This window comes from Dipodomys merriami, unplaced genomic scaffold (assembly GCF_024711535.1).
Source record: "Dipodomys merriami isolate MVZ:Mamm:240054 unplaced genomic scaffold, mDipMer1.0.p SCAF_31, whole genome shotgun sequence".
Lineage (NCBI taxonomy): Eukaryota > Metazoa > Chordata > Mammalia > Rodentia > Heteromyidae > Dipodomys > Dipodomys merriami.
The window spans coordinates 11853049-11974944 of NW_027204604.1; the positions used below are offsets into that span (position 1 = coordinate 11853049).

At 42.9% G+C, this 121896-nt stretch overlaps 5 protein-coding genes across 6 annotated transcripts; all 5 read right to left on the reverse strand.

Annotated features, from left to right (window-relative positions):
* Positions 1 to 46468: 46468 nt before the first annotated feature.
* Positions 46469 to 52626, reverse strand: Snrpe (small nuclear ribonucleoprotein polypeptide E). Of its 2 annotated transcripts, XM_070041461.1 has the most exons (5): positions 52510 to 52626; positions 51899 to 51925; positions 50112 to 50174; positions 48529 to 48607; positions 46469 to 46744 (listed from the first exon to the last, which is right to left on the reverse strand). In XM_070041461.1, exons 1-5 carry the CDS (start codon positions 52561 to 52563, stop codon positions 46689 to 46691), a joined length of 279 nt encoding a protein of 92 aa, XP_069897562.1. In that variant the 5' UTR covers positions 52564 to 52626; the 3' UTR covers positions 46469 to 46688. The 2 variants fall into 2 exon arrangements, with proteins under 2 accessions (XP_069897562.1, XP_069897563.1); XM_070041462.1 differs by lacking the exon at positions 51899 to 51925 and having other exon boundaries at positions 52528 to 52626.
* Positions 52627 to 57970: 5344 nt separating this feature from the next.
* Zc3h11a (zinc finger CCCH-type containing 11A) lies at positions 57971 to 91032 on the reverse strand. Its single transcript, XM_070041766.1, has 16 exons — positions 90951 to 91032; positions 87847 to 87966; positions 83349 to 83472; positions 81642 to 81845; positions 81413 to 81529; positions 80647 to 80727; positions 79380 to 79490; positions 78385 to 78447; positions 74581 to 74679; positions 73477 to 73545; positions 65697 to 66200; positions 64996 to 65075; positions 63297 to 63624; positions 62091 to 62251; positions 60662 to 60729; positions 57971 to 59923 (listed from the first exon to the last, which is right to left on the reverse strand). The coding sequence occupies exons 1-16, from the start codon at positions 91002 to 91004 to the stop codon at positions 59665 to 59667; spliced, it is 2442 nt and encodes an 813-aa protein (XP_069897867.1). The 5' UTR covers positions 91005 to 91032; the 3' UTR covers positions 57971 to 59664.
* Positions 91033 to 100973: 9941 nt separating this feature from the next.
* Zbed6 (zinc finger BED-type containing 6) lies at positions 100974 to 107946 on the reverse strand. The gene is made up of 3 exons (XM_070041765.1): positions 107806 to 107946; positions 101899 to 107231; positions 100974 to 100988 (listed from the first exon to the last, which is right to left on the reverse strand). Exon 2 carries the CDS (start codon positions 106098 to 106100, stop codon positions 103164 to 103166), a length of 2937 nt encoding a protein of 978 aa, XP_069897866.1. The 5' UTR covers positions 106101 to 107231; positions 107806 to 107946; the 3' UTR covers positions 100974 to 100988; positions 101899 to 103163.
* On the reverse strand, positions 100977 to 101890 carry LOC138841157 (uncharacterized). Its single transcript, XM_070041768.1, has one exon. The coding sequence runs from the start codon at positions 101450 to 101452 to the stop codon at positions 101357 to 101359; it is 96 nt and encodes a 31-aa protein (XP_069897869.1). The 5' UTR covers positions 101453 to 101890; the 3' UTR covers positions 100977 to 101356.
* Positions 107947 to 110062: 2116 nt separating the features above from the next.
* On the reverse strand, positions 110063 to 117778 carry Lax1 (lymphocyte transmembrane adaptor 1). Its single transcript, XM_070041767.1, has 6 exons — positions 117498 to 117778; positions 117039 to 117208; positions 114846 to 114955; positions 114100 to 114210; positions 113528 to 113607; positions 110063 to 112436 (listed from the first exon to the last, which is right to left on the reverse strand). Exons 2-6 carry the CDS (start codon positions 117119 to 117121, stop codon positions 111570 to 111572), a joined length of 1251 nt encoding a protein of 416 aa, XP_069897868.1. The 5' UTR covers positions 117122 to 117208; positions 117498 to 117778; the 3' UTR covers positions 110063 to 111569.
* Positions 117779 to 121896: the final 4118 nt, after the last annotated feature.

Below are 121896 nucleotides of genomic sequence, written 5' to 3' on the forward strand. Positions count from 1 at the left end.
TCTACATGTCAATCATATCAGGAATGAAAAAGAGACAATTCCTTTGAAATTAAAATTTATGTATAGCCAGGCCCTGGTAGCTCACACCTGTAATCCTAGCTACTCAGGAGGCTAAGATCTGAGGATCTCAGTTCAAAGCCACCCCAGGCTGTAAAGTCCATGAGACTCTTATCTCCAATTAACCACCAGAAAACCAGAAGTGGCACTGTGGCTCAAGTGGTAGAGTACTAGCCTTGAGCTGAAGAGCTGAGGGGCAGCATTCAGGCCCAGAGTTCAAGCCCCATGACCAACAACAACAACAACAAAAAGATGTATTTTGTTAGTCATACTGATTGAAGTCAGGGCCTCAGCACTATCCCTCAGTTCTTTTGCTCAAGGCTCTACCACTTTGAGCTATAGTGCCACTTCTGATTTTCTGATGGTTAATTGGAGATAAAAGTCTCACAGACTTTCCTGCCTGGGCTGGCTCTGAACCCTGATCTCAGATGTCAGCTTCCTGAATGACTAGGATTCCAGGCATGAACCACCAGTGCCTGGCAGACGTTCACATTATTAAGTTAGTAAACTTAGACAAAATGTACACTACATTAGAATATGTCCTATTAATATTTTTTCTGGGCAGTAACGTATTTATTTAAAGTATAAAATAAGCTGGGTATGGTGGCATACAACTGTAGTCCTGGTTGCTCAGAGTCTGAGGATTACTTCAGTCCAGGAATGTGATAGCACCCCGGGCAAGGTATAAGTGTATGTGTAACACACAGATATCTATATTATATACATGATACATATAATATATATGACATATATCATATATATATGATAAATATTTTGAGCAAACAAATTTTTCTTTTAGTGGTAATGGGTTTGCACCCACAGTTTTATTCTTGCTACTTGAGCCACATGTTCAGCTCCTTTTGCTTTAGCTTATTTTCAGATAGCATTTTGCCCTCTTTACCCATGGACAGCAAGGGACTACAATTCTTCATATTGGGGATTGCGTGCATGTGTCATCATGCTCAGCGTATGCCCTGTGCAGACACTCTTAATGCTGTCTGCATAGGGCATATGCTTACTACTCATCATTGTTCACACTGACTTTACCTTTTGAAATACACACCTGCAGAAAAATGTAGAAATCAAATACAGCTCAATACATTCTTACACAGAAAATACATCCAAGTAACCAGTGCCCAGATCAAGATTAAGAATATTACCTTGGGTGCTGGTAGGTGTAGCTTGGTGGTAGAAACCTTTCCTAACCAGCAGAAAGCCATGGGTTGGATCTCCAGCACTAGAAAATAATAAAAAGAAAACAAGATAAAATAAAAGAACACACCACAAAATAGAGACCTCCTATAGCAATGATAAGGAAATGCCGATCTTCATGAGCTCCTTGTAGCTCATGGGGTGGATTCAACTGGCTTCTATCTGAAATTCAGCGAACACTGTTCTGCCCACCAATCCCTAAAAGGACTCCACACTGAAACGGTTTCCCTTCCAAGTTCAATTTCTTGCTTTGGCCATGCCTGTTACTCAGTCCTCTAGATTCCCCAGTGCCTGCTGAAGTTTCTGAGAAGCCCACACAGCTGGAGTAAGGCCATGAAAACATGGGTGGAAGTGGAGCCCGAGCCACGGCTTGCTCCCAAGACTACCTGAGGCTGCGCGGGGGCCTGGTGAGAGGAGGGACACACTGCCTGCCGAGTGACCACTTACTTGCTTTAGGCCTGGTGTGTATAGCATTGCCTCCCTTTCAGAAATAGAAGTTGCAGGGCTGGGAAGGTGGCTCAGTGGTAGAGCGCTTGCCTTGCATGCATGAGGCCCTGGGTTCGATTCCTCAGCACCACATATGCAGAAAAAAGCCAGAAGTGGTGCTATGGTTCAAGTGGTAGAGCACTAGCCTTGAGCTGAAGAACTGAGAGACAGAGCCCAGGCCCAGAGCTCAGGCCCACAACTGACAAAAAAAAAAAAAAAAAAGAAAGAAAGAAAAAGAAATAGAAGTTGTAGTATCCTCACAGAAGCTGCAATCACCTGCCAAGGCCAAAAATCTAAGGTGGTTTAAGAACTTAAAGGCTCTGCATGAGTTAAAAAGCTATTGACACAATTGTTAAAAAAAAAAATCTACCTCGCTTAGTATGACTTTATTGAAATGCTGGAGTCAAAATACACTACGGATCTCTGGACCCTAACTCTCACAGCTACATGCCTTACCTCACACAAAGCCACTCTCTGAGTATGTTTTGCCTTCCAAAACTTAACTCCCTTTTTATGAACCAATGCTCATAGTCCAATGATTTAGATGCTGAAGCTTTTTGCAGTTATTCTTCCAAATCTGTAGCTCTCCTTTCTACAGAAGCCACACTGGTCCTTGCACAGCAAGGAAGAGAACAAAATCAGACAAGTTGCCTTTGTCCAGACAAATCGGAAGGAAGAGATTGTTACCGAGGCCCATTCTTTAAACTCATCTTTCAGCTAACCCCCTTCCTCTCTTCCCAAGGAAAGCTCAGAGAGAGGGAGGGTACAGAGACCAGGAAAGTTATGCAGTTATCTCCACACAGAAGGAATCACTAAGGGCTGAAAATGAAATGCATTCTTCTCAAATCCATGGTTCAAAGTATCTGTTACCCATGCATAGGATATTAGGAATTTCATCCTAGTATGCCAAAACTGCTGTAAGAGACTGTGTTACAGACACTAGGAACAAGGTTAGAGATACACAGCTCATCAACAGCCAGAATTCTGGGACAGTCCACAACTTAGCAATGATGAAGCCAAGGAAAAATCTCATCTCCTACTCTGCTTGATAATAGCTATGTCTTTACTAGGCTAAAAAGAGGTCATGTCTTCTAAAACAAAATTGAGCAAAAAGTCATCAAGAAGAAAGGAGATGAAAGGATGGCGGAATAAAGTACAGTGAGCAGAAATGATGAAAGAGAGCTGGTTGTGGTGGCACATGTCTGCATTTACAGCACAGGGAAGGGCGAGGGAGAGGCAGAGGAAGGATAGTGATGGAGGGGGAGGGGATGGGATTTCTGTTAGAAAATCAAACCACCCACATCTGAGGGGAAAATGCCAAGACAGCAAACATAGAACCGACATTATAATATATATATATATATATATATATATATATATATATAATATTCAAGAGGGCAAATAAGAAATAAGAGGAACTCTAATATGTGGAAGAAAAGGAGAAAAATGAAATAATAAGAGAAAGAAAACTACTAGGTACTGGTGGTTCATGTCTATAATCCTGGCTATTCAGGAGGCTGAGATCTAGAGGATCAGGGTTGAAGCCAGCCCAAGCAGAAAAGTCTGCAAGACTCCATCTCCAAAATACCCAGTGAAAAGTCGGGCTGGAAGTGTGGAGCACCAGCCATGAGCAAGAAAGCTGAGAGAGAGAGAGTACCAGCCCATGAGTTCAAGCATCGTCACCAGCAACCCCCCCAACCCCCCCTCCACCCCTGCCCCCGACAGTATCAACAGAGATCAGAAAACAGATTTAACTCAAGAATTATTGCTGTTCTTAAGTAGGGGGAAAAAAGAAAAAGAAAAAAGGAAGTCAAAATTAAAACTTTGGGGGCTGGGAAGGTGGCTCAGTGGTAGAGCACTTGCCTTGCATGCCTGAGGCCCTGGGTTCGATTCCTCAGCACCACATAAGCAAAAAGAAAAAAGCTGCGAGTGGCCCTGTGGCTCAAGTGGTAGAGTGCTAGCCTTGAGCTGAAGAGCTGAGGGACAGCGCGCAGGCCCAGAGTTCAGGCCCCATGACTGGACCCCCCCCCCCAAAAAATTAAAACTTTGGGAGCATTCCTCAGTATTAAAAACACCATGTTGAAGAAAAGTTAAAGGCGGGGAGAGCAGGCTCAAGTGTTACAACACCTATGTAGTAAACATAAGACCCCAATTTCAAACTAGTACCACACGAAGAGGAGGAGGAAGAGGGACAGGAAGAAGAGGGGGAGGACAACTCTTTTCCCCCTCCAAAGTCAGTAAAACACTTTTTCAAAACATGGCCCACGGACCCCTCAGCATCTCTGAAATCTTATCAGGGTCTCTGCAAGGTGAAAGCTATTTTCATAATAATTATGGGATGCCGTCAGTCTTTCCCACTGTGCTGCCATTTGTACTGTTGAGACAAAGACGATCATCCGTACAATGGCTGGCAGCTTAGCACAAGTCATGGCCGTGGTCCCAACTGTGCTGGTGGTTTCCATACTCCTCACTGCCACACACTTGCAGGAAAAAAAGTTCCTTGTTGGAAGTATAAAAATATTTATTTATTCAATCTTGATTCTTAAGTGAAAGCCTTTGTAATATTCTAGGGAATGAGTAGGAATTCTCCATAAGCATTTCTGCAATCTGCTCCAGCATGGTGGTCGCCTCCAGGAAATGCTTTTGTGCGGCTGAGTTTCAAGCTCACCCTCATGTGGCTGGTTTTCACGTAGCGCCATTTTTACTTGAAAATGAGCAAAGCGATCCTATTCTTTCAGAGGAAACATTTGACAACAGGGAAAAACTCTGAGATTTCAGGGTTGGAGATGTAGCACAGTGGAAGAGAGTACTTGCCTCACTGGTGAGAGGTTCTGGGTTCAATCCCCACAATTCAAAAATAAAGAAGTAACGAAGATTGGGATTTCAAAGGAAAACTGTCATGTTGGGAAAGTTGTATCTGTTGCTCTGAGCACAGGTCTCTAATACTTAAAGACTTTTCTGATTAGATTAATGATAATGGGAATAGATATTGCTTAAATGAAATGTGTCAATGTTTGGGAGATATTCCTAACTCAGTGAACCTATCTTTTGCAAATAGTTCTATGATGGTATAAAAATATGCATGGGTACAAGGTCCATTTGATGTATAAAAGATAGACCAAGGGGTTCTGACTTACCATGAAAAGCATGAAAGGAAGCCAGGCACTGGTGGTTCACGCCTATAATCCTAGCTACTGAAGAGGCTGAGATCTGAAGATCAGGTTTGAAGCCATCCCAAACTAGCAAGTCTGTGAGACTCTTATCTCCAATAAACTAACAAAGAAAGCCAGAGTGAAGCTGTGGCTCAAGTGAAAGAGCAACTAGTATTGAGCAAAAACAGCTCACAGACAGCATCCAAGCTCTGAGTTCAAGCCCCACGACAGTTATTAAAAGAGAGAGAGAGAGAGAGAGAGAGAGAGAGAGAGAGAGAGAGAGAGAGAGAGAGAGAGAGAGAGAGAGAGAGAGAGAGAGCATGAAAGTTTTTCTATTTTATTTTTTATTTTTTTTTGGGGGTGCAGTCGTGGGGCCTGAACTCTGGGCCTGGGTGCTGTCCCTCAGCTCTTCAGCTCAAGGCTAGCACTCTACCACTTGAGCCACAGTGCCACTTCCAGCTTTTTTCTTTTTGCTTATGTGGTGCTGAGGAATGGAGCCCAGGGCCTCAGGCATGCAAGGCAAGCACTCTACCACTGAGTCACCTTCCCAGCCCCAAGTTTTTTTATTTTTATGGTTTTAGAATCCACATTGATTTCTTAAACTTTAGGAAATTATCATGTCTCAATTTTTAATATATTATCAAAGAACATCCAGAATTACCTGGAAAGATAATTAAAGTATTTGTCCTTTTCCTAATTCTGTGTCTGTGGAGAGGTCAGACTTTAATATTCCAACCATGATAACAGACATATCACAACATATTGAATGCAGAAATGTCTGAGACTTTAGCTCATCTTCTTCCCCTTCTCGTTGTTGTTATTGTTCTCCTCTTCCTCCTCCTCCTTCTTTCTCTAGTACTGCAGTACTAGAGGCTTGTTTTCAGGGCCTTGCTTGGGTTTTCTGTTCAAGGTTGATGCTCTACCAGTTGAACCACTCCTCTACTTCTAGCCTTTTGTTGGTTAATTAGAGATGAGAGTCTCTAGGATTTGTCTGCCTGGGCAGGCTTCAAGCTTCAATCCTCAGATCTCAGCCTCTGAGTAGCTAGGATTATAGGTGTGAGCCAGCATTGGTCACTTCACTTCTTATTTTTTTTTTTTTTTTTTGGGTCCGGTCGTGGGGCCTGAACTCTGGGCCTGGGCGCTGTCCCTCAGCTCTTCAGCTCAAGGCTAGCGCTCTACCACTTGAGCCACAGCACCACTTCCGGCTTTTTTCTTTTTGCTTATGTGGTGCTGAGGAATCGAACCCAGGGCCTTGAGCATGCAAGGCAAGCACTCTACCACTGAGCCACCTTCCCAGCCCTTCACTTCTTATTTTTAATAGAATAGATTTTATTTATTTATTTGTCTGTAGTGGGGCTTGAACTCTGGGCCTGGGCACTGTCCCTCAGCTCTTCAGCTCAAGGCAAGTGCTCTCCCACTTGAGCCACAGTACCACTTCCTGTTTTCTGGTGGTTTATTGGAGATAGGAGTCTTGTGGACTTTCCTTCCTGGGCTGGCTTTGAACCGTGATCCTCAGATTTTAGCCTCCTAAGTAGCTAGGATTACAAGCATGAGCCACTGGTGCCTGGCTTTAGAATTCTTAATAGAATGAAAATTCCTTTAATTCTCTCTCTCTCTTTTTTTTTTTTTTTTGTTAGTCGTGGGGTCTGAACTCTGGGCCTGGGCGCTGTCCCTCAGCTCTTCAGCTCAAGGCTAGCGCTCTACCACTTGAGCCACAGCACCACTTCCGGCTTTTTCTGCTTATGTGGTGCTGAGGAATGGAACCCAGGGCCTCATGCATGCAAGGCAAGCACTCTACCAGTGAGCCACCTTCCCAGCCCTAATTCTAATTCTTAATAGAATTCTTTTAAGCCAGACATTGAACATATTTGCAAAAAATGATATCCAATCAAATGAATGTTCCTGGGAGAAGACAACAGAAAAGTATTCTCAGATATGCAAATAGAATATTTACCTGCCCTTCTTAAAAGAACTTACTTGAGGACTTATTTCTCCATTCACAACATGAATAATTATAATGACAAGAATGGAGAAATTGGGTGATAATGGTATTGTTTCCTGATTTCTAAATTGTCTCTAAATTATTTGTACTGAGATCAGAAAATGAACAGTTCCTCACAAAGCAAAGGGGATATTGTCCAGACAAAAAGCAGGGATATTTTACCTTAGAATCAGAGTCCCTATGTTTAATCCTGACCCTCTCTGTGCTCATCCGAACCCTATTTCTATCTCAAGACAAACTACAAATCTCATATACAATTTTAGTATTGCTAGGCATGAAGATGGAAAAAAAGAAAAGAATTTCAGTACTAAAAAGAAGCTGGGAGACAGGGACATGATTTGTGCTGATGACATACATGTCCAGATTTTAAAATTCATCTCCGTTTGATCCTTAGAGAAACCCAAATTAAGTTTTGTTATCCTCATTTTTCAGATAAGAAATCAAAGTTCAGAGAGGTTAAACCGAGCCGGGCGCTGGTGGCTCACGCCTGTAATCCTAGCTACTCAGGAGGCTGAGATCTGAGGATCGCGGTTCAAAGCCAGCCCGGGCAGGAGAGACCGTGAGACTCCTATCTCCAATAAACCACCAGAAAACCGGAAGTGGCGCTGTAGCTCAAGTGGTAGAGTGCTCGCCTTGAGCTGAAGAGCTGAGGGACAGCGCTCAGGCCCAAAGTTCAAGCCCCATGACCGACAAAAAAAAACAAAAAAAAAAAACAAAAAACAGAGAGGTTAAACCACTTGCCTAGTCAATATTGCTAGCTATCTGCAGAATGGGTAATCACACCCAGATCTTTTATATTGGGAATACCTTGCCCTTCGCATCTCTCTATACTACATTGAAGCCGACCTCATCCCAAAGGGGAAACAAATGCAGCAGTGGTACTCACTGGACACTATGTTGAAAATGAACTGTTCAACTTGTGGGTGGGGATGAGAGGGGAAAACTAGAAGAGAGCAAGAGAAGAGGTGACATTGTCCAAAAAGAAATGTACTCTTTACCTGACTTATGAGACTGTAACCCCTCTAAAGATCACCTTTATAATAACAATAAAAAATTAAAAAAAAAACTGACCTCATCCAAATGAGCCCTGCTCTATCTGTTGCTCAGCCTAGGTGATGACAAGGACAAAGAATTCAACACCTACAATGCACTCCATTTTATCTACTGACCACATTAACGAGTTCCTATCAATTATTAAGCTGACATATTTCTTTTGAATCCTTGCCTACAAATCCTGGTAATATCTTTTGGAGCTGGCTATACAAAATGAGACCATGAGAGGGGCTGTTGGTTATGCATTTGTTCTCTTCCTGTGACTGGGAGTAGAATGTTTACCATTCACAAAGCAGATGTACCAAGATGCTGATGAAGCAGAAGTTCCACAGCCCCCTTCCTGCTTGTCTGGGCGCCTAAGAGATCTGCAGGTACTGAGCTGTAGAGTGTTCTAGATGTAGAGAAGATTGTCTATTAAATCTGATAAAGCCCCAAGAATGTATTATGTTTTATTTTCTCATATTTTAGCAAATCTTTTCTTTTCTTTTTCTTTTTCTGTCAGTTGTAGGGCTTGAACTCAGGGCCTGAGTGCTGTCTCTGAGCTTCCTTGTACTCAAGGCTAGCTCTCTACCACTTGAACCACAGCACCACTTCTGGTTTTTGAGTGGTTAATTGGAGACAAGAGTCTCACAGGGACTTTTCTTCCCTGGCTGGCTTTGAATCTCGATCCTCAGATCTTAGCCTCCTGAGTAGCTAGGATTACAGGCATGAGCTACCAGCACCTTGTCAAATATTTTCTTTTTTACCTAACTTTATACTAGAACCTTTGTATAATTTGCCTTACAGATGATTTCAAAAATGTTTTTAACCTATAAAATTTAGACTCACCCCTGGTTTGATCCATCAATATCTAGTTAAATATATTTTCAGTATTATCTTTCTATCTGAGCATTTACATGAAGAAATTAGTTCCTTTCTTTTTTTTTAAACTATCACAACAGCCAGATCACCATCATGATAATGAATATCTAATTTTTATACTGCTATGCATATACATGACTACTATCAGAGTCAATTTATCCAGGGAGAGAAATTATTGACCTGATCTTATTGACCTAGGCCCAGTCAATAATTCCATGCTTATAATTTTCAGGTGCTGGTGAGTCATACCTGTAATCCTAGCTACTCAGGAGTCTGAGGTCTGAGAATCTTGGTTCAAAGCCAGCCTGGACAGAAATATCAATGAGACTTTTTTTTTTTTTTTTTTGGTCGGTCATGGGGCCTGAACTCTGGACCTAGGCGCTGTTCCTCAGCTCTTCAGCTCAAGGCTAACGCTCTACCACTTAAATCACAGCGCCAGTTCCGGCTTTTTCTGCTTATGTGGTGCTGAGGAATGGAATGCAGGGCCTCATGCATGCAAGGCAAGCGCTCTACTACTCAGCCATCTTCCCAGCCCTCCATGAGACTCTTGTCTCCAGTTAACCATTAAAAAAACCCTAAGGGTGGAGCTGTATGGCTCAAGTGGTAGTATACCAGTCTTGAACAAAACAGCTTAAAGCTACTGCTCAGGAACTGAGTTCAAGCCCTAGTACTAACAAAACAACAACAACAACCACCCAACGAAGGTCCATCTGAAGAGTCGGTCTGTCCCTCACTTCCTGTACTTTATTTTTTTATAATATATATTTTATTTTTATATGTTTTTATTGTATTCTTGTACTTTAAACTTGTATCATAGATTAAGCTGGCAATTACATTTGTCAGCTGTCTTTCACTGTAACCAAACACTGGACCCAGACTAGTTCTGAAATAAAGAGATCTCTTTGGCTCATGGTTCTGCAGCTTCCAGTAGAAGGCTGGGCATCCCCATCTTTGGTTGTCTGGTGAGGGAGGCAGACCACAGCAGGAGCATATGCATCACAAGCCAGGAAGCAGGGGCAGAGAGGATGGCAGGGCTCACGCAATCCTCTACGGGGACATATCCCCAATAGTCTGAAGACTTCCCACAAGGTCCTACGTCCTAAAGATCTGTAGCCCTTCCCTGTAGCAGCATCCTGGGGTCTTAAGCCCTCAAACCATGAAACTCTGGAAGAACATTCAACATTGAAACTTTAGTGACAGTAACTGTGCCTTTCCAGTTGTTTCCTTTTACGTCCATGTAGAGGAAGTAAGTATTAGGGAACATAGGAAAAGAGAAGGGTAAGTTGAATGGAATGTCTTGCTAGTCATACCTTGAATCCAGCTACATTTCTACCCATGTAGTTTGGTTTATAAATTGTTTTTGTTTGTTTCAGACATAGGGCTTGAATTCGGGGCCTGGGCACTGTCCCTAAGCTCTTTTGCTCAAGGCTTAGAGCTCTACCACTTGAGCCATGGGTCTACTTCTGGCCTTTTCTGGGTAACTAATCAAAGATAAGAGTCTCACAGATTTTCCTGCTCAAGCTAGCTTTGAACTGCAGCTCTCATACCTCAGCCTCCTAAGTAGCCAGGATCACAGGCGTGAGCCACTGGCGCCCGGCTTGGTTTACCGATGCTTCACTGACCAAGAGTACTCACTACACATCCCTCCAATAAACTGGTTTTACCTGAGGCTGTTGGCCTTTGTAGCCAAAGGCATGCCCTGAATTGTTATGTAGGCCCCACAGCCAGTATGAGCCAAGGCAAGCAAGAGCCCCTCTCAATGCTTTCCCACGCCCACCATTTGCCGGTGAGCCTACCTCTCCTGAGCTTTTGATCCATGTGTTCAACCACCCAGCTGACTGGTGTCTCAAAGGCACCTCCAACAATCTGTCCTCAAAAGACTTCTGCCTCCAGTGTTCTCAACACAGTAAGAGTCATCATTACTTGCAATCAGGTACTCATCATCTCATAACACTGGATGTCTAGCAAACGTGACACGTCAGGACTCCTCCTCTAGTTTAACTATCTGCTGTCATGGCTTCCACTCGGGCACGCCACTTCTTCCCCTTTACACATTTTTGCATAGAACTTTTCCATGCAAAGCCATAACTCCTATGTAAAGTACTTAAAATGAAGAATTAGGAAAGTCCCTGAACCCAACACTCCAACTACCTATCTAGCCTTGTTCTGTCTATACCTGTCATCCTGGCCAGGGGTATAGCTTAATGGTAGAATGCTTATTGTATAGCATACATGTAGCCCTGGGTTGGATTCCCAGCAAAAGAAAGAGAGAAAGAGAGAGAGAGAGAGAGAGAGAGAGAGAGAGAGAGAGAGAGAGAGAGAGAGAGAGAGAGAGAGAAAGGGAGAAAGAGAGAAAGGGAGAAAGAAAGAAAGAAAGAAAGAAAGAAAGACAAAGAAAAGAAAGAAAAAGAAAGAAGAAAGAGAGAGAAAGAAAGGAAGGAAGGGAGAGAGAAAGAGAAAGGGAAAAAGAAAAAAGGAAAGAAGGAGGGGGGAAGGGAAGGAGGAGAGGAGGGAAGGAGGGAAGACAGGAAGGAGCAAGGAAGGGGGAGGGGAGGAGCAAGAGGGGAGGAGGAGAAGAGGGTCATCCCAACTCTCATACATCAAAGAGCTTGAGACAAGCATGGTAGAATTAGGCAAAAAAAATGATAGTCGGGGCTGGGAAGGTGGCACAGTGGTAGAGCGCTTGCCTTGCATGCCTGAGGCCCTGGGTTCGATTCCTCAGCACCACATAAGCAAAAAGAAAAAAGTTGGAAGTGGCCCTGTGGCTCAAGTGGTAGAGCGCTAGCCTTGAGCTGAAGAGCTGAGGGACAGCGCCCAGGCCCAGAGTTCAGGCCCCACGACTGGACCCAAAAATCAAAAACAAAACCGCTAGCAGTCATACTGCAGTATGATGCCATAGAGATATACTTTTATGAGGGTGAATTGAATAGGGCTCCATCTCTCTTAAATAAGCAATTGGACTGTCAATGCCATCTTGGTAGGACAACTGACCTTGCTTCCCCATCCTACTCTCTTGTTACTCAAAATCTCAGGCAGACTTAGGAGGCTGAGATCTGAGGATCATGGTTCAAAGCCAGCCTGGCCAGGAAAGTCTGTGAGACTCTTATCTCCAATTAACCATCAGAAAACTGGAAGTGATGCTGTGGCTCAAAGTGGTAGAACACTAGCCTTGAGAAAAAAAGCTCAGGGACAATGCCCAGGCCCTGAGTTCAAGCCTCACATCTGACATAAATAAATAAATAAAATCTCAAGGCGAAGCATCTAGCTGAGGGGTGCACATTCTCATATATTCTGATACATGCCGCAGCTATGGGAAGGGCTGAGACGGAGTGGCTGCACGTGGGGCATTGTGTCAGGAAATGGCCCACTAGGGAGGTGATGAAAAGATGCTGGGCCACCTTAAGTATATATAAGTGACCCTTCCCTGGGACTCCACCGAACCAGCATGAGGCCCTCCTCCGGCCAAGAGGAATGCTTCACACCAGACTTCAGAATTTTTTCATCCCCCCCCCCCCCAAAGCCAGGCAGCATATTGCACATAGTGCTGGCATTTGGTAACTGTTTTGATTGCTACTTGTTATAAAATCTAAACTAAATTGCCCCAAGGGCTGGCAGAGCATTCAGATCTCGGGAGGATGTCCAGAACTCTGCAGATTAGTTCCAGTGCTGGCTCACATGTGCCTTGGTGATGGGCAGGATTTACTCTTGTTCCATCGCAACTTAGGTCCATTTTTCAACTACGGCATGGCCTGCATTTTGAACAAGGGGTAGCAACCTTGTCCACCCTGTTCATAAGGTCGTAGGTTCTGCTGGGGAGGGCCTGGGTGAGCACGCTTCTTGCAGCCTGCCATCCTGGCCTTCTGCACTGCAGGGCTAAGTGTTCTGCAGAAGCCAGCTCTGATGCTATCTGGCTTCCCATAGCTGCAAGTGTAGACTGGTAATGTGACAATCACTCTTCAAGGGTGCCTGGTCCCAGGTATGGGATGCACAGCAGCAACCACTTCCACAGCCAGCATCTTGCTAGGCCACCTGCACCCTACAGATGTGGTGAATGGTCAGAAGAGAGGAAAGTGATTTCACTGACATCTTTGTTCATCCCTTCAGGGTCCTAAAGCCCTGGGCTTGGTTCCATCAAAAAGTCCTCTTTTGGGGGCTGGGAAGGTGGCTCAGTGGTAGAGTGCTTGTCTTGCATGCATGAGGCCCTGGGTTCGATTCCTTAGCACCACATAAACAGAAAAAAATGGAAGTGGCACTGTGGCTCAAGTGGTAGAGCGCTAGCTTTGAGCTGAAGAGCTGAGGGACAGTGCCTAGGTCCAGAGTTCAGGCCCCAGGACCCACAAAAACAAAACAAAACAAAAACAGTTGTCAAGCCAGGTACTGGTGACTCACACCTATAATGCAAGCTACTCAGGAGGCTGACATCTGAGGATCATGGTTAGAAGCTAGCCTGTGATAAGTCTGTGAGACTTATCTCTTATCAACCACCAAAAAAGCCAGAAGTGGAGCGGTGGCTCAAGTGGTAGAGCACTAGCTTTGAATAAAAAAAGCTCAGCAACCAGGTCCTGAGTTCAAGCCCTAGGAGTAGCAAAAAACAAAAAACAAACAAGCAAACAACAAAAAAAAGTTGGCATGGGGCGCCAGTGACTCACGCCAGTAATCCTAGCTACTAAGGAGGCTGAGATCTGAGGATCATGGTTTGAAGCCAGCCTGGGCAGAAAAGTCTGTGAGACTCTTATTTCCAATAAACCACTCAAACACCAAAAGTGGCACTGTGGCACAAAGTGGTAGTGTGCTATCCTTGAGCAAAAGAGCTCAGGGAAAATGCCCAGGCCCTGAGTTCAAGCCACAGGACATTAAAAAAAAAAAAAAAAAAAAAAAGTATTTTCCGTAGGTCTGCTATTCTCTCCATTAGGAAATCTGAATTCTTCTCTGGACACTAAACCCTCAATTTTTTTCCCCCAAGTTTTCTTTCTTTCTTTTTTTTTTTTTTGGTCGGCTGTGGGGCTTGAACTCTGGGCCTGGGCGCTGTCCCTCAGCTCTTCAGCTCAAGGCGAGCGCTCTACCACTTGAGCTACAGCGCCACTTCCGGCTTTCTGATGGTTTTATTGGAGATAGGAGTCTCAAGGTCTCTCCTGCCCGGGCTGGCTTTGAACCGCGATCCTCAGATTTCAGCCTCCTGAGTAGCTAGGATTACAGGCGTGAGCCACCAGCGCCCGGCCCAAGTTTTCTTTTATTATCAGCTTCACCAAACCATCCTACTCTTACTTCACTGCTGTTTGGGGTTGAACCCAGCACCTCACACATCCTAAGTACATGCTCTACCACTGAGCCACACTCTGCCCCCTCACTGCTGTTTCTGCTTTGGCTTTTTGTTTTTGTAAGCTTGATGATCAAGGCGACTTGTCTTCAACAAGTATTGACTCTGACGTAACTTGATGGAACCTAACAACATATGATTTTTAAAACAATAAATAGATTGTATAAATGTGGAGAAAAGTTGTGCTAAAAATATTCACGGCTCTCACATTCCCCAGCCCCTCCGCTCGCAAGTCCTTTCCTGCGTGTAAGGAAAAAGAAGGGGATTCCAGAAGTCACCAAAAAGTTGAAGAACTGAGTTGCCCATGCCTTTCTAAGCTGCATGCTTTTCGTCTTCTGCTTCTGCTACTACAATAGAACACCATAGACTGGGAAAACTCTAAACAGCAGGACACTTGGAGCAGGGCTCTGGAGGCTGGGAAGTCCAAGACAATGTGGCTGCATCTAGTGAGGAGGCGTTCTTGCTGCACTGTGAGAGTGAGGTGGGGGAAGGAAGGGTGGCCCAGTGCTCCCCCTTTATAGCGAGCCCCTCATGCCAACTAACTCACCCCTCAGTCCGTTCAGGAGGCCTCTTCAAACTACATTTCAGTAATTTGTGTTTTCTCATTTTCTTTTTTTTCCCTCCCTCCCTTCCTTCCCCTTCTCTCCCTCCCTCTCCCCCTCCCTCCCTCCCTCCCTCTCTTCCTTCCTTCCTTCCTTCCTTCCTGTGTTGTTGCTATTTTGAGACAGGGTCTCACTATGTGGCCCAAGGCTAGGCTTGAACTCTTCATCCTCCTGCTCCAATAAAGCAAACAATCTGCCTTTACCTCTTTTTTTTTTTTTTTTTTTGGTCAGTCTTGGGACTTGAACTCTGGGCCTGGCACTGTCCCTGAGCTCTTCAGCTCAAGGCATGAGCTCTACCACCTTAAGCCACAGCGCCACTTCCGGTTTTCTGGTGATTTATTGGAGATAAGAGTCTTATGGACTTTCCTGCCAGGGCTGGCTTTGAACTACTATCCTCAGATCTCAGCCTCCTAAGTAGCTAGGATTACAGGCATGAGCCACTAGCACCCAGCTGCCTTTACTTCTTAACCCCACTTTACGTACTCAGAACTACAAGGGTCTAGAGCAAAGGGCTCATAAACAAGAAGCCATCTCACGTGTGATTATTAAAAATACTTTTTTTTTTTTTTGGTCAGTCGTGGGCTTGAACTCTGGGCCTGGGCGCTGTCCCTCAGCACTTCAGCTCAAGGCGAGCGCTCTACCACTTGAGCTACAGTGCCACTTCCGGTTTTCTGGTGGTTTATTGGAGATAGGAGTCTCACGGTCTCTCCTGCCCGGGCTGGCTTTGAACCACGATCCTCAGATCTCAGCCTCCTGAGTAGCTAGGATTACAGGCGTGAGCCACCAGCGCCCGGCTAAAAATACTTTTTGAAATGGAAATATAATTTGTTGTTGGTGGTGATGGTGGTAGTTGTACTGTTGTTTGTTTTTTGCCTTTGGGGTCTTTTTTGTCTTTTTAGGGGTCAAAGGCGGGTACAGAACTGAGGGAAGAGGGGTGAACAAATGCAGTCATGCTATTAGTAGACACTATGTGGAAAATGAACTATACAACTTGTGGGTAGGGACAGAAGGGGGAAGCTGGGGGAAAACAAATGAAGGGGTTACATTGTCTAAAAAGAACTGGCCTCACTACCTGACATATAATGGTAACCCCTCTATCCAACACCTTAACAATAATAGTAAAATTATTAAAGTACTTCTCATATTTACTTCCCTCCACACTCTACACTCCTAACTCCTCCACTCGCGCGTTTCTTCAGGTGAACAGGCAATGTATGGGGCTTCCTGCTGCCAGTACTAGCTGGCCCCTGTGCCAAGAGGGCTTAGATGCTCTGAACGCCCTGTCAGTCTCATCCTTCTAGAAGTTGGTCCAACCTGGTAGATTATTTCCCAAAGGTATCAAGGAGTAGGAATTTTTTTTTCCCAACCCATCAAAGAGGAAAAGCATCCAGAAGCATCTCCTGGTCTCTGAGCTCACACAACGATGCGTATACAAAGGCATCCTTAGAGAGATGTCTCCCCATACTGCTCAGCCACAAATCATGGATGGCTCCTATGCCACCAAAACTAGTGAAAAGGGGGAATTTCTAGCCAATCGGATTTCCTCAAGGCTTTGGGGAACAATTTCTGAGGAGGCTTTGGGGAAACGGTCAGAGTACCTGGGCTGGCCAGATGCAGAGCAAACAAGCAAGCTGCCCTGTGCTGAGCTAGGAGCTGCTCCCTTCCACAGCGGGGGATGTAAATTAGACCCTGAGCTTTGGGGCCAACTAACAACCCTAAGCAGTGAGGCACAGAGCTGGGGCTGATGCCATGTTTATAGTGATGGGGAAAGGCTATAAGTTCAGTTCTGGCCTTAGCTAAGGTTAGGAACGTCTGGCCTCCGATTCTTCCATGGCAGGGTAAACTTGCCAGCAATACTGACGGAGAACCTAAGTGTGCTAGGCTTACAATTTTGGTCCCATATGCCTGTGAGGATACATTGTTCATAGCTAACTTCTAAGCACTTTATGTTCATCAAGATTTCATATGCTGGGAATGTGGCTTAGTGTTAGAGTGCTTGCCTAGCATGCATGAAGCCTTGGGCTCAATTCCACATAAACAGAAAAAGCTAGATGTGCCACTGTGGCTCAAGTGGTAGAGTGCTAGCCTTGAGCAAAAGAAGCTTGGGGACGGTGCCCAGGCCCTGAGTTCAAGCCCCAGAATTGGCACATTTACATCATTGGTCAAGTACCAGGGTTTGAACTCAGAACCTCATGCTTACTTCTCTTGCTTGATGTGCTGGTGCTTTACCACTTAAGCCATACCTCCAGCCTGGTCTTTTGCTGGTTATTGTGGAAATGCAGGCTCACAGACTTTTCTGCCAGGACTGAACTGCAGTCCTTTAGCCTGAGCCTACTGAGTAGGTAGAATTACAAGAGTGAGCCACCAGCTCACTGGCCATAAATCCCCTTACAATAAACCCTGTGAGATGGAGGTATTTTTCTATTTCTAGAAGAAGAAATGAAGGCTTATGGTGATTAGAGCTTTAGAGATACAATTATGTGACACTCCTCCCTCCCAGTGACACTGGCACACTTACCACAAAGGTATCTCAATATTTGTGTGGAATTCTTCATGTTACACAGTGGGTTTCAAACTGTTTATTCCTTTATTGAGACAAGATCTGGCTATGCAGCCTAAGCTGATCTCAAATTTAGGACCTTCCTGTTTCAGCCTCCTAACTGCTGAGATTATAGTATTCACTGCCACACACCAAGTTTGAAATTTTCCTTTTCAAGAATGCCCCCATAGGTTACTCATGGGGTTTTGTGGAAGTTCTTCGAACAGCTCAAAAAACTTCTTAAGCTAGGCGCTGGTGGCTCACCTCTGTAATCCTACTGACTCAGGAGGCTGAGATCTGAGGATCCTAGTTAGCAGCTAACCTGAGCAGGAGAGTCCATGAGACTCTTATCTCTAATTAACCACCAAAAAAAACTAAAGTAGAGCTGTGGCTCAATTGGTAAAATGCTAACCTTGAGTGAAAAAAGCAAAGGGACAGGACCCAGGCCCTAAGTACAAGCCTTGGGACCAGCACACAACAAAGCAAAGCAAAACTTCAGCAATCCCCAGGGGTGTTGGACTCACTTTCTCCTGAAGCTGCAATGCTCAGGAAGAACAAACCCAGAGAGAGCCCCCCCCCCCCGTGCCTCTAAAGCAAACCTCGCTTTTACAAGAATCCCGGCCTTACAGGGCTGTGGTGAGGAAGAGAGGGCACAGGGAAAGGAAGTCAGTTACTGATACCTTGCACCACTGAGCGATAACGTAACTGAAAATCTTTCTGTCGCAGTGTCGGGTGTGTGGTCACGGCTCCAAACACATTTCTCTCTTCAAATTCTTCTTCAAAGACTTCTGGCTATTGATAGTTAGAATCCTTTCCTGCATCAAACATTATGATTGATCTGATTTACCCTGTGGTCTTCTGTTATTCTTGGTATCAGCTCTTTTAATTATCTGGTTTTACAGAGGAGAGAAGAAATATTAAGGCTTGAAGTCTGTAATGTTCATTGTCTCCTAGTTCATTGAAATTTTTTCATAAAAGAAATTCTGCAGTTAATAGGCATCATCTCATAGTTGCTAAGATTGTTTCAATAGTTGGCTCTTCACTTTTGCATATTCAGTCATTTATTTTATTTCACGTTTATTCCCATAACTTTATTTTTATTTATCTGTTTGTTTGTTTGTTGTGCTGGCACAATAAACTCCGAAATTATCATCTTTCTGAGCTTCTTGGTGAGTGCCTCTGTGGCACTCTGACACTTGGACCACAGCTCACTTCCAGCTATGTGGTGGTGAATTGGAGACAAAAGTCTCACTGACTTATCTGTCGGGAAAGGCTTTGAACCTTGATCTGCAGATCTCAGCCTTCAGCATAGATAGGATTACAGGCCACCCAGGCCCACCTAGCTTTTATTCCTACAACTTTATAAACTGTACTTATTTTTTTTTTGGTAGTCCTGGGATTTGAAACCAGGACCTTGTACTTGGTAGAGCTGATGCCCTACCACTTGAGCTTGCTTCCAGCTCTTTATTCATACAACTTTAAATACAGATTTGACAACATAGCATAAACAAGCAGATTTTGCTAGTTGCACACATGAAATTGTGGCCCAATAATTAGACATCTTTGGCCTTTTAGATATAATTTGATTGGGGGGGGGTTGAGACTAATAAAGACTAAGCCTTACAGAATTTATAATAACTTCTAACTTAACTTTCCTACTATTTATAAAGATTGTAATACTAGTATTTTGTTGTTGTTACTGTTGTTGGTCATGGGGCTTGAACTCTGGGCCTGGGCACTGTTCTTCAGCTCTTCAGCTCAAGGCTAGCACTCTACACTTGAGCCACAGTGCCACTTCTGGTGGTTTTCTGGTGGCTTATTGGAGATAAGAGTCTCATGGAGTTTCCTGCCTGGGCTGGCTTTGAACCTCGATCCTCAGATCTCAGCTAGGATTATAGGCGTGAGCCACTGGTGCCCAGCAATACTAGAATTTTTTAAAATTATTTTGAGAAATGAGCAGCTCAAAGAAATAGAATCTTAAAGGGTTTTACATATTAGTGATGAAAGGAAACCCAGGCCACAAGTGGGACTGTAGTACTGCAATCCAGCAGGACCACTTGGAAGGCTTTTTCTGTTGGTGTTGTCGGTCATGGGGCTTGAACTCTTGAGTTGGACACTGGCCCTGAGCTCTTCAGCTCAAGGCAAGTGCTCTACCACTTGAGCCACAGGGCCACTTGTGATTTTTCTGATAGTTAATTGGAGATAAGAGTCTCATAGACTTTCCTGCCCAGGCCAGTTTTGAACCATGATCCTCAGATCTCAGCCTTCTGAGTAGCTAGGATTACAGGCGTGAGCCATTGGCATCCAGCATTTTCCCCCCCCAGAACTGAAGACTGAATCCAGGGCCTTGCACTTACCAGGCACATGTTCTTCCCCTGAGCTAAATCTCCAAGCCCTTGGAAGCCTTTTATTAGGAAGGGATTTTCTACACCCAACCTCAAAGCTACCCTCAGAGAACATTCCTCATGAGGCTACCTGAATGCAATCTCCCCTTCCACATTTTGTACTTTATCTACATTGATCCATATTGTGTGACTACACCTTGTGGAAGATATTTATACTTACAGATTGTTTCCTGGTGTCTTAGCTCAGATCTCAGTCTCCTGAGTAGCTAGGATCGCAGGCATGAGCCACTCGTGCCCCTTAATGGCCCCCATGACCCCTCCTCCCAATGCTGCCATAACAGAGGCCAAGCTTCTAACACACCACACAGCCTAGTGAACACACTCAAACCACACCAATCTACAGTGAGCAACAATACAGGGTTATTTAGGACTCAGAATCCCCATTTTCTAGGTTGATGTCAGGGCTAGAGCTACTGCAAGTTGTGTGATTTGAAAATTCCGTAGGTATTTCTCCTAAGTTTTGAACTAATTGCTGAAGAAAATGTTGAATGAAGTAAAGCCTGGACTTTAAGATTTCTCCTGCAGTCAAGATTGAGTTTATCAGTTGTTGGGTTTAACTTCCAGTCAGCCATAAATAAATTCACCCAAGTGTTTTTCTGGGAAGAGATTATGGTATAGAGGATAGAGCAATGGGCTGAGAACACACTTCCCCCCTGACCTTGGGCAAATCAATTCACTTCTCTTGAACTTGTTTAGAAAATGAGAAGGTTGTACAAAACTCGTTTTCCTTTCCCAAAATTCAGACCTGTTATTATCCAGTACATGCTTTCTATCAAAAAAGACAACATTGTACTAGCACTTCACCCATTGTCTTTTATAAAGACAGGGCAATAATATCTCTTTGGCCGAGTTAGTAACATTTTGACAAATGTGAGTTTCAGAATATTCTGGAGACAGTCTAATTTCCATTCATTCCATAAACATTTGTTTAGAGCAGATTGGGTCAGACATTACTGTGAGAGACTTCTAATACAAGTAATCAAAAAAAAAAAGTTATTCCCAAATAAACCATGCATTCTCAAGTTTGCCTTTGCCCTTTGGTTTTGGGTCTTTTCAGTGCTATGGAGGTGTGCTCAGGCTTAAGCACTGGCCTAAGCACCCTTGACAATACCAGGGTCTGTGCATTTCATTGCAAGTTCTATGCTCTATCTCTGAATTCTCTTGAGATATTTTCTCACCCCCTTAGAAGCCACATGCAGCTAATTGTGGTCTTTTTTTTTTTTTTTTCAGATGTTCTCTGTGTGATCTTTAAAGAAATGGGAATTGTACCAGTTAGGTTTGATCAGGTCTCTGTGAGCAATGTGGAACAGAGGATGACTACAGGGATTTGGTGGTTCGCATTCATAGGAGGCCCCTAAGCAGCCTGCTGTATCTTGTATGTCTGGTGTTGAGTGTGAAGTCAGCCAAGCTCTGCTGGAAAAGGAAGATCAGCCATGAAGAAGAGCAAAAGACAAGCAGGCTGCGATGTAGCCCAGTGGCAGATTATTTGCTTTGTGCAGACATGGCCTTGGCTCTGATCCCCACTTGTGTGTGTGTGTGTGTGTGTGTGTTATGTGACACAGAGAGAGGCAGAGATAGACCAAAAAAAGGGAAGAGAGACAGAGAAACAGACAGGAGAGAGACAGAGACAGAGTTGAAGCCATGAGGACTATGCCATTCTGTTCCTCCACTCTTGATAATGGAGGTGATTGCAAAACAAGCACCCATTTTTCAGCATAGGGTGCCACCTGTACTTGGGCTAGGATCTGGAGAAGATAAAGGAGGAGATTCCCTGAATCAACAAAAAGAGCCAATAGGTGACTGACAACCTATGAAGCTATGTGACTATACCTGCCCTACATTAACCTGCAAAGCATAAAATTATCTGCCATTTCACTTCTACTTTCAAAATCTCATACCAATTTCTTGACAATTGTAACCAAGAAAATTACAGAAAATGAACTTACAGGATATGTCATTCTCACATGCTTATGTGAACACAGAATTTTAAAAACATCGTAAGTAGCCAGGTGCCGGTGGCTCATGCCTGTAATCTTAGCTACTCAGGAGGCTGAGATCTGAGGATCACAATTCAAAGCCAACCCCGGGCAGGAAAGTCCCTGAGACTCTTATCTCCATAACCACCAGAAAACTGGGAGTGGCGCTGTGGCTCAAGTGGTAGAGTGCTTACCTTGAGCTGAGGAGCTCAGGATACCTAGACCCAGAGTTCAAGCCCAATAACCACCGCCGCCATCAACAACAACAAAGGCACAAATGTGACCAATAAAGGTGAAAATGATTTTTTTCACCTAAAAATTGAGATTGGATTAAAAATGCACTCAAAGATAAATAAAAATTAACTAATCCAAGACCCAAGAAGCTACATTGCTGGCTATGTACGAAGATGGTCAATAAAGCTGTTGAAAAATAGAGGAGGGGACGGCGACAGAGCAATAGAGGGATCAATCAGATCCAAGTACAATACGTGCAAATGTGAAGCACAATTAATGTTTATTAGTAGAAACAAAATAACACAAAGGGCTGAGCAGTAAAGCGTTTGCCTAGATCCTCAGATCTCAGCCTCCTGAGTAGCTAGGATTACAGGCGTGAGCCACCAGCGCCCGGCTTGGGTGCTGGTTATTTTATCAGGTTAGGGTCTTGATTTTTGTCTGGGCTCACCTGGACCACAATCCTCCTATTTACATTTCATACCATGGCTGGAATGATAGACATGAACTGCTGTGCCCAACTTTTACTATTGAGATGTTATCTCATGAACTATTTTGCTTTGTCTGCTGTCGCTGTAGCCCTTCCAGTCTCAGGCTCCCAAGTAGCTGGAACGCCAGCTGTGTACTATAGTGCCTGGGTACTGGCTGAGATGGAGTCTCAGGCTAACTTTGAACCATGACTTTCCCCCAATCCACCTCTCCAAAAGCTAAGATTACAGGAATGAGTGACTGTACCTAGCATATGACCTTACTTTTATGATCTTTTAGTGTATGCAATAAAAGTAACCTTACCTGGTTTAGTTTTTTTTTGTCTTAAGTTCTACTTTACCTAATATTAACATTTGCGATCCTTGTTTTCCTTTCTCATAAGTTTATTTTTTTCCAATCTATTATGGTTTTTAAATATCCACATTAGTAGTTTGTACTATAACTTATTTTTAAATAATTTATGTACTTTTACTTTCTAGGAGCAGTTAAACTTTTATGCTTTTCATTTTAATTATTATAGTTTGTTTATCTGAGTTTATATTTTACACTTGTTTCTCTAATTCTGCCTCTTCTGTAAGTTTTATTTTGTTTTCTCTATATTTTAAAAAATTTGAAAGGAAAACAACCATTTTAAACAGATTATTGGTTGAAATATATAACATTATTTTACTGACTTTTTGTTTAATGAATTATTTTTAAATTTTTGAGACAGGCTCTCATTATGTAACCCAGGCTGACCTTGAACTGGACTCCCCCTGTCTCTGCCCTCCCAAGTACCACGTGGCCCAAACCTGTACCACCATGCCTAGCCTATGTCATGTGTGTTATACAGTGGTGCTTTTCTTACAAGAAGGAAACAGATTATCACTAAAATATAACATAATGTTTTCCTGTAATTTACTTTTAAAAGTAGTAAAACCAGAAGCCAGGTGCTAGCAGCTCTTACATGTAATCCTAGATACTCAGAAGGCTGAGATATGAGAATCATGGTTTGAAGCCAGCCTCCAGCCAGAGCAGGAAAATCCATGAAACTCTCATCTCCAATTAACCACTAAAAAGCTGGAAATGGAGCTGTAATTCAAGCGGTAGAGCATAACCTTGAGCAAAACAGCTCAGGGGGGGCTGGGAAGGTGGCTCAGTGGTAGAGCGCTTGCCTTGTATGCATGAGGCCCTGGGTTCGATGCCTCAGCCCCACATAAGCAAAAAAAAAGCTTTAAGTGGCGCTGTGGCTCAAGTGGTAGAGCGTTAGCCTTGAGCTGAAGAGCTGAGGGACAGCGCCCAGGCTCAGAGTTCAGGCCCCACAACTGGACCCCCCCCCCAAAAAAAAAATACTGCTCAGAGACTGTGTCTAGGCCTCAAGTTCAAGCCCCAGATCTTTTCCTCCACCCCACCCCCACATAAGAAAGCAAGCAAAACTAGAGTCTCACATAAGCTAGGCAAGCACAGCACCCTGATTTGTATCCTTAGCCTATAACATCTGGGATTTTTATTGTTATTGTTGATTGTAGGGCTTGAACTCCAGGCGTGGGTGCTGTCCCTGAGCTCTTTTGCTTAAGGTTACCATTCTACCACTTTGAGCCACAGTGCCTCTTCTAGTTTTCTGGTGTTTAATTTGAGATAAGAATCTCACACACTTTTCTGCCAGGGCTGGCTTTGAACTGTGATCCTCAGAGATCAGCTTTCTTTAGTAGTTAAGCCACCAGGGCCTGGCATAACTTCTGTTTTTTGGGTTTTTTTTTTTTTTTGTTGGTTGTGGGGCTTGAACTCTGAGCTTGGGTGCTGTCCCTCAGCTCTTCAGCTCAAGGCTAAGATTAAAGTCGTGAGTCACCAGGGCCCAACTAACTTCTGTTTTATACTCCCTGAAGACCCTTTAGACTATCCATCTTGCATCATCTATTATCAGACACATACAAGTCACAAGCAGCAAAAAGAAAAGCTAAAAATCTGCCTGAAACTTCTTTCTATTTAATCTGACATTAGCACACAATGCTGGACCGCAAGGAACACAATGATGCACTACCATGGAACAGAATCCTTAATGGGACACAAAGCACTGATGCTGGCCTATAAACCTGGTTTGGCAATTCTGAAGCAGTGACCTATGCTTGACTCATATTTGAGCAATGCGTTGAGTAAGGCTGAGTCACAATGAAGACACTTTGTTTCGCCACATATTCGATTCCTGGGAATTGAAAGAATGTCCCACTATGAGCCTCAAGATATTCTTCCTAGTCACTGATAATCCTTGTGCAATTGTTGTTGCTGTTCCTTGATAATGATTCAGGCATAAATAAGGACATCTACATAACAAGTGACCTGGGTGAGTGATTGGAGACTGTATCAGTTTAAGTACCCTGATTTCAGAGAAGTTAAAGTGTGAAAAATACATGTTTCAAATAATGAAACAGAAATGTGGGAATAAATCAAAATCTAGATGGAATCTACCCACACTGAAAAAGCTACAGGTTAGATTTTTGTAACATAATACAGCATGCAAGTTGGAAATCAAAACCCAGACTTGTTTAAAACTGGGAACATAGTGTCAGACATGAGTGGCTCACACATGTAATCCTTGCTACTCAGGAGGTTGAGATCTGAGGATTGTGGTTCGAGGCCAGCTCAGGCAGGAAAAACCATGAGGTCTTATCTCCAATTAATCAGCAGAAAACCAGAATTGGAAGTATGGTTCAAATGGTAAAGTGTCAGCCTTGAGCAAAAAGGCCAAATGAGAACCTAAAGGCCCTGGGTTCAGCCCTAGTGTATATACACACACACACACACAGACACACACACAGAGACACACACACACAGACACACACACACAAAATGTTGGTAATCAAATCCGGGACTTCCATCATTGGTCTACATCCCTACCCCAAATAGGGGATTTAACTCGGTTGCCAGTGGCTACACCTGTAATTCTAGCTACTTGGGAGACTGAGATCTGAAGACCACATTTTGAAGCCGGCCCAAGCAGGAAAGTGTGTGTGACTCTTATCTCCTAATGATAACAACAACAATAACAATAAAGCTAGAAATAGCGCTGTGGCTCAAGTGGTAAAGCACTAGTCTCGAGCAAAAAAAGCTCAGGGAGCTGGGTGCCAGTGGCTCATGTCTGTAATACTAGGAACTCAGGAGACAGACCTGAGGATCACAAATGAAAGCCAGCTGGGGCAGGAAAGCCTGTGAGACTCTTATTTCCAATAAACTACTCAGAAAAAGCTGGGAGTCGGGCTATGGCTCAGGTGATAGAGCACTAGCACTGAACAAAAAGAAGCTCAGGGATAGCACGCAGGCCCAGAATTCAAGCCCTGGACAGGCAAAAATAAAAACAAAAAACAAAAAAGCCTACAACTTAGCTCTGGGGCTAGAAGGGGAAGAGATAATCTCAAAAAATCTCTAAGCACAAACAAGCCTTAATGCAGATTTCCAGCCCAAATAATAAAAAACACTCCAAAAAATAAAATTCATAATCTAAGAATTAGGTTTAAATCTCTTTGGGGAAAACTCATTTATATTTCAGGCCTCAAAAAACTCTCAAAGTACAATAAAGTTACTCCATACTAAAACAGAAACAAAATGCCAATCACAAAATGGCAAAGCCTCAGGAGCAAGAGCCAGAGGGAATGACAGCACAGATAGAACTACTACAAAGACATCAGATGCTGGCGTTGCCAAGCAAAAACAGAAAAAGAAAGGTTTTGTGCTTTTTTGTTTTTGTTTTTGCCAGTCCTGGGGTTTGAACTCAGGGCCTGGGCACTGTCCCTGAGCTTCTTCTGCTCAAGGTTTGCACTCCACCACTTGAGCCACAGCAACACTTCTGGTTTTTTCTGTTTATGTGGTACTGAAGAATGGAGCCCAGGGCTTCGTGCATGTTAGGCAAGCACTCTACCACTAAGTCACCTTCCCAGCCCAAGGAAAGTACTTTTAATAATAAATTTCTAGGAAAGCAACTGAAAAGAAAAGAGACCATATTAAATGTGAATAAAAGGTAATGTATCTGAAAACAGAAAGTCTTCAAAAGGCTAGTAATTAAAATGTAAACATTTCTGAATGAGTTTAATAGTTCCATAGATACAGCCAAAAACAGTTAACTTGATAGACATGAAAATTTATCCACAATAAATATAACTAAGAGAAAAAGATTATCAGTACAAAAAAAGCTACCAGAGGACATAATTTAAGGAGTTAACAAAGTACTATTTAAAGTTCCAGAAGGAGGAGAGGAAGAAAATAGGCCAGAGGCAATAACCAAAGAAATAATGGCTAATAATGGCCCAGGACTAAAAAAACCAGCCCAGGCTAGCTTTGAACCATAACCCTCAGATCTTAGCCTTCTGAACAGCTAACATCACAGATGAAAGCCACCTTTTCTGGCTAAGAAATGTTATTTTTAAAATGGAATGTCAAAGCCAAACATGATGGCACATGCTTGTAATCCTAGCATGCAGGAGACTGAGGCAGGAGGATTAATTACTAGCTTGACACCAGTTTCAGCCACAAAGTAAGACCTTGTTCAAATAAATAAATAAATAAAATTTAGAATGTTAGAAAGCTACTTCCTTTTCCCTTTTTATTTCGTCTTCACCTCACTATGAGTTTCCTTTTATATTTTTCCTAGTTCTTAAGGTAGAAACGGAAGTCATTGACTTAAGCCATTTTCTTTTTACAGATAGAATATGAATGCTAAGAATTTTCTTCTGAACCCTGCTTTACCTCTATCCTACATATTTTCACATGTTGTGTTTTTAGTTTCATTCTGTTCAAAATAAGTCCCAGTTTCCCTTTGTGTTTTTGATCTATGGACCAGATAGAGGTTCAGAATATGGCCATTTTGATAGAAGTCCCTTGAACACTTGGAAGAAAACAGGTTTCTGCTGCTGCTGAATGTAAAGGTCACTTGTGTGACATTTATTAATAGCTTCATTTACATCTTTTACATTGGACTTTTTACTTGTTTTATCAGTTATTGCAAGGTGTTAAAACATGACTGTGAGAACTGTTTCACCTCAGCAGGTTTTGATTCAAACATTTTAAAGCTGTTATTAGGCATATAAACAGGTAAAGTTGGTAAAATATGGCCTCTTACTGAACTGACCCTGTGATCTTTCTGAAATGACCTTGCTTTCCCTGAATAATATGCTTTGTTCTGAACTTTCCTTTGTCTGATATGATTACCTCTCTGGCTCTTTTATTAAAGGAGGAAGAAAGATTCTTTTTATCCTTTTATCTATTTGTATCTTTAGTGGTTGTCTATTTTGTCTTATAAATCCATTCTGATGTGTTTGGGAGTAATTTTCATTATTGTGCACAACTTTTTTCTTTTTTTGAGGCCAGGGACTTCAGGCTTGCTACGTGTCATGGTTAACCTTGATGGAGTACTTAATTAGACTGCGAAGCACCTGGGAGATTATGAGGCTGTGCCTCTGGGACTGTGAAGGCCTTTCAAGAGAGGATTAACTAGAGGAGAACACCTGCCCTGAATGTGGTTGGCACCATCCACTACTCGGGGGGCTCTGATAGCATAAGAAGGGCAAAAGGAGAAAGCCAGCCAGAGCAGTCATGCTTTCTCTGCTTCCTGCTTTGAGGTGAACCACATCCTCCTTCCCATTTCTACCATGATGTTCTGACTCAGTACAGCCCCAAACCCACACAGCTGAGCAGTGTGGATGAAGATCTCTGAAACCATGAGCTAAAATAAATCTTCCCTCCACACATAATGCCAGATTATTTTGTCTGTAATGAGAAAATCTGAGTTACAATCTAGGCAACTGTTCTACCACTAAGCTAAGCCCTCAACACCAAGTATAATGACTGATGAGGCTGGCTTTAAACATACCACTTCGCTATGTCTTCATTCTGTTTCAGCTCTTCTCAACTTTTTCTTCAGTTTCCTTTCAAATTGAGTTGTGTGCTTGAACTCAGGGTCTTGAGTATTTTTATTCCTGACATTCTGTTACCTAGGCCATACCTACAATTCTGGCTTTTTGCTGGTTAACTGAAAATAAGCGTCTTCTGGATTTGCCTGCCTGAGCTGGCTTCAGACCTTGATCCTCAGATTTTAGTATCCTGAATAGCTAGGATTACAGTGGCGAGTTACTGGTGCTTAAACTAAGATTTTTTTAAAAAATGATTTAAGTAAATCTCTTTCCTTGGTTTATTCGTTTTCCTTTTTTTTTCTTGGTGATTTCCTTAGTGCTTGTAATCTATGTTACAGATTGAATTTACAATAGTCTACACTGATTGTGTGTGTATGTGTGTGTGTGCGCGTGCATGCCCATGCACATTTACTCTGCATATCAAACACAGGGTCTTGTTCCTACTAGGCAAGTGTTCTTCCACTGAGTGATGTTCCTGGCCCAAGTAAGTTTTTCTTTTCTTTTCTTTTCTTTTTCTTTTTGTCAGTCGTGGGGCTTGAACGCTGTCCCTGCGCTCTTTAGCTCAAGGCGAGTGCTCTACCGCTTGAGCCACAGCGCCACTTCCGTTTTTTTCTAGTGATTTATTGGAGATAAGAGTCTCAGGGACTTTCCTGCCCAGGCTGGCTTTGAACCATGATTCTCAGATCTCAGCCTCCTGAGTAGCTAGGATTACAGGCGTGAGCCACCAGCGCCCGGCCCAAGTAAGTTTTTCTTAAAGTAAGAAATTTTATAGCAGTAAGATCCCATTTCTCCCTTCCTGGATGTTTTACTGTTGCACATTTTACATCCATTTTATTACTTTTAAGTGGTAGTTATTTTTAGAAAAAACAGAAAGCATTTGCTTTTATTTCTATAGATCCATATTTCCATATTTCCTTTGTACCTAAGGCGTTTCTTCTAATACTTCTTGTAGTAAAGACCATTGAAAATGAATTCTCAGCTTTTGTATAACTATCTTTACTTCATCTTGATTTTTGGATATAAAATTCAAGTTCTGATTTTTCTTCCAATATTTAAAGACGTTGCCCCATTGTCTTTACACCTACATTGCAGCTGATGAGAAATACGCTGTCATCCTTGTTTCTCTGTAACATCTTTCCTCTTTGCTTTCAATATTTTCTCTGGCTTGAGTAATTTTTGTTTCAGTCCTTTGAGGCAGATTCTTACTATGTAGCCCAAGCTGGCCTGGATCACCTCTCTCTTCTCCAGCAGTCCCACACTCAAACTTGTATCCTTATAAATTTAATGTATTATTTTAATTTTCTCATAAATCTTCCTACCTCACAGTCCTGGGATTACAGAGGTCACTATAATGTTGTTTATGCTATACACTAACAGCAATTGCCAATGCCTATTCTACGCCCCTATCCAGTAGTTCCTGCCTCAGTTTTCCTGAGTCTCCTTCCAAAATCCCCAACATGCAATTCTCTAATCTCAGTCACTCCATTAATCTCACTTTAAACAATGAGTTGTGTGGCCAACATTTTAATTCTTTTTTTTTTTTTTGGGTCCGGTCATAGGGTCTGAACTCTGGGCCTGGGCGCTGGCCCTCAGCTCTTCAGCTCAAGGCTAATGCTCTACCACTTGAGCCACAGCGCTACTTCTGGCTTTTTTCTGCTTATGTGGTGCTGAGGAATCGAACCCAGGGCCTCATGCATGCGAGGCAAGCACTCTACCACTGAGCCACCTTCCCAGCCCCCACCAACATTTTAGAGCTGTGCTTTCTCACTTACACTATATTATCTCTAGGCTGGTGTTGTCCAGCAGAAAGAGAATGCAAGCTATGTATGAAATGCTAAATTACCTAATAGACATATCAAAAGGAGTAACTGGTGAGATTAATTTTAATAATATATTTAATTTACCTATTATACCAAAATATTTCACACTAATAAATACAAAAAATGAAGTATTCTGATTCCTACTTTTGTTCTTAGTCTTTGAAATTTGCTCTGTATATGTAGTACAATCAACTGGGGTATTAAATTTTTATCAGAAATACTGGGCCTATATTTAATTTTCATTAAATGTATAGTTTAAAAAGTAGATTCTGCCGGGGGCCGGTGGCTCACACCTGTAATTCTAGCTACTTAGGAGGCTGAGATCTGAGGATCACGGTTCAAAGCCAGCCCAGGCAGGAAAGTCCGTGAGTCTCTTATCATCTCCAATAAAACACTAGAATACCAGAAATGGTGCTGTGACTCAAGCATGAGAGCGCTCACCTTGAGCTGAAGAGCACAAGGATAGCGCCCAAGCCCAGATTTTAAGCCCCATAACCGATCAAAAAAAAAAAAAAAAGATTCTTGCCAGGTGCTAGTAACTCATGCCTGTAATCTTAGCTATTCAGGAGACTGAGATCCAAGGATTACTGATTAAAGTCAGCCTAGGCAGTCAGTTTGTAAGACTCTTATCTCCAAAAAAATCCCTCTAGAAGTGGTATTGTGGCTCAAGTGGTAGAGCATTAGCCTTGAGCCAAGAAGCTCAGAGACAGTGCCTATGCTGAGGTTAAGTCCCAGGACCGGCACCAAAAAAAAAAAAAAAAAAAAAAAGTAGATTCTCACACCAGAGCGCATGCACACACACAAAGTAGATTCTCACACAAAAGTTACTCCCAAATTCTTAAAAGCTTTCTCAGTTAGGAACTAGGCTTAACAGTCACAGCAGCCCTATTTCAAGGCTTCTACAGTGACGGGCATCTGCAGTGGATGACACAGGATGAGGCCCTTTATAAAGAGCTCGGTATCATGTTTTCTCCACTGAGTATGCTATCCCACACACAGCAAATCCTGGTAAGAACATGCTTTACACCAGGAGCAGGCCAAAGTGTCAACCAGCAATGGACTCCATATACTGTTTTAAATAGCAATCAAGAAACCAGGTACTGGTAGCTTATGCCTGTAATTCCAGCTACACAAGAGGCTGAGGACTGAAAGTTCTAAAGCCAGTCTAGGCAGAGAAGCCCTGAAGACTCCAACTCCAATTCATTAGCAAAATGCCAGACTAGAGATGTGGCTCAAGTGATAAAGCAAAAATACTGCAAGTGAAAAAGCCAATTAAGAGTTCGAGGGTCTGAGTTCAAGCTCCAGCAATGGCACAAAACACCACACACAAAAGAGGCTCAAGAGTTATTTAAAGCTGGGCACTGGTAGCTCATGCCTGTAATCCTAGCTACTCAAGAGGCTGAGACTTCAGGATCATGGTTCAAAGCCAGCCTAGCAACAAAGTCTGCAACACTCTTATCTCCAATTAACTACCAGAAAACACTGTGGCTCAAAGTGGTAGAATGCTAGCCTTGAGTGAAAGAGCTCAGGGATAGAACCTAGGCCATGAGTTCACGCCCCAGGACCTGGGGTGGGGGGTGGGGGTGGAGAGAACAGTTATTTGACAGGGCAGATGGCACGTATCTGTAATTCTAGCTACTAGAAAGGTTGAGGCAGGAGATTTGCAAGTTTGAGGCCGACCTAAGCAACTTAATGAGACTATATCTGAAAAGTAAATAAGGTTAGGTAGAGTGGCTCAAGCCTGTAATCCTGCCTACTTTGGAGGCAGAGATCAGGGGATCTGGCTCAAAGCCAGCCCAGGCAAAATGTTCTCAAGACTCCATCTCCACCAATTGCTGGGTGGCTAGATGCATGTGCCTGTTATTCCAGTGACATGAAAATGTAAAAGTACGAGGATCAGAGTCTGGGCATAAAGACAGACCCTATCTTGCCTGCCTAGCAAGTGAGGGGCCCTGAGTTCAAAACCCAGCACCATTAATCAATCAATTAATAAGTAAATAAGGGCTGAGGGTATGACTTAGTATCAGAGTACTTTCTGAGTATGTGCAAGACCCTGAGTTCAATCTCAAATACAGAGAAAAAGAGAAAAAGACAAAGACAAAGGCAAAGAAAAAGAAAAGCAAAAGCAAAGCAAAGATACAAAAAAGAGGTATATGAACCTCAAACTAATTTCTGGAAAAAACAACATGAAATCCATAAACCAATTTTGAAACTTCAATTTACCTTTTTTCTCTGAGTAAAGTTATTTCCCCAGGGTATTCATTTTCCAAACTTCCTTCTCTTACTTTATTTTTTTTTTTCTTTTTGTGCTCATCAAGTCGCTAGAACTCAATGCCTGAGTGTGGTGCTTAAGCTATTTTGCCCAAGGCTAGTGCGCTACCATTTGAACCATAGCTCCCCTTCTATCTTTTTTGGTAGTTAACTGAAGATAAGAGTCTTACAAACTTTCCTGCCTTGGCTGGATTCAAACCATGATCCTCAGATCTCAGCCTTCTGAGCAACTAGGATTACAGGCGAGAGCCATGGGTACCTGGTGTTCTCTAACATATTGTTATGATTAAAACTACAAAAGGCTGACAGTTTTCCAGGTGTTAGTGACTCAGGCCTGTAATCCTAGCAACTCAGGAGGCTGAGATATGAGAATCATGGTTCAAAGCCAGCCTGGGTATGAAAGTGCTAGCCTTGTGTGAAAACACTTAGGGACAGTGCCTTGGGTTCAAACCCCAGGACACACACACACTTATAATTTTTTTTAAATTTTTTTACACTTACAATTTTAAAATACAGAAATCCTATCTGTCACAAAAATAGACTTTGAGAGAGGCAGAAAAGAGATACCCCAAAGATGCTCACTGTAATTTACAACAGTGAAAAAGCTGAAATACCCGATGTCTCATAAATTATTGTCAGCCACGCACAAAGCCCAGAGGATAGTGGGAAATTGCTATTATAGGAAGCGGGATTATCGGCGATATTTTAAAAATCTCTGGCTTTCATAAGAAACTGTTTTAACAATGGAATCTGGAAGAAAGAAACACCCTGGAGTTGGAACAGGGTATAAGGACTGTGTATAAAATACTTTTTCTTTTCTTTTGCTGTCTGAAGGACATGAACAATAAGAGGAGAAAAGGAAGTGCCTCGCTGACCTGCCCTCCAGCCTTTCCTGCTGTTAGTTCCTTGACACTGAACTCCAGCCAAGACTTCAGAGGCCGCCCATACATAAATGGAATCAGCCTCAGGCTTCCCCCACGAAGGGCTGGGCAGGCCATGTACGGAAAGATCGCAACTGGAAGCCAAGAAAAGATCCATTTGACAAAAATAACCGTGTACCACTTCAAAAAAGAATGACCTAAAACATTTCCTATCCAAAAGTTGATGTTCATTTAAAAAAAATTCCTAAATAGGATGCCTTAACTCAATATACAGGTATATTTATGAGTCTGATAAATGTCTAAAGCAAAGATAGTAACAATGTATTGTGGGACTTACATCTAAAAGTATGACCAATCTCCTCCCACGCCCCCAAAAGCACAGGAGGGAGAAGCTGGGACATAAAGTTCTTACACCACAAGTGAGAGGAAAAATGTAGTAAGTTAGAGATGTATACTGTAATTCCTGGCAAATTATCATTATTATTTTTGTGTTGTTGTTGGTTGTGGGGCTTGACCTCAGGGCCTAGATCTCTTTATCCTTAAGGCTAGTGCTCTACCACTTTGAGCCACAGTACCATTTCTGGTTTATGGTGGGTATCGGAGATAAGAGTCTCACAGACTTTTCTGCCTAGGCTGGTTTTGAACTGTGATCCTTATATCTCAGTCTCTTGAGTAGCTAGGATTACAGGCGTGAGCCACTGGCACCTGGCCTAATTTCTTGTTTGTTTTAGAGGAACAGAGAAGCCAAGCTTGGGCTCAGTGGCTCATGCCTGTAATCCTAGCTACTCAGGGCTGAGATATGAGGGTTGTGGTCCAAAGCTGGCCCAGGCAGCAAAGTCTGTGACACTCTTATTTCCAATTAGCTTCCCCTCCCCTCACCCCTTCCCCCGCAGCCAGAAGTAGAACTGGAGTTCAAGTGGTAGAGCATTAGCTTTCAGTGAAAAAGCCCAGGAGCAGTGCGCAAGCCCTGAGTTCAAACCCCCAGTACCTCCACTAAAACACAAAACAAGCAGTGTGGAACAAAGCACAGTCAGGACCTTGCAGGTAAAACATTCAGAAAATAGACTTTTGGAGAACTGTCACCATCAGATGATACAGTTGAACCAATCATATCAAGAATCATCCTGAAGATAATTAATCTCAACACTTTAGTTAAAAAGCAGATTCTCAGACTGGATACAAACTATATACACCGATGATAAACCTACTGTGCCCAGCAGGGCAGAAAACAAGGGGACCGGAAGTGAGCAAGAACACAGGTGAGCTGGAGAACACTTCCAGCCACCTGACCTACTGCCTTCACTGGAGCTGCTCTCCCAACTGAGCGCACATACTTTATGAGTGGATACAGAGCAGTCACAATCCCATAGATCAGACTATGTGTTATAAAACAAACCTCACACATTTGTAATCATGTGAAGCACACAAAATCCATTTCTGACCACATAAGAACTAAAATAGAAATGAATAAAAATGATTGGACAATCTCCAAATATTTGGAACTAGCACAACACATTTCTAAATAACCCATGCATCACAAGGAACTAAAAAGATTAGAAAATACTTTGAGATGAGTCAAAATGAAGTCAGCCTACCAATCTTTGTGAGCCATGCGTGAAATGAGTGTATTGTAGCTCACACCTGTAATCCCTGCATCTGGAGAGGTAGAGGCAGGACAGCTGCAAGTTGGAGGCTGGCTTGAGCAGCTTACCAAGACTTTGTCTCAAAATAAAACGAGAAAGGGCTGGGGTGCTGGCTCAGTAGCACAGCATTTGCCCAGCAAGTGTGAGGCAAAGGCCTGATCCTCCACACTGCAAAAAAGGGGGTGGGGGGCCACCCAAACCACCCCCGCCATCAGCCAAAAAGTAGAAAGCAAAAAAGGAAAAAGAGAAACTAAAAATGTTTTGAATCATTATTCAAAGCTGTGATCTTAGAAACTACAGAAAGATCAATGTGAACCCAAAGACAGAAGGAAATAATAAAGAGCAGAAATAGAGTTGAAAACTATAAAATATTAGGGAAAAAGATGAAAAGATCGTTCTTTGAAAAAAAAAAATCAATACAAAGCTAGACCTCTGGTGAGCTTGACCAATAAAAAGTAAAAACACAATTAGCAATATTAGAAATGAGCCAAGTGGCTCACATCTGTATTCCTAGTTACTCAGGAGGCTGAGACCTGTAAGACTGTGGTTTGAAACCAGCCTTAGTAGAAAAGTCCACAAGTATCTTCAATTAACCAGCAAAATGCTGGGCTGGAGATATGGTTCAAGTGGTAGAGCACTAAAAATCCAGTCAACAGTGTGAGGCCTCGAGTTCAAGCCTTAGTACTACTGTGTACGCACTTCTACTCTACCCCCTACCTCCACCCCCACACAAGAAATGGGCTAAGGGTTTAGCTCAGTGGTAGAATATTAAGCCTAGATAGCACACATGTGGTTCAGGATCTGATCCCTAGAATTGAACGGGGAGGGAAAATGAGATGGCAAATAAGCACATAAAGGATACACAAAATCACTGGTCATCAGGAAAATATAAGTAAAAAGAATGACTAGTTATCATACTTCTACTAGAATGGAGAAACAACAAAAAAGAAATCTGACAATGCCAAGTGATATAGGATAACGAATTCTAATCATTTCTAATGGGAATGCAAAAGAATAATACTTTCCCTCCCTCTCTTTCTGGGTACTTGGTTTTGAACTCAGGGCCTTGATCGCCAGGCAAGCACTCTACTGCTTGAGTCATACCCCCAGCCCTCTTTCTGTTTGACAGGTTCTGACTTTCCAGCCCAGACTGGCCTGGCTCTTACTCAGCCTCATTACACTCCTAGATATTTATCTAAGGAAGTTAAAACAAAGAGCTATACATAAATTTTACAGCAGTTCATGCATAATTGTTCCAAAGTATAAACAATCCAAATGTCAATTAATTAGTCAATGGATAAACAAGTGGTGGTAAAACCATCAAGCTGAATAGTAATCTGTAAAAATGGGTCAAATTATAGATAAATGCAACATGAATCTTGACATGATCCTATGAAGGAAGCCAGACACCATAGGATACACACATACTGTGAGACTTCACTTACACTAAGATGTGAAAAATGTAAAGCTCCAGGCTCTGAAAGCAGATCTGTGGCTGCTGGAGGGTTGGTGGGGTCTGCGGCTACATGTTGGACCCTGCAAGTATAGTAATGCAGCCTGCAGCACAGTGGCTTGATCATGTGCAGTCAGATTTCATTGAGTACAAGTGAAAGTATGAGCCCAGTGCCTGGGAACGAGCTGAGAAAAACAAACTCGATTCGTACAACTGGCCACCTTTCCCTCACATTCCTACGAAAATAAAAACAACCAAAAAAAGAACCCTCCTTACAATTACTCCTTTTAAACCAATACTTACTGAAGCCTAATAAATGCTTCATTTGTATTATTGATTTACTCCAATAACCCACTGGGTATTGGTGGCACACACCTATCAACCTAGCTACTCAGGAAGCTGAGATTTGAGGATCTCAGCCTGGGCAGACAAAACTGAGACTCTTGTTTACAACTAACCAACAAAAAGCCAGAAGTGGAGCTGGAGCTATAGCTCAAGTGGTAGAATGCCAGCCTTGAGCAAAGAAGCCAAGCAAGAAGAGGCTCAGTTCAAGTCCTAGTACTAGTTTAAAAAATGAGTAAATTTATTCCAATAACTTTATGTAGCTGAGGTAGAGGCTGGGTGATCATGAGTTGAGGCTTCTTGCATTCCTAGTTTCCTTTCCTTCTATTCTCTTTTGTGGCTTCAACTTATCAAGGATAGAGCACCTACAGATGATATTCTTCACTTTGTGGTCCAACCCAAGTGCTGCACCAGGTACAGCACCCAGGGCTGCTCCTCAGAACCCCAGAGGAAGGGCATTCATGTGCTTACTCTCCCCTCCCTCCTGCGATTCCTCCAGGCCAGCAAAACAGCGCTGACTCCCAATGACAAACCTAGATATGTCTAGATAACACTTTCAACAGACCCCAAAATCATCTTAGGAATTTTTCCCCCCTCTCTCCAGGAACAGGTGTTTCCAGACCTTTTTGCTTTCATTATTTTTCAAATGCCCAGGCAGGCCTGGTCAATGGCCTTCTTATTTACATTGTGTAAATAGCACAACAATTATACACCACTATGACTAGCCTTTTATGAGTTTAGATGAGCTCTTGAAAACTTTTTTGCCCCAGCCTGGCCTCAGACTGCAATCCTCCTGATCTCAGCCTCTTAACTAGTTAGGATTACAGGCTCCTAGGAATTATTTTCCTAACAAGGGAAGGGAGTAATGTTTACCATTTTACTGAGAAAAATTAGCTACTTCATTTCTTCATTTGGATTCTCCCACAAAACCCAAACTTACTTCAACTGTCAACTTTCTCAAACATTTGACACTTCACTATATTTATGGACATCTGATTGCTCATGGAGTCTGACATTCTATGAGTTACAATGCTTTAAGTCTGTTAAATAACAAGAAATACACACAAAGCCGGCTCAGACAATAGGGAAATTTATTACCTCACATATGTAAGTGACTGTAAGGCAGAGTTGACTAATTCATTGTCTCACAAAGTCATTAAAGAACAGGTGGTTTCCACGTTCCAACTCTGGCCTTCTTGTTATTTATACTGGATTCACATCAGGCCTGTTAATGTCATAGAAGCTTCTGGCTGCAGATGCTGATAGGAGGAAGATCTTTTTTTCATATGTAATTCAGAAGGCAATTTAGAAGGACCTACAGAAATATTTACTTAAATGTGCAGTCTTTGATTTAGCAATTTCACTTCTTTGAGTTCATATGACAGGAACACATTAACTAGACAAAAATAGGTTAAGTTGTGCATTATAAAAATAGACCAATTGGAAGTGGAGTTGCAGCTCAAAGTAGTAGAGTGCTAACCTTGACAGTGCCTAGGCTGAGTTCAAACCCCATAACCGACCAAAAAAAAAAAAAAAGCAGTTCCATTAAGCCAGTCAGTATAATTCTAGCTATTCAGATCCTTAGCTCCTTCTCAGAGATCTGAGGATCAAGGTTCAAAGCCAGTCCGAGCAGAGGGGTCCATGAAACTCTTATCGCCAATTAACTACTAGAAACCCAGAAGTGGTGCTTTGGCTCAAAGTGGCAGAGCACCAGCCTTGAGCAAAACAGCTCAGGGACAGTGCCCAGGCGCGCGTGCGCGCGCACACACACACACACGCGCACACACACACACACACACACACACTCTGATAAAGACTGTTGGGTGGTTCTGAGAGGAGAGTGGGATGAGGGAGTGATATTGGCGTACAAGTATCATGTGCTAAGTTGGTAGAGTACAAGCCAATGAGCCAGGGTCAGGTACTGAGTTCAAGTTCTGGTCTCAGACTTAAAAAAAAAAGATGTTTGCATTACAAAATTGTTTGTCTTTTTTGGTGGTGCTAGGATTCAAACTGGGACTGCCATAGACCAGGCACGTGCTCTACTGCTGAGCTACAGCCTCCCCACCACCCACAACACGCCTTAACGGAAACAAGTTGAAACATCCTAAATCTTCACTAAGGAGAAGAGTGATACTTAAATAGAGCATGCTACAGCTACTTGGCATGGGATTATGTCCAAGTTGATTGGTAAATTGCAAGTAAAAGATGTAGGTTAAAAACAAGCGGGCAGAGCAGAAGTCTTAAGTCTCCACTGCCACCCACAGAAAGTTCTCCAGCAACTATTCAGAGCAGAACAGCTCTTGACAACCCTACTACTTGCCAACAAATCTGAAACACCCAAGAGATCGGCAAAGCTCAATAAGAATGGAGTTAGAAGTATAAGAACAATTTCTCTTTGAGCGCCCTGCCCAGTCCCTATCCAAGTCTAGCCACAGGTGGATGGGATTTCCTGGTGAGAGGAAAGAGGAGAGAGAAGTAGTGGCAGTTACGGAGCTTCCTGCATCACAGATGCTTTCCAGGAAGTTTGTTTAGTTACCTCCCATCGAACACTGGTGGGGATGGCACAGGCAGACTGCCTGGATCAGGTACAAAGATCTGTGTGGTCCTAGCAGCTGGGGTGGCTGACTGGAAATAGGAGCCACCGTCATGGCCACACCTGCAAAGCAAAGCTGATTCTCTTCAAAAGAAGCTTCCCTTATATCACCCTCCTGTATTTTTACTTCTGTGCGCACACTGTTCAAAGCCCATCACAATGGCCCACCAATGCAGGCTGGATGGCCCAGACCCAGCACTCAAGCAATTCTGTCAGTCAAAACTACCCGATGACATCACCCATGAAGCTCAGGGAGCCCCTCACCTCTGCATTTCAGAGAAGATGAGGGCACAGACCTCAGCCGAAACTCGCTCTCACAGCTCCATCCTGCCACAGGGACAACCTTCAACCATGCATTTCAGACAGCACAGCCTCTGGAGCCCCATGTTCTCTCCCTCCTCCAGCAACTGCCTTGGACCAGTCTATGGCCCTGTCCAACTGCATCCCAAAGATCAGCATTTCCCAGCCAGAGGTATATTTTGTGACCAGCCTACCCCAAAGCAGTCACAATACCATGCTCCGCTGGTAGCAGTCTCGCCAGGAGTCTGAACAGTGGGGCACAGCCAGCAGGCCCAGCTGGCATGGGTGCAACTGGAGAACCCAGCACAAGCTTTACTTGTCCAAGGTCACCTCTGGCTGGCCCTTCCAGGACCACAGGTTAGACCAAATACTCAGAGTCTAACCCTATACACTTAACCTATAAGGGCCAGAAGAGAGAGGGGCTACCTCCTCTTCAAATGTTCAGACAACAACGGACACATTAAAAAAAAATTCAAGGAACCATAACTCCTTAGGAACAAACTAATAAATCTCCAGTAATGGACTCCAAAGAAATGGCTATCTGTGACATGACTTCTCTTGAAGAACAAAGTATAGTGGTTGAGGGACAAGCACACTCCAGCAATCCTAGGTACTTAGGAAGCTGAGATCTGAGGATCACAGTTCAGAGCTAAACTGGCATAAAAGTCTGTGAGACTCCATCTCCAAAACAACAGACAGGGCTATCTATACCTCTATCCCACAAAATCAAATTTCTAAGACAAAGTCTGTAAAAAGAGACAAGGAGCCGGGCGCTGGTGGCTCACGCCTGTAATCCTAGCTACTCAGGAGGCTGAGATCTGAGGATCGCGGTTCAAAGCCAGCCCGGGCAAGAGAGACCGTGAGACTCCTATCTCCAATAAACCACCAGAAAACCGGAAGTGGCGCTGTAGCTCAAGTGGTAGAGCGCTCGCCTTGAGCTGAAGAGCTGAGGGACAGCGCCCAGGCCCAGAGATCAAGCCCCACGGCCGACAAAAAAAAAAAAAAAAGAGACAAGGATCTGAAGTAGCAAACTGTAACAGAACAATAGTAAGGGCTTCAACACCCAACTTTCAGCAATGGAACCATCATGCAGACAGGAACAAATAAGGACGTCCAGGACTTGAATATCAGACCTGGGTGGACTTAACATATACTGAACACTTCACCAACAGCAACAGAATACAAGTGTTTTCTTTTGTTGTTGTTTTGGTACCAGGGCTTGAACTCAGGGTCTGGGCACTGTCCCTGTGCTTTCTTACTCAAGGTTAGCTCTCTATCATTTGAGTTTCACTCTCAGTGTTTTTGGTGGTCAACTGGTGATAAGAGTCTCACAGACTTTCCTGGCCTGGGCTGTCTATGAATCATGATCCTCAGATCTCAGACTTGCTGGGTAGCTAGGATTATAGGCATGAACCTGTGTTTAGCTTAGATGTATGTCTAAGTACATACAGAACATTCTGCAGGAGAGATCAGGTTAGAACACACAATGAGCCTTGGCAAACTTGAGAATACTGAAATCCTGCCAAGTATCTTTTCCAGTGACAACAGGATAAAAGTGGGAAGAAGTTTTCTTTTTTTGCAGAGTAAAGGCTGAACCAAAAGCCTTGCCGTAGACTAAGCTCACATGGCCAGAGTTAGCCCCCCTGCCACATCAGGAGAAATTTTGGAAATTCTAAATTTTTGAATTTTGAAAATTAAGCAAAATGTTCTTGAGCAGAGTTAATGAAGAAATTAAAATTAATGGGGGAAAAAAAGGGTATGAAGATAAAGTTAGCATTAATGAATCATGCTTATAATACTAGCTACTCAGCTGAGTCTGAGGATCTCAGTTTAAAGTCAGTCTGGGCAGAAAAATGCGTTGAGACTCTTATCTTCAATTAACAAAATGCCAAAAGTGAGGTATGGCTCAAATAATAATAGTGCCAGCGTTGAACAAGAACAAGAGTATATAAGACCCTGAGTTTAAGCCCTAATACAGGCATACAAAAGAGAGAAAGAAGGGGGGGGGAGAGCAAGAAAGAAAGAAAGCGAAAAAAGAGAAAAGAGACAAAAAACAAAAATGGAAACACAAAGTATCCAAACTCAGAGTACTGCAAAACTATTTTTTTTTTTTTTTTTAATCCGGTCGTGGGGCCTGAACTCTGGGGCTGGGCGCTGTCCCTCAGCTCTTCAGCTCAAGGCTAGTGCTCTACCACTTGAGCCACAGTGCCACTTCCAGCTTTCTTCTTTTTGCTTATGTGGCGCTGAGAAATGGAACCCAGGGCCTCAGGCATGCAAGGCAAGTGCTCTACCACTGAGCCACCTTCCCAGCCCCTACAAAACTATTTCTAAGACAAAAGTTCATGGCAACAAATATCCATATCAAAAGTTGACAGATTTCAAATAACTATTTATTCCTCAGTTAGGGAAAGAAAACAATAAAGATGGGAGCAGAAACAGATGAAATAGAGACTAGAAAAATATGAAAGATCAAGGAAATGTTCACTTTCTTTTTGAAAGATAAATATGACAGAATACATGTGTAAGTCCAGCACTAGAGTCTGAGACAGGAGAATCCTGAGTGTGAGGCTAGCTTGAGCTACATTGTAAGACCATCTTAAAACAAAACAAAAGCTTACTTTGAATCATTCTGAACAAGTTGGGTAATTTATAAGAGATGAGTAAATCCTAGACAACCTAATAAAACTAAGAAAAGAGCTAGACCAGGGCTAGTATGAAAACTCAACTGTAGAATCTTTGCCTGGTATGCAAGGTTCTGGGGTAGCACTGGAAAAAACAAAAACAAAGAAAATCTGAACAGACTAATAATGAATTAAAAAGTTTTCAAAGAAGTTGGGAAATGAATGAAAAAGTCTCTAACAGGTTGGGAGTATAGATTAATGGTAGAGTATCTGCTCAGCATGTGTGAGTCCTGAGTTCAACACCCCAGGAACAGCCCATGACATTTCCTGACCCATAATATCTTAACCCCTATTTTAATTAGGGAGCTTCAAAAGTATGACATGCGTGACTTGTAAAAGGCAGACAAGTGTAACATGGTAAAAGTTGGTGCCCACAAACATGAAGTCCTAGGAGTTTGCAAATCTTTCCTTCATATCTTCTACTAATAGAGTATCAGGCCATACCAGCACTACACTATTTTTCACTCTCCAGGGCTCCCCCGCCTCCTTTCAGGAATGTTATGAGTTAGTGGGTGGTTAGCAAGACCCCCTCAGAAACCAATGGCCATTCCAGAAAAATAATTGCTCACATTCCAAGAGCTGCCAACAAGAACAGCTTCCCAGTAGCATGTTTTAGTAACCTTAATGAAGCAGAGAGCAACGCCGCCCCCCTCTGCAATAGCAATTCTGGCTGGAAGAAAGGATCTACAGATTGTGGAAAAGTACAACTTAAAAAGCAAACACCACAGGCGCCAGCAGAGCAGGAAAGCAAGCAGAGATTTCTAAATACAGAGCTCCATTTTAAGACTTCACTGTACCTTACTTCTCACTATCATCGTTTGCTTGTCAAAAATAGAACCTTCCATGTCTTGATCCATTCAGAATAAGCCACAGCAGGCACAGCACTGCTTACACAGGACAGGCAGGTCAGAAAGGCCGCTTGGGGAAATGGAAAAAGCAGCCAGCAGGTTTTCTTAGGGATTACACTGCTTCAGCTTTTATCCTTCTCCGGAGCTGAGCTATTCCAGCGCCAAGAAAGCTGCAGGGAGGTCTTTGCTATGCTCTGCAAAAGCTTCAACTTTCCACAAGCAGGACTGAAGGGGTCTCAGGGTTGCCACTCCCTCTACTGCCCAGTGTTTTCCTTCTGAGCCGTAGGCAGTTGAGCAAAGTTCCTTTATTCAACATAACCAAAATGGGATAAGCTTAGAGAGGATGGTAGCTGGAATGCAGTTTTAACAAAAACTGGCTCCTACATTTACCTAACATCTCAGAAAAGGCTTTATTCTGGCTAATAAAAATTCTCTCTTATAAACACATAAAAAAGGAGCTTCCAGGAAATGGTTACAAGGTTTTCTCTTTGTTGTTTTTGTGTCTTGCTCCTGCTTATCTGTCTTTGGAAGAGCAAGAGGGGGCACAGAAATGGAGGGACAGAGAGTAAACAAATGTAGCAATGATACTCACTGGACACTATGTTGAAAATGAACTATACAAATTGTAGGTGGAGGGACTGGGAAGGTGGCTCAGTGGTAGAGCGCTTACCTTGCATGCATGAAGCCCTGGGTTCGATTCCTCAGCACCACATAAGCAAAAAGAAAAAAAGCGAGAAGTGGCGCTGTGGCTCAAGTGGTAGAGCGCTAGCCTTGAGCTGAAGAGCTGAGGGACAGCGCCCAGGCCCAGAGTTCAGGCCCCACGACCGGACCCAAAAAAATAAAAAATTAAAAAAAAATAATAAAGAACAAATTGTAGGTGGAGACCAGAGGAAAAAACTGGGAGAGAATAAGGGCTGACACTATATAAAAAGATATGTAGTCTTTACCTGACTTACGTAACTGTAACCCCTCTGTACATCACCTTCATACTATTAAGAAATTTTTTTTTTTAAAGAACTGGACTTTTGGGCTATACTCACATTTTTGGGTCTATTTGTTCTATAGTGATAAAAACTGAACCCAGGGCCTTGTGCATGCAAAATACACTACCACTGAGCTGCATTTCCTCAGCTCTTTACCCAGTTTTAATACTGAGGGGAGAGGTTGCCGAGCTTGCTCAAAGCCCTAGGCTCCTCCTCCAGCACCAGACAAGAAAATAAAGACAGGCTTTATTCATCTTTCAAGATCCAATTTAAGTAGCACCAGAACATGTTTTCTTTGGCTGGTACAAGATACAAGCCTCATTCTTATTCAGCTGGTACTCTTACCATTTGAGCCCCAGGCCCCAGTCCCGCTTTTGCTAGGTAGAAATGGGAGCCTTGTGGATTATTCTGCCAGCTGACTTCAAATTGCCAATCCTCTGGATCTGAGACACCTAAGTAGCTAAGATCACAATGTGAGAGACCGCATCCTCCAGGACATAGCATCAAAACTAAACTGGGTGTGGTATGCCTGTAATTCCAGCACTGACTTCTGAGGCAGGGAGACTTGGAGGCTTTGGCTTTGGGTGAGATGCCATCTCAAGGAAAAGAAAAGAAAAAAAAAAACCTGAAATCAACCGATTTCACTGTATTTACTTAACTTTGTGCCTAGGTAACAGCAGATGCTCAGCAGCCATTAACAGCTTACCACCATGAGCTACCTGTTCACATGAGAATTAGGAAAGACATAAGAGGAACCAAAAATCTCAGAAGAATGAAACATGTATGCCTTGCCAATATACTATTACTCTGGATATACCTATTAAATTCTTCAGCTCTGTGGCCTCTAAGACTACCAAGCTCTTAGTCACCTTCCTGTTAAATCCTAAGATCTTATTTTGACTGTACTGTGTGTGTGTATCATGTACTGGGGGTTCTGAACTCAAAGTCTTGTCTTTTGCTTGGCTCTTGCTCTCAGCTACTTGAGCTTACTTCCAGGGCTTTTCTGTTTTAGCTCTGAACTGCAATTCTCAGATAAGGCTAAGTAGCTGACACATGTGAGCCACTGGTGCCCAGATATTTTTAATGTTCTTCAAAAACCACCTTATTCTTTGTTTATACCCAAATAGTACTCATTCTGATCCTTTTTTTTTTTTTGGGTCCGGTCGTGGGGCCTGAACTCTGGGCCTGGGCACTATCCCTCAGCTCTTCAGCTCAAGGCTAGCGCTCTACCACCTGAGCCACAGTGCCACTTCCGGCTTTTTTTTTTGCTTATGTGGTGCTGAGGAATCGAACCCAGGGCCTCAGGCATGCAAGGCAAGCGCTCTACCACTGAGCCACCTTCCCAGCCCCTCTGATCCTTTTTTTGTGTGGCAGTACTGGGGCTTAAATTTAGGGCCTGAGTGATGTCCCTGAGTTTTTTTTCTTCCTTTTCTCAAGACTAGCATTCTATCACTAGCACCAAAGCTCCACTTCTGTCTTTTTTGGTGGTTAATCAGAGGTAAGTCTCACAGACTTTCCTGCTGAGTTAGCTTTGATAGCAGTCCTCAGATCTCAGTCTCTTGAGTAGCCAGAAGGGGTGTGTGCCACTGGTGTCCAGTCTCTCGTTTTGTCTTAGTATATGTACACCAGACTGGCTTCAAACTTGAGATCCTCTGCCTCAGTTACTGAGTACTGAGTTTATAGGTATGTACCACCATGCCTGGCTTCTCACGATTCTATTTGTGTACTTTTGGTGCTGGGGATCAAACTGAGAACCTCATATTTAAGCAAACACTACCACGGAGCGAATTCTCCAACCTTCACATTGTGATCTTGGTTCCCAGAAGACCTCATAGTGTGCTGGTAAGTGCTGAACAAACAATAGGGCTCTCATGCCCTCCGCCTATTTCACTTAGAAATTCAAGAGTTCCGGGGGCCTAAACCCTTTGCTAAGCTAGTTATAAGAGTGAGATGTGACACTGAGTCAATACCCTTGTTTATTTCTGATCTCTCCTTTCCTCTGTCACCCAACACTGAGAGCTTGCCTGTCAGCTACAATTCCCTCTCTGTTCCTCAAAAACACGTAGGGTTCTGTTATGAAAACAGCATATTTGGGGCTGGGAAGGTGGCTCAGTGGTACAGTGCTTGCCTCGCATGCATGAGGCCCTGGGTTTGATTCCTCAGCACCACATAAGCAGAAAAAGCTGGAAGTGGTGCTGCGGCTCAAGTGGTAGAGTGCTAGCCTTGAGCTGAGGGGCAGCGCCCAGGCCCAGAGTTCAGGCGCCATGACTGACAAAATACAAAAAAACTCCAGCATATTCCCAGAACTGCCAACCCTTTTAACTGTCACCCCCTAAAAGTGCCCTTGTATAAGGTCTTTACCACTGGATACAAAGAAACAATATGAACTTAATAAAAACAATCCCAAGGCATTTATTGTCACCTGATGATAACACAAGGTCATCAGAACTGGGCACACTAACAACGGGGCTCATCAAACAATATGAACAGATGTTTTCTTAGATTCCCAGCAAAGAACACTAAAAAAAAACAAACAAAAAAAAAAAACCAAGAAACAAAACAAAAAAACACTGTATAAAATTCTTAATAACTTCTCACTTCATTGATCATTTCTAGTTGGAGACACTTTGTAGTAGAGTAATATTATCTCCTTTTAACATGATCCGACCTGCAACAACAAAAAAAGTTATTAATACCACATGTGCAGACGCGTAATTACCTTTACCCCCAGAAACTTACATCCATTTATTAAAACACTGAAAATATTTCTCTCAAGTGGAGAAACATTAACTAAGAAACAGACTAATCAATACATCTTAACAAGCTCAGCACATCTTATCTTGTACTTTCAGGCAAAATCAAATTAAACCCTAGGCTTAATATTAATAGAAATACTATTTGATCTCAATTCTAAAGACAATGGCAACAGCATAGACAAAAATATATGGTAGGAACCAGGAGCTAGTGGCTCATGCCTGTAATCCTAGCTACTCATGGGATCCGAGGATCACAGTTCAAAGCCAAGCCTGGGCAGGAAAATCCTTGAGACTCTGATCTCCAATAAACTACCAGAAAACTAGAAGTGATACTGTGGTTCAAGTGGTAGAGCGCTCACCTTGAGCTGAAGAGCTCAGAGACAGCACCCAGGCCCAGAGTTCAAGCCCCACAACCAAAAAAGTGTGTGTGTGTGTGTGTGTGTGTGTGTGTGTGTGTATATAAATAAAATATAGGGGCTGGGAAGGTGGCTCAGTGGTAGAGTGCTTGCCTCGCATACGTAAGGCCCTGGGTCCGATTCCTCAGCACCACATAAGCAGAAAAAGCTGAAAGTGGCGCTGTGGCTCAAGTGGTAGAGTGCTAGCCTTGAGCTGAAGAGCTGAGGCCCAGAGTTCAGGCCCCACAACTGACCGCACGCACACACGTGCCTGGCTCAGGCCAGAGGAAGTGAGAATGAGGCCAGCTTGGGAATACATGATAGGGCACACTTATAATCCCAGCACTGAGGAGGCCAAGGCCAGAGGATTGAGAATGAAGCCAGTCCACACATATACTAAGATCCTGTCTAAATAAAACACAAACCTTAAATATGGTGGAGCAAGGAACCAGAGGAAGACAAGTGTGGAAAGCTCAGAAAATAAAGATTGTGTAAACAGATGAGCAGAGACAGACAAAGCCAGTGGACACGGAGCCCTGCAAAACACACGAATGGTTTTCTCACTGTCGTTTTGTCATTGTCATAAGAGCAACAGGAAGTCAAAGAGAATTTCAAGCAGAGAGATGTCAAGTGTTTAAAGATAGTTGAAGCCCAGAGAGTAAGATGGAAGTGAGCGCCACATAGGAACCAATCCATGGGCTAAATGTGAACTGGTGCCATCCTTCCTGTAAGGCGGTGAGTACTGAAATGGCCCCAAACAGCACACAAATAGGAGCTGAATTTGATCTGACTTTGATGAGCCTCTGAAAAGTTGTCATGTAGACATGCTAAACAAGCTCAAGGAGAGGCCAGGGCCTCAGATATGCAAGTCAATACACAGATGGTAACTGAAGTGAGGTCTTGAGTGCCTAGGAAAACAGTACTAAGGACCAAGCCCCATGCAATTCAAACACTTATGGGCTGAGTCTCAAGGGATGAATATACAAATGCTTCAAAAGGAATGAACAAAGATGAAAAATGAATCAAATGGTCAAAGCATTTCAAGGAGGGAGTGGCCAGCATGGTCAAATGTGTTTATAGAGTCTGAAATGAACACTACGACTATTAGGACTTAATACCATTAGCTTTTGGTGAGCTTGCTCAGAAAAACAGAAGCAGAAAGGACAACTTGGCAGCGGATGGTTTCTCTCTCAGAAGTAAGCTCTCAAAGGAAAAATTTACACATGAACTGGGTTCAGGCCATTGTCTTCTCCAGTAAAACAAATACATCTACAATTCTGTAAAGCCAACTATATACTTACCCAGTTGTTTTCTTGACTTTGTTTTAGAATGAATTTCTTCTGCATCATCTAACACAAGGTTCATGTATTCATCAAAACCCTAAAAAAATAATTTAACTGTTATTTTCAAGTAAAATCAGATCCAAACCATTCTAAGATTATATAACCAGATACAGAAATGCCTACTAACTGTAGGAATTCAATAGTCATCCACTGATTTTTTAGCAGCAATATACCTTTCTTTCTTTTCTTTTTTTTTTTGTGAGGGGGTGGGGGGGTCCAGTACCAGGGTTTGAATTCAGGGCCTTGTGTTTCTCTTCCTTGCTAAACTGGTGCTTTCTGTCTTAAGGGACACCTTTAGCCCAACTTTTTTTTTCTTTTTTTTGGGGGGGGTCCGGTCGTGGGGCCTGAACTCTGGGCCTGGGCACTGTCCCTCAGCTCTTCAGCTCAAGGCTAATGCTCTACCACTTGAGCCACAGTGCCACTTCTGGCTCTTTTCTTTTTGCTTATGTGGTGCTGAGGAATCGAACCCAGGGCCTAATGCATGCAAGGCAAGCGCTCTACCATTGAGCCATCTTCCCAGCCCCTAGCCCAACTTCTTATTGGTGAACTAAAGATGGAGTCTCCCAAACTTTTCTACCTAGTCTGGCTTCAAACTCTGTCCCTCAGATCTGAGCCTTCTGAACAGCTACGATTACAGGTGTGAGCCACCAGTACTTGGCTTGAAGCTTCTTTTTAAAAATGAACCTAGCAAGTAGACACCTAATTCAATCCTCAGTGGAGGCAGAGTGTGGGGTGTGAGTGGGGGGTTTGGCCAGAATGTGGTCCCTATTATTTCTCCAACCTTGTAGACTCAGTATTTCATTTGCTATACTAGCAAGCCATCCTCCTTCCCCTTTTACAACCTGTCAAACATAGTATGTGTGTACATAGACGAACTACATTTTACTACCATTGCTCTTGATATGTGCTCCACAAACACTATCATCCCAGTTACATGCTTTGAGCAGGGGGAGATTACTGACAGCAAAGTCTCCTAACATAATTATGTCTAGCTATATATATATTTTTTCAAAGCATTAAGACTAGGAATGGTGTTCACGCCTGTAATCCTAGTACTCAAGAAGCTGGGACTAAGGATCCAGTGCAACCCCAATGTGGACTACTTAGCAAGACTTTGTCTCAAAAAATTGCCGAGCTGGGGGATGGGTTAGTGGCAGAACAAGTGCCCAGCATGTGAGAGGCTGAGTTTGATCTTCAGCAAAAAAGTACAAAATAAAAACAGAGTAGAAAATAAATAAAACGAAAACCAAAACCATTGCTTAATACACTGTGCTATCCTGGAATTTACTCCACCAATTCTATTCAGGAAATACCTAGCCCAGACTTTCCTCTAATTCTATTGTTTACATATAAAGTTTAATTTTCCTCTCTTCCCCCAACCCAATCACTATCAACCAAACAAGGAAAAAAGTCCAAACAGTGGGCCCTAAAAAGCTTTGCTTGGGTTAGCCTGCCCCCCCCCCTTAAATACACTGTATGCTAGCCATTTTGTAGTCTTTTTCTATTAACAAACTGCATTAAGAAAAAGTGAGGGTACTTACAATGATGCAGCCCTCTATCCGCATATTCACTTGCTCATAGAGCCACACCTGAATCCGAGATCTCTGACATAAGCAAAAATAAATAAAACAGTAAGCAGTTATTTCTATCAATAGAAAATTCCATCAACAGAAAATGACTCCTTTAAAACTTATTGAATATAAGCCAAGAAGTTTAACTAAGCAATCCATATCTAACAGTAAACAAACCAGTTATCTGCTAAAAAGTTTCATTTAATAACTGCTATCTTGGGGCTGGGAAGGTGGCTCAGTGGTAGAGTGCTTGCCTTGCATGCTTGAGACCCTGGGTTCGATTCCTCAGCACCACATAAGCAAAAAGAAAAGAGCTGGAAGTGGCGCTGTGGCTCAAGTGGTAGAGCGCTAGCCTTGAGCTGAAGAGCTGAGGGACAGCGCCCAGGCCCAGAGTTCAGGGCCCAAGACCGGGACCCCTCACCCCCCAAAAAACAAAAACTGCTATCTTGACAATGTCCAAACAAGTCATTTTCCTGAAATCCTGGCATGTAACCATATTCCTTACTGCTTCTCAACATATTTAAAATGAAAACTGGTGAGAGTATGTGTCTGTATGTGGATAAGTTACCAGACAGTATTTTTTTTATTTTGCTGGTCCTGGGGCTTGTCTTGCTCAACACTAGCACTCTGCCACTTGAGCCACAGCACCACTTCTAGCTTTCTGTTTATGTGCCACTGAGGAAACAAACCAGGGCTTCATGAATGCTACGCAAGCACTTGACCACTAAGCCACATTCTCAGCACCCCTGAGCTTTTTTTTTTTTTTTTTTTGCTCAAGGCTACCACTCTACCACTTGAGTCACAGCACCACTTCTGGCTTTTCCTTAAGTTTATTGGAGGTAAGAGTCTCAAGGCCTTTACTGTCTGGGCTGGCTCTAAACTGCAATCCTCGTATCTAGGCCTCCTGAGTAGCTAGGATTACAGGCATGAGCCACAGGTGCCCAGCTTAGGCAGTAATTTCTATTGACCAAAGGCTTCTTATTTGCCGTAGCAAAATCCAGGTCCAAAGCAGAGCTTGTAGGTTCAGGGTATTCCATGATACACACTAAACCAAGGGAAGACACCCAACTCTGGCAATTAAAAATTGAAATGGTTTGGGATGGGAAGGTGGCTCAGTGATAGAGTGCTTGTCTTGCATGCATGAGGCCCTGGGTTCGATTATGTGGCTCAGCACCACATAAGCAGAAAAAGCCAGAAGTGGCACTGTGGCTCAAGTGGTAGAGTGTTAGTCTTGAGCTGAAGAGCTGAGGGACAGTGCCCAGGCCCAGAGTTCAGGCCCCACGACTGGACCCCTCTCCCCCCCAAAAAAAACTGAAATGGCTTAATCTATTTTCACACTCTAAATTTCTCTGAATCTACTCTTCCCCTCTTCCCTTTCTTCATTTAAGCTTCCCCACAGGTAGTAAACCTACGACCTGGGCACTTACAACCTGGTTTAAGGTGACTAGGTTTCAGTTTCATGGTAAAGGATCTAACTGGGAAAGTCTACAATGACGACTATCAACACTACAAACAAAAGTACCACTAAAATTGTGAAATCATTCATTGTGATCAAAGTAATGACTCAGTTTTTTTTTTTTGCATGCTTCGGAGTTAGCAGATACACATTACTACACTAGAGCTTTCTTTCTACTGATATCTTAAGTTCATCTATTTTTTTAATTGTAGAACACTATCATCAGGAAAAGATGATACACACTGCCAAATGAAAACAACTTCTATTTAAATGGTGGCTGGTACACAGCAAACGTACTTACATTTTGTAAGTATCTGAAGATAAGATTCTGAATCACCGTGGTTAAGGAAAAAAAAAAAAAGTACACGCATAGTGTAGAGTCTACTCCCTGAAACTAAGCTTCTACCCAACTCCCCCCTCACTTTTTCCCTTTTCTTTCCTGACAGCGGGGTCCAGCTGCGCATGCACTGGGGGAGCCCGACAGACTGGAAGACACCGGCCCCGGCCCCCGCCCCGCGCCTTCCCTCCAGGGGCTGGAAGGCCGTTTTTCCTTCTGCCCAGGCCACTAACTCCTGCTCCCGCCCGGCGGCTGTGACAGCCCGGGCCCCTTCTGCTGCTGCCCCAGTCGTGCCTGCCCTCTGCACTCAGGGTCGGCGTGAACCCACAGCCCGCCAGGCCTGCCCTCCCGGCCCAGGCTCGGCGTCAGCTCTGCCCGCCACGCCTGCCCTCCCGGCCGGGGTCGGCCCGGGCCCGCCGCCCTCCCACCGCCGTCCTTCTCCGGCCCGCGCTTTTCCCGGGCTCGGCCGCCCCGGGGGCTCATGGGAGGCAGGCCCGCACGGAGCTCCGTCCAGCCTGCCCTCCGCCTAACACGCCCTCCCAGTTTTCTAGCTCCAGACACACCGCGGAGGATACGATCGGCTGCACCATCACCTTCTGCACCTTTTGGCCCTGGCCACGGTACGCCATGGTGGAATCTTACAAAGGCCACACGGATCAGCACGCCACCCTACGAGGCAACTTCCGGAACTGAGAACCGGAAGCGGAAGTGACTGCGGCCCAGCCGCGACCTGGGTAGCTCCTGGGAGGGGCGAAATGCCTCTCTAGCCACCCAGACCCTGTTCTCGATGCTTCCTAAGCATCCGGGGGCGACCAGATTGATGCCAAGCCGCGTCGATCCTGCAGCGCCACCTGGAGGGAGGTGGGAGGGTCGCCGAGTTGCTTGGGTTGCAGGGCGGCCGGCGGGAGGGGAGGCCAGGCCCCGGCCCTCACTTCAACTTCTGAGGCCGCTGTAAGAAGCAAAATCTTAGCAAGGGGTGGTGGGGCACCCCTGAAATTTCAGTACTCAGGAGATGGGAGCCGGAGGATGACTGGGCCAGGCTGAGGTGTAAGGCTCCAGGCCCACCCAGCGTGGGGCACATAGAACAATGGCATCTCTATTCTGTCCCTCAGGGCTATTTTCCTAAGGAGATTTAGGCTTGGTGGTAGCCTAGTGGTGGGAAAGGTGGAGGGAGTCCAAGCCCAGACTCCAAGCGTCCATCATGACAGGGGCAAGCTCCTAACCAAGTCTCATCTGACTCCCCTGTAAGCAACCGGGGTAGGTGTTGCGTGTGTAGCCACTCTGATCTTGCTGGGCTCAAATCCAGGTCTCTGGGAGATCCAGGTCACTTGGAGTTGTGTGACCAAGAAGTTACTCAGCTTCACCCCTTCTGGCTCCTTTTCTCTTCTTTCCCTTCCCCTTCCATCTCCCCCCCCCCCCCCCCCCCCCCGCCCATATTCATTTAAGATGTATAGTATGGTTTAAAGAACTGACAATTGAATCAGGATGTAAGGCCAAGCTTATAATCTTAGCTACCTAGGAGACAGATCTGAGGATCACCATTTGAACCCAGTCTAGGCAGAAAAATCCTCAAGAGCTTATCTCTAGAAAAAAAAAATCTGGGAGGTGTGGTTCCAGTGGTTGAGTGCCAACTTTGAACAAAAAAGTAGAGCAAGAGTACAAGTTTCTGCTTGGGCTGGCTTTGAACTGTGATCCTCAGATCTCAGCCTCCTGAGTAGCTGGGATTATAGGTGTGAGCCACAAGGGCTGGGTTTGGCTCACTTGTTTCTGACATGGACCTTTAAATGTACTTTCTTCAGGGAGGTTTTGGAGACTCAGTGAAGTTAATGAACAGATGCTCCTGGAACTATGTGGCATTGTACTCAGATAAACACATGGTGAGTAGAAAGTGAGTTGAGCACACCTGACCTACTTACCTCCACAGCATGTAGCACAGTGCACAGTAGTGTCACCCTTCCCCTCATCATTGTGTAGTTGACCCATAGCTATAGTTGTCCAGCAGCTCCAGAGAGCTCCAGGGCGCAAGGCTAACCTGGTCAGTAGAAAGAACACTGAGTTCTTGTCATGGTTAAAACACCCTTCCCTGGGGAACACTAGTAAGTGGAGGAGCTGGAATCCATTAGTATGCTTGAATTAAAGCTAGTGCTCTACCACTTTGAACCACAGTGCCACTTCAGTTTCCTACGAGTTTAAGCGTCTCCCGGACTTTTCTGCCCGGACTGGCCTCGAACCACAATCCTCAGATCTCAGCCTCCTGAGTAGCTAGGATTACAGGTGTGAACCACTAGCACCTGGTGCTCACCCAGCTTTTTAATACCCTAACTTGTGGCCTGACTGAAATTACATTGAATTTGAATACCCACTTTATAGATGAGGAAACTGAAGCTCAGAATTGAAGAGACTTACTTATGGGGATAACACAGGGTAAATAGTAAAATCAGATTTTGCTCAGCTGAGTTAAACAGGAATAACATGAATGTCAACTTTCTGAAGGTATGAGGGGGCACGGCTTAAGTGGTAGAGTGCTTGCATAGCCTGAGAGAGGACCTGTGTTTCAGACCCTAGTACCAGACACAAAGGCATTGAGATGAAGTTAAACTACCGAAAGCTTAAGATGTGTCTCACTCCACATACAATAGGCTTATGTGCTGGATTTACTAAAACGTAGCATGAGCTGGCACAGGTGGCTCACCTGGAATCCTAGCTACTCAGGAGGCTGAGATCTGAGAATTAAAAGTTTGAAACCAAACTTGGGCAAAAAAGTCCTCGAGACTCTTCTCTGCAATTAAGCACGAAAAAGCTGGAAGTGGAGCTGTGGCTTGAGTGGTAGAGCACCAACCTTGAGCAAGAGAGCTCAGGGACAGCGCCCAGGCCAAGTCGCAAAATTGGCATGTGCGCATGCGCGCACTCACATACAAGATTAACATGAACAGAATAAGACCCATTCCATCTCATGCAGTTAAAAGCAGAGAAGTTTTGTCATTTCTCTTTTGGTGTGGATGTGATTTCTATACACGTGGGTTGAATCTTATAACTAATCCTTTAATCATACAGTTTATCAAAAGTGCTATGCCACTTGAAACACACACACACACACACACACACACACACACACACACACACACACACACACACACACACGGCCATTTTTGCTTTGGTTATTTTTGTAATGAGAGTCTCACAGTTATGCCCTGGCCAGGTTGGGTTACCAGCTTCCTATTTATGCTTCCTAAGTAGCTGACAGTTATGCAACACTGCACCCAGCTTTTATTGGTTGTGATGTTGTTTTGAACTCTTGGGCCCAGCTAGCCTTGAACTTTGATTGTCCCTGAGTGAGCCGCCACAGTAGCTTTGATTTCTTCTTTGTAAAAACAAAACAAAACAAAAAAAAAGGTTTTTGGCTGAGTGCTAGTGACTTATGTCTATAATCCTCGCTATTCAGAAATCTAAAATCTGGCCAGATGCTGATGGCTCATGCTTGTAATCCTAGATACTCTGGAGGTTGAGATCTGAATATCACAGTTCAAAGCCAGCTGGGCAGGAAAGTCTGTGAAACTGTTCACAATACAAAAAAAGCTAGTGGCTCAAAGTGGTAGAGCACTAGCCTTGAGCAAAAGAGCTCAGGCCGAGTTCAAGCCCCATGACCACCACCACCAACAAAGTCTAAGACCTGGATTATCTCAGTTTGAAACCATCTTGGCTGGGCAGAAATATCTGAGACTCCATCTGCAGTTAACTAGCAAAATGCTGGTATGGAGGCATGGCTCTGATGGTAGAGTATCATTAAAGCAAGAGCTCAGGGTCCTGAGTTCAAGCACTGTACCAGTACTCACATAAAAAAATTGCTTTTTTCTTTGGTGGTTGGTACTGATACCTCCAGCCCTGATTTTGCTTTTTAACATTATAATGTTTATAATTTCTAGATGTCTACTCACAATCACCATTTCTATCACCATTCCAAAACAAAACTATACTCCAGGGCTCTAGGCGTGGCTCAGGTGGTAGGGCACGCTAGCCTTGAACCAAAGTGCTAAGGGATAGCACCCAGGCCCTGAGTTCATGCCCCAGAACTGGCGCATGCCCGCGCGCGCGCGCGCACACACACACACACACACAGGTGGTAGGGTGCGCTAGCCTTGAACCAAAGTGCTAAGGGATAGCACCCAGGCCCTGAGTTCATGCCCCAGAAACAAAATGGAACCTACACACACACACACACACCAAAATGGAACCTTTAACACACACACACACACACACACACACACCAAAATGGAACCTCTAACACACACACACACACACCAAAGAAGAAACAAAATGGAACCTCTAACTCCTACCCCAAACTTGTATCAAAGTCTTAGTACCGGCGCGTGTGCGCATACGCCTCCCCGGCCCGCCTCCTGCCCAAATACAATCAAGCCTACTTGGATCACTATTAGGCCTATTAAATGAATGTTTTCAGTTTCATTTTGTGTTGTACTGGTGTTTGAACTCAGGGCCTCCTGTTGCTGCTTTGGCTTGACTTTCATTCCAGAATAGTGCTCTACCACTTGAGTCATACCTCTACTTCTAGCTTTTTGCTGGAGATAAGTGCCTGGTGACTTCCTGTGTGCCAGTCATAGGGCTTGACAGCACCCAAACCATAGGCACTGTCCTTGAGCCTCTTTCGCTCAAGGCTAGCACTCTACTCATTGAGCCACAGCTCCACTCCTGGCTTTTCAATAGTTTGTTGGAGATAAATCTCATGAACTTTCCTGCCTGGGCCGGCTTTGAATCTTGGTCCCCAGATCTCAGCCTCCTAAGGTAGTGAGGCCAGCACCCAGTATCATGACATTTTACTGATTACTTGGAAGGTAGGAGTAGGGATCTCATGACTTTTTTTCAACCTAGCTGGCTTCGTGGCAATCCTTAGATCTCAGCTTCCTCAGAATTACATGAGCCACTGGTCCTCTGCAAATCTTTTTTTTTTTTTTTGGCCAGTTCTGGGACTTGAACTCAGAGCCTGGGCACTGTTCCTGAGCTTCTTTTGCTCAAAGCCAGCACTCTACCACTTGAGCCACAGCACTACTTTGGTTTTTTTTTTTTTTTTTGGTCCGGTTGTGGGACCTGAACTCTGGGCCTGGGCGCTGTCCCTCAGCTCTTCACCTCAAGCCTAGCGCTCTACCACTTGAGCCACAGTGCCACTTCCGGCTTTTTTCTTTTTGCTTATGTGGTGCTGAGGACAGAAAAAAAACTGTTCTTTGGTTTTAGCAAATTTACATGTACTTTCATAATTGCAAGCTGAAACACAATAAAAAAAACCCAGAATCTTTTTTTAACCCCAGAATCTTCTAAGTTAACTATTTATTCTTCCCCTTCATGCTTGAAAACTTTATCACCAAATCTTTAAGTGGTACCATTGAAGTGGTAGAGCACTTGCCTATGCAAAGTCCTAAGTGTACCACACTACTGCCCAAAACAATCACTTTTCAATCTTCCTTCCTTTTAAAAATGTAATGGCTTCATTTGAATACAATAGTGTTACAAGTCAGTGTCAGAAGCTAGGAACTAGCCACTCATGCCTGTAATCCTAGCTATTCTAGGAGGCTGAAATCAAATTAAAGGATCATGGTTTGAAGCCAGTCTGGGCCAGAAAGTCCATAAAACTCTTATCTCCAATTAACCACCAAAATCCAAAGTGAAGGTGTATGCTATACTTGAGTTTGAAAAAGCTAAGGGACAGTGCCCAGGCCCTGAATTCAAGCCCCAGTACTGATATATGCACGTGCACATGCATGTGCGGGCATACACACACACACACACACACACACACACAAATTATTTTTATTAAAAAAATATGTCTTCTTCCTTAACCTGAAGCATGTGCAGTTAATACTATACACATTGGTAGACAAGTTTGGCACACTCTCCTTTTAAAGACTTCTAAGGCCAAACAAAAATTGGGTTCTTGACAAAAGGCCGACAACAGTGCAACTGGAGACTCTTGTCAAGGCAGATCTAGACTGAAGTTACATCAAACTACTTCACTCACGACATCAAGACTTTCCTACACCAGTTTTATTAAAACACAAATTAAGTATTTTTCTTTCTGTAATGGCAAATGGTTCAAATAATGCTGAACATGAATCATTGACTAATACAAGGGCTTTAAATATAGAAACAAAAATTAACTTTTCAAAAGTCAAAGAATAAGGTTATATACAAACAGGACTTGGAATCTATATGCTGATTCCAAAACTGCAATGCATCTGTGAACTCTGCGGTGAAATGAGAGCATTCCACCCCTGCTGTGGAGAAGGGCTGTCACACAACATTCAGTCGACTGAAGATGGACTGGTAGAGATGTGTCTATACATATATTTCAAGTCATTTTTGCTTGTGCAGAATCATCCAGATCTTCCCAAGACTGAATGAGCAGTCCTGTGGCTTTCTTCCTTTTCCATAATCCCAACAAGGCTACAATGAAGTTCAACTCTTGATGAGCCGCTTACAACAGCAGTTCCTTAGGAGCCAACACGACAGGTGGTTCAGATTTCCCCATGAGAAATAAACTGTCCACCTAAAGCAAAGTATCAAAATGGACAGGTCCTTCTTTCCTCCTCCAGGTTATGTACAACACGTCTCCTTTCAAGACCACTACCCCATCTTACTTGTTCCTTCACAAGTCTAAACCTTGAGGTGATATGGAGACCATTATCAACAAAAGAGAATTCAATTGCCAAATTAAGAAAACTGGAAGGTATACAATACACCCCCCAGAGCTCAATATCCCTGTTATAGTACAGTTCAGTGTACTGGCTATAGGCCAGAAATATTGGCAGCTTGAGTTTATTGTTTTTCTCCTCCAGTATTAAAGGGCACCAAAGAAATACTGGGCAAGAGGAGTTTTCTGGGAGACTTTAAAATAAAAACATGTACTACTTTTTGTCCCTGTAATGATTCAATGCCAGAAGGAGGCAAGTACTGAAGGGACAATTCTCATACTAAAAAAAGAGATGCTCTAACTCATCTCACCATCTCTTATCAAGAATCTGGGGAATCTCAGAAGTAGAAAATTAGATTCAGGGACCCTGGAGGCACTTTAAAGCCTTTAAAAAAATTACAGTAATAAGTTAGCTATTGCTCTTCAGAGGCTCTCAGAGCAGCTGACGCATTCAAACCAGGTCTTATGCCCATATTGCAGGTTCTTGAGCTGCTCAGCCCTCTTTAAAGCTTAGATGAATCTCCAAATACCTTTAAAAAGACATACAATTTAACACAGACTCGGTGTTTTTTTTCTTTTCCTTTTTTTTTTTAAGTGGTAGCATGGAATTTGGTCCACAATGGTAGCAGCCATCTTCATCCATTCATTTCAAACTCAGATAACATTAAATATGTTAAGACAATACAAAAAAGGAAAAATACAACAAAGGGAACAGGCAGAGCTAAGGAACACCTCAAGGAGTCACCAAGTTCTCACACCCTTTTCATCTGGCTCGCCTTCAGGCTGTCGCTGTGGAGAAGGGCACTGCAGAACTTCTTCTCAAAGATGCTCAACAAAATGCTTATCAAGGGACTTGGAAAATCTGACCCATGGAATTCAGAACACATATAGACAGTTCAGAGGTATACTTCTGATTAGGGAAAAATTTGAGACTAAAGAAATCATCTCAGGTAAATGATGTAATAGATAAAACCAAGTCCAGTTTTTGGTGACTTTTTTTTTTTTTTTTTAAGTGTTCTCACTACCACCTTCAGCTGTCAATCATTTCTGAAAGCTCCAGCAAAAGGTCATCTTCGTCCTTCCCAGGATCCAGGTCAATCTCAGCTTCTAATTTGCCACCTGAAATCTCCCATATTAGTTTCTCAAAATCATCCTCCACAGACAGTGGGGGCTTTCCTGTTGAGGCAGAGCTGAGTCGGCGAGTTTTCGTGGCTACCTGGGATGAAGAAGGGCCAGATACTTCTGGGGGTGAGGGTTCTGAAGAAGACTGGGTTGGAGGCAGCACAAAACTAAGAAAGAAATGAAAAAGACTATTATACCTAGCAGTGCACCCACTTTCCCTGGTGTTTTCACTTGGCAGTCTTGGGAACACAGAGTTAACACGATGTTGTTTTCTGAGGACACACAGAACTGTTTTACTGGTTTGGGACCAAGTATTTTCATCATTTAAGGAAGAAGTGGGTATGTCCAGCTGCAGGCCACATAAAGCCTGAGAAACCATTTGGGACATGGGACAGACATGTATGTTTCTTTTTTTTTTTGGGTCCGGTCATGGGGCCTGAACTCTGGGCCTGGGCGCTGTCCCTCAGCTCTTCAGCTCAAGGCTAGCGCTCTACCACTTGAGCCACAGCGCCACTTCTGGCTTTTTTCTTTTTGCTTATGTGATGCTGAAGAATCGAACCCAGGGCCTCAGGCATGCAAGGCAAGCGCTCTACCACTGAGCCACCTTCCCAGCCCTGGACTGATAATTTTGTATGGCTCTTAATGTTGTATCAAATGGCCTTGGCAGAGAAAAGGTTTCCCATCTCTGATTTAGAGTATAACTTGGGTAGGTTCTTACAGTGTAGGCAAATATAAACAAGGGCTCTCAAGGGGAACAGTAGTCTTGAATGCCATGCTTTCTGGCAATTAATGTCAAGTTCAGTAGATTACTTAGCAGCCATTAAATATAAATGTCCAAGGCTATCTATCAGTGTTACACTCTAGGTGGGAACTTTGGTTAAGGACAATAGGAAGGCATTACTTACCTGTCTTTCGGCTTTTCTGGCTCCGGCTTGGGGGCTACTGTATCCTCAGGGAGGATCGGGACAACAGCCTACAAAAGAACAGTCAGGTTTTCAGTGAAAGAGTGAAACACTTGGCTTTTTATTTAAACATATCCATTTTCTATGCTGCCATCTTGTTAAAACCATAGCTATCCTTTTTCTGTGTGTGCTGAAAATAGAACCCAGGACGCTGTATATACTAGGTAAGTACTCTTAACACTGAGCTACATTTTTGACCCAGAAAATAGAATTTTTTAAGCCTGGGAAAGAAAAAACCAGTAATCCAAAGGTTAAGTGTGTAAGTAAGCAAAGTATCTTGCTACCAGAGACTTAGCTTTTTTTCTTTGTACCGATACTGTGTCTTGAACTCAGGGCTTGGGTGCTGTGGTGCCGTCCCTTAGCTTTTTTGCTCAAGGCCAGTATTCTACCACCTGAGCCACAGCTCCACTTTCAGTTTTTCGTTGTTTAATTGGAGACATAAGAGTTTCTTGAACTCTGTCTGCCTAGGCTGGCTTTAAACTCTGATCCTCAGACCTCAGCCTCTTGAGTAGCTAGGATTACAGGTAGGTTATCAGCACCCAGCTCTAAAACTCAGCTCCAAAAAACCAGTGGCTCATGCCTATAATCCTAGCTACTCAGGAGGTTAAGTTTTGAGGATTGCCAGCTTGGGCATGAGACTATTTACCTCCATTTTTTTTGTTGTTGTTGTTGGTCGTGGGGCCTGGACTCTGGGCCTGGGCACTGTCCCTCAGCTCTTCAGCTCAAGGCTAGCGCTCTACCACTTGAGCGCCACTTCTGGCCTTTTCTGCTTATGTGGTACTGAGGAATCTAACCCAGGGTCTCATGCATGCAAGGCAAGCACTCTACCACTGAGCCACCTTCCCAGCTCCCCTCCAATTTTTTTTTTGGTCCGGTTGTGGGGCCTGAACTCTGGGCCTGGGCGCTGTCCCTCAGCTCTTCAGCTCAAGGCTAGCGCTCTACCGCTTGAGCCACAGTGCCACTTCTGTGTTTTTTCTTTTTGTTTATGTGATGCTGAGGAATTGAACCCAGGGCCTCAGGCATGCAAGGCAAGTGCTCTACCACTGAGCCACCTTCCCAGCGCCCCCTCCAATTTTTTTTAAACACCAAAAAAACCCAGGAAGTATAGCTGTGGCGGCTCAACTGGTAGAGCACTAGTTTTGTGGACAAATTTCAGGGACAGCACTCAAGTCCTGAATTCAAACCCCACCCCCCCTGTGCTGGTGCATGCACACATGCACACGAGCACACATCATGTTTCACAAAGGTGTATGTATAAAACATACCAACAACCTAAGCAGCCAAAATACTTAGGAAATGGCAGCAACTGGCACACAAAGATATATAGTCAAAAAAGAGCTCTTTGCTCGCCTCAGGTGGAGCTGCTTCTTACCATGGCTGCTTTCTTGGCTGGACTTTCCTGCAGGACGCTGCTGAGTGGCTTCACAGCTGCAATGGCGGCAGGGTGCACCTCTGCAGCCTTGCGTTTTGGTGCCAGCTTGGGAGGTGAAGTAACTTTGACTACAGATGGCTTCACATTTACTTTGGGTTTAGCTACAGAAGATAAAATATATCTGATTAGTAAGACAAAAATTTTTCTTCATATAGAAATATAGGAAAAATAAGCCAGGCACTGGTGGCTCACGCCTGTAATCCTAGCTATTCAGGAGGCTGAGATCTGAGGATCATGGTTTAAAGCCAGACCGGGCAAGATGGTCTGTGAGATTCTTATCTCCAATTAAACACCAGAAAACCAGAAGTGGCACTGTGGCTCAAGTGGTAGGTAGAGAGCTAGCTTTGAGCTGAAGAACTGCCCAGAGTTCAAGGCCCATGACAAAAAAAAAAAAAAAAAAAAAAAGCCGGGTGCTGTGGCTCACACCTATAACCCTAGCTACTCAGGAGGCTGAGATCTGAGGATCACTGTTCAAAGCCAGCCCGGGGAAGGAAAGTCTGTGAGACTTTTTTTTTCCTTTTTTTGTCAGTTGTGGGCTTGAACTCTGGGCCTGGGTGCTGTCCCTCAGCTCTTTAGCTCAAGGATAGCACTCTACCACTTGAGCCACCGCACTACCTCTGGTTTTCTGGTAGTTTACTGGTGATAAGAGTGTCATGGACTGGTGCCCAGCTAGACAAAGCTTTTGATAATAGCAATTTTAAATTCTGAGAACTCATCTAGTTTCTCTTAGTATAATGCTATGGGAAATGTTAAGAAGCTGGGTATTGGTGGTTCATACTTGTAATCCTAAATACTCAGGAAGCTGAGAAATGAGAATCACAGTGCAGGGCCAGTTCAGGCTAACATATCCTAGAGACTCTTATCTCTAATAAAGCCAGCAAAAAGCTGAAAGTAGAGATGTGGCTCAAGTGGTAAGTACCAGCCCTGAACAAGGGCCTTGAATTTAAGCCCTAGTAATAGCAAAAAAGAAGGGAATGGGCAGTTGGAGGCTTATCTCGAGTTATAGAGTGCCAGCTGAGTCTAAGGCTCTGAGTTCAAACCCCAGTTCCAAAATAAAATAAACAAAACAACAACAAATAAAAAACAAAGAGAAAGGTGAGCAATCCATCAAATAAGTAAAACTCCACCTAACTGTTGAACACTCACCTTTACCCCTTTTCTCCAATGTCTGTGCTGCACATTTCACATTCAATATGGAGTCCCCAATCCCGGAGGTTTCTACCTCCCCTTTCTGGGATGGCTTTGTGGGAAGCCGCTTGGTCAAGTGCCGGGCAATGCCTAAAGCAGCTGTGAGCACTGGTTTCTCCATGTGGGTATTGCAAGAGGCAACATCTCCCCGGAGGGGCGTGAGGACAGATTTCTCCTTGTGAGAGGCCCCCCTCTCCTGCGGTTTCTGCACGAGCTTCTCTCTCAGGGTTTCACATTTCTTGGCTGGAACTTTAGTGATATCGACTCCAGTGGACTCATCTAGAGCCTATAGACACATTCAAATGACAAAACTGAAGTCCAGTGTCTCTAAACAAATCTGTGAATATCACTGTACCGGATAATGGGAGAAAACTCATTTGGTTTTAAGTAGAAAGTATGCTGCCATATACAGAAGATTAGAATCAAAGCTGTACAACACAAGGAAAACAATTTAGACCCCACAGGATACACAATCATAACCCTAAGCAAAGACTTGTTCAAAGATACTCATGATCTAATTTTCACTGTGTAAAAGAAAATCTACATGTCCAGGAAGATTAGACAGTAAGATGGTAAAGCTAAAGCAAAATTTTCAATGGTTTTATAAACATTAAAAAGGTCACATAAATGCATATATAAACAAACTTGACAGAAATCTATGAAAAAAATATATATCTGAGTTGTAGATTAGAGAGTTTGTATTCTTTTTAAATTTTTCTTGTTTTTTTTTTTTGAAAGAAGATTCTGCTATGTATCTGAGGTTGGCATTAAACTTAACAATCCTTTTGCTTCCTTGCTTCAGCCTCCCAAGGGCTGGGATTATGGCTGTGCCAACATGTACGGTTTACTATTTTTTTTTTTTCCTTTTTCTTTTGGAGACAAAGTCTTGCTGTATAGCCCAGACTGGCCTCAGTCTTGAGATTCTAACCTCAGCCTCCAGAGTACTAGGATCACGGGTATGTGCCACCATACTTGACATTACTTATTCTTTAAAAGAGAAAGTTCTTTAAGTTGTTATGTACAAAGGCAGGGAAAATCTAAGTTTAAAAAATATAACTTTTACTGGGCACCGGTGGCTCATGCCTGTAATCCTAGCTACTCAGGAGGTTAATATCTGAGGTTCAAAGCCAGCCCGGGCAAGAAAGTCCATGAGACTCCTATCTCTGATAAACCACCAGAAAACCGGAAGTGGCACTGTGGCTCAAGCGGTAGGGCACTCACCTTGAGCTGAAGAGCTCAGGGACAGTGCCTAAACCCAGAGCTGAAGCCCCACGACTGACCAAAAAATAAAGAAATAAAATAAATAAAACTTTTAATTAAAAAAAATTAGGAGGTAAAGAACACTGAGAAGCACTGATGAATTTTCTAAGCATAATGTTGATCACATTTGTAACCCCAGCATTAGGGAGGATGAGCCAGGCACACTTCCAATTCAGTCAGTCCTCTTTCCCTCATCACATTCACACACACACACACCCCTAACAAAATAAAAATAAACAACAACAAATCCCACCAACAAAAACCTCAAAAATACAGGCACACCAATCAGTGAAAGGTTTAAGAGACACTTATGTTAAGGTTAAAAACCTTATATTAAGGTTTTAATATTCATTTAGCTTTCATTCGTCATGAACACTACATGATGATCTTAACTCACCTCATTAGCCTCTGCCACAGTAACACTCATCTGAGAAGCAACTTCACTTCCTTCCTGAAGTCTCTTCTCTTCTTTTGTACCTATACTTGCAATGAAAGACATTAAGTTATTTCACTTAGACTGCAGCTTTGTAAGGATGAGTGAGTGACAGAATTTCTTGGGCTCAGAGCAGTGATTAAAAAATATGACAAAAAATAAAAATAAAAAAAAATAAAAAATATGACAAAATGTATATAAAGCTCACTGGTCCTATGGAATCTCAAGTGCATGTTAAAATATCAAGGACTCTATGCACATCATATTGTACTGCTGTTACCAAACCACATTTTGGAATCCAATGATTCCCAAGTGATCAGTAAGAAATTCTTGCTGGACACTGGTGGCTCACGCCTGTAAGCGTAGCTACTCAGGATGCTGAGATCTGAGGATCATGGTTCAAAGCCAGCCTGGGCAAGGAAAGTCCGTGAGACTCTTATCTCCAATAAACCACTAGAAAACCGAAAGTGGCGCTGTGGCTCAAGCGGTAGAGTGCTCGCCTTGAGCTGAAGGGCTGAGGGACAGTGCCCAACCCCAGAGGTCAAGCCTCATGACCAAAAACAAAAAAACAACAACAACAACAACAAAAAATTCAAAGAACTCCTATGAAGGTTGTGTGGCACAAGGTCCTTTGAAAAGTTACCTAGGGCAGTGATAATACAGACCTGTTCTTTTGGTGATTCGCAGAAGCCGTCTGGCTGTGGGGGTGGCCTCCGGTGGAGGCGGGGAGCTGGCACTGCTCTCGGAGCTCTGTTGTGCCCTCAGTGCCTTCTCCAGCTTAATCTCCTCCAGTGTCTTAATGTGTACTTCCTGCATGGACCGTGCTCTTCCTGCAGGCTCTTCTGGTTGTCCTGTGCTGACAACCACCTGTGGTAAAACCAATGGCTTTTTTACATCAGTGTCACTCTTTAGCTTAATGCAAGTTGCGTCCTTTTTGCATTTTTGTCTCTCGGTTTCCTGCTGCCGATGCTTTTTTTCAGCTAGGACCTCAGAGAAAGTTTTAATTCGGACAGCAGAAGAACTTCTTGTTCCTGAAGTAGAATCTTCAGCTTTTGAAGGTCCCTCTGTCTTGAGTTTAGTTTGTAGTTCTCCACGTTTTTGACTGGCTCTTTCAAGAAGAATTTCTTCTAATGTTTTGACATGGATCTCACCAACTTTATTAACTCTCTCTGTTTTGGAAAGAAACATGTCATTGTACTTGGAGTTATGATCCTGCTACTCTTCTAACAGTCCAGCAGAGAGAAAGCCTTCAGGGGCCAGTAAAGTGCTCAATTGGTACAGCTTCATGCCCTACATTAGACTATTATGCTTTAGTAAGTAGTTTACTACTACTATACTTTAGTTTCTTAGAACTCTAAAGAGGAAACACTTCTCATGTGCATTTTTATTTATTTAATTTGTCGGTCATGGGGATTGAACTCTGGGCCTGGGTGCTGTCCCTCACTCAGCTCTTCAGCTCAAGGCTAGTGCTCTACTACTTGAGCCACTGTGCCACGTCTGGCTTTTTCTGCTTATGTGGTGCTGAGGAATCAAACCCAGGGCCTCATGCATGCGAGGCAAGCGCTCTACCACAGTCACCTTCTCAGCCTCATGTGCATTTTTATTCAGAAGCTTATTCTTAAGATCTGAAAAGCATTTCCAAGTTGGAGAAGTCTGCCATTATAAATCTTACCTTATAAATAAAATAGAAATAAAATCTTCCCATTCACAGATATAAACTTGTGCTGGACATCTAATGGTAAAATACTACCACTGTCCACATGTAGTCTACAGTCTAACAGATCAGTAATTAAACAAGCTATAATAATGTATTAAAAACTGTTTTCAAATTAGGTGCTAATAGCTCACCCACTATTAAAGGAAGTGAAGATCCAGAGGATCACAGTTTGAAGCCAGACAGGGCAAAAAGTCTGTGAGACTCCAACTCTAAAATAACCAGCAAAAAGCCAGGCTGGAGGCATGGCTCAAGCAGTAGACTACCAGCTGAACAATCAAGTCCAGTTATCTTAAACCCCTGAATTTAAGCCCTAGTACCAACAACAACAAAAAAAAAAACCACACCTAAAACTACCCTGAGCATACAGCAAGAATGGTCATTGTTGTCTAGGAATTGGCTAAGGGAAATAGCAGAAGGGATATTTCAGTGGCATTTAAAGCAGTAAAAGGAGATGAAATAAGTGACCATAGAAAAAATAAAATAGGAAAGGCCCAGAAGTTGGCATGATATAAAGAGATAGATTCTTTCATTCATTCATTCCTCCCTCCCTCTCCTCCTGTGTTGGAGATTATATGTGTCTAAATCAATGAATAAAAGCTCCCTGTGCTGGGCACCAGTGGCTCATGCCTGTAATCCTAGCTACTTAGGAGGCTGAGATCTCAGGATCGTGGTTCAAAGCCAGCCCAAGTGGGAAACTCTGTGAGACTCTCATCTCCAATAAACCATTCAGAAAACTGGAAGTGGTGCTGTGGCTCAAGTGGTAAAACGCTCACCTTGAGCTGAAGAGTTGAGGGATAGCGCCCAGCCCAGAGTTCAAGCCCCATGACCAACAAAAAAAGAAAAAGAAAAAGAAAAAAGAAAAAACATCCTATGTTCAGGGATTAGAAGAAATATTCAATATTGTGAAAGTGGCTATACTATTGAAAGCAATCTGCAGGTTCAATGCAGTCCTCAACAAACTAGAAAAAAACATAAAAACCACAGAAAGACAAAGGACCTCAAATAAAGCAATACTAAGCAAAAAAAGCAATGGAGAGGTATCATAAAATGTGATTTCAAAGAATATTACAGGGTCATAGTAACAAAAGTAGCAAGGTTCTGGCACAAAACCAAACACACAGAATAGAACAGAAGATACAGACACAAACACACACAACTAAAGCCATCTGATTCTTTAACAAGGTGCCAAAAACCTATGTTTGAGAAAAGATAACCTCTTAACAAATGGTGCTGGGAGACCTGGATATCCACATGTAGAAAACTGAAAAACTGAAAAGCAGATTCCCCCCCCCCCCCCCCCCCGGCTCCCCATCTCACTCTGCACAAAAACTCGAAGCCCAATGTATAAAGAATGTTTCCTGTTGAAGCACTGGCAATGAGCCATCCACTCAGAACAAAATCATTTCCTCTGCCTAAAACTCCAGGGATTAAAGATTTTAATGTGAAACCTGCAACTTTAGAACGATTATAGGGAAATATTTGAAGACAATAGGCAACAACTTCCTGAACAAGATGCCAATAACTCAGGAAATAAGAACTAAAATGCACGATTGTATTAAACTAAAAAGGTTTTGCACAGCACTGACTATTGGAATGAAGACAGAACCTACAGAATTGAAGAAAGCTGGGTACAGTGGCTCACGCTTGCAATCCTACTCAGGAGGCTAATATCTGAGGATGCAGTTTGAAGCCAGCCTAGAAACAAAAGTCTGTGAGATTTTAACCTCCAATTAACCAGCAAAAAACTGGAAGTAGAGCTGAGGCTCAAGAGGTAGAGCACTAGGCTTGAGCCAAAGAGTTCGAAGATGGAGCTCAGGCACTGAGTTCCAATCCCAGGACCAGCACAAAAACAAAAACTAAGAATCACTGCTAGTTATTTATTTAATAGGGAGTTAATATCCAGAATATGTAAACAACTAAAAAAAATCAGTAAAGATGGCAATGTGGTTTAGTGGTAGAGTGCTAGCCTTGAGCAAAATAAGCTCAGGGACAGTGTCCAGGCCCTGAGTTCAAGCCTCAGGACTGGCACACACACAAAAAAAAAGTCACCAAAAGAATCAATCTATACAAATAAGCAAAATGAAAAGACAATTCTGGAAATCAGTACAAGTGGCCAATGAGTGCATGAAAAGAATGGAAAAAAAATTTTTTTTTTTTTTGGTCCGGTCATGGGGCCTGAACTCTGGGCCTGGGCGCTGTCCCTCAGCTCTTCAGCTCAAGGCTAGCGCTCTACCACTTAAGCCACAGCGCCACTTCCAGCTTTTTTCTTTTTGCTTATGTGGTGCTGAGGAATCGAACCCAGGGCCTCGAGCATGCAAGGCAAGCGCTCTACCACTGAGCCACCTTCCCAGCCCAAGAATGGAAAATTTTTTAGTCAAGCAAATGCAAATCAAAACTACACAGTAGTTCTTTCTTACTCCATTCAAAATGGCTATAACCTAGAAAATAAAAGAACAACTAATACTAGTGAAGATGCTGGGAAAATAAATACTTTATACAATATTAGTAGAAAGGTAAGTTAGTAAAGCTACTATTGGAAACCAGTGTGGTGGTTCCTCAAAAAACTCACATGATCCATGTATATTGTATGGCTGGGTATTTACCCTAAGGAATCTAAATCAGCATAGAGACACTATACCCCAATGCTATTGAAGCACTATTCCTAATAGCCAAATGTAGACTCAGTTGGGGTATCTATTGACAGATGAATAAAAAAACAAAAAATGATTATCTGGGTGTTGGTAGCTCACTTGTATAATCCTAGCTACTCAGGAGGCTGAGATCTCAGGATCATAGTTCAAAGCCAGCCTGGGTAGGAAAGTCCGTGAGACTCTTATCTCTAATAAACCACCAGAAAACCGGAAGTGGCACTGTGGCTCAAGTGGGAAAGCGCTCGCCTTGAGCTAAAGAGCTGAGGGACAGTGCCCAGGCTGGAGTTCAAGCCCCATGACCAACAACAACAACAAAAAAGAAAGTGGTGCTGTTACTAAAAAATGATAGAAAGCTAGCCTTGAGCCCCACACTGGTAGCTACCACTGAGGGAAGGGTCTTGCTGTAACACAGGCCAGCCCTCCTGTGGCTACTGCCCAAGGACAGGTCTTGCTTGTTTCAAACAAAGAAATCAACCTCTGACAAACTGCCAAAAGGGAAGAAAAAAAGCTGGAGAGGGACAATACAAAACACCTGGTCCGGGCCTGGAAAGGTGGCTCAGTGGTAGTGTGCTTGACTTGCATGCATGAAGCCCTGGGTTCGATTCCTCAGCACCACATAAGCAAAAAAAGCCAGAAGTGGCTCTGTGGCTCAAATGGTAGAGCCCTAGCCTTGAGCTAACAGCTAAGGGACAGTGTCCAGGCCCAGAGTTCAGGCCCATGATTGAAAAAACAAAAACAAAAACAAAAAAACAAAAACAGCTGGTCCCTGGTACACTAGGTGGACAATCAATTTCCAGGCCCTGCTGCTCACTCTCCTGAATGGCCTTACTTCTCTTTACTGAACTCTTTACACCTGTGAAAATTAAAAAATAAATTAAAAAAGACTCCAAATGGAGTTGAATGTGCCAACCTTTTCAAAATTAACTCAAGCCAAGAGATGGAAAAGAAACAGTTCATAATATAAGCCCATTTATCTGCTGCTTACTCCTTTCTGTCATCCAATTTTGCCTTTTTTTCAACTGCTATTTCTATTATTCTGGAGGAAAAACCCAAATGTGCCTCCTCCTTGAACACAACTACAGTTGTTTATGATCTCCAAAGGATGAACCCCTTCTATTAATACACACATACCATTTTGTGCATCTTGGATCATCCAGGACCTGAGATCCCACTGACACAGCTGTCTCCATCAAGAGAGTACAAGAACAAGACTCTATCTAGGTCTATCCCCCAGAAAGTACCCAAAGACTGACTTTAACTTACATTCTCTAAAATATTTTTGGGATCTTGCGTCCTGATGGAGGAATAAATTAAACACCTAGCCATAAGTTATGGGAAAATGCAAAAGGAAATAAAATGGAAGTTCAGAAGGTCTCTGAAGAAAACATTGTAATTAAACCAGGTTATGTACCCAACTAAAGTCATGGAATGTCACAGGATGGGTTCTTTGAGTAATCTACCCACCTAAATATTAATGATAGTTTTTAGTCAACAGGTCAACGAATAGTTCCTGGAACAATGAATCTTTTAACTACTTAGATCTGGGAACTATGGCCTAGGGATCAAATTTAATTCAGTAAATCTCTCCCCACCTTGGGACAGTGACTACCCATGGGCTGGTCCTTGGGAGGATCTTAAGACCCCTTACATTTCAAATAAAAACTTGTGCCAGGATAAAAATCATTTTCACCCTAGAGATGACCTGCTTTCATCTATTTTCTTTTTTCTTTTTTTTGGGGGGAGGAGGGGCCTGGTCGTGGGGCCTGAACTCTGGGCTGGGCGCTGTCCCTCAGCTCTTCAGCTCAAGGCTAGCGCTCTACCACTTGAGCCACAGCGCCACTTCTGGCTTTTTTCTTTTTGCTTACGTGGTGCTGAGGAATGGAACCCAGGGCCTCAGGCATGCAAGGCAAGTGCTCTACCACGGAGCCACCTTCCCAGCCCATCTATTTTCTATTGAAAGTGCATTCCTTTCCTAATTTATTAAAAAATAAAATAAAAAGGTCAAAACTGGTGTATGTGCTGGTGTATGTGCTGTTTTACAAGCTTTTTGCATTTAAAAAAACATTATTTTTCAGAAAATGACTTTAAAGAAAATGAATTATTATTATTATTATTTTTTTTTGGTGTCGGTCTGAACTTAAGAGCTTGGGCACTGTCCTTGAGCATTTTTGCTGAAGATAGTATTCTACTATTTGAGACACAGCTCTACTCTTGACTTTTTTGGTGATAATTTGAGATATAAGAGTCTCAGACTTTCCTGGCTTTGAACTGTGATCATCAGATGTCAGCCTCCACAGAATACAGGAAAGAACCATCAGAACCTGGCTCTTTTCCTTTTTTTTTTTTTTTTTTAAATGGATGGGGTGGTGTCAGTCATAGGGCTTGAACTCAGAGCCTGGGCACTGTCCCTGAGCTATACCACTTTGAGCCACAGTGCCACTTCTGGTTTTCTGGTGATTAACTGAAGATAAAAGTTTCACATACTGGGCTGAGAAGGTGGCTCAGTGGTAGAGTGCTTGCCTTGCATGCTCAAGGCCCTGGGTTCGATTCCTCAGCACCACATAAGCAAAAAGAAAAAAGCCAGAAGTGGCGCTGTGGCTCAAGTGGTAGAGTGTTAGCCTTGAGCTGAAGAGCTGAGGGACAGCGCCCAGGCCCAGAGTTCAGGCCCCACGACCGGACCAAAAAAAAAAAAAAAAAAGTTTCACATACTGGGGCTGGGAAGGTGGCTCAGTGGTAGAGTGCTTGCCTTGCATGCATGAGGCCCTGGGTTCCATTCCTCAGCACCACATAAGCATAAAAAAAAAAAAAGCCGGAAGTGGTGCTGTGGCTCAAGTGGTGGAGTGCTAGCCTTGAGCTGAAGAGCTGAGGGACAGCGCCCAGGCCCAGAGTTCAGGCCCCACGACCGCCCCCCTCCCCTCCCCCCAAAAAAAGTTTCACATACTTTCCTGTCTAGACTGGTTGAACTGTGATCCTCAGATCTCAGCCTCCTGAGTAGTTAGGATTACAGGCATGAGCCACAGGCACCCAGCTAAAGGAAAAGATAGTTTTCTTGTTTTTGGTCAATTGTGGAGCTTGAACTCAGGGCCTAGACACTGTCCTTGAACTTTTTCATTCAAGGCTAGCACTACCACTTTGAGCCACAGCGCTCCTCCCTTCTTTTTTGGTCAGTCATGGGGCTTCAACTTTGGGCCTGGGTGCTGTCCCTGAGCTCTTCAGCTCAAGATCAGTGCTCTGCCACTTGAGCCACAGTAGCACTTCCAGTTTTCTAGTGGTTTATTGGAGATAAGAGTCTCAGAGACTTTCCTGCCCGGGCTGGCTTTGGACCGTGATCCTCAGATCTTAGCCTCCTGAGTAGCTAAGATTATAGGCCTGAGCCACCGATGCCCAGCCACTCCTCCTCCTTATAAAATTAATTTCTTTCAACCTGATAGGCCTAATGTGAGAGTTCATGATTTTTACACAGTGATATGATCTATTACCAGATCTTGAACTCAATGCCTGGGCACTGTCCCTGAGCGTTTTTGCTCAAGGTTAGGACTCTACTACTTAAGCCACAGTTCTACACCAGCTTTTTGGTAGTAGAGATAAGAGCCTTATAGACTTTCCTTTCTGGACTGGCTTTGAACCATGTTTCTCAGATCTTAGACTTCTGAGTAGTTAAGATTACTGGTGTGAGCCACAAGCACCCATGAGACTGGGACTTGAACTATCTGATGTTTTACACTCATTGGCAGGTTCCCTACCACTTGAGCTAGGTCTCCAATCTCTCAATGACTTCTGTTTATGTGGAGGACTGAACTTGGGGGCTTATACAGCTTAGCATTGATCTATACTCCTAGACTATTAGAACATACTATTTTGTTTAATTTTTACCTAATTTTTGTTGGATGTCCTATAACACTATGATAATAGTTTTGCCCTAATTACAAGAAAGGACTCCATACCAGCAAGTAATCAATAGCTAAAACCAAGAGAATTCATTAAGAACCAAAGCCACAAAACCCAAGTGTAGTAAGCAAACTGGAAAGAATAGATATCAAGAAAAATAATATCAGAATTTAGTTTTATGACAAATACCTGTTGTCTCCTCACTGTTTGGACCAGCTGACATACCTAAACGCTCCTTCAAAGACTTGGAAACTTGAACTATGAACAGAAAAAAAATTCAAAATACAAAAGTTAGAAAAGAAACTTTTTGTAGATCAAATTATCTTTTTAAGCTCACAAATTAGATGATATTTCTTCCCTTTTTTGGGGGGGGCATCTTGGGGAGCTTGACCTCAAGGCCTGGACACTGTCCCTAAGCTTTTGCTTAGGGCTCTATCTTCCATTTTGAGCTACAGTGCCATTTCCAGTTTTGTGGTGGTAAATTGGAGATAAGTATCTCATGGACTTTCCTGCCCTGACTGGCTTCACACTGATCCTCAGCTCTCAGCCTCCTAAGTAGCTAGAATTACAGGTGTAAGCCACTGGAGCCCAGGTCTCCTTCTTTCCTTTTGTGGTACTACGGTGAGACTCTGGGGCCCTTCTCATGCTCAGCAAACATTACTCACCTCTTGAGCAACATTTCAGTTCTGACATAGTCTTTTAACTTTGCCTCATCTAGCCTGAATTCACAATCTCCTGGTCTCCACTCTCTGATTAGCTGAAATTGGGATTACAGGCACTAGCCAGTTTATCCAGTTACACTATACCTGGGGTATAAATAAGTAGTTTTGCTTTGTGTTTTACTCTTTAAATCTTTCAAGATCTTAAACTCTTCCTCTCTACAGAACAGATTTAGGTGAATCACAGATTCTCTAGAATATTTTGAAAAGCTCAGGGAAAAAAAACCAACCATAAAAACCCCTAATTAGATCAGAAAAGTAAAAATGTACCTCTCACTAATGAAAAGGTTTGGTGTCCTTCCTGTATGTTTACATACCACTGTGTACTTCCTCTGTCACAGAACTTAATCACAACACCTATAAGATTTCCTCCCTGCCAGGAGTCTATTATTAAGAGGTATGATGATGTTAACTTTACTCAACAGTGTCTGGTCAGAATCTAGCAGACACTCAAATGTTTGTCAAATAATAATATAAACTAAAAGAACCACCTAATGAGCAGGAACAAAAGAATGATGAACTTCAGTTATAAACTTCTAACACAGTGATAGAGTAAATGTTAGAACAAACTTACCTTTCTTTTGTGTTTTGTCAGGGTTAGTGTCTGGCACCTCCACTTTCTTCCCGAGCCTCTGTGCTAGGCTCCGCTTTAATGGGGGATCACTGTCCCCACCTATAGACAGGGGAAACAAGTTCAAGACTGTAGTCTTCAAGGGGCTGGGAATGTGGCTTAGTGATAGAATTCTCGCCTACCATGCATGAAGCCCTGGGTTTAATTCCTCAGTACCACATAAACAGAATAAGCCAGAAGTGGCGCTGTGGCTCAAGTGGCAGAGTGCTAGCCTATAGAATTCTCGCCTACCATGCATGAAGCCCTGGGTTTAATTCCTCAGTACCACATAAACAGAATAAGCCAGAAGTGGCACTGTGGCTCAAGTGGCAGAGTGCTAGCCTTGAGCAAAAGAAGCTCAGGGACAGTGCCCAGGCCCTGAGGTCAAGCCCCAGGACTGGAAAAAAACAAAAACAAAAATTGCAGTCTTTCATTTGGTCAAGAAATAAAAGCAAAATCAGATAATGCAAAAGTTTTCTGCTTTCACATGGTATATCTGTCCCTAGTTTCCTCAGAACTCAGTGGAGTAAAAGTACCCTACAAAGAAGGAAGGGACAAAATTTAAATGCATAAATAAGCATTTATCAAGCTCACTAAAACTACAAATGAGACCATAAGCCAACCATAGGTTGAGTTTACAAATAAGAACGTGAAAAATAATCATACTTAAAAAAAGACTTTTAACTTGCAAGTGCTGAATTCATGAAACAACAAAATTACAAAACTTTATGAAATTTGTTTCTATAAACAGTACCTTCCTTCAGTAACAGGAAATCTAAGGTTCTAATTTTCTTTCTTTTTTTGGGGGGGGGGTCCAGTCAGTTGTGGGGCCTGAACTCTGGGCCTGGGCGCTGTCCCTCAGCTCTTCAGCTCAAGGCTAGTGCTCTACCACTTGAGCCAGAGCGCCACTTCCGGCTTTTTTCTTTTTTCTTTTTGCTTATGTGTTGCTGAGGAATCCAACCCAGGGCCTTGAGCATGCAAGGCAAGCGCTCTACCACTGAGCCTCCTTCCCAGCCCCAGGTTCTAATTTTCTTACCCAAGTTATCAACTAGTTTCTAACAGACCAAGACCTGAATCAAATTTCCTCATCCAGTGTACAGCACCATACATGTCCAGTATAAATCATTTAAGTGTTAGCAGTTTTTGCAGTGGTATAGGGACTTGTGCTTTCTAGGCTGGTATTCTACCACTTGAGCCACATCTCCAGCCACCCATTTTGCTGGTTAGTTTAGAGATGAAGTTGAGCCAAATTTTTTTGCCTGGGGATGACCTTGAACCTCTTCATCCTCCAGATCCCAGCCCCCTCCCCTGAGTGGCCAGGATTATAGGCTTGAGCCACAAGTGCCCACCTTTAAATATCATTAGTTTAAATTTTTTTGTTATTGTTTCTTTTTGTGCTGGTTCTGAGGCTTGAAATCAAGAGTCTTGTGCTGTCCCTGATCTTTTGCTAAAGGCTAGTACTCTACCACTTGAATCATAGCTCCACTTCTGTTTTCTGTTTTTGGTAGTGTATTGGAGATAAGAGTCTCACAGACTTCCTGTCCTGGCTGGCTTTGAATTGTGATACTCAGATCTCAGGCCTCCTGTATAGCTAGGATTATACAGCAAGACAATGTCTCTAAAAAAAAATTTCTAGGGTTGGGATTGTTTCTTGAAGTGCTGATAAAGGATTTCTAGGCCTTCCTGTTGGAAATAACCTATACTCTATTCATTTACATATAACTGATTAAATTAATTACATCTTTCTAAATTTAATAAGCACACTGCAGAAAACTTTCACAGGCATTTCTTATGATTAGATTCAAAGTATACACAGGTATTTTGACACAACGAATCTGTAGTAATTATAGGCATGATTTAATTGTTGAAAGGTTTTTACTATTTATGGCAATAACTGTCCAACAGATTCAATATTTCTTCCTCCTCCAACCTCCCTCCCCCCCTCCTCCATGCTGTCCGTCAGCTCTTCAGCTCAAGTCTAGCACTCTAACACTTGAGCCACAGCACCACTTCTGGCTTTTTCTGCTTATGTGGTGCCAGGGCATCAAACCCAGGGCCTCATGCACGCAAGGCAAGCACTCTACCACTGAGCCACCTTCCCAGCCCAATATTTTCATTTTCTGACTGGCTGAAAACTTGAAAGCAACTAAGCTCATAACATTTTTTTGGTTCATGTTGTTTTAGTAGTGCTGAGGATTGAACCCAGGGACTTGTGTATGCTATGCAAGTGCTCTACCACTGAGTTACATCTTGATTCTTTGAGACAAGGTCTTACTATGTTATCTCAGGATGGCCTTAAACTTTTTGATTTTCTTTCCCTGTCTCCTAAGTGATAAAATTACAAGCATGTATCACCATTCCTGGACAGTTTAGAAGACAGGGCAATGAGAATATAGAAAAAAAAAACCCACCAAAAAACATAAAATGAAAATAATGTTGTATTTTAAATACATTCTAAGTAGTATTAAAGTTTCTAGTTAAGAGGTGGTGGCCCATGCCTATAATCCTAGCTACTCAGGAAGCTAAGATCAGAGGATCACTGTTCTAAGCTATGAGACACTTATCTCTTATTAATAACCCAAAAGCTGGAAGTGGTAGAGTGCAAGCCTTTAGCAAAAAAACTGAGGGACAGCACCTATGCCCTGAGATCAAGCCCCAGGATGGGCACACACACACAAAAAAATCTCTAAAGTCATGACAGGCGCCAGTGCCTCACAGTATAAATCCTAGCTACTCAGGAGGATCAAAGTCAGTGGAGGCAGGAAAGTACAGGTGAGCAAATCTGAAGCCTAAGTTCACACCCTGTATCAGCATAAATGACAACAAAAAAGAAATCTATAAACTCAGGTTTTCAAAATATTTTTTTGCCAGTCTTGGGGCTTAAACTCAGAGCCTAGGTGCAGTTCCTGAGCTTCTTTTGCTACCTCTTGAGCCACAGCTCCACTTCTGGCCTTTTTGGTAGTTTGAGATAAAAATCTCACTTTCATACCCAGGCTGGCTTTGAACCATGATCCTCAGATCTCAGCCTCCTGAGAATACAGGCATTAGCTGGGCACTGGTGGCTCACGCCTGTAATCCTAGCTACTCAGGAGGCTGAGATCTAAGGATTGAGGTTCAAAAGCCAGCTCCGGTAGGGTAGGAAAAGTCCATGCGACTCTTTTCTCCAATAAATCACTAGAAAACTGGAAGTGGTGCTGTGGCTCAATGGGTAGAGTGCTCACTTTGAGCTGAACAGCTCAGGGACAGCACCCAAGCCTGGGGTTCAAGTCCCAAGACCGACTAAATAAATAAATAAATAAATAAATAAAAAATTATGGATGTGAGCCACTGGTGCCCAGCTTTTAAAGTAACTTTTTGAGACAGACACATAGTAGATATACAATTCAGTAACATAGTAAATTACTTCCCTAAATATTAAAGCAGTAAAAGACTGAATAAAATAAATTTAAGAAATGAAATTTAATTAATTAGACACTTTCCCTGTTCTAAAATACACTAAGTCTATCCAAAGAAATAAAGGTATTCTTTACCTTTCTTTTTAAAAAAGCTGGTCATGGTCAGAATCTAATTTAATTATAACTAGTAACTTCAATGAAAAATTTAAGGAAAGCTCACATGAAAACCATGAGGAAATTTTACAAGTGCTTTTGGTCAAGAATAATAAAGGAGCGGTGAATCAGCACTGATGGGATGTGTATAGAGTGTGCCGAAGCAAGCATGTTATTGAACAAACAAGCAGAAACAAAAGGCATGCACTACATTTCTTACCCACTGAAAATTTTCGTTTTCCCAGTCTCTCTGTAAGACTCAATCTAACCAAGGGTTCTTCTCCTGAAATGGCAAAAACAGAATTTCTGTATTGTTAGCTCTGAGAATTTCCCTATCATTAGATTTCTGTATTATTGAGTAGAAACTATGTGCCGACAATAGTATGAGCCCACTAGGAAGCCACTTAAAAATCAGGTCTTAAGACTACAAATAAATAAAGGAAGACTGGGCAGGGGTGGAGGCAGATGGGGTCAAATGCAGAGTCCAAAGGAAAGCAATATTACAGTATTATTGAAAGCAGCCAAGTATAGGAAGCAGCCAAGTATAAGACAGCTTATGTTCTTAACCAACTTTTTATAAAACCCAAGCTATACCTTTTGCACTTTGAAAAGTTATACTTTATCACTTGAGCAAGAGAGCTTTCTTCTGGTTATTTGTTGTACAAAGGGCACATTTAAATATGTACAATCCCTATGTCATTCCTATGACATTTTTTAATATACTCAAACGTTTATTAGAATTCTTTACCCACAATGAGGAGCCAATAAATTTGCTGAATTAATGATTATAAAGAATACCTAAGTAAGGGATGCTTGAATAAAATTTCAACTTTTTATTTACTTTTTGTCATTCGTAGGACTTGGGGCCTGGGCACTGTAAGCTCTTTTTGCTCAAGACTCTCTACCACTTTGAACCACAGCGCCACTTTTGGTTTTATGATGGTTAATTGCAGATAAGTCTTACAGATTTTCCTGACTGGGCTGGCTCTGAACCATGATCCTCAGATCTCCTGAGTAGCTAGGACTATAGGCATGAGCCATCAGTGCCTGGCTCAACCTTTTAAACAGAAGCATTAAATGTACCCACTTTCCTTCTCATCCTTGTATCTGACCAACATATTAAAGCCTTCCTGCAAAGCCACCAAAAGTTAGAGACAAAAAAAATAACACAACCAATAACATGGAAGTAGGAATTAAGCCCTGCCCATCCCTCACCTTGTTTGCTTGACATAGTTACTGTCCTCACCACAGTCCGGACATTCTCTTTTTCAGGACCTGGAATGGGCTGAGGCTGGAGTAAAAGACTGGAAACTCCTGAAGAACCTTCTGAGTAAGAAAGTCAAAGAATAGCAAATAACTTACAGAAAAATGCTATCACAAGTCAAGGGATTTTGTTTCTAAAACCCAGTCTATATAAATTATTCTATGACTACAGTAGATCAGTTTTTCTTTATCCTCTTATCTAAAGTCCCGAAGGGGTAATTGGCTAGGGAAGACTTAGACATAATGTGAAAATAAGCTGCAAAATTGTTTTGAGTAATTTAGGCACTCAACCCACTTTTATTTACCAATAAGGCTAACATTATTCTAAAGATAACCTTAGAAGTGTATTAGGCAATTCACCTGTTTCTAACATTTAATCTTTTCTTTTTTTTGGTCTGGTCGTGGGGCCTGAACTCTGGGCCTGGACGCTGACCCTCAGCTCTTCAGCTCAAGGCTAGCATCTACCACTTGAGCCACAGTGCCACTTCCGGCTTTTTTTTTTTCTGCTTATGTGGTGCTGAGGAATCAAACCCAGGGCCTCATGCATGCAAGGCAAGCGCTCTACCACTGAGCCACCTTCCCAGCCCCACATTTAATCTTGTGTAAAACAAAACTCCAAGGTTCCTATAGAATTAGCTTAATACAGGTCTTACAGGCGGAGGCAATGGCTCAAGTGCTAGACTACTCGTCTAGCAAGTATGGGTCTGAGCTCAAACCCAGTGTTGGTCTCCAGCAGAATTCTTAAAACCAACGGACTCCACACACATTACATTCCCCCATAATTTTTAGGATTAAAAATATACATTAACCAGGTTTAGGGAAGCTCCAGAATAAAAACCTAGAAGAATCTTCATAATACAATTTTACTTCCATAATACAGTTCTTAGCTAGAAGGAGTGGTGCTACCTAGACTATCAGTATAGGTAACTGGGAGTTAGAGGCAGGAGGACCACAAGTTCCAGGCCAGCCTCAACTGTCTTCGTACATGTTCAAACTGTCTATGTACATGTACAATGTTCGGCAGTTGTATTTCTCAAGATAAACAGATTCTTCATCATATTTGAATAACTGAAGAGTAAGGAGACTGAAACAGAGCTGCAGGAAGTCTGTATTTCAGTTCCAACCAAGTCATAGAAATCTCTATTTTGGCCATCGCTTCCAGATGTGTCTTTGTTCTTCTCTGGTAACATACAACCATCTGTGCCAAAAAATGACTTACCACCTTGCTTCTTGGATTTTTCCTTCATTTTCTTTGATTTAATTTCCTCAAGAGTTTTTATTCCAAAATTCAAACATTCACCTGAGAAAACCAAATAAAAACCACCTGAGGAACTAGAGCCTTTGTACTTTTTTTTTTTTGGGGTCCGGTCGTGGGGCCTGAACTCTGGGCCTGGGCGCTGTCCCTCAGTTCTTCAGCTCAAGGCTAGCATCTACCACTTGAGCCACAGTGCCACTTCCGGCTTTTTTTCTTTTTGCTTATGTGGTGCTGAGGAATGGAACCCAGGGCCTCATGCATGCAAGGCAAGCGCTCTACCACTGAGCCACCTTCCCAGCCCTAGAGCCTTTGTACTTTTGCCTTTTACCTGCTCAAAGCAGGCATTCATATTTTGAGTGAATTCTTTTTTTTTAAATTTAATTTAATTTTATTTGTGAACATACTGTACAGAGGGGTTACAATTACATGGGCAGGATAATGCGTACATTTCTTACCAAGCATTGCAGCCTCCTCCTTTGGTTTACCCTTCACATCCCTTCCCAGCCTCCCCCCTCCCCCCCAATCCCAATCCTTCTCCTTCCCCCCCCTTTGCCCCCCCTCCCCCGCTTGAGTGAATTCTTGAGAAAGCATATAGTAAATATGTGTGTGAAGTATGAATAAAGTGAAAAGAAAATCAATGACTATGAACTACATTTCAAAGGTAGTTAAAACATTGTGGGCAAACTGAATAGTGTTATGTGTAAGACTTAGGAACAGCCTCTTTTCTTACCTTGCTTTAAATTTGCTCCAGGTTTCCGGGCAGAAGCCAGTCGTAATCCATTATGGACTTCAGGAGTTGGCTGCATGGGGGGTGTTTTGGTATCATCGCCCTCCTCAGAAAACTGATCTGTATGCCAACATTTAAGGGAAATTGGTAATTAAAAAGAGCTTTATTAGAGCTTTACTCAACATTTTCCCATTTACTAAGAGATCCTGTAAGAAGCAAGCTCAAACTTTACCATCATCATCTTCATCATCATCTGCAGCATTGATTACCACTGGTGGATGTGTAGGGCTTGGCACATTTTCAGAACTTTCTACTTTCATAACGCTCCTCAGCTGAGGAGAGGGGTTAGACTGTACAGACAGTTTGTTCTGCTGAACTGTGAGTTGACTGGCCTTCACTTCCTCTTCTGGTGACTCCGGCACAGTGGGCAACACAGCTGCACACACACAAATCCAGACATAAATTAAATGTAGAAAGTACAATTTTTCAATAAAAATCCATCTCTTAATGGTTAAGTTTGGTATGTTGTCATTATAATCATTTGTGTCTTTTAATCTAATTTTCCTGTTTATATTCTAAATTCTAGGGAGGGAAAATGTGCTTTTAGATAACAGAACTCGGAAGTGGCACTGTAGCTCAAGTGGTAGAGCACTAGCCTTGAGCTGGAGAGCTGAGGGACAGTGCTCAGACACAGAGTTCAAGCCACAAGACGGACCAAAAAAAAAAAAAAAGTGTCTTAGATAACAGAACTCTTCACTATACAAAACCACAATGGGTCCTCAAAATACAGAATAAATATTAGACTAGGTGTAGTATTTATTTGCAAATTCCAGACATTTAATTTAAATTTTGAATTCTAGGATTTCTACTCAGCACAGGAACTTAAAGGATACATAACATTTACTTGAACCAAATCAGAAAAGAGTGACATACTTTTCTGTGTATATGTGCCTGTCCTAGGGGCCGAGCACTGTCCTTGGGATTTTTCCTCAAGGCCAGCGCTCTGCAACTTGAGCCACAGCTCCATTTTCAGCTTTTTTGGTAGTTAATTGGAGATAAAGAGTCTGTCCTGGGCTTCCCAGCCAAGACTGGCTTCAAACAGCAATCCTCAGATCTCTGCCTCCTGAGTAGCTAGGATTACAGAAATGAAAACCACCAGATGTGGTTTTCTAATGACTCATTCCACTAAGAAATATTAAAAGAGACTTTGGAAACAAATATGTTCCTGTTAGAGTGTTAAGTTTTATTTTGGATGACAGCTTACAGTAACGTTTGGAAATTTTTCTGTGGAGAGTTAAGATACTTATGGGCCATATGTGGTTTCTCAACTATTCACAGCTGAGGTAGCACAAAGTGACCACAAAGCCGGGCTCCGGTGGCTCACGCCTGTAATCCTAGCTACTCAGGAGGCTGAGATCTCAGGATTGCGGTTCAAAGCCAGCCCGGGCAGGAAAGTCTGTGAAACTCTTATCTCCAATAAACCACCACAAAACCGGAAGTGGCACTGTGGCTCAAGTGGTAGAACACTAGCCTTAAGCTGAAGAGCTGATGGACAGCCTCAGGCCCAGAGTTCAAGCCCCACGACAAAAAAAAAAAAAAAGTAACTACAGAACATAAATACAGGAATGATAGAAGCTGCATTACAATAAATGTTTAGTTTAAAAAATGCTAGAAGCATGACTCAAGAGGAAGAGTGTCTCCCTAGAAAATACAAGGCCTAAAGTCCAGGATATAGGGAAATGAGTCAAGCTAAAGTAATTAATCTTGCATGCAAGAAACATTTGATTCTATCATTGTACACAAACCATTTCACCTTAATAAGGTTTATTTCCTCATCTACAGAATGGAAATACTGCTGCTCTCACTTGAGTGAAAGCAGTGTGAAAAAAGCACTTAGTAAAGTGTGCAGAATAAGTATTCACTTAAAAGCAGATCTCACTTTTGCTTGGAGGTAGGAATAGGCCTTCAACGTAGCGTCCTCTGTTGTGATGGAAAGCGCAGTTTAATTTTTGACATCCCATAGGCTGATTTTCCCAGTAACAAGGAATTTCACTGCGTTTTTTCTGTAAGAGAAAACATGTGTTCAAATTTTTTTAAAAAATGTATTAATTTGGACCAAGTTTATACAGGATTTAAAAATCTGATACAAGAGGGGCTGGGAAGGTGGCTCAGTGGTAGAGTGCTTGCCTTGCATGTATGAGGCCCTGGGTTCCATTCCTCAGCATCACATAAGCAAAAAGAAAAAAAGCCGGAAGTGGCACTGTGGCTCAAGTGGTAGAGTGCTAGCCTTGTGCTGAAGAGCTGAGGGACAACGCCCAGGCCAAGAGTTCAGGCCCCACGACCGGCCCCCCCCCTCCAAAAAAAAAGTCTGATACAAGTGAAGTGATTTTAGCAAAAGGAGGTGGTGTATGGAGGTGTTAGGTATGGTGGAGAGGTGAAGGGAGTAGGAGAGTAGTACGTATACTATTCTTTCCTCTTTGCCCTCATCCTGAAACCCTAAATGTCTACACTAATTTAGAGAAGTAACATGATATAGTATATTTCAGATAATGGGATCAAAGATCACAGCTTTTTCTATTATACTACTAATTGGCTTCAGGTCATTCAAGCCTCTCAGCTTCACTTTCTTTAACTATAAAATGGGTTAAAATAATAACTCTAGTTTTATTACTTATGATACATGAAATACTATGTATGAACAGAATGGGTTGGGGAATTGTAGCTATTATCTGAAGCTGTAGTTCTAGGTGTTTAGAAAACTTTTCCCATTGCTGACTTTCCAAACTAAGGTACAGATGATACACTTACAATGGTATCAGTTGACCCTTGCTATATCATGGTTCACTTATTGCAGCTTCACTGTATCGTGGGTTTAAAAAACAAAACAAATGCAAATAGTGATTCCTCACCTATCACAGAAGTTATGTTCCAAAGATCCCACACAATAGGTGCAAATCCACGAAGTAGCAGTAAGTGAGCCACTATTGTGGCTCAGTGGTAGAGTGCTTGCCTTGCAAGCATGAGGCCCTGGGTTCGATTCCTCTGTACCACATAAGCAGGAAAAAAAAAGCCGGAAGTGGTACTGTGGCTCAAGTGGTAGAGCGCTGGCCTTGAGACAGTGCCCAGGCCCAGAGTTCAAGCCCACAACCGACAAAAAAAAAAAAAAAGAGAGAGTAAAGAATATTCAAAATAACACTTTGTCTATGTTTGTAATTCTAGCATTTGGAAGGTGAGGCAGGAGCATAAAAAGTTCAAGGCTGGCCTAGGCTAGGTGACATAGCAAAGCTTTATCTCAAAAACAAAAGGTGGGATGAAGAAAGAAGGGTAGGGGAACAGAGGAGAGAGGGCAGGAGGAGGGAACTGCTCTCCTTGGTTTGCTTCCCAGAACACAGAATACTACCCAATAATGAGAAGGTGTAGATGATTTACACTTAATACCACAAAGAAGAATAAAAGACAACAGGGGAGACTATATGATTCTACTTATCAAGCTCAGAATAGTCACCATTTCTCTGTAAACAGGACAGTGACAGGCTTTGGGGACATGGATAGTGACCATAAAGGGGAAGATACAAATACTGAGCACTCTACTACTTGAGCCACAGCTCCATTTTGATGGTTAATTGGAAATACAGAGTCTCATGGACTTTCCTACCCCAGCTGATTTCTAACCATGATCCTCAGATCTCAGCCTCCTGAGAAGCTGGGATTACAGATGTGAACCACTAGCACTTGGCCCCAATCCATTGATTAATTTAAAAAAAAAATTTTTTTTGGATAGGGCTTTCAACTCACAATGTTCCTGACTCCACTTCCAGAGTGCTGTACTACGATCTTCGGATTTCAGTCTCCTGAGTAGCTAGCATTATAGGAGTGAGCCACAAGTGTCCAGCTTTAGATTAGTCTTGAGATAGTCTAGTTTTATTTTTGCCCAGGCTGTCTTGGATCTTGATCCTCCCATTTATACTTCCCACTAACTGTGATTAACAGGTATGTTTACCACTACTCCAGGCTCTTCTTTGTGGGCATTGGGGCTTTCAAGCTTTTTACCCAGTCTGGCCTTGAAATGCCAATTGCTGCTTCCTAAGTGGCTAAGATTACATGCCTAAACCAATAGTGTGAGGCTCCTTTGAATTTTTAATAATTCAATAGCACAGAGTCCAAATGTACACGTTGAGTCTCAGTATTTACAGTAATTTTGGGATACTACAATTAGTGCCACTGTTCCTAAAGGAAAATGCAGAGCTAGGTTCCAGTGGTCTCCTGGCTCCCCCACCCCCCTTCTTTTTGGTGCTGGTCATGGGGCTTGAACTAAAGGCCTAGGCACTGTCCCTGAACTTTCTGCTCAAGGCTAGAGCCTCTACCATTTGGGACACAGCTCTACTTTTAGCTTTTTGATGGTTAATTGGAAATAAAAGTCTCATGGAGTTTCCTGCCTGGACTGGCCTTGAACTGTGATCCTCAGCCTCCTAAGTAGCTAGGATTACAGGAGTAAGCTGCTGGTGCTGGTGTCCAACTTCTTCCTTTTTAATGTGCAACACCTTGTTATCGGTTCCATAATATAAAGCTTACCTAATATTTGTATTTTCTCCATAAAGCATACCACAGTTTCCTTCTAATTAAAAACACCAGATAACCATAACTCAGCAGTATGTTCTGGTACTATTTTAAATAACAAAATCAATAAAAAGCTCCCAACTGCAAAACAAATCATAGCACTTAATAGTTTGGGAAAAAAAGAGGGTGACACTTGATTATGAGAGCTTAAACAGGAAGGCAGAATTGCTACCTTGTTTATCTAAAATGAAAACATAGATATCAGAAATTCAATCTTTTTGCTGCTTTGAACATGTCTTTGAATGACCACAAAAATAGACTGGATTGGAGTAGCTATTATGACCCAGGAGATACAAACTATATAGTCAGTCTCTTCTTTCTTTTCTGATCTCCTTCTTAATTCAGTCCAAAGTCATTAGGTGGACTTGAGGGCATCAAAAATTTATCTGAGGGGAAAAAAAACAAGGAAGCCTATAGCAAGATGCTGGATCTAGAGTTAGATAAGATGATGTTGGAATTTACTTTGTGCTTGCTTAATTCACATTGTGCTTGATTATGCAAGTGTTCTACCACTTGAATCATATCTGCAGCCCTTTTATTTTTGTGATAGGATCTCTCTAACCTTGGCTAAATTTGCCAAGGCTGGCCTCGAGATTCTGATTCTCCTGCTTCTGCCTTCCCAGTAGCTAGGATTATAGGAATGTACCACCATGCCCAGCTTGGCAAAAAAAATCTTAACCAGGTAAGCAAGGTTAAAAGAACAAAACTAGGAAAACTAAAATTGTATGCTGATGGTATTCACTGAAGAGAATATCACTTTTGTGACATTCCTGCTAAAGATACACATTCTTAACTTAGGAGAATCAAATAGACCTAAAGTTTAAAACATTTTACAAAACAGCTGCCTTATAACTACCACAAATGTCAAGTCCACTTGAATCTGGGCTTGTTTCTTCACATAATGAAAAGTATCACTGAGGGCTGGGAAGGTGGCTCAGTGGTAGAGCGTTTGCCTTGCATGCCTGAGGCCCTGGGTTCGATTTCTCAGTACCACATAAGCAAAAAAAAAAAAAGCCGGAAGTGGCACTGTGGCTCAAGTGGTAGAGTGCTAGCCTTGAGCTGAAGAGCTGGGGGACAGTGCCCAGGCCCGGAGTTCAGGCCCCATGACCAGACCCCCCCCCCCAAAAAAAAAAGTATCACTGAAACTGTTGGCAATATTTGCATGGAATCTGAAGATTAGTTAAACTATTGTCAGTTTTCTAATTTTGGTGGTTGCATTATCACTATGTAGAAAAATCTCTTTTTTGAGAGGGGGAAAGGAGAGTGATAGTTTAAAACTTCAAAGCTTAAACTGATGAGTTTAAAGGTAGACACTGGTGGCTCATGCCTGCAATCCTAGCTACTCAGGAGGCTGAGATCTGAGAATGCATTCAAAGCCAGCCCCGGCAGGAAAGTCCCTGAGACGCTTATGGCCAATTAACCACCAGAAAACCAGAAGTAGCTCAAGCTACTTCAAGAGCATTAGCCTTGAGCAAAAGAGCTCAGACATCACCTAACACTCCTGAGTTCAAGCCCCATGACAAAAAGAGTTTAAATTGGAATGCATTGTATGCACATATGGAAATGCCACAATGAAACTACTCCTCATACAAATAACATATGCATAGTGAAAAATAACATAATAAAAAAGAGTGTGTTTCTTGTTGCAAATACTCAAGTTGGCTGCGATGGTCTATGCCCTTTAATCTCAGTGTTTAGGAAACTGACAGAGGAAGAAGGTAAGTTTGAGGCCAGCCTGAGCTACAAGGACCATGTCTCAAAAACAAAAACAAATAACAATAACCACACACACACACACACACACCCAAAAGCAAGCTTACATCAATCTCCATGTGGCGAAACCTGCACACCTGTCGAAAACAGCGCCCTTCTTGCCATAACGTGCAAACAGTTTCATTTCCTAACGCAGCTTCACAGTGACGGAAAGGGCAGCTGTCACCCTGTTAAAGAAAACAGAAAACAACTGTAGCACTAAAATATATCCAAGGTAAAATATTCAAGAGTTTCCTAGAATCTAGATAAACATAAATTATCAAGGAAAGGTGAGATGCAATGACAAGAAAAATCTGGACCAACAAAATTTTTTTTTTTTTTTTTTTTGGGTCCGGTTGTGGGGCCTGAACTTTGGGCCTGGGCGCTGTCCCTCAGCTCTTCAGCTCAAGGCTAACGCTCTACCACTTGAGCCACAGCGACACTTCCGGCTTTTTTCTTTTTGCTTATGTGGTGCTGAGGAATCGAACCCAGGGCCTCATGCATGCAAGGCAAGCACTCTACCACTGAGCCACCTTCCCAGCCCCAGGACCAATGAATTTTTATAATATCGTATAACCTACTTCTTGACAGTATGCTTCACCTGTTCTGACAAAGTGAGTGACACAGCTGACAGGTTTGAAAAAGACAAAGATTGTCAGGTAGACACTCTATCTTACCAGTCATCTTCAAAACTGCTTCAGACAAAGATTCCACTATTTAAAAGCCTAGTTACTTTTAAAATATGCATACTGGGCTGGGAAGGTGGCTCAGTGGTAGAGCGCTTGCCTTGCGTGCATGAGGCACTGGGTTCAATTCCTCAATACCACATAAGCAAAAAGAAAAAAGCCGGAAGTGGTGCTCTGGCTCAAGTGGTAGAGTGCTGGCCTTGAGATGAAGAGCTGAGGGACAGTGCCCAGGCACAGAGTTCAGGCCCCACGACTGGACCCAAATAAATAAATAAAATAGGCATACTTTCAAAACTTTTACAAAAATGCACAACTGTTGAAGCATTCACCTCTCTATGAAAGTATGTACTAGTGTCATCTTCTTTATACAGTTGTATCTGGATATTTTTTATGATTTTTCATTTGCAAGTATCAAGGTTTCGAAGGTTTAGTAAAAAATATTCTGCAGATTACATTCCCAAGAATATAATGCTTACACAAATGTATATTCCATGTTTTAAAGCTCAATCATATTTTACTTTACATATACACTTCAGTTAACATACAACACTCCGAATTGGTATTTTTGATCTCTCAAAGTAAAAGAAAAATTGATTTTTAGGTTTGAAATGGTTTTGTCAGGGCTGGGAAGGTGGCTCAGTGGTAGAGCGCTTGCCTTGCATGCATGAGGCCCTGGGTTCGACTCCGCAGCACCGCATAAGCAGAAAAAAAAAAGCCAGAAGTGGCACTGTGGCTCAAGTGGTAGAGCACTAGCCTTGAGCTGAAGAGCTGAGGGACAGGGCCCAGGCCCAGAATTCAGTCCCATGACTGTCCCCCCCCCCCCAAAAAAAAAGAAATGGTTGTGTCATAATCATCTCATAATTGGTTTTCATTTATTTATTTATTTTTTGGTGGGTCATGGGGTCTGAACTCTGGGCCTGAGTGTTGTCCCTTAGTTCTTCAACTCAAGACTAGCGCTCTACCACTTGAGCCAGAGCACTTCTTCTGGCTTTTTCTCCTTATGTGGTGCTGAGGAATCAAACCCAGGGCCTCATGCATGCAAGGCAAGTACTCTACCACTGAGCCACCTTTCCAGCCCCAGCTTTTTTAATTTTTGGCAATAAAAGAAATTGGGGTATCTTTGGAACTGTTAAACATGGTTTAATCCTTCTCTTTCTAGACTCTCAATAGATGGGATAACTAAGCTATCCTAAAAACTAAAGAAGTGGGCATTTTAATTGCTTATTTTATTTTTTGTTGGTCATGGGGCTTGAACTCTGGGCTCCTCAGCTCAGAGAGATCACTCTACCACTTGAGCCACAGTGCCACTTCCAGTTTTCTGGTGGTTTATTGGAGTTAAGAGTCTCATGGACTTTCTTGCTTGGGCTGGTTTTGAACTGCGATCCTCAGATCTGAGCCTCCTGAGTAGCCATGATTATAGGCATGAGCCACCAGTGCCCAGCTTAGTTACTTTTTAACCAACACTGCTCTTGATAGTTTTACAAACCAAAAGTGTTATAACTACCATTTCCTTTCAGTTAGATGAGTGATCAGAAATTTTTGTTGCATTTCAAAATCTAAATAAACTAGACTTTATCCTTTAAAAAAAACCTGTAAGATCTTAATTGTGCTCTCTGCCACTAAGCTACTCTCTCAAACACAAAGTCATCAATTTTATCTATTTATATTGAATTATTGTGCCAGTAACTAGGGCTTGAACTTAGGAACTAGGTGCTGTCCCTTAGCTTTTCTGGTTTAGGCTGGAGCAATACCACATGAGCCACAGCTCCACTTCTGACTTTTTGCTGGTTAACTGGAGCTTTCCTGCTCAGGTTGGCTTTAAATTTGAACCTCAGATATCAGCCTCCTGAGTAGCTAGGATTACAAGTGTGAGCCACTGGTGCCCACATTACATCAAGATAATTTAAGAAAGTTAGACATTATCACATCAAGATAATTTAAGGAAGTTATTGTTACTCATGCTTATAATCATAGTCTGAAGGCAGAAACCAGAAGATTAAAAGTTAGGCATAATGATAAAACCTGTCATCCCACCTATGGGAAAAGCATAGAGAATGGTGGTTCAGCCCAGATCAGATATAAATAGGTGAGCTTATTAAAAAACAAACAAAAGTAAAAGTAGGGCTGGTGGGTGTGGCTCAAGCAGTAAAATACCTACATGGCAGGTATAAAGTCCTAAATTCAAATCCCAATACCAGCTCCCTCCCCCACCCAGTTACCTTAACATACAAATACACAAAATCAGAAACAAAGTAACAGGGCCTAGGGATGTAGTTTAGTACAATGCTTGCCTAGCATGTACAAGGTGAAGACAGAAAGGAAGGAAAGAAAGGAGACAGGCAGGCAGGTAGGTAGATATACTAAACAGTTTAAGATGACTTGATCAGAAATTCAGGACATTCTGACAAAGTAAAAAAGTCACAAAAGCATACTTTTAGAAAGGTAGAAACTACAGAAGGAATTCATTTAGTGATACCAAGTCTTACTTTGGTACATGTCGAATAGAAAAAAAAATAGCAGTCTTCTCCTTGGTTAGGCATGATGGGAACAATCTTGACCAGAAGTGGCTTTTTGAAATAAGCCACTGCTTCCAAATGGTAAGGACCAGCTCAAAGTCCTCTTGAAATGGGTTTAATCTTCCAAATGACAACTCAATCACAGAATTCGTCTTTAAACATAACCCTAAAATAAGGAGACAGAGAATTAAAATATTTTAGGCATACTGTTCCAATTTCCTCCTCCAAATCACTCTGAGATCACAGTTGAAAAATACATATTAGCATGCATATGTCTATACAAAGACTCATGAACAAGCTGAATCTGAACAGTGTACAGTGCCATTGATAATGTAAAAGTCTGTCTTCACAGAATAGCCAGGCTCTTTTTTCTTCTGGATTCTCTGTGGTTTTTACACTGCCTCAGCATACAATCTAAAGAGCATTGCTAACTAAATATGATCTACAATTTACTTTAGTGGAACCTGGATTACTTTATTTTATATTATATTTTATATTATTTTCAACTCAATGAAAAAATTCAAATACATTTGTTACATCAAAAGAACTCAAAATTATAATTGGTGGGAAAACCTTATTCAGCTAGAATAAAATTGGTAAAATACTATCTATGGAGCATCAATTATATACAAAGAAAAAAGGAAGTCTTCAGGGCTATTCCAGAAAAACAGTAATTCAAGAGAATAACCAATATTCGAATAGCCTGAACACTGCACTAAAATGTCCAAGAAATCCTAAAAAAGCAAAATAACTAATAAAAACGTATTAGTATAGGGATGGGTGACTTGGTTTTATAAACAGTGATCTACCACAAAAATCAATTCAACCAAATCCAATCTTATCTTCTGTTACTAACTCCTAATCTAAGAATAGTATGCCTTGAAGTTAACATCCTAAGTGGGAGTAGGAATCTGCAACTAACCTTGCACCAAAATGTTTAAAATTTATGTCTTTTGATCCAATCATCCCATTTTATAATTTATCCTAAGGTAAAATATTCAACAAATATTCAAGACAATAAAGCATAAACTCATCACTATCTTATTTTTAATAAGAACACCCAGAAACCTCAATGTTCAAAAACAGGAGTATTTTTAAAATAGCGCTTCTCATGTAACAGTATGACCCATAACAGAGTTCGGTATCCTAAAATGAAAGCTGCTGTTAAGAACAAGCACCTGAAAAATCAAGATGTATCTTTGGAACAGGGTTCTGAGTAGAGGCTAACAGAATTTTGAGGTGCTTGACAGAATAAGGCCTAGAATAAACTACTGCTAAAAATAATTAAAGGTGCTTCTGAAAGAGTCTCAGTTGCAAATGAGGAATGGTACTGCAAACTTGAGGAAAGAAGATTCTTGTTATAAAGTGGTACAACTGTATGGTGTTGGGTAGAAGGTAGAACTTGCAAGGAAAGAATATTGTTGTTGGTTGTGGGACTTGAACCAAGGCTTGGGCACTGTCCCAGAGCTTTTTGCTCAAGGCTAGAGCTCTACTATTTTTGAGTCACAGCACCACTTCCAGTTTTCTGATGGTTAATTGGAGTTAAGAGTCTCAATGACTTTCCTGCATAGGTTAGCTTTGAACCAGCACCTAGCTAAACATGGATATTTTTACCTAAACAATTTTTTTGGGGGGAGGGGGGGGATCCGGTCATGGGCCTTAACTCTGGGCCTGGGCGCTGTCCCTCAGCTTTTCATTTCAAGGCTAGCACTCTACCACTTGAGCCACAGCGCCACTTCCGGCTTTTTTTTTTTTTTTTTTTTTGCTTATGTGGTGCTGAGGAATTGAACCCAGGGCCTCATGCATGCAAGGCAAGCGCTCTACCACTGAGCCACCTTACCAGCCCCGGAAAGTATAAATTTTAATAGGAAAAGATGGAAAAAAGTTTTGAGATCAATCCCACTCTGGAGACAAATATCCCAAAGAATGTATACTAATGTAATTTACTAGCTTTAGGAAGTCATCCTACAAACAGATTAAACAATAAAACAGGTATGAGATAGCAACTACATAACATGAATTCTAATTCTCTTCAGGACTCTGCATGATTCCCTGGAGTTTTAGGCAGAGGAAACGATTTTATTCTGAGTGGATAACTCACTGCCAGTGCTTCAACAGGAGATAAAAACCTATAGCTCAACCTGTAATCCTGGCTAGTGAACAGTTTCAGTTTGAGGCCAGTCTGCACAGAAAAATTTACGAGACTCCCATTTCGATAGTGGGAAGCTGGAGCTGGCAGTATGCAACTGTAAGCTCAGTGACGATGTGAAGCCTGAAGTAGGCAGATCAAGGCTCAGGGACATTCCACAGAGAAACCAAGATTCTGTCCTAAAAATAGCTAATTAACACAAGGCTGGAGGTATGCATCAGCAGTAGTGTACCAACCTTCCCTGTGTAATACTGAGTTCAAACCCTCTCACCCCCTCCCAACAAACCCTCAAACAAACAAACATGTCCCAAGCAAAAATCCTACATCAGATGTGTGCCAGTAATTTTTTTCTTTCTTCATTGTTTGTGCACCAATTTCCAGGCTTCAAGTCAGTACTTAAGCCTCACTCAGCTTGCTTGGCTTTTTGCTAATTAGAGATGAAATATCAAGACTTTTTCTGCCTAGGCTGGCTTTAAATCACTCCAATTCTCTGATCTCAATCCCCTAAAGAGCTAGATTACAGGAGTGATCTACCTACCAGTGACCCACCCACAACTTAAGTCTTTTTTTTGAGTCCAGTCGTGGGGCCTGAACTCTGGGCCTGGGCGCTGTCCCTCAGCTCTTCAGCTCAAGGCTAGCGCTCTACCACTTGAGCTACAGCACCACTTCTGGCTTTTTTTTTTTCTGCTTATGTGGTGCTGAGGAATGGAACCCAGGGCCTCATGCATGCAAGGTAAGCACTCTAGCACTGAGCCACCTTCCTAGCTCACAACTTAAGTCTTAAAAGGAAAAAAAAAATGTCTTCAGGCTGCCAAGTAAAACCTTAGATTACTTTATAAATGGAATTAGCTGCTTCAGAGCCAGGTGCTGGTGGCTCACACCTGTAATCCTAGCTACTCAGGAGGCTGAGATCTGAAAATTACAATTTGAATCCAGCCTCGGCAGGGAAGTCTGTGACTCTCATCTATAATAAACTACTCAGAAAAAGCTACAAGTGGCACTGTGGCTCTGTGGATGAGCACTAGCCTTGAGTAAACAGCAACTCGGGAAAAGTGCACCCAGGCCCTCAGTTCAAGCCCCAGGACAGGCACCCAAAAAATAAAAAAATAGCTTACTCAAAGTAGGAAGCCAAGACAAGCAGCTGGTCTTCTCTTAAAAAAAAAAAAAAGAGACATTTTCCAAAGATAGAGAATTGAGACATATGAAATCACCACTATGAAAAGAATGGAAAGAAGAAAAACATTACAAAATAAGAAAACGGGTTGGACATGGTGGTACTTGCCTATCACCCCAGCTATTTGGGAAATAAGAGTTCAGAAATATTACAGTTTGCAGCCAGCCCAGGAAAAAAAGTCAATGAGATCTCTTTCCAACCAAAAAACCAGGTATTGTGGTAATCTGCAGGCCCCACTATGAGGGAGTTAGAAGTAGTTGGATTGTGGGCTGGCCCCAAGCAAAAACAGAAGACCCTTTTTGAAAAATAAAGCAAAAAGGGCTTGGAGTATAGCATAAGTGACAGAGTACCTGTCTATGAAGCATGAAGTCAGTCAAACCCAGTAATATAAAGCTAGGTGCTGATGACTCACACCTGTAATCCTGGTTATTCAGGAGGCTGAGAGCTGAGGACTGGGGTTCAAAGCTAGCCAAGGCAGAAGAGTCTGTGAGACTATCACCAATTAACCAATAAAAAGTCCCAGAGAGAAGGGAGAGTTCAAGGGGGAAGGGAATGGAGGAAGAGAGATAGACAGAAATATATAGCAGAGTAACAATGAAAAATAAAACTGGATTGTAAGAGATCACTGATAGAACATCTCTCAGAATCTGAAGTGTAAAAAGATGCACTGATATCCAAGAAAAGGCATATGCATGGAAGTAATACCAGGAAATTCAAATTCCCCAATTTCTGGACAATAGAAATTCTAAAAAGTAGCAATGGAATTGGTAAAGATAAAGAAAACAATACCAGAAAATTTCTCTAAGCTGGATAGACTTGGGTCTTCAAATGTCAGACAGAACTTGTCTCTAAAGACATTTCTACTACACCTATGTATTTGGCAGTACTGGTGTTTGCAAGGCAGGAGCTCCATGACTTGAGCCCAGACCTTTTTTCTTTTTCTTTTTGGTATAGAGGCTCAATATTTATACCCAAGCAACCCTACACTGTAACCTTCCTATTTACATTCCCCATGTAGGCTGCAATATAGGCATGTATAAGCCACCACACCAAGCTTTTCATTGATGAGGAGTCTTACAAATTTTTGCCTGGACTAGCCTTTGAGCAATAATCCTCCAACACTGTCTTCTGAGAAACTAGATTTGGGGGGGTGGGGGGGGATGTAATACCAATGGTAAATATTTCCAGGAAAAAGCAGACTGATGAAAGAAAAATCAAGACTTCACCTTATTAGACTTCTCATCTGAAACTACCAAAAGACAAAAAGGCCAGTGCCAGGCATCCAGAATTGAAGGAAGATTATAACCTAGTTTTAACCTTTCAATTTAGGCCCTGGAAGATGTTCTTAGACAAGAGAAGACTCAAAAAATGTACCATTAGCTGGGTGCTAGTAGCTTATACTTCTAATCATAGCTACTGTGATCTGATGATCACAGCTCAAAGCCAGTCCAAGAAGGAAAGTCTGTGAGACTCTTTATCTCCAATTAAACACCAGAATCCAGAAGTAAAAGTATGGTTCAATTGGTACGGCATCAACCTTGAATGAAAAAGCAAAGGAAAACACCCAAAGCTCAGTTCAAGCCCCAGTAATGGTACCAAAAGGAAAAAACACACACACACAAAACCTGTAACTTCTATGTAATCCTTATTTTTGGAGAAAAATTTGGGATTTGGGGAGAAAAAAAATCATCCAAGCAAGTATTTTAACTTGTGGAAAAGAATTTAGAAAACTCAGTAAAAATAGATAAAAACAAAACAAACTATGTCACTGATACTATGATGCTTTTCCAATAATTTATAAACAACTGCTTCAGACAATTATGACAAAATCCTATAAGCACTGGTAGTTCACACCTATAATCCCAGGTGACTTAAAAGGCTGAGATCTGAAGATCTACATTAGCAGCCAGTCACAGCAGGAAAAGTGGTTATCTTTAATTACCAGAAAAGTGGAAGTAGAGCTGTGGCTCAAAATGGTAGAGCACTAGTCTCCAGCTCAGAACATGAGCCAGCACCCACACAACCAACCAAAACAAGAAAAGAAGAACATAGAGGTGTGGCTCAAATGTTAAGTGTCCACTCAGAGTGGAAAAGCTGAGAGAGAATGAGGCCCTGAGTTTAAGCACTAGTACTAGCACACACAAAAAAGGGTAAATTAAGGATTCACACAAGAGTAAATCCTGATGCATCATGAAATAGAACATTAAATGCATGTAGTAAAATCACATATACCAGAAAAGAGAAATTGCAAATTCTCTTGGTTTCCTCTAACAAATCTGAATAAAGTTTGACCTACACCAAGCACATTCTCAGGTTGTAAGACAAAATCAGCAAAAACAGTATCTAGAATTTTTTCACATATTAAAAAATTAGCCAAAACATATCAAAATATTCCTTGAGTTAAAGATGAAAAATCATGAGATTAAAAAAAATGCTTAAGGGGGGGAGGGGGGAGGCTGGGAAGGGATGTGAAGGGTAAACCAAAGGAGGAGGCTGCAATGCTTGGTAAGAAATGTACGCATTATCCTGCCCATGTAATTTTAACTCCTCTGTACAGTATGTTCACAAATAAAATAAAATTAAATTTAAAAAAATGCTTAAAATGAATGTTTGAGTTTCTCTAAGTCCAGGGAACTAGGTACTTTGTCACTCTTCAGACACTGTGTTGACAAAACAGAAACCATTATTGGGAGATATAGGAGGGGAGGAGAGAGGAGAGGGAAGAGAGGAAATGGAAGCCAAGGCACAGTGCTAGGACCCACACAAATGGATATAGCCACCAGGATATAGAACAGGTTCTACTAAGGTTCTGCAGGTAATCTCCTGAGTTCCCAGCTCCATCCTGGGAATCCACAACTTCTCTCACTGCTCTAGAGTAAATATCGTATAAGTTTTATGCACTGATTTCATCCAAATCTAAAACTTAGACTGAACTCTTTGAATTTAAAGAGCATGTATTTTGTGCTGAAGTACTAAAGAACAATACATTTTGAGAGCTTATGAATTTCTATATCTTATAGTATAGAAAATCATGTGTTTTAACCTCAAAAAGAATCTTTATTGCATATATATGCCACCATTTAAGAATCTATTATTGCCAGGTATAGTGAAGTATGACTGTAATCTTAGTACTCAGGAGGTGGAAACAGGAGGAGCTTTAGTTCAAGGCCAGCCAGGATTACACAGAAACCCTAACTCAACAACCCCGCCCCCCATAAAACTGCCCAAAGAACAGGGATGTTTCCAAGACAAAGTAACAAAGTAGGTAGGATGTCTAAAAAGAAATAAGGTAAAATGCAACATCCACTCCAAGTAAAATACAAACACAAAACCCCTTGGTGAATTTCAAAGAACTTAAACCACCAGCATATAACAAATATAATGTAACGGGCTGGGAAGGTGGCTCAGTGATAGAGCGCTTGCCTTGCATGCATGAGGCCCTGGGTTCGATTCCTCAGCACCATATAAGCAAAAAGAAAAAAGCCAGAAGTGGTGCTGTGGCTCAAGTGGTAGAGCGCTAGCCTTGAGCTGAAGAGCTGAGGGACAGCGCCCAGGCCCAGAGTTCAGGCCCCATGACCGGACCCCCCCCCCCAAAAACAAAAACAATGTAACAAAGGAACACCGTTTTACTATCTATCATTCCACTCCTATCCTCAAGGTTTCCTAAGTATATGCAGTAAGGGGGGGAAAGCATAAATACTAAACAGAAAAAATAATAACATATTTGCCAAATGCAAATCTAAGAACCAACTAAAAAGTACTTTAAGGCAGAAATACAAAAAAACAGTAAGCTCTACATCACTTGGGTAGTGATGCAGAATCCATTCACAATAAAACTACAGAATATGAAGAAGAAAATGAAGTATGCAAGAGCCACATTAAAAACAAAACTGAAAAACTATGAAACCACAAAGTCACAGAAGACCTGAAATTTGGATAGCTGGAGTATAATTAACGAAGCTACTTCTTTTCAACCAATAGTGTACAAAATGAATGCAATTCAAGTCAAAATCCCAATGAATTCCTTAATGGAATTTGATACTATAAAATGTTCTAGAAAAATAAATGTTTGAGAAAAATGTACTTTTGAAAATAGAAGAATTTATCATGTATTTGATGGGACATAAAAATTGTGCTAAATGAAACTGGCTGGAAAAACAAGATAAAGATATTGATTTATCTTATTTAAATAATGTAAGATTAGACTGGAAAGTGAAATAAAAATATATGTAATAGTATAAAAAATAGAGGAGTTGGGGCTCGGAAGGTGGCTCAGTGGTAGAGCACTTGCCTTGCATGCATGAGGCTCTGGGTTCGATTCCTCAGCACCACATAAGCAAAAGGAAAAAAGCCATAAGTGGTGGTGTGGCTCAAGTGGTAGAGCGCTAGCCTTGAGGTGAAGAGCTGAGGGACAGCGCCCAGGCCCAGAGTTCAGGTCCCATGACCGGACTCTACCCCCCCCCCCAAAAAAAAATAGAGGAGTTTTGCTCTACCTGACTATAAATATTGTTTAAATGTTTGCAAATGAATAAGCACATAGATCAACAACTCAAGTGAGTTGATGTTACTTATGAAAGTGAGATTTAGATGATTCCGAGGTAATTTTAATTTTAAACTTGGCTAGTGACTACTACATTGCTCAGGACAGTTATAAATTAAACATTGCATGTATAGTGGTGAAGATTCTTGAAATCAAAGGCAAGAAAGGAATGAGAATGGTAGCAGAATAAAAGCTTAGCCCACAAAGAAAAAAAAAAGAAAGTGACATTTAAAATTAACCAACAGGGGCTGGGAAGGTGGCTCAGTGGTATAGAGCTCTTGCCTTGCATGCATGAGGCCCTGGGTTCGATTCCTCAGCACCACATAAGCAAAAGAAAAAAGAAAAAAGCTCGAAGTGGTGCTGTGGCTCAAGTAGTAGAGCACTAGCCTTGAGCTGAAGAGCTGAGAGACAACGCCCAGGCCCAGAGTTCAGGCCCCACAACCGGACCCCCCCCAAAAAATAAAAATAAAAATAAATAAAATTAACCAACAAAAATGGCCAGCATATGAAAAAAAATCTTTTACTATGTAAAGGTTCTGGGGGAATATGAAATCATAAATATGCTTGCACAAGGACAAGCCTTATATGACATCTCCTGTGCTTGCATGATGATGGTGATGTCAGATTAATCATAATGCTTAGCATTTTCAATAGAAAAACACACATACTGAGGGGAGAGTGAATCATGGTATTTTTCATAAATTCAGAGTAAAAATGTCCTTTCCTATGACATTGGTTAAAAACCCTAACAACAAAAGTGATTTAAAAAAAGAAAAAGGGTAACATTTATACAGCAAAAGCTTTATCTACAACATGACCAGAGAGAGTAGTACTACTACAATTGACAGCTTTTGCTAACTGAAGCGGCCTCATTAGTTGTTCAACCTCTTTAGAGGTTGTTACAACCTCTTTAGAGTAACATACAGTAATTCTATAAATATGCACTCAAGAACTGATCCTAAAAGGTAGTAAGTTCATATGGATATGTGCACAAAGCTGTTATTGGATATGTTCTATTTTTGTTTGTAATAGCAAAAACCCAAAATGTTTATTAACAAAGGATACATAAAATTATGGCATATTAATACAATGGAACATTACATGGGCACTAAAAAGATGAAGCAGAGCTACGTGCATGAACAAGGAACGGTGTATTTTTCTCAAGGAAACTGAATTACAGAATTTCATCTTGGATGTGTAATACACACACATATATACATACATATATATGTATGTACGTATGTTTTTTTTGTTGTTGTTTGTGGGGCCTGAACTCAGGGCCTGGGCACTATCCCTCAGCTCTTCAGCTCAAGGCAAGTGCTCTACCACTTGAGCCACACCACCACTTCCAGCTTTTTATGCTTATGTGGTACTGAGAAATCAAACCCAGGGCCTCATGCATGCAAGGCAAGCGCTCTACCACTGAGCCACCTTCCCAGCCCCTTTCTTTAAAAAAAAAATAAATAAATAACCTTTTTTACAATAGCTATGTACTACTACTCAGAAAAAAAAGGAAATCATATTTCTATCCCCAAGCTTTTTCTAAAAACTTGTGAACAAGCAGAGGAAAAAAAATGTCTTTTAAATTTTAAATTTCTTACTAGTTCAAGAAAATTATACCTTACATTATAAAAAAATCTTTACTCCTTTAATGAGAAAAGCCCACTTCCCCACTTACATTAGCTGGTTGCTCTCAACAGGAACATCTGTGTCTTCACTGAGTTCCAATCTATTACGCCTGTAGGTCGAACCAACACTCAATCCATGAATTAATAATAATGAGGCAGAAAGAATTTTCCTCCTCACATTGCCAAGGACACCTCTCAGCCACAATTGAAACACAGGATGTGTTTTAAAACATCTCCCAACTACTGGAAGATGAAGTCCATTCGAATAACCTTTGTCAGACTGGAGACAGCTAGCATTAGTTATCTCCTCAAAAAAAAAAAAAAAAAGTTCACTTAAAGATGAACTTGAGATTCAAAGAATAAGAAAAAAATCCATCTTCCATAGTCGAACAATATAATTTGAAAAGAAAAAAATACAAAAAGAAAAAGAAAAGGAAAAAAGAGAAAAAACAAAAACAAAAACAAAAAACACCAAAATTCAATAAGATCCAATTTCTGGTCTTCAAGATTTCTTCACCTATTAAGAAAAAAACAGAAACCTTCCCCCATCTTTATTATCTGTATAATAGAAGCATACTATATGTAAAAATATAAAGCTTTTATGTATATAAAATACATATACACTAATTGGCTTGTACACACGCACACATATACACACAAATGTGTAGAAATAAAACATCTGGGTTAAGTTCCCTCTTTTAAAATATATTCTAAAAGCCTTTGGATTTGGATTCATTATAAAAATAGTGAATTTAGTCTTATACCAAAGTACCATAGTTAATGTGACATAAATTTTGCCCAGCCCACAAAATAAAGGGAAATCCCCCACAACTATCAATGTGCATGACATGGATGGATATACTATCACCATCACCATCACCATCATCATGGAGTCTTTAACCAAAACAGATATAAACATATAGTTACAGAGTAACTACAGAGTGGTGCAGTCAACTGAAGGCACAGCAGCATTATAGCCATTCTGAGTAGACACTGTGGATCTAAAGGAAGGTTTTTCCTATCAGTGGGGCCCTTTTCCGCTTTTCTTTCAGCACCAGTATCACTGGTATGACATTCAATACTGGCCCTGCAAAGGCTTGTTTATGAGGTCTAGATCCAAATTCTTTACTACAGATGGCTATAGCTAAAGACTTGGCAATTAGCCATTTACTCAGTTGATAAAAGGATAAACTCTGTGGTTGAAATTTCACTTCACAATGGTACAATTACCATTTAAGAATAAAAAAAATTTTTAAAAAGGTATTTTGATACACAGAAATTACGTTTCCAAATTCTGAAACCAGCCCAGTAACAAAGTAATTTTGATTCTTATGTAATAAATACTACATAATTTCTAGGCTAAATCTTGTCAAATACTATCCAAGACAAAACTAAAATCAAAACTTAAAAAAAAAAAAAGTGGACACCTTTTACTCACACTTAATACTAGTCAATTTTCCAGGAAATTTTTGGGCAGGGAATATCCCCAAATCTAAAATGAAAAACAGGAAAAATTGGGACCTTCCATTAGTTATGCAGTCTGAAACTTTGAAGAGACCTTTACTAAAAGTCATCATTTTCTGGCCTCCCACTCAAATCACAGAGATAGAACTTTCAGAGCGGCAGGGAACTTTTGAGGGTTACTGAAATCAGCTCATTCTTTTCACAATTAAAATACTGACTGCTTATTTTTAGTTAAGAATACAGTGTTAGCTAAGAATATAGTATTATGAACCAAATATGCTTTTTAAAAGACACCTAAACTAAACCTTTGGGAGTTCATACTGGGTTTGTCAAAGTATGCTCATAGGGCTTACATTTCAAATCTCACTGAATCTTTTTCAGTTGTACAAATGTTTTATTGCATTATTAGCCATAAAACTATACAAAGAGCACCTACGCTATCTTTGTTATTCTATATTATAAAGGTTGGAAAAGGCAATTCAAAGACTAAATTTTTTTCCTAATTTTTTTCTTATTTCCTTTTTATACAAACCTAATCCTAAATACAAAGGGTAATTCTATCACACCCAGCAATTTGGTATTATAAAGCTGACCAGTATGAGGAGGTAATTCGAAATTTCCAAATATAAAACAATTTCATGGGTTTCTTCTTGCAAATTTGTAAGTAAACATCATGGTTTTCAAAGAGCTAGTAAAATGAGGAAGGGGAGGAACAGCAGCTTAGGAGGGTTTCAATTCACTGATTCTAGTAATCAACCTTCCCAGGTTGGGGTGGTTTTATTTCAAACTAATTCAATCTATACCAAGCCAGAAACAAAGCCTTTCAATGCTGCACTATATTTTTTAATAAAAAATATTTTTCTTTCAACTGATATGAACGTTTGTGAGTTTTACCTACATTGAGTTATAACTGAAAAAAATTTAAAGTTAACCTTCATTTGCTCAACACTATACTGTCTCTGAGGAATTTTCAGGCTTCCCCAGGTTTTGTGTTTTTTTATTTTACTTTTAATGGGGTATCGCTATGTTGCCCAGGCTGGTCTCGAATTCATGGGCTCAAGTAATCCTCCTGTCTATGCTTCCCAAGCAGCTGGGACTATAGACATGTGTCACCATGTCCAGCTGTATTTTTAAATAATTAGTATACCTATACATTGGAACTATAGTAATAAAGGATATAGTAATATAGTAAAAATTGCTCATTTTAAATAGAGAAAGGAAAAAGAAATTAATGTACTATTTCTTTTTCATTGCTTTGAGCAACCTTATTCTCTGGATAGCAGCTCAGAATCAATGTAGAGTAATCATAGCTAACATTTTTCAAGTTCATTTTCAGAAATATTAGCTGTTCTATATTGTCAAAGTCCATACTCATGATCTGCTTTGGATGAAAGTGGCTATTTGTAGTAAACATACATTCAGATTGCCAACTACACATAGGGCAACTTAGATATTGAATGGCAACTTGGGCCAAAGCCGGCCATATGCTCACCTTCCTCTGCCAGTAAACCAAAGGGTCATCACCTCCTGAGAGCTCTGAATACTTCTCTTTGAAGTACTCATCCACTACTGCTTTAGCAGAAGGGAACATGAAGCCTTTGCTTCCAATGGTAACACTGTCTGCAGCTGAGCTATCCATGGAACCTGAACTGGAGGTGCCTTCTTTTAAAGATGAGGTAAATGAATCAGCTCCTACTGTAACTAATGGACCAGATGCTTCTGAAGTTGCAATTTGGCATGCCTCTGGTGAAGATTCCATATAACTGCAAACCTCTTCTGCAAGAATCTGTTTGTATGTTTCAAAATCAGCACCTTGAGGAAAAAAGTCTTCAAAACTGTTTTTAAAACAAGGATCTAACAAAGTAGCCAAGATACAGGGCTTGGATTTGAGCATGGTACTAAGTAGGGTATCTGTTTCCAGTTTCAAAGATAAACTGTCCACCAGACTGAGGGCCTGAGTAATACCTCTGACTTGAAAATCTTCTCTGAGTTTCTGCAGAGAGAGGAGTAGATGGTGGATTAGGGGCAACACCTGATTCAATCCTGTGGTCTTTACACTCACTTTCTGGGCAGCCTCTTCAAATGGCTTAAGAATATCACAAACATATGTCATTAGAGTCCACTGAAGGGAAGTGAGAACAACTCCACTAGCTCTACCAAGACTGTGATGAACTGAGTAGCAATGCTCCAAGAGCCATCTTAACATATAAAAAGTGGAAATCCAGTGACCAGTTTCATCCTGCTTCAAATTCTTCCATGGAAGCTGCTGATCATTTTGAAACTCTTGCAGTATCTGACGGGCCTTGACAGAATGACTAAAATGATGACAAGTTTTCCTAGCAGCCACTAACATATTCTCAATGCTTTTGTGCTCACAGAAAAAGTCCTGAATGACTATATTTAAACAATGCAGGAAGCATGGCACATGAGTAAAACCACCATCTTTGATTGCATGTACCACATTAGAAGAATTGTCAGAAACAATGAAGTTAGGGATAAGAAAATTAGGAGAAAGCCACAGACCAATCTGGTCATTTAGTTCTTGTAAAATGTTGGTTACCAGACAGTCTTTGGCCAAACCTGTGACACAGAGCACTGCCCACTTTCTAAAATCAGGGATGCCACTGTTACTGGGATTAGATGAAGCTTCTAAAGAGACCCAGTGTACAGTGACAATAAAATAGTCAGTAGATGGGTCATGGGTCCATATGTCAACGGTGAGATGGATCTTTTGACTTTGAACATTCTCCAAGGTTAAGAAAATTTTTTCTCTGACAGTGTCATATAACTGAGGCACAGCTTTAGTGAAAAAATAAGTCTCTGAGGGCAACCTGTAGTCTGGAGCCACAATCTGTAGGAACCTTTGAAAAGCTGGAGTTGAAAAGTAGTTGTAAGGATGCATATCCTCCACAATCATTTGAATAATTGCCTGACTTATTTGACTTGAGGTTGAATTTTCACATGTTGTCTCCCTTTCTTCTGTATGCATCAGATTATCTTGCTCTACAACAGGAATAGGACTCTCAGATCTATTTTCAACATCTAAAGCAGGAGGTTCATCTGATTCAGAGTCACTGAGGTCCTCAGCTATTAAATCTTGGCTGCCTGTAGACTTTTCTCCATTCAAAGTGTCATTCAAGAGCTCATTGCTCTCACTCTCAGTGTCATCTAATCCATTTCCAATAGCACCATTGTCTTTGTTGGCAACAGCCCAGTGGATGGGATGTGTGGCCTGCAGGTGTCGTTGAAGTGTTGAAGTTCCTAAGTGGGAACCTGGTCTACCCCGGCTCACGCTTCTTTTACATATATTGCACACAGCTCTTGAGATATGCTGAGGATCAGTGTAAAAAAAATTCCAAACTGCAGATGTCTTGGCTCTGGTTCCAGGAATTAAGGCATGCTTGACAATGTTACTTTTAATGAGAAATCTCCCTCTTTCTGCCCTTAGGGCATCAGACGTGGATTTATCACGTTTCTTACCCATTCTATTATCATCTAATGACTCAGTAGGAATATATTCAAAGCTTCCATTGCTTCCAGGAGAAGAGGGAGACAAAGACATATCCAATGTAAAGTCCTCCTCCCCACTAGTGACTCCAAATTTGTTGGCCCTGGTCCAGTGAGGTGAATGTCTTGCCTGCAGATGTCGTTGAAGAGTAGAAGTACCAAGATGGCTGCCAGGCTTACCCCGGCTGACACTTTTTTCACAGAGGTTACAAATAGCCCGCCAAGTGTACTGGGGGTCCACATGAAAGAAATGCCACACAATAGAGGTCTTGGCTCTGGTACTAGGTAGGTAGATCTGCTTTTCTATATTGCTCTCAAAAAGACTTTCTTCATCTGGCTCAGGGGCACTAGAAGCTGTCAAAGTAGGGGTTTCGGCACCAGGCTTCCCAGATCCCAAATCCTTATTAAATTTTTTGGCAAGGACCAATTTTTTCCGACGTCTTTTTCCTTTAATTCGAGAACCCTTCTTTCTTTTCTTTTTAGCAGGCAATTTTGCCTCTTTATCCACTCCTGCCACCATATTTTCCTCTACCACATCTTCTTCATCAGTATTAGAATTAATGGAAACACATCCCAGAACCCCAGCATCACTAAAAGAGCTGTATCTTCTACCAGGAGAGAGTGAAGAAACTGGTACACTTAGAGTGCATATACTCATTCTCTTTATGGCTCCAAAATTCAAACCAGAATCTGATGGTGGCTTTACTATTCATGCAGAAATACTGTTGTTCCTCTCTACTTGCATTACCTTTTCTCCAATTTCTAGGGAAAGTCAAATTCCCTTGGGACCAATGATTTCCAAGGCAGGTTATTTTTGGAGGAAAAATAGCAGCAATGGAGAACATCCCTAAGCTCTTTCTTAGAGGGCTTTAAGATCCCTTCTAGCTTTCTGAGTTCTGAATTTAAGCAGTCCAGTGCTCTCATGTTATAGAAAGAAGAACCGAGGCCCACTTTCCCACGGTCATAGAGTTGGTTAGTGGCAGCTAGAAAAGCCAGGTCTTCCAAATCTCAGGTTCATGTTCTGCTTTATCAACAACTCTTATCTGTTTGAAATGCCTTCAGTTCTTAAAATACATTATTTTTATGACTCCTCCTGATAGCAATATCGATTTTCCCTTAATTCTGAAATTAATTATTTTCAGGAAATTTCATTTAAACAAAAACATAGTGCATCATTCAACATTCATCATTTAGGACAATGATTTGCCAATACAACTCAAAAAGTCAATTCTGGAAAGCTAAATCAGACTCCACATACTGGTCATTAACATAACTGCTAGTTGAACCCTTTGAGTTCTGACTACAGTAATACAATTTTAAAAAATATAAGTGGCTGAACAAAAATTCTTTGGAGTTAAAAATTTTACAAGGTCACAAGCTGCATTAAAAAATTCATTTTTATCCCGAGTTAATACTTTTTTCTAAGACTGAAGCAAGCTTTAAAACCTGTAAACAAAACCTGTAAATAAGGTAACTCACAAATTGACCATTAGATGAACAGCAAAAACTGAAATAGAAGCTTCAACCCACCTCCATGTCTTTTTTCACTGCTCCCTCCCTTCTCCCCAATACCTACACACATTTACCCTAAAAAGCATCTCTATTACTAGTTCCACAGCCTCCTTTCTCAAGGTCCAGAACCAAAGTCTGGAAGATGTCAACAATAAGGGCCTTCCCCATAGGAATCCGCACCAATCTGAGAGTTTAGGGGGGTGTTCTTCATTACCGTCTCTCCAATCCTACAAGGAGAACCAAGTGTCCCCCGTAGCTCTCCACTCCGAGGCTGGGGCTGGGGTTGGGGGGGAGGGGGAGAAGGGGTGTGTGATTAGGGTGGGGAATGGGTGGAGGACTCAGGAATTCGGTAACTTTATAAGGGAAGTGGCGGAGAAGCTGCTGGGTGGAGGGACCTTGGGACACCGGCAGGTCAGTGGACCCAGGCACTAGGTGGATCTGCTGCCCGAGAGCCGGCCGCACAGCGCCAGCTCCCCTATCGGGGGTCCAGGAAGAGGCGGCTTTCTGGGGCTCCCGGCCGGGCGAGCGCCGGATGTGGGGGGAGGGGAGGAGGTGGCTGGGGAGGCGCGGGCGCCGCGGGGGTGGGGGCGGGGAGGACGGCGGGGAGGGGGAATGGAGGGAACGGGTGGGGGCGGGAGTCGGGGCCCCGGCCGCCCCGGAGGAGGCCGCGGCCGGCAAGGGGACAGAGGTCGCTGCAGCGGGGGCCCCAGGACCCCCCACCCCACCCCGCCCGCCTGCCCTGACTTCCCGGGCTAGGCCGAGACCCGGGGGCCGGAGGCGGCCACGGTCACTCGCCTGGCCCCCTTCCCACCTCCCAAGCCAGCCGGGAAGCAAAAAACGGGTCTAGTTACCAGAGAACAGAAACTTTACCGAACCGAGGACACTATCTCCGATTCCCGCCTGCTGCCACGTCTCTCTTCTTTCTCAGCCGCGGCTGCCCGCCGTCCTCACGCCAGCCACAGCCAGCAGAGATCCCGGACTGCCAGCGTCAAAGATGGCGCCCGGCTACAGGTTGAGGTCTAAGGCCCCCGCCACGAAAAGTGCCAGCGCGACGCGATGCGCAAGGGATTCTGGACAGTGTAGTTTTGTCTGTGCGACGAGGCTAAAATGGCTGCCCGGGCGCGGAGTCACGGGAGCGAGCGGGGCGGCGCCAGGCCGCATGCGCGGGGTCCCTTCCGATGACGTTTTTAAGGCCGGGGAGGAGGGCCAGGAAGAGCTGTCAGAACCTATCAGACCGCGCCGGTCACCAGAGTGGCCTTAACGATTACATCCCCAGAGCGTGTGGAAATCTAACAAACTACTCCCCGCCCCCCGCAGTATTGAACTATTTGGTGCATTTGTTTTTATTCCAAGTCGTGGAGCTTTTAGGCATTTTATTTCTTAAATCCAATTTGTGCGTTAGGAAAGTCAGGCTTGTTGAAAAATTTCCGAGGAGGGGCAGAAAAGGGAAAAAGATGAGCAGTGCCTGTGAGTTTCAGGGTTAATATCCTGGATTTTCCTGTGTGAGTGTCTAAACCTTTTTTTTTTTTTTTTAAGGAGAAAAGGATTATTATTATTGTTGTTGCAGTAATGGGATTTTGAACTTACAGCCTTATGTTTACTAGGCCGGCACGCTACCTCTTAAGCCATACCCCAGCCCATTTTTTTTTTTTTACCTTTTAAAAATAAATAATACAGAGATCTATTGAGATTAGAAATTTAAAATCTGCCCTAACCTCATTCTTAGGAAATAATTTCATTATTCTTAGTCTCAGTATATATACTTTCTTAACTTCCTAAGCTAAAATACATTTAAATATATTACACTGCTGTATTACGAGCCTAAAATAATCCTGGACTAACAGAACAGAACTTTCCTAGGAGGCAACATTAGACCTAACTTACATACAGAATAGGTTTCTGCTGAGAAAAGATATGCTTGATAATAACAAAGAGGGAAGAATGTCCAGGCACCTTTCATTTCCTCTTGTTTTCCTTACCCTAGCCAGTGACTGAGCATCTATCAATCCGAGGGGGTCTCCTCACAAGTAGGTTTTTACCTTCTTTGGAAGTGAGAAGCCACAACCTCAGAATTCCAGCAGCATCCTGGCTTACACGACAATACTCTGATCACCATGACAACTGGACCTAACAAGCAGGTTCCTGGTAACCAGTTTCTGACTGTGCCACACCTAAGGATTTTTCATGATTGCTTTCCAAACAGCTTGGGGATTTTATAGCCTAGAGCTTTCCAAGCTGGCCCGAAGTAGTACTTTATATAGTTGGTAGGTAAAATTATTGGAGTTAGTAGAAAGTAGGTAGTCAGAGAACTGAGGCCTATACAGCTTGCAGATGACAGGATAAAAAGCCAAAAATTTGCCTGAGGGATTGAGGTTACAAATGAATAAGCAAGTAAGAAGGACTGAAGATTTGGCACCCAGACCCTGTAGGGAACTGTAAGGAGGCCCATCAATCTTCAAAAACCCCACTTCTGGAAGTGGCGCTGTAGCTCAAGTGGTAGAGCGCTCGCCTTGAGCTGAAGAGCTGAGGGACAGCGCCCAGTCGCAGAGTTCAAGCCCCACAACCGACAAAAAAAAAAAAAAAGTGATGTACAAAAACCCCACTTCTTCCTATTTAACCCAAGGCCAATCTCTGGGAATAACTGGGAAGATAACACAAAATGGCTGAGATGGGCTGGAGAGTTGTCTTCCTGTGGCATACCGATGCCTCCTGTTCTCTTGCTTTGTCATATTTCCATTCTAATAAATTTTCCTATCCTCACCTTCACTGTATTCTTGCCTAAATTCCGCCCCCCCCCCGCAAGATACAAACTTAGCTGCCTTAAGTTTTTGGTAACAAAACCTTATTTTATCAAATGTAAATTATCATTGTAAAATATACTCTGACGTTATGGATCTGGTATGTGGGGACTGCCAAATTCCAACAGGCTATTGATCCAAGATGTTAAAACTGGAAGGTGGAAAAAAGCCAGAAGTGAAGCTGTGACTCAAGTGATAGAGTACTAGCTTTGAGCTAAAAAGCTAAGAGATAGTGCCTAGGTCCTGAGTTCAAGCCCCAACAACAACAACAACAACAAAAACCTTAAATGGCTTATTAATGCAGTTAGAATTAAATGCTAATCAGGATATCTTTATTGTGGCCTATAGAATACTGCTTGAGTTAGGTGCTGGTGGATCATGTCTATAATCGTAGCTACTCAGGAGACTGAGATCTGAGGACTGAGGTTGGAAGCCAGCACTGGCTACAAAGTCCGTGAGACTCTTACTTCCAATTAGCCACTAGAAAAAGCTGGAAGTAACTCTGTGGCTCAAGTGGTAGAGTGCTAGCCTTGAGCCTGGAACAGCACCCAGGCCCTGAGTTCAAGTCCCAAGACCCGTGCCAAAAAAAAAAAAAATACTGCTTAACCTGGTCGCCATCTCATCTTCCTCTCACCATGAGTATCCATCATTCCCCACACAGCAGCCACAGTGGCCTCCTTTCTGGTCCTCAAACACATGGAAACCCTTTTTGCCTCTAAACTGTTGTACTTGCAATTCCTTCTGGAATGCTCTCTCCTTGCAGTTAACCTGGGCATCTCCTTTTCAGTCTTCAGTCTTTACAATGCAATCTATCCACTTTTTTTCTTATATTGTAATCTATCCACACTTGTTGGTGGTGGTGGTCATGGGGCTTGAACTCTGGGCCTGGGAGCAGTCCCTCAGCTCTTCAGCTCAAGGCTAGCACTCTACCACTTGAGCCACAGCATCACTTCTGGTTTTCTGATGGTTAATTGGAGTCAAGAGTCTCCTGGACTTTCCTGCCCTGACTGGCTTTGAACCATGATCCTCAGATCTCAGCCTCCTGAGCAGCTAGGATGACAGGCATGAGCTACTTGAGGCCTGGCTCTAGCCACATTTTTTACATTGTATTCTATCCACCTTTAAAAAATTCTGTGTGACTGATATCTCTACTTCAGTTTTAAACAAAACAAAACTCAAAACCCCAAACAGAAACCATTTAGAAATCACAATCCCTTGAAAGTAGCATTGTTGTAAATTAGCATGTAGCAAGATAGAAATTGCAATCACACTTGAACATTTTTTCCCTTTGACTGGCACAGATAGACATGCTTTTAGCTTGCTGGTACCCATGAATATGATTACTTTGGATATGTCATACATCCAGTGCACCCTAATTATTATTTGGTTCTCTCTTTCTGAACAGTCAAGAAAGGCAATTGCAACAAACTTCCTCCAGCTGAGCTGAGAGATCAAGGGGCCCCAGCTTGGAAAGAACTTCGTTGTGGGTGTCCCGAATCTTTGCTTTGGGATGGCCTGTTTGCTTCCTACTTCTCTAAGCCCCTTCTTTCCTTTTTCCTTTTCTTTCTTTCTTTTTTAACCAGTCCTGGGGCTTGAACTCAGGGCCTGGGCACTGTCTCTGAGCTTCTTTTGCTCAAGACTAGGACTCTACCCCTTGAGCCCCAGTACCACTTGTGGCTTCTTCTGTGTATGTAGTACTGAGCAATTGAACTCAGGGCTTCATGCATGCTAGGCAAAGCACTATCACCAAGCCACATTCCCAGCTGTCTAAGCCTCTTTTTGACCCAAGCCATGAAGCCACTGGTTCACCAGAGTGCTCAAGGGCTTTCATTAAGCTTTGCAGTGGCTGAGGAGCCAGCAGAGTATGCCACCCCATGTGGCTTTCCAGCTTGGTACCCGAGCGTTCCTTCATGCTCCCGGTTCCCGCATTCTGAGTCTGTAGCTAGTACATTCTCGTAGTCGTGAGAGATTACATCTGACATCTTTTTCCCACATGTCACCTGACTGTTCCCACTCTTTGTGGGAGGCTGAAAGGCTATATAATACCCTGGAGACAGGGATTTCCTCATGGCAAGTTGGCTGTGGGTCCCTGGACCTGTTGTGTGGTCCTTTCTGTGGTCTGTGAGTGCACAGGCCACCTCTTCCAAAGCCTGCTGCTGGCTTCCATTGGGATTTGCTGGTGGGACATTTTCATAATCTCCACAGCACTGAAAAGCCACCCATGGCAGTATCTCCTGGATGTCTTCAAGATCTAAGCCTGTCACGTTGACATAGTCATCTGATGTCTGAGAGGAATCTTCCTCACTGTTGAGTGGGTCACTGTCTTCAGTTCTTGGAGCCCCAAAACAAGGGCAGTCACTGGTGTCCCCGTGGCCTGCATGTCTTTCCTCAGTAACCTCCAACTCCTGGGTACTAGGAAGAACAAACAGATTTTCAGGCAGGCTGTTGGTTGAAGTTAGAGTCTCAGCAGCCGATTCTGCAGTGGTGACATTGACATAGTCATTGGACTCCTCTGAAGAAATGCTCGAGCTATCCCTGGACGCTGTGATGTTGATGTAGTATGTGGAAGGAGCAGGGTGCCCACACATCTGGGGCACTGTGGCATTGTCATAGATTCCCACTGTGTACCCCACAGCCTGGATATGGGCTCTGTCCAGCTGGAGGGCCTCATCTGCTTGGGAGAGCTGTCAGGAAGGAGAGAAAGTGACTGGATGGTGAAGCAGTAGAGACAAGGCCTGTCCTTTCCTGCCTGGCCCCTGGATTCTTTCATTTGTTCTCCTCCTTAGAGCAGAGCTCTACACTACGAGGCTCTAGAGGCCAGGTCGGGTGCAAGGATGTGAACGAAAGTGGGTGGTGATTAAGAAAAGCAGTTACAGGCTAGCTACTGCAGACTCGTGCTAATAATCCGAACTAACTGTACTCAGGAGGCTGAGATGGGAGGATCCAAATTTAACAGCAGCCCAAGCAGACAAATCTGTGAGATTCCTATATCTGATTAACCAGCAAAAAGCTGGAAGTGGAGGCCTGGCTTGAGTGGTAGAGAGTCAGCCTTGAGTGGAAAAGCCAAGTGAGAGCATGAGGAGGCCTGGTGAACTCTGCCTCACAGAGAAGCAATGGAACACGCAGGCAAAGGGTAGACACTTGAGATAGAGGCATAGCTCGGGTCATAGAGCTCCAGCCAATGAGTGAAAGCAAAAGTCAAATACTGAGTTTGAGTCCAGGTCTGGTACCAAAATTTTTTTTAAAAAAAGAAAGAAAAGGTAGAGGTTTTGATTCAGAGTGGGCCTGCCTACCCAGCCTCCCACCCTGAGCACTTTACCCCATATCTCTGTGCTTCTGTTTCCTGTCTTTTTTTTTTTTTTTTTTTGCCAGTCCTGGGGCTTGAACTCAGGGTCTGAGCGCTGTCCCTGAGCTTCTTTTGCTCCAGGCTAGCACTGTACCACCTGAGCCACAGCACCACTTCTGGCCTTTTCAGTTTCTGTGGTTCTGAGGAATGGAACCCAGGCAGGGCTTCATGCATGCTAGGTGAGCACTCTACCACTAAGCCACATTCCCAGCCTGTAACATTTAAAAATCTAAATTAAATTCTTAAATATTTCTCTTTGGGCAATAGGGAGGTCCAATTTATTAATAGGAACTACAGGGTGTGGGCCACAGAACACATGGTTTATCTGCTGTGAAACCAGATCTGTGGCCTCAAATTCATTCCTCCCAGCTCTCCAGCCAGGGGCCCTGTCATTTGCTCCAGGGCTTCTCTTTTTCCCTGGTGTCTTACCGTATGCTCAGGGCTGTCAGCATTTCTGGAAAGGAGGCTTTCGGTACTGAACACCTGGCTACTCCTTAACTGATGTCTCCCTGGAATGACAGAGATAGCTGGCCAGTCTTCAGAGAGCTTCAGCCTCAACAATTCCTGCATGGTGGGAGACCTGGGTTTGCACAGTCCCTGCTACTTCCAGACTAGTACTTGATGATGAGATACTCAGGCTACAGGTGTGATGTGCTTTGAGATCTGGAAGCTTCCTACGCACCTTCTGCTAAAGACTTCTCCACCCCTTGCCTGTAATGCCAGGTCATCATCCCAGTCCTAGACATACCTGGCTTTCCTCTGTTATCTCAGTGTCAAATAAAACCAAACCCTAAATCCAAATGACCCTCTGTTACCTTTTAGAACTCTCCAGCCCCACACTGGAGGAATAGCCTATAGTCTTATTTAGTCCTTTCTCCTTGCCACTATCAGCTAAGCAGAACCATCTGGAAGCTTAACCGTGCTTCTGAGTGGTGAGAGGTGCATTCTGGGAGCAGAAGTTCTAAACATTAGAAATCGGTGGTTCCAAAGGAGAAGCTTACCTAGATCATCTTGCTGCCGAGGCAAGAGGTCATACACATTCTTGGCTCGCTGTCTGGGTCGAGGCAGAGCCAGCGAGGGTAGGTCAGTCACTTGGAGGTAAGGAGATTGCCCTGAAAAGCAGTCAGACAGGGTCATGACAGAGACCAGGACACTGAATGTGGAGACTAGTTGGGCCAGATGGGCCTTGGACATATTCCCCATGCATCATAAAAAAATCTATTTTCAGCCAGGTGTCCATGGCTCATGCTTGTCATCCTAGCTACTTGGGAGGCTCAGACCTGAGGATTACAGTTCAAAGCCAGTCCAGGCAGGAAAGTCCATGAAACTCCTATCTCCAAAGTGCAGCTCAAATAGTAGAGCACTAGCTTTGAGCAAAAAAGCTCAGGGACAGGGTCCAGGCCCTGAGTTCAAAACCTCAGGACCAGTACACACACACACACACACACACACACACACACACACACACACACACACACACACACACACACACACACACACACACACACACACACACACACACACACAATCTGTTTTTCAGACTTGAACTAGAAGAATTTCCATTTGAGCTAGTGAAACAGGAGACTCAGTGAACAGAAGCAGGAAAAGGAAGCTGGGTCCAGGGGCACCAGGGCCCTGACTTCCTAGTGCTGCTGCAGTTCAGGATTAGTGTATCGCGTAAGGAGTCAGAGCAGAAGACTCCCCAGCGCATTACTCCATCTCAACCAGGGACAGACAAGTGACTCACGTTTCTTCCACTTGTTCCTGTTCCACAGGATGCAGAAAGCTGTGATGACCAGGAGGAGAGCCAGGAGTCCTGAAAAGCCAGAGAAGATGCTGCTGCTCTGATCTTTATCTCTAGGAGGAAAAGCCAGTGTCACATCCCAGATGGCTATAGGATGGTAGGGGATGGAGTAGGAGAAAACATTTCATTGAGCCCAAGGATTTGGAACGGGCACTCCATGAAGAAAGCCAATGTGGAGTGGACCAAACAGTAGAAAAGAGGGTAGATGTGTCTGAATAATAATTACTGCATGGACAATAGTATTTGCACATGGGTGAAGGGAGCTATTCCTTTTGAATGTCTACCACGTGTTGGGGGTTTGCATGTAGAACTTATTTCAACTTCACAATGATCCTAGCTCACTTTGTGGCCCAGGAGGCCACGACTCAGAAGGGAGAAGTTCCATGTCCATGATGGTACAGGCAGGAAGGGGTGGAGATGGGATGTGAGTCGAGGTCGCTCTGGGTTAGGAGCTCTTTCTCTTTCTCTTCTACCACACTACACTCCCAAACTTGCCAAGCCCAAGCCATCTGGCCCTGCATCCCCTCCTTTCAGCTTCCTGGCTTGCTGGGAGGAGAGGATTACGCAACTCCCAATCAGGGTGTGGCTCTGTGACAAAGTCCAGCTTGCGTGAGCTTGAGTAACCCCAGCTGGTCTCCAAGCAACACTCAACAGTTCACATAGAATTTAACCAAAGCAAGTGCTGGGCTACCTTGCAATTCCCTGGCCCGGGCTGGAGTTACTGCTCTGCTTGGTGTTGAAATGCATGCAGATGATTACAACCCGGGGCAGTGGTGCCCATTATAACTGGAAATAAGGGCAGGAATCTCTCTCTCTGCCCTGTGACCTCTATATATTAGAAACCAGGCCTGGACCCTCCTGAGGCCTAGGCTTACTTTCTAGTGGACAAGTCTCCTAGGCTGCCTGACAGACGTCTCCAAGCAAAACTAAACTGTGATAGCTTCTCTGGAATTTCTCATCATCTACTGGCATTGTAAAAAAAAAACAGAAACAAAAAACACCATCATGACACCATTCCTGACCACTTTTTTTTCATGTACTTCCAAACAACCAGCACATAAGCAACTTCCACACACCTAGTCACATTGATTGATTGATGGATTGACTGGTTAGTTGTGCCAGTACTGGGGCTTGAACTCAGTATTTGGGATGGAACTCGGGGCCTTGTGCTTCCCCTTAGCTTCGCCTGCCAACTACCACTTTGAGCCACAGCTCCACTGCTGGTTTTCTGGTGATTAACTGGAGATAAGAGTCTCACGGAAGCCGGGCGCTGGTGGCTCACGCCTGTAATCCTAGCTACTCAGGAGGCTGAGATCTGAGGATCGCGGTTCAAAGCCAGCCCGGGCAGGAGAGACCATGAGACTCCTATCTCCAATAAACCACCAGAAAACCGGAAGTGGCGCTGTAGCTCAAGTGGTAGAGCGCTCGCCTTGAGCTGAAGAGCTGAGGGACAGCGCCCAGGCCCAGAGTTCAAGCCCCACGACCGACAAAAAAAAAAAAAAAAAAAAAAGAGTCTCACGGACTTTCCTGCTAGGGCTGGCTTTGAACTTCGATCTTCACGCCTCAGCCTCCTGAGATGTAATCCTAGGATGACAGGTGTAAGCCACCTGCTTGCAGCATCCTTTATGTTTTATTTTGATTTCAGCATGAAATATATACCTGCCAGTGTTTGTGAAGCTCCAACTCCCAAGGGACCTTTTGCTTTTGTTTGTATGAAGTTGAAAACCGTAGCGGTGAATTTGTATTTGTGATTCTTTGTATTGCGATTATTCCTGTGAGATTTTTATGTCCTTAAGACGTATCTTTATTACATTTCCGAGCACACCTTCCCTTAGTGGCAAGGTTTTAGGATCTAAAAACACATTTCCTTGGGAAATTGGGCCTTTTGTTTCTATGTGGGGGGGCAAAGAGGATCTGCTTTAGCAAAGGCTGGAGACAGAGAAAATCAAAACATCTGAAAGGAGAGAAATCCAAAACTTCCTCAACATCTCCTTTCAAATGCCTAGAGTTTGGTGGGCCTACCAGACCTGAGCCTGGATGTATGGAGCTGCGGTACCGTTGGGTTAGCAGCTCTATGGACTGAACCAGGGTGTTCTGTGTAAATCAGGGAAGTAGAGTTCACCCCGAAGCACTCACCCTTCCAGGCTGCCGAGGGTCACCGGGGTCGTGCTGGGCTCTGAGGTCCTCCTTGTAGCCGCAGAGGTGGGGGAGGCTGCCATGGCACAGAAGCTCTGAGACGTCAGCTCCTACGCCTTTTCAAAATCATGACCACTGAGAGGCACCTTTCCTCGGCTCGTGCTGTGTTGCTTGAAGAGAAAAGGCAAACCGGTTTGTGTTTTGCCCGAAACCCTTTCTTTTTGTTGAAAAGTATATAATCCAGGAATGACAGAAAACTTCCCGGGCTCCGTGTCTTCCTGCCCAGCCACCGCTTTTCACTCACAAAAGTCATTCCTCCTAAATAGTCATCAAAGGCCCTAACAAAACCCAAACCAAACCAAGCCAAGCAAAGCAAGCAAGAGCACAAATCCGCTGGGTCCATCTTTCTAGAGCTTCTAAGCATTCTTTCTAGAACTTTCTGTCTTTGAAACCCCCTACCTTGTGTCTTCTTCCTGAAACATCAAGCTGATTCCGGTGGACATAGAGCCCCCTAGGTTTGGCTCTAGCATGGGAGGTGCAGTGCCCACTGCAGGCGGTGAGCTCTCATCCGGGCACTGGGGCTCCAACGTGAGGCGGCTTGGGGAGAATCTCTAGTCTCTGCCTCTGATGGAAACAGGAGGGGCCCTCTCAGAGAAGCTGCCAGGAGGCTCGTGAGAAACTTCTGCCTTCAACCTTCAGAGCACAGTGAAAACAGCAAACCACTCTGGCAGAATGGAAACATAGAGTCGGGGACAGGAAGCAACTGCACCAAGGTGCTAAGGAAGCCTGGGGCACAGGAAACGCAGCCTGACTGTCAGACAGAAAGAACCTGTGTGCCATCTGCCTTTGGGGGGTTCACAGGTGCTGTGGTCAGTGCGTGTGATCAAAATGGGGTGTGTGGATGTGGGTGGGGGTGGAGTCAGTTCCTCACCCCAGGTTCCCCGGACATTTAGAGAAGTATTCATTTACTCTCCAGGGCCAAAGTGGTTTTTTGTTTGTTTGTTTTGTCTAAATAAGCATGAGAAGGTGCTTTTGAGAGAAAATTGCAGATCTCTCTGGGTACAGAGGGGCACAGAAGGGATACACTTTAATTTTTTTTTGTCGGTTGTGGGTCTTGAACTCTGGGCCTGGGCACTGTCCTTGAGCTCTTCAGCTCAAGGCAAATGTTCTACCACTTCCGGTTTTCTGGGTTACTTGGAGATAAGAGTCTCACAGACTTTCCGGCCCAGGCTGGCTTTGAACCGTGATCCTCAGATCTCTGCCTCCTGAGTAGCTAGGATTACAGGCGTGAGCCTATAGTGGTTCTGGGACTAGATCCAGAGCCTTGCACTTACTATGCTCCCAGCCCTGGAGTTTGTTTTTAGATAGTGTCTCATGCTCTTTGTCTGGCCCTGGACCAAGGTCCTCCATGATTCTCCATCTCCTGAGTAGGTGGGATTATAGGCAGGTACCACTATGCCTGGCCTTTTTTCCTTGTTGTGCCAGTACTGCTGCTTGAACTTGGGGCCTTGAATTCTTATTTGGCTCTTTTGCTCAAAACTGGCACTCTACCCTTTGAGCTACACCTTCCCTTCCAGCTTTTTGTTGATTAATTGGAGATGAGAGTCTCATAAACTTTCTTGCCCTGGATGGCTTTGAACCATGATCCTCAGATCTTTTTTTTGTCGGTCATGGGGTTTGAACTCTGGGCCTTAGTGCTGTCCCGCAGCTCTTTAGCTCAAGGCTAACGCTTATCACTTGAGCTACAGCGCTACTTCCAGTTTTCTGGTGTTTTATTGGAGATAAAGAATTTCACGGACTTTCCTGCCCAGGCTGGCTTTAAATTGTGATCCTCAAATCTCAGCCTCTTGAGTAGCTAGGATTACAGGCATGAGACACTGGCGCCCGGCTGATCCTCATATATTATACTCAAATCCTGAGTAGCTAGGATTACAAAGTGAGCCACTAGTGTCGGCTCTGTTACGGGCTTTTAACATGGGCCCTTTCCAAGTGACTTTGATGGGGATAATTTGTTATCCTAGCTACTCAGGAGGCCGAGGTCTGAGGATCAAGGTTTGAAGCCAGCCCAGGCAGGAAAGTTTGTAGAACTATTTTCTCTAATTAACAAGCAAAAAACTAGCAGTGGTGGTGTGGCTCAAGTGGTTACACATGCACACACGCGCACGCACACACACATGTGCACGCACGCGCGCGCGCGCGCGCGCACACACACACACACACACACACACACACACACACAGCCTCTCCTCTCGGACTGCACTTTTCACAGGCAGATAGATGAAGGGATGACACAAGGCCCTATCTCTTGGGCCTTTCTCCCATCTCTTCCAAGTGGACATTTTCGATCCTCGGTCCCCAAGCCCAGCCTTTCCCTGAATGTGGCCAAGCTCTTCCAGGACCAAAGAGATTTGCAAATTGGTCCTGTGGCTCTCCCCAGAGCTTGACCCAGCAGGAAATGCAGACTATTGGTGGTGGCTGTTTCCAGGCCTGGAAGGAGGGTCTCTCTTGTCTGCATCTCCATTGGATGAGGTCAGAGTGAAAACTAATGAGTGCCTTGTGCCGATGACGGGAGGTTGGGGCTGGTGTTTGCGTCACTGGATTCCAAGTGTTTTTGTGGTGCTGGGGATGGAGCCCGGGGCCTGGGCATGCCAGGCAAGTGTCCACCACTGAGCTGCACCCTCGCCCCACCCTTGCCACTGCACTCATAGGAATGGTATGTGAGCTAGGAACCTGGAAGGAGCTGGGAGGGAAGAGTAGGGAGAAACAAACTTCTGAATGGACTGCTACTTAAAAACAGCTGCTTTAGCAGCGGCCAGGGCTCATGCCTATCATTCTAGCTGTTCAGGAAGCTGGGATCTGAGGATTGCAGTTCAAGGTCATCTGGGCAGACAAACTCAAGAGGCTCTTATCTCCAATTTACCAGCAAAAAGCCAAAAGTGGAAGTGTGTCTCAAGTGGTAGGGTACCAGCCTGAGTGAGAAATCTAAGGGAGAACATGAAGCCCTGAGCCCAGCCCCGGTGCTCCCTTCTGTAAGTGACCACTGCAGAGGCTCACTCCTCTTGAGTGCCTACCCCCTCCCATGCCAACCATCTCTCCCCTCCTGTGTTCCCACTGTCTGCTGCCTCTCCTCATCCAACTCACCTCCGAGAGGAGTCCCCTGCTCTGAGTACAGGCAATGTCCACTCTTCCATCCTTCCCTCCATGGTACAAACCCAGTCCAGCCAATAAATCAGACACACAGGACAGGAGAGGACACCCACTCACTCTACCTGTGAAATGGCCACAAGTTCTACACCTGTTTGCCCCGGCTCCTTCTGAACCTTTGTTATTTTTTTGTGCTGGTCCTGAAGCTTGAAGTCAGGGCCTGGGCACTGTCTGGGCTCTTGTGCTCAAGGCTAGTGCTCTACTACTTGAGCCACAGTTCTACTTGTGGCTAATTGGAGATAAGAGTCTCATGGACTTTCCTGTCCAGGCTGACTTTGAATCATGATTCTCAGCCTCTTGAATAGCTAGAATTGCAGGTGTGAGCCACTGGCGTCTGGACTGATTTTTTAAATTTTGTTTTAAAGATTTAAGGTCATAAATATGTCATTGTTGTTATAACGCATTTTGACAAAACAACTCCTTCATCCCTGAAAACCTAGGGCTTTGTACACGTCCTGAGCTACATCCCAGCTTGGACCATTTAATCATTCTTGGGGTCGAAGATGACATGTGATGATACGGTATTGAGATAGGTTTATAGACCCAGATTCTATACATAGGTGAGCAACGTCCTTTAATGGGGTGTGTGAGGTGGGGTGTGGGGAAACTTCAGGGAGAAACTTCAGAAACTCCCCAAGGAAGCCAAAGCTCTGTATTTCACAGCATCTACCTGGGTTCACGTTCCAAGCTGTACCTTACAGATTTGCAGTTATCTGTTCTTTGGAGGTGTTGCCTTTGATGTAAAAGGACAGCGATAACAGTTCCTTATGGAATGCTGTTGTGAAAATTCACTGGACTGATAATGAAGAGTGCTTGGTGTAAGGCTTCATGTACGGTGAGCTCACTGAATGGAAGCTGCTATGTTGTTATTAGGACACCAGTCTCACGGATGTTTGCTAGGCTGCCTCTTTCAGCCTCTCTTCTCCCACTCTCACTCCCCTCCCCCTGCTTCCTTGCTGTCTTCTCTGTTCCTTTCTTCTTTAAACAAATATCTAAGCCTTGGCATGGTGGTGTGTGCCTGTAATCCCAGCATCTAGGAGGCTGAGTCAGGAGGACTGCCAGTTGGAGGCTAGTCAGAGCTATACTGTTAATTAAGATCCTGAAAAAAAAAAAAAAAGCCCCAACGAACTAACCCAAAAGCCCCACCTGTTTATGGGAAGTGTGCCAGTGTGGACAGCAGGCACTGGATTGGTTCATGAGCAGGTGGGGCTGCCACAGTGGGCAGGCACAAGAGCCAGTCCTGCTGGCTGGCTTCCACACACATGCCGCTGATGGTTCTTTTGTATTTTGAGCCTTTGCACAAATTCCTTTAGTAGCCATTTGGTTTTCTTTCGTTAAATTCCAGCAAAGTTACATTTTGGGGCTGGGAAGGTGGCTCAGTGGTAGAGTGCTTGCCTCGCATTCATGAAGTCCTGGGTTCAATTCCTCAGTATCACATAAATAGAAAAAGCCAGAAGTGGTGCTGTGGCTCAAGGGGTAGAGTGCTAGCCTTGGGCAAAAGAAGCTCAGGGACAGTGCCCAGGCCCTGAGTTCAAGCCCCAGGACTGGCCACAAAAAAAATGTTATATTTTATTTTATAACTTTATGTTGCCCATTTCTGTGTTGTGGGTCTTGTTACTTTCTTCTTTGAATTAAAAAATTTTATTTATTTATT

Coding starts and splice junctions, on each gene's coding strand:
- Snrpe (XM_070041461.1), bottom strand. CDS start 52,563: ATGGCGTACCGTGGCCAGGGCCAAAAGGTGCAGAAGGTGATGGTGCAG. Junction 50,175..51,898: donor TCTTCAGATACTTACAAAAT/GTAAGTACGTTT, acceptor TGCTTATGTCAG/AGATCTCGGATTCAGGTGTG. Junction 46,745..48,528: donor AAAGTCAAGAAAACAACTGG/GTAAGTATATAG, acceptor TTGTTGTTGCAG/GTCGGATCATGTTAAAAGGA.
- Zbed6 (XM_070041765.1), bottom strand. CDS start 106,100: ATGAGTATATGCACTCTAAGTGTACCAGTTTCTTCACTCTCTCCTGGT.
- LOC138841157 (XM_070041768.1), bottom strand. CDS start 101,452: ATGGCTATAATGCTGCTGTGCCTTCAGTTGACTGCACCACTCTGTAGT.
- Zc3h11a (XM_070041766.1), bottom strand. CDS start 91,004: ATGCCTAACCAAGGAGAAGACTGCTATTTTTTTTTCTATTCGACATGT. Junction 79,491..80,646: donor AAAATCCAAGAAGCAAGGTG/GTAAGTCATTTT, acceptor TTTCTTACTCAG/AAGGTTCTTCAGGAGTTTCC. Junction 62,252..63,296: donor ATTGGAGAAAAGGGGTAAAG/GTGAGTGTTCAA, acceptor TATCTTCTGTAG/CTAAACCCAAAGTAAATGTG.
- Lax1 (XM_070041767.1), bottom strand. CDS start 117,121: ATGGCAGCCTCCCCCACCTCTGCGGCTACAAGGAGGACCTCAGAGCCC. Junction 114,211..114,845: donor CAGGAACAAGTGGAAGAAAC/GTGAGTCACTTG, acceptor ACTGCTTTTCAG/GGCAATCTCCTTACCTCCAA. Junction 113,608..114,099: donor TCGGCAGCAAGATGATCTAG/GTAAGCTTCTCC, acceptor CTGTCATTCCAG/GGAGACATCAGTTAAGGAGT.